Source organism: Watersipora subatra, chromosome 4, assembly GCF_963576615.1.
Source record: "Watersipora subatra chromosome 4, tzWatSuba1.1, whole genome shotgun sequence".
Classification (NCBI taxonomy): Eukaryota; Metazoa; Bryozoa; class Gymnolaemata; order Cheilostomatida; family Watersiporidae; genus Watersipora; species Watersipora subatra.
The window spans coordinates 56,917,393-57,061,571 of NC_088711.1; the positions used below are offsets into that span (position 1 = coordinate 56,917,393).

At 37.1% G+C, this 144,179-nt stretch overlaps 7 protein-coding genes and 1 long non-coding RNA gene across 9 annotated transcripts; 4 read left to right on the forward strand and 4 right to left on the reverse strand.

Moving 5' to 3' along the window:
- Positions 1 to 14,475: 14,475 nt before the first annotated feature.
- LOC137393471 (homologous-pairing protein 2 homolog) lies at positions 14,476 to 57,000 on the forward strand. The gene is made up of 9 exons (XM_068080040.1): positions 14,476 to 14,536; positions 50,299 to 50,350; positions 51,640 to 51,740; positions 52,048 to 52,137; positions 52,581 to 52,763; positions 54,639 to 54,713; positions 55,491 to 55,544; positions 56,304 to 56,363; positions 56,861 to 57,000. The coding sequence occupies exons 2-9, from the start codon at positions 50,326 to 50,328 to the stop codon at positions 56,915 to 56,917; spliced, it is 645 nt and encodes a 214-aa protein (XP_067936141.1). The 5' UTR covers positions 14,476 to 14,536; positions 50,299 to 50,325; the 3' UTR covers positions 56,918 to 57,000.
- Positions 44,495 to 44,980, reverse strand: LOC137394384 (uncharacterized). The gene has a single exon (XM_068081098.1). The coding sequence runs from the start codon at positions 44,978 to 44,980 to the stop codon at positions 44,495 to 44,497; it is 486 nt and encodes a 161-aa protein (XP_067937199.1).
- Positions 57,001 to 57,198: 198 nt separating the features above from the next.
- LOC137393472 (mitochondrial import inner membrane translocase subunit Tim10-like) lies at positions 57,199 to 62,387 on the reverse strand. The gene is made up of 2 exons (XM_068080041.1): positions 62,261 to 62,387; positions 57,199 to 57,406 (listed from the first exon to the last, which is right to left on the reverse strand). The coding sequence occupies exons 1-2, from the start codon at positions 62,332 to 62,334 to the stop codon at positions 57,199 to 57,201; spliced, it is 282 nt and encodes a 93-aa protein (XP_067936142.1). The 5' UTR covers positions 62,335 to 62,387.
- Positions 62,388 to 62,607: 220 nt separating this feature from the next.
- Positions 62,608 to 80,478, forward strand: LOC137395038 (glucose-6-phosphate isomerase-like). The gene is made up of 14 exons (XM_068081824.1): positions 62,608 to 62,746; positions 62,903 to 63,039; positions 63,684 to 63,774; positions 64,673 to 64,810; positions 66,277 to 66,558; positions 68,280 to 68,360; positions 68,955 to 68,999; positions 69,203 to 69,256; positions 69,394 to 69,534; positions 72,490 to 72,573; positions 76,245 to 76,484; positions 77,077 to 77,205; positions 78,403 to 78,545; positions 80,066 to 80,478. The coding sequence occupies exons 2-14, from the start codon at positions 62,915 to 62,917 to the stop codon at positions 80,193 to 80,195; spliced, it is 1,683 nt and encodes a 560-aa protein (XP_067937925.1). The 5' UTR covers positions 62,608 to 62,746; positions 62,903 to 62,914; the 3' UTR covers positions 80,196 to 80,478.
- On the reverse strand, positions 80,473 to 94,896 carry LOC137395037 (glycosylphosphatidylinositol anchor attachment 1 protein-like). The gene is made up of 11 exons (XM_068081823.1): positions 94,725 to 94,896; positions 93,084 to 93,168; positions 92,006 to 92,271; positions 91,130 to 91,240; positions 89,181 to 89,377; positions 87,534 to 87,652; positions 84,587 to 84,809; positions 83,698 to 83,832; positions 82,638 to 82,828; positions 81,554 to 81,718; positions 80,473 to 81,054 (listed from the first exon to the last, which is right to left on the reverse strand). Exons 1-11 carry the CDS (start codon positions 94,894 to 94,896, stop codon positions 80,787 to 80,789), a joined length of 1,932 nt encoding a protein of 643 aa, XP_067937924.1. The 3' UTR covers positions 80,473 to 80,786.
- A 7,738-nt stretch (positions 94,897 to 102,634) lies between these two features.
- On the forward strand, positions 102,635 to 106,137 carry LOC137392826 (glyoxylate reductase/hydroxypyruvate reductase-like). Its single transcript, XM_068079157.1, has 5 exons — positions 102,635 to 102,714; positions 103,117 to 103,414; positions 103,914 to 104,084; positions 104,636 to 104,751; positions 104,896 to 106,137. Exons 2-5 carry the CDS (start codon positions 103,126 to 103,128, stop codon positions 105,361 to 105,363), a joined length of 1,044 nt encoding a protein of 347 aa, XP_067935258.1. The 5' UTR covers positions 102,635 to 102,714; positions 103,117 to 103,125; the 3' UTR covers positions 105,364 to 106,137.
- Positions 105,607 to 139,745, reverse strand: LOC137392825 (dual specificity testis-specific protein kinase 1-like). The gene is made up of 10 exons (XM_068079156.1): positions 139,672 to 139,745; positions 138,796 to 139,065; positions 135,352 to 135,473; positions 122,379 to 122,427; positions 120,740 to 120,889; positions 117,234 to 117,401; positions 112,243 to 112,326; positions 110,113 to 110,199; positions 108,191 to 108,347; positions 105,607 to 107,266 (listed from the first exon to the last, which is right to left on the reverse strand). The coding sequence occupies exons 2-10, from the start codon at positions 139,054 to 139,056 to the stop codon at positions 106,281 to 106,283; spliced, it is 2,064 nt and encodes a 687-aa protein (XP_067935257.1). The 5' UTR covers positions 139,057 to 139,065; positions 139,672 to 139,745; the 3' UTR covers positions 105,607 to 106,280.
- Positions 126,089 to 127,380, forward strand: LOC137394861 (uncharacterized). 2 transcript variants are annotated; one of them, XR_010978395.1, is made up of 3 exons: positions 126,089 to 126,264; positions 126,505 to 126,742; positions 126,898 to 127,380. It is a non-coding gene; the product is annotated as an uncharacterized lncRNA (long non-coding RNA). The 2 variants fall into 2 exon arrangements; XR_010978394.1 differs by having other exon boundaries at positions 126,526 to 126,742.
- Positions 139,746 to 144,179: the final 4,434 nt, after the last annotated feature.

Genomic DNA, 144,179 nt, shown 5'->3' on the forward strand with positions numbered 1-144,179 from the left:
ACTGGGAAGAGTGGTGAAGTTCCCACTAGCATCATGGAAAAGGTAGTAGTACCAGAAGTAAAGGTGATAAAGCAAAAGATGACTGATTTGTAAACTAGTCAAAAGCTTGACTGGCAAAACAATGATAGATGGCATGACTACCAGTTGTAATAGCAAAAAGTCGATTGCACAAGTCAAGAATGTGGTCAATGATAGTAATGAACCGGAGGTAGCATGAATATTTTGAAAAACCTGCAATAGTATCAGTGAAAAAAGGAAGGATGAGTTCCAAGAACTCAATGTTAAAGAAAAAGGCACATTTACAAGCACTTTTCATATTTGATTAATTTTAGGCCAGCCTCTCCGGCAAGAAAAATAGCGGGTTTGGTTGGATTGCGAGAACTTAGGCTACAGGCAATAAGACAAGAGCGTTGACTTGAGGTGGACCAAGTTTCTAATAATGCGGGCCTATCAGATAAGTTTCAGAAAATGAAAGATGCCCCACAATACATATATGCAGCAGCATACACAGATGGAGAGCAGTGTTCATCAGCTTAATACGTAGCGAGTGACCTAACAAAAGCTCATCACACCAAGGTGTCAATACCGAAGGGTATGGTAGGCATTGAAAGGTGGAAAAAAGAGAAAAACAGTGATAGAGCATATAAATCGACAAAAATTTGCAGTTGAGCAACAACATTGCCATGACAAGTTGCAACGCTGAGATCTTTTGGGAAATGACGAAGAAAAAGCTAGCCAAGTGCGAAAAATGGCCTGAAACATTGTGTAACTTGTTGTTGCTCAGAGAAAACAAGTTAACCTTGTCTACTCATTAACCTAACACGTGTTCTATAATCAAAAGCTACTGAGTGCAATTTTAATAAGTTATAATTGCAAATCAATAAGAAATTATGATGAACTTTACCGTGTGTGTAAGAATATAAAAAAAATTGAGTAATGTTAAAACATGCAATATAAAGAAGTAAAGTTATGCTATAAAGAAAATAATGTTGAGACGAGCTTCATAAAGTTTTCAAAACCGCTATGTTGCTTCGGTTCACTTTCCTACTTTTGAAATCGACCAGTGATAGCCGCATTCTAAACACAAAGCACTAACACGGTGTTTGAATCACATTTACATCAAAATAAAGAAATTTGAAATATGTTCACCAGACGGCTGCAGTATATTTACATCCTGCAGACAAAGTCAAAACAACAATATTGCCAAAGAAAAACAAAAAAGTTAATGTTTGGCTAAGTTGGCCCTTTTGTCATAGGCATAAAATTGGATGCAAAGACTACCTCATGCACACATCCATCAACGGGTTGGCTTCGTGATACCGTTTCTGTAGTAGTAGTGATACAAATAGATTATTTTGTCTGTTTTGTCTGTTTGTTGCTTGAATTGTATTATCTATCGATAAGTGAAAAGTAGTTATTGTATTTTTAACTTAGCATACGTCTCTTGACAGCGGTCTAAAAGAATTGCTTCAATAGTAATAGAAAGTTTGATTTGCAATATCACTTTACTTAAGGGTCACGTATGGCACTCGAACTCTGCACCAGAAACAAAGAGGATAATGTTTCATTGAGTCTGACATAAAACACCTCACCAAGGAACATGAGGAGTAACTGTCTACTAGAGGTTGACTGGAACTACAGATAATGCAGCAGATAAAGCGTCTGCAAGAACTTTTCAGTAAACGTGGATGGAAAAAGGTGAACTGAATGAAGTATGGTGAAATAAAAAAGGCCCTGGCAGCATGGGAGGTTGTAACGCTGCTTGTTGAAAAAAAAACACAGAGAAAGTAGCAACAGGTAGTTGTGTAGTACTTTGTAAAAACACTTGCTTGTTCCATTATCGAGTTAGCCTAAAGAGAAGGCATATGCAGTTCATCTTGGATAGGTTTTTGTGCATGAGATCTAGACCTTTAAGTGAATGTTCTGACATTACCACACCAAGCAAAAAGACCAACAGTGCAACCAGTGAGTTAACTTGTTTCATAGTGCAACATATAAAAATGTCTGGAAAAACAATACTACTGCCATAAGTGAGAAGTGGAGTAGGCCAGCAGCCACATTGGAAAGGATATGGTGACCAAAGCTGGTGCTGGTCTGAACACTGGTAAGAGTGAAGTACTCGCTAGCGACATGAGAACAGTAGTAGTACCAGAAGTAATGGTGATAAAGCAAAGGATGACTGATTTGTAAACTAGTCAAAAGCTTGACTGGCACAACTATGATAGATGGCATGACTACCAGTTCTAATAGCAAAAAGATCGATTGCACAAGTCAAGGCTGCAGGCAGCACCAATTCAGATAGACTCTCACTGCAGAGAAAACATTGAGTTTTTAAAATCAAGCTTAGGTAATGATGAAGTTATAGATTACAAGAAGCATTTGACAATGCCAAAAAACTGCATGGTTACATGGACTGCAAATCATGACATTTCATTGACTTTTGACATAACCAATGTAGCCAAATGCATTGCCAATTATACTTCAAAAGCTGAAACCTCAAGTACTGACTACACACGGGTTTACCACCAAATTATCACACAACAGCTTCCTTCTGAAGCCAAAATACAATGCACTGCAACTGCTTGACTTCTCAACACTATTGCTAGAGATGTTTGCGCACAAGAAGCAGTTCATGTCGTTGCTAGCTTACCTCTGTATCACTCCTAACGCAGCTTTGTCACTCTTAAAGTTGATGGTCAAACAATACAGGACAATTTACCTGGTCAAGGAAGCTTTGATATGCGAAAAGATACGGCCCGTCCTCCTGCCTTCCACGCCATGTTTGGCTTTGCATTGACAGAATCACTTAGACTTATCCAACACCGTAATGCACACTTCCTTGCAGCTCATGTCCATACCAGTGGTGATGCAATAATGCAAATCTTCCCAAAATACAGCTCAGATCCAGTTAGTGACACATTTGCCAAGTATTGCATGCAGTTGTTAGTCCTGCATAAACCTTTCACCCGGTGGAACCAATTGCTCACGGGCTTTGCGAACCCAGTCGATGCTTACACACAATTCATTCATGAAAACCCCATACTCGTTGACCAAGGTCAACCACTTGAAAATGCAGTGGAACAAGCGGTGGCCAAACTTGCTCAAGATGCAGAAAACATTCCTGAAAATCCTCCTAATGAACGTCAGCCGCGGATGGGCCTACTTGACAAAGAAGACGACTTGCCTCTTGCTCAACAAGCCAATCCGGATTTTGACTGGGTTGCTGATAGCCAAGATCTCCTACACCTTGTCCCACACGCTCCTACTTTTCTAATTGATGCTCAAAACAAAAACAACAACCCACCTCCCATTGAAATACCCCTTGTTGATATTGCCCAACTAAACAAGGAGTAAAGGCATGTCTATGACTGCATAGACAACCATTCCCAACTTCCAAATGCTCCTCCACTCAAAGCACTTGTTCTTGGTTACGCTGGAACAGGTAAAAGCTTCCTAATTCAAGCATTGCATCAACTACTCAGTCAACGTTGCAAACTTTTGGCTCCTGCTGGTGTAGCGGCATTGAACATCTCTGGTTCGACCATTCATTTTTCCTACACTTTGCTAAACCTACAGACATTCGGCAGCCAAATGGCCCTGCTTTACAAATTCTTCAAGTTAAATGTCTGCAAATTAATAGCCGTCTGATAAATGCAACTGATAAACGTTTGCGAAGAGCCTTCCCTGAACAATCTGATCAGGTTTTTGGTGGCTGCTCCATAATCATGTTTGGCAATCTTGCTCAACTTCTACCTGTTATGGATGCCAGAATGTTTCAGCCCAACGTCAGGAGTGCTGTTTTTTTGTATGGCCACTCAGCTTACCAAATCTTTGATGCTGCGTTCTTCTTAGCCCAATGTATGCGTCAGGCAAACGATCTAATCTTCCGCGATCTATTACTAAGACACCGTGATGAAGAGTTGACCGAGCAAGACTAGGAACTTCTGTCGCGCCGACTTTCTGGCATTGCTGATCATGACCCCGTCTTCGATACTGCTACCCATATATTTCCAACATGTGAATTGGTCCGCGACTACAACTCAAAGAGACTTTTACTACTTGGCAATCCCATTGCTCAGATAATCTCAAAACACGCTGGCCGCAATGCTCACTTGGCATCTTCTAATCTTGCATGCGGTCTTCAACACACTGTATTTCCATAAGTCGGTTCGCGAGTTATGCTTAAAGCAAATATTTGGGTTGCGAAGGGATTAGTCAATGGTTATTGGTACTGTCTTGCGTGTCATATACTGTGCAAATCAAGGACCACCTGCTTACAGCTTTCGTTGGCTGCATATTTTCAGATTATAGTAGCCCAACATTTCTTCCCGAACACCCTAACAGTTTTCCAGTTATACGTGTCAAACGTACTTGGACTGCTGGCCATGCGACTCTTAGCCGTACAGGCATTCCCCTCAATGTAGCATGGGTTTTGACAATACACAAGAGTCAAGGTCTTACCATGGCTAAGGCTGCCATTGATATAGGTCACCATGAAATGACCGCTGGAATATCGTTTGTTGCTCTCTCGAGTGCAAAACATTAATTACTTATTAACAACTTCGCTAAGGAGCGCATCACTCGATTAGCTATCAATGACCAAATCCTACAACGTAAAAGAGAGGAGACTAGACTGCGCGACCTTTAACAGAACGCTGCACTTATCTAACAAAAATATTTCTATTAATTTTATATGAACTTTTTCTTAACATTTATTGTCTCCTTTCCTATATTCCTATTATTATTAATTCGTATACAAAATACTTTACATATACTTACATAGGGCCTACATGTAAATCTAGTTACATCATTATTCTATATCATACACTATTACTCTATTTCTATTATTTTATATACAAATTTACAATCGCCATATACTTTCCATTCACAACATTCCTAACACTTTTCCATACTGAAACTTCTAAAATAGAACATTTTTACCTATATTATCTATTTATATTACACTACCAAATACAACTGTAATATAAACAATTAACCAACTACTCATATACCTGGATTCAACTAAACTTTACTTCCAAAATAAATTGTTAGTTGCACCTTTCGGAGTCATGCTCTCTCTGTATGACAGGGGAAATTCTAGTTTAGTAAATAATAATTGATAATCCTATTTCATATTTTAGAGTTTCACCATAAGAGTCGCATAAAGTGATTTCCTTTAGCAAACATCTGAGGAAAAAGCAATTCTATCTCAGTCGGAGATGATTTCACTAAAGACCATAAAGATCACCTCGTGAAAAGCAGAATAGCTGTCCAAAGTTTGACTGCAGTGAACTTTGCCATAACTACATTATAACGATAATGATCATACAACAGCATCAAACGTGTCCTTGGTAATTGATCCAGAAAAATGTTCACTCTGTGTTGTCACATACATGCTGCTCTGATTTATGAAACTATTAAAATAAATTTTCAGTAGAAGCAAAGATGCCTTCTCTTTATATTACTTTTGTAACTTTAGTCTTTTAACTAGACTCGTCAAATGGTTTAGATAAACTGACTGATGGACATGGCGATTAAGGAAGGAAAAACCGATAATGCAATATCCAATAATCCCATTTTATGTCCTTAGCCCTTAATCCTTCAAAGTGGTCATCTCGCTGCAACAGGTCTATTTATGACTATGAACCTCATGTGCAGCGTTGTACTTTATCGTCTAATAAATAAAGACAATGTGCTGACCACTTCAATCAAGCAGCTTTTCCAGATGAAACTCTTCTTTGATTTAAACTACAGTATATTCATACCGACTATTCATATGTTTATAAGGAATAGATACAGAATCCTTATAATTGCATTAGATTACAAAGATGAAGCGGAGCGGAAAGTTGGTAGTGAAATCGATTCAGATAGTGATAGGCTTATATATATCGATGATGATGACTACGTACCAAAAATGAGCGAGAGCGATTCTAAAATAGGCGATTATGTGTTGACTGTTTTTTGGCAAACCATAGGCCCAACGCAAAATAATAATATACAATGTCAGACATGAATAATTGAAGTATTTCTTTCAATAAGCAACACCTTGTACTATGTTTACGAAAATTATCATTTTTGCTCTGAAAAAGCATCCTTTGTATCGAAGTTACATAATTTAGATCAAGCTGAATAAACTAATGTTCAGTGTCATATGAAAGCTCATGTCATCAGCTCCACAATGGTGCGCTCATACACAGGTTTACTACCATTAGTGTAGACACATTATATAAATGAAAAACCTCAAATGTGGCCAGCCACTGGGAAGAGGATTGTACTAAAGCGACCAGATTTGAAAGTGTTACAGAATGTGACAGCAGAAGCAAAGATGCCTTCTCTTTATATTACCTTTGTAACTTTAGTCTTTTAACTAGATTCGTCAATTGGTTTAGATAAACTGGCTGATGGACATAGTGATTAAGGAAGGAAAAACCAATAATGCAATATCCATTAATCCCATTTTATGACCTTAGCCTTAAACATTGTGGGCTGAGTTAAACCTTCAAAAGGGCCATCTCGCTGCAACAGGTCGATTTATGACTATGAACCACGTGTGCAGCGTTGTACTCTATTGTCTAATAAATAAAGACAATGCGCTGACCACTTCAATCAAACAGCTTTTCCAGATGAAACACCTCTTTGATTTAAGCTACAGTACTTGAATTTTAGCATCACTTATAAGTAAAAGTGCAAACTGTAGCAGTCAGGACTTCGTTAAGATGAGCACCTATACTTTTAATTGCTCATCATGTGGTATATTTCTATTGTGTGGATAATTAAATCTCTATATTGATCACCAGGTTGTTGAAAGATAATTCCTTTTATTTTTTGCACACAATCGTGGTGCAATGGCTATAGAGTATGTTCAAGTTAAACATATAATGAGCTGTTTGCAATTCCTTGTAAAAATAAAGTTATTGTACTTCTGTTTATGAGAAAGATAGGTACATGCATATTAAGTTTTACATGAATCATTTTACACACACTCCTTGAAAAAGATAGAGCTATGGTTAGAGTCTTAAACATTAGTTGACAGTTGAAAACTGGTTTGCAATGGTCACTCATAAAATGATGAACATAGTCGAGCTGCAGTCAGCTGGGTAGACAGAATTCGTTGTTAAAACGTTTCTCTTCCTATTCATATACAAAAACAAAAAAGCAAGACATTTTACCTGTTCTTGTCTTGGATAATAAAATCAGTGCTAATTGGCCAATTTCTAATTCAGTTCTTCCTTTACAGCTCTGTAGTCAGGTGAAAGCTAACTACATTGCTAATAGTAGTATATTACTATACTAGTTCTAAAACTGTTTCTATGTATTATAATGCAGCAAAGTAGGATATTTTACCTTCTACATGCAAAGTCAGACGCAATATTTATGTAGGCTAGGTACATGTAGGTTAGAGCGAGGAGGGAGTGTTGGGATAGAAAAGGGGTAGGGTGTGGGGGACAGGAAGGGTGGGCTGTGGAGGGAGAGTTCTCCTCTCCCAATCCACATCTGCCACAACTGAGCGATTTCCAAAATTGGCTGTGGGCTATTCATATATTTATAAGGAATAGATACAGAACCAATATAATTGTATTAGATGACAAAGATGGAGCGGAGCGTTGGTAGTGGATCCGATTCAGATAGTGATAGGCCTATATATATTGATAATGATGACTACGTACCAAAAACGAGCGAAAGCGATTCTAAAATAGGCGATAATGTGTTGACTGTTTTTTGGCAAACCATAAACCCAAAGCAAAATAATAATATGCCTTGTCAGACATGAATAATTAAAGTATTACCTTCAATAAGCAACACCTCTGTTTATGAAAATTATCATTTCTGCTTTGAAAAAGCATTCTTTGTCCTGAAGTTACATACCCTAGGACACTTATGTATTCGCGGCATCTAACTTTCGCGTTTTCGCGGTGTAATCCTTTCGCGAAAATTTAATGAGCGAAACTAAACTATCATAACGAACGAGCGAAAACGCGAAGTTAAATAGCTTTGTTCATTGATATCCACAATAAAATCGTAATATTAGAAATGCAGGCAACTTTCGTCTGTGGTTAGGATAAATGGGAAATTTCTGGTAAACTCATTATAGCTAATACACCAACTGAGCAGCATGGCAAAGCAATATCAGTTTAATCACCGAATTTGTAACTGGTGAGAATGAAAGTCTGGTAGGTGAAGTCGTAAAATTGAAGAATAATTATTGCATTGATGAATTTTATTACCATCCAAAAACAATATCAACCCTCATCAGGTCCAACCACATTATCTCTTTCACTGCCAATCATGTACAAATTCGTTACCGACCTAGTGCCAGCCATTTTACCGAAATTGCCGATATTGCTTCATGATATGTATACAGTATTTTTCAAGTTCTACTTTAATCATCTGTATAATCACGAAAATCTAAACTGGCTATTATGTCATCAACAACTAATTACCTGTTTTATGACTCGCGCGGGGTAGTTAATGAACTCACAGAAAAATGTTCGTTTTTAGATTAGAAATTCTCAAACAAAAGTTTAAAATTGCTTCGTTGTTTTAGGCTGATTTTATAGAGAAATCTTCGGACAACACAGTCAATTTCATAAAACACTTAGGGACCGTGGGTTATGTGGTCAACAAATAAAATCAGGTTACCAGACAATTGCTGAGAAAGTCAGAAAATGCGTTTATGTCAGTGACCCCTAAAAAACGCATAAATGCGTTTATGGCAACGTAAGGGTTATACAGTTTTGGTTGTGAAGTTGGTTGTTACCTATCTATTTTCTTCTTCTTGGGATTAGAGTGTGAAAGTCACGGCAGGAGGGACCTAGACGTCATTGATAGTCTAAGAAACAAATGGCAGCAAGTGATCAAATTGAATTGTCGATCTCACCCACACATTTCAACCTGTGGTTTACAAATACGAACTATTCCCAAATTGAATTTTTTTCTTATTAGTGAACTTGACCTGAGGAATGTAATGTTTTTTCCACTGCATTTATTTTCACACCATTATATTTTCGCACTCATCAGAGCCACGAAATTAAGTTGCAGCGAAATTTTACTCTGTGTGCTACTCACGAAACTAAATACTAGCGAAATATAAGTGTCCTAGGGTAATTTAGATTCAGCTAAACAAACTATTGTTCAGTATCATATGAAAGCTCATGTCATCAGCTTCACAATGGTGTGCTCATACGCAGCTATACTACCATTAGTGTAGACACATTATATAAATGAAAAACCTCAAATGTGGCCAGCCACTGGGAAGAGGATTGTACTAAACTTCTAAAGCGACCAGATTTGAAAGTGTTACAAAATGTGACCGCAGAAGCATAGGTGCCTTCTCTTTATATTACCTTTGTAATTTTAGTCTTTTAACTAGATTCGTCAATTGGTTTAGATAAACTGGCTGATGGACATAGTGATTAAGGAAGGAAAAACCAATAATGCAATATCCAATAATACCATTTTATGTCCTTAGCCTTAAACATTGTGGGCTGCGTTAAACCTTCAAAAGGGCCATCTCGCTGCAACAGGTCTATTTATGACTATGAACCACATGTGCAGCGTTGTACTCTATCGTCTAATAAATAAAGACAATGCGCTGACCACTTCAATCAAACAGCTTTTCCAGATGAAGCTCCTCTTTGATTTAGGCTACAGTACTTGAATTTTAGCATCACTTACAGCAACACTTTAGCAACACAACAGCTTGTCATAATATGTACTGCACCTGATGCATCAGCTGCACTTATAGGGAGTTGTTCTCTTCCGTCTATGTGGCTTGGTTGCGATGTTATGTCGGTCGCTCCATTGGTAAACATAACTGATTTCGCGCAAAAATATATGTAGAAAAAAATAGGATTACAACGTTTAACCAAAGACTGTTGGTTGTTTACAACTCTGTTGTAAACTTTAGTAGAACTTGAGAATAAAATAAATTGAAAATAAAATCCAAAAGAACAAATAAAACTGCCTGATACAAAAGTAGAAATTAAACTGACTGAGCGCACAAATAACGACATGTTTAGTCGCTGTTGTTGCCTAAGTTCTCAAATTCTACTAAAGTTTACCGTAGAGACTGGTCGCTAGTTAATCGCTGTAATCTTATTTTTTTCTACATAAATTTTTGCGCAAACTCAGCTATGATTACCAATGGAACGACCGACATAACATCGCAACCAAGCCGCATAGACGGAGGAGAACAACTCTCTATAAGTGTAGCTGATGCATCAGGTGCAGTATGTTTTGTGACAAGCTGTTGTGTTGCTCGCCCGCTCGACGGGGGACAATTCCGCAAAAACAACAGCTTGTCCAGACAGGCTAGAGTAGCAATGACATCTTTAACAAAATGAACTATTTCCAGAGTTACAATGCAAACTTCACAAAGTAAACGAAATAGAAACGAATCTACAAGATAATTCCAAGATGAGTGGACACTGGAATATGCGTTCATCTTTAGGCATGGCAAACCGGTATGTCTATTGTGCCACGAAACGGGTCTCTGCTAACAGGAAGACGAACATCAAAGGACATCATGAGACGAAACACGGAGAGTTTACTACTACATTCCTACTGGGATCTGTAGCTAGACATCAAAAGTTAGATAAACTTAAGAAATCACTAAATCTTTTTAGAAAATAAGCTAGCTTCTTTCATAGCTGCTGATAAACGTGCTACAGAAGCTCCTCTACGAGTGTCAAAGATTCCAGCAAAAGCAATACATCCCTATTCTCATGCTGAGATTGTAAATAATGCATGGTTGAGGCTATTGAGCTACTTTTTCCAGATAAGCGTGATGTGATTGGTAAAGTCAAGGCAATACCACTTCCTAAGAAAACTGGTACTGGAAGAATTAAAAGCATTTATGATCATCTCAGTATAACTGCTAAACCGTATAGACAAGGCAGATTACTTTCCAATCGCTATTGATAAATCTACTGATATAATGGGTTTAGTTCAATTTGTAGTTTCTGTAAGGTATGTAGGCTACTGTGTGTACACTAACAACTGATAACGTCATTTTACCATGCAGTTGCAAGCTGAAGTCATACAAGTGCATTTTAAAAAGCAGTAAAGAGAGAACATAACTCCAAGTAAAAAAGATGCACCTATTTTGTGATTAGTTTCTAAAATACTAACCCACACATTTATACTACATGCTTCTTTATAAAGCATCAGCATGTTTCTTTATAAAGCATAGTATAATTCTTTAGTCCTATACTCTGTGTTACATGCTCTTTGATGGTAAAGAAAGGAAGGAGGAGCTTCTTAATTTGGTTGAATTAGAAGGAGAAACCAATGGCCAGGCTAACTATGATGCCCTCGTTAAAGGACTTGATAATATGAAGATAACTCTCCACAAATGCATATCTGTAACAACAGATGGCGCTCCAACCATGGTTGGAAGAGAGCAAGGTGTCATAGCTAGATTAAAGAAGGATATGCCATCAATGCTAGCATTCCGATGCATCATCCACCAAACTGTTTTATGCGGAAAACTAAATGATCACTTTCAACAACTAATGTGTAAGGCTATGAAGATGATCAATTTCCTCAGAAGCCGATCAGCTCTCAGACACAGAAACTTATGTTTCTCAAAAAAGCGACGCCACTAGTGAAGATTTGCTAACATAAAATAACATTATATGGCTAAGGGAAATGGTCTGCCAAGGTTGTGGAGTATTCGTCAGGAGCTAACATCATTTTTAAATACATGCACAAGCCTGATTGCAAGACAGTTTCAAGAGATGATGAGCTCTTATAAAGATATGAGTGACCTCGCCTTCCTTGTTGACATCTGGCCATTTGAATGATCTGAACCTTAAGCTTCAAGGGAAGAACAAGACTATCATTGATACACTACTAGCTGTTTAATTAAGCCTTCTCCCATAAGTTGGAATTGTTTTTAGTGGATGTGTAAGGTGATATGCTTCACTTTCCTACTCTGAAAGCATTTTTAGATGAGGATGAACAAATGGCCTGTTGTACCACTGATTACACTCACCTTATAGAAAAGCTTCAACAAAAGTTTAACAATCGATTTAGTCAGTTTCACTCTTTGAAACACATCATACAACTCATAAAAGCACCTCAAAAGACAAAGCCTAATGGAGAGTGGGTTACTCAGTTGCCATTGAAGAGTGTTAAAGATGTAGTTAGCCAATCATCAGCACGAAATTTTAATATGTCGTAATAAATGTTATCACTCGTAAAACAAGGTGTCTGTGATCTCAAATTTAGGGATTTTACTCTATTATTAAATCGCATGGACATCGATATTTACTAAATTAATTAACATCGTTACTTTAATAAAATACTCAATCGACACGTTTTATTGCTGTAAAGTTACTGCGAAGGTGACTCCGAGTTTTCTACGCATCTGAAAAGAATGCTTTAAAGTGATTAAAGTGCTACGGAGGAAGATAGGAGAATGGAGGTAAATTTATCTTTTACTCTGTGTTTCCTATATATATACTGTTGAGTTTACATTCAGATTATATTTTCCTGTTTGAGGTTATAATGTAATTTCTTGCGCGTGCGATATACGTATGTACAGTGAGTTCTTGACAGCTGCTTTTTAATCTATACCATCTAGCAATACAATGGCTTAGATTGATGAATATACTAAAGGTAATATTTTTAGTACTCATTATTACATGTACTAATTAATAAAATTATAACTTTTTGCTATTACTAATTATTGTTTCATAATTTTTATCATTTCACCGAGCTATACTTGCTTCAAATTTTCTGCGGCAGTTCTATCTAGTAAATTAGATTTATGATATGACTTTAGATGTTCACTTCTCAGTTGTAGAAGATGAAGAAAATAGATTGATCAACGCAAATCTTTAACTTCCAGAACCAAAGCTTCGAATCGTTGGCTTGGCGTACTTATGCTTTTGTTAAACATTTATTCATTTTTAAAATTACAGTCGCAATATATCTAACTCCAAATTTGAAAGCTTTCAATAGATACACGTTAGAATGACATATCTATGAATGACAAATATTTATTGCATTTGTTTTACTGATTACAGGATGTTCATGTGGTCCCACCAGCCGAAGCAGCTTGGTCAGTGTAGAAGCTGCCATAAATGGGAAAGAAAGACTTGAATGTGTGTTGCATAAACCATGTTTTGTTTGAGTTTGCTGCAGTAGATGAATTTTTCTTATTGTATCAGCTAAAACTATGTGAGTGGCCACGACTTGAATGATATTTTTAATAAAATTTTTACACCGAGATGACAATTTTCTTGCTTGTAAAAATTATATAATAAAATAATATTGTTAAAGATAATGCAAAACATGATTTGCAGAACATTGAATGCATCAGATCAATGACTGGTGTCTTGGTAAACTTGGTAGGAAACTCTCTTATAATCTGAAGAACCTTCTCATGAGCTGATTGCTTAGCTTTTGGCATCTTTTTTAGTGTAAAACTGACTGCATACTAGTCATATAATTGGGCATGCTATAAATACAACCAGTAGCTTGAGCAGATTTCATCATGCCATGCTGACTCATCCTCAGGCCTGCCAACCCAAGAGTGGGGCAATGCGTGAGCTTTGGTTTTGGGGCAATTGATGTATCAATGATAGTATATATAAAATTGTGGAAATTGGGGCAAAAATCTCACGCATTTCCATTTTTTCTTTGGGGTGATTGCGTGAGTCTCACGCCCAATGCGTGAGAGTTGGCAGGTATGCTCATCCTATACAAGCGAAAATAAAACAAGAGTAAAAAACCTAAAAAATTTCTATTAAGAAAAGGAAATACCCAAATACCTTAATAAGGAAAATTCTGAATTCCCAGTATGCATAAAAATTTAAAATTGACCCAAAAATATAAAAATTGACCTCAAACATAAAAATTGACCTAAAAGATAAAAATTGACAATTTATTGACCTTATAACTTGGCTATTAATGGAATACCACATATGAACACTAGGGTGTTCTTATGTGGTATTCCACTCATCCTCAGGCCACTAGGATGAGTGGAATACCAGGCCACATCCAATGAACACTAGGGTGTTCATATGTGGTATTTTTGTGTTTTAAAGTGATCCCAACATGTAAAAAAATTGACTTTATTGACAAAAGTTTGCCCTAGTGATTTATAAAAAAAGTACGGTAAATTATAACAGGAGGAAAAATTTAATAGCGTGTTTCGTTTATTTTGAGAATCGTTGCACTACTCTAGTTCACTTTTTGCCTTACACACTCTATCGGTGATTGTTGCACTTTAAACAATATCAGTAAAAAGTTTGAATTAACAATATTTGAATTAATATTACAACTGCAACGGTACCGCGCATTCAAACCGCTGCCGACGCTGCAGCTGACGGATGTCTTCACGCGATCTTCTGCTCAGACGTGCTAGTTGCTATATCAACGCCAGCACGGCATTGTTGGCCATTCGTAAAGCCTAGTTTAAATCGCAAAAACTAAAGCTAGCGAGTCCCGTATCAAACATTTGTATGTAAAGTGGCGCGGTCAATACAACGTCAATCTCTTGAGGATGTAATTATTCAACAGCTAATTGGTAATAAATAATAATATTTTACTTTATGGCCTACATGTAAATCTACTAAATATCTTACAAACATAATGCTTGTACTTTGTGTTTTGTTTGGATTATCACACTCACTGGTAAAGCTGAAAAGTGCCCCAAAACAACGCAGCGAGTCTTAAAACTTAAGTTTTGAAGACAGCTGTTATTATAATTATCCTCCAAATACCTTTAGTTTGTCGATTTTTTACGTAATGCCTGTTTGAATATTAATCATTACTAAATACATATGTTGCGACAATTGACAATAAACCTTGCATCTCTCTGAGACTCTCTGTTCAGAGGAATAAACTTGGCTGTTTCTAGGTACTTGTTGGTCTAACCTGTTTTAGAAAGCCAAAGAGCTCAGTTATAGCAAATAAATCAATATCAAACTTATGTAAATTGTGCGATAATTGAAAATATTCTGCAATATGTGTTGTTGCCAATTTACTAATCACTGAAGGCTGTCATGAATAAACAAACTGCTACGATTAGAAATTTCACTAGCACCGCCGGATACCGGTGGTGGTGTTGTACTGCATTAATTCGTAAAACGAGAAATATAATGAAAAGTTATATAACAACAATAATGTATGAAGTGCTATATAATATTAATGTGTACCAGAAAATACTAGTATATAACGCGAAGTAATCAGTTAACGAACTATGTTATGTAATATCACTTGAGGTGTTGTAGTGTTAGTCTATGACACCCAACATTCCCTCCTTGTCGTCTTGGTCTTGGTCAATCGAACCCTAAGACCTCGATCCCCGAGGAAAAAAAGGGCCATCATGTACGTATCTAGATCTAGTTCAAATGTTTTCAATAAAAGTCAAGTAATATTCGAAGTAAGTAAAATCATGACTATAAAAAGTGCGTTAAAAATTTCCTCGTAGGCCGCGAGAAGTTCTCGGTAAAAAACTGTTATGATAAAATGTTTTGCTGGCTGGAACAGCCCTAGGTACGTCATTGGATACCGATCTGGTATGATGTGAGTGTGTGTCATTGTGTATATTGTTAAAATTATTGATTAAAGACTCATGCACACTGCTGGAGAGAATTTTTATAAGTAAAACCATTCGAGCCGACCTCCGTCTGTTCTTAAGCAATTCCAACCCTAATTTGTCTCTGGCCATAGTTACGCTTTCCACCCCTTTAAGATCCGCAATAAAACGCACAGCGCGCCTCTGGACATTTTCCAGTTGTGTTTCATGTTTTATGAGGTATGGATCCCATACCTCACAAGCGAATTCCAAAACGGGCCTGCACAGACTAAGATATGCAATTTTTTTGACGTTTCTGGGTGCTCCGTGTAATACTCTCCTCAACATCCCTAACCTTTGATATGCTCTAGAGGTAATGTCATCTATGTGTATGTCCCATTTAAAGTCATTAGAGACATTCACTCCCAAGTATTTAAAAGATTCCACAATCTCCAAGTGTACGCCATAAAGGGTATACGATATATTAACTTGGTTGATTGGTGGCTTCCAGCCAAACAAAACTACCTGGCATTTTTTAACATTAAACTCCATTTTCCATGTGTTAGCCCATCGCTCAAGAGATAAAAGATCTTGCTGAAATAAAAGCGTATCACTAGGCGTTGTAATTGGACAGTATAAGAGAGCATCATCAGCAAAAAGGCTTATAGAAGAATGTTGAAGAGAACTTCCAATATCATTAACATAAACTAAAAACAGTGAAGGGCCCAAAACAGAACCCTGGGGGACTCCGGATGTAACTGCCAAAAAGCTTGAGTTACTTCTTTGGATAACCACTCTCTGAAATCGATCAAACAAAAATTTTTCTATGCATTTGATTATTGACTTGTCAATTGTAGTACGAAGCAATTTGTCAATTAACAGACCATGGGAGACTTTATCAAAAGCCTTGGAAAAATCCAAGACTGCTGCATGTACTGATGTTTCATTATCAACAGCCGCCATTATTTCATTTGATGTAGAAACAAGCTGAGTAGCACAGGAGAGTCCTCTCCTGAACCCATGTTGGTCAGGGCTTAAAAACTCCTCAAGTATTGGGCTTATATTGCTAAGAATAATATGCTCTAAAAGTTTGCATGATATACATGTTAAAGACACCGGTCTAAAATTTCCAGGGAGCTCTTTGTTCCCTTTTTTAAAAATTGGTACAATATTTGCAGTTTTCCAGATGTCTTGCAAAACTCCAGTATCCAAAGAGTATTGAAAAATTAGTGTTAAAATTTCAGCGGTATTATTTATATCAATACTAAGATCGTTTTTTGTCAAGCCATCTGGGCCCGGAGCTTTGCCATCTTTAAGACCTTTCAACATTACTATGACACCATCTTTAGAAACAACTATCTGACTTTTTGCTACCCCATCACTATAAAAAGTAGGCCTGTGGTCTGTTTTTGAAAATACGCTTTGGAAAAATGTGTTAAAAATCTCAGCTGTCTCTGAGCAAGACTTGTCCTTAAAAGCTGACGTACCGCTACCACCACTCCAGCCACACTTTCTTCGGTAAAAAGAATAAAAAGGCTTACTGTCCCCCTTGCTTAGCGGTTCAAAAAGAGTTCTAATATAATGCTCATGTTCCATTTTTCTGAAAACCTTTTTGTTTGTTCGTCTGAGTATCTTGTACTCTTCAAGGTCCTCTGGCAAGCCCGATCTTTTAGCTTTGTTATACATCTTTTTTTGTTGCGTAACAGCTGTTTTGGCCTCTTTATTAAACCACATAGGCTCATTTGGTTTCGAATTTTTGATCTGGTATTTGGGAACAAACCTTTCAATTGCCATCTGTAAATCACTCTGAAAACAGTTCCAAATCACATTTATATTTGCATTATCCCTAATTAGATCTTTTACTTTCACCAGTGTATTATCCAGATGTTTTATGACAGCTGGGGTATTAGCCTTTTTGTACAAATTTAAAAACTTTTTTGAGGTAGCAAGATGGCTTTGGACTGACTGGAGCTGTAACTCCACCATGAAATGGTCACTCAGGCCAGGCTCAACAATATTCAGATTGTCAACCAGCTTCTCATTATTAGTAAGAACAAGGTCCAAGATATTCCCTCTAACGTGAGTCGGCTGTGTCACCAATTGGTGGAGCCCATAAAACAAAACTAAGTTTAAAAAACATTTGTGTACCTCTCTTTGATTTGAACCGGGCCTAACGGCCATATGCTCCCAATCTACATCTGGAAAATTAAAATCTCCAACTATCATCACAAAGTCACCAGCAAACCTCTTGAATATAAAATCTAACAAATCACTCAAAGGAACGATCGAGTCTTTTACCATGATAGGTGGAATATATACGCAAAGTATAATTAATCTAGAATTATTATGTGAGTCCAGTTTTACTTGGACACAAACGGCTTCCACTGGGAAAATCTCGAAATCAATACTGAAATATGGTTGAGGCAATGAGGGCTCAACCGCAATCAAAACTCCACCCCCGTGTATACTTCTATCCTTTCTATAAATTGTTTTGTTTGATGAGAATATAATTTCATCATTTGTAAATGTACTATCAATGTGCGTCTCCGTGAGACAAAGTATATTAAATTGATAAGAAAGGATATGCAGTTCGTTTAACTTGCCCTTAATGGATCTAGCATTTGCCAGCACCAAATTTAGATGTTTGTTTGCACAAATTTCTTTTTTACTATCTTGTATGTGTTTTCGGGATTTTCTTCTCGAGTCTTCATCAATGTCTTGTATAATTGAAAATCCTCGGCCCTTTCCTCCTTGGTCATGTCAAGCTTAGCAAAAACACCCCTCTTTTTAAGACCATTTATCCTCCTGACTATCTCCCATTTTCCTCCTTGGAGGTAGTGCTTATTTTAATAGGCCTAGGCTTACTATTTTCGTGTTGACTCTGATCAGCGCCCGAAGTTACCTTAGGTCTACCGAGTCGGTACATGTTTTTCTGATCTATGCATTTTGATAGATGACAGTCTTTGAGAAGATTTTGCAATTCCTCAACTGTTTTCTCCTTGGTCTTAAATTCTCTGATACCAAAAATTATGAGATTTTTATCTCTCATGTCTTGAGCTTCAATTTCGCTTAGTTTAGTGACTTTTTGAGCTGTCACATTGATTGCTGTTGAGTTCGACTCAAGTCCTTTAACTACATTAGCATACGAAACTTCCATTGAATCAAGTTTACGTGTCACTGTATTCGTGAACATGGTTTGAATTTCCTCTAAACTAGAGTTCAGTTTTTTTATTTCATTTGGAATTTCATCCACTTTTCTTTCCAACTTCAGCAATCTCGAGCCTGCCTTGTCACATACTGAGCATGACCAATGAGCACCCGGCAGAGCCGAAAACAAGTCAAACAGCTTAGGATCTATGATACCAACACAGCTACCATGAAACCATTTGAGGCAATCTTCACACTCAATGCAACTATCCTCATCTGATACTGGCTTAACACAGCTCTCACATTTCATAGCATAATTCCGGCTCTAGCCATGTTTAATTCCATTGGTTCAGTCAGTGTTCAGTTTATTGCATCACGAAATCATTCAGCTATGTTAGGGGATTTCTCACTCGATGTGAGCGTTTCGGTTGCTGCGCGTCCGCTGGATTTGGATTTTCGTTCGGTGGCTCATCCTTAACTGGATTATTGCGAGGTGATTCGGGATTGTCTGCTATCGCGACATATCGCGGCTCTAAGTCTCTACGGGTTTGACGCAGCATATCATTATTACATTCACGTCGTAGGAACGATCTGAGAGCTGTTTTGCTACGACAGCTTGCTTCCAGTTGCGACGGTGAGTGGTCCAGTCGCGCACTATCCTGGCCTTCATTGAGTGGTGCAAGGTTTCGGGCGCGTTTATTATATTAGTGTTGATAATTTTTTTTCTTATTTTGTTTCTGTTGCCATGCTTCGGTGTTGGTCATCTAGATGGCGATGGTCTGAGGAAGTATGGATCTCGTGGCTCTGCCTAGCAAGAGTTGAAATGGGATTTTGTCCATCGATGCCGTTGGCGTTTTTCGCAGCTCGAGCATTCTCAGCTTGGAATCCTTGCACCTCTGCAGGTTTCACTTAGCAATTTTCACTGCGGACTCTGCCTTGCCATTGGATTGTGGGAAGTGTGGGGGAGCTGGTTGTATGTTTGACTTACCACTCTTTTCGAAACGTCGCGAACATATGCGACGTAAATTGGCAGCCATTGTAGGATAGCACAACATTTGGGATTCCCAGACGGGCATAGCATTTCTTGATGTTGTGGATAACTCTTCTGATGAGGAATTGAATAGTTTCTCGCATTCAAAATAATCGGTAGTGTAGTCAACGATTACTAGATACTGTTTGTTGCTAAAGTCAAACAGATCTACCCCAACTTTGGTTCATGGAGCCTGTGGGATGTGGTGACTCTGAAACGTTTCCCTCTGCTGCTGTGGGTGGTCTATTTGACATGTGTTGCATGTTTCAATTAGGCATTTAATGTAGTCCGACATGTCAACCCAGAACACAGATGGGCGTGCACGTTGAAGAGTGGAGTTTATACCAGCATGTTTGGGGTGTGGGAGGCTTAGTGTTTTTCTCTGTAACGCGTTTGGAATTGCCATTCTTTGACCTTTGTAGATAATGTCTTGTTCGATTGTTAGTTCATCGTTGAAGTGTCAGTACTTATCATAAGTAGGCTGGTCAGCCTGTTTCTTGCTCCACGCGCTGCGAATGAGCGTAATTGAATGCTGTGATTCGCAGCCTTCCTTGTAGCTGAAGCCACTTCTTTGAGTAGGGGATTCTGTATGGGTTGTCGGTATCTGTTACAATAATTGCAAATAGGTGTTCCAATGGTTGGTGATGGGTGGGTTTGCCAGAGTATGAGTCTCTCGATAGTAGGTCAGCGGTTATTTGCTCGGTTGCCTTCTTCCAGACAACTTTGACTTTCAGATATTTTTGTAGTTATATTAGCATTGCCTGAAGACACCTCAATGCTTTGTGGATCGATTCGTTTAATATTGAGATAAGTGGTTGATGATCAGTGTAGATAGTAACGTCAAAATGTTCGAAAATATATTGGTCGAAACGTTCTGTACCATATACTATGACAAGGCATTGGAGTTTTAGTGGTACAGTGGAACCTCGGTTCTTGAACACAGTCCGTTCCAGAAGGCTGGTCGAAAACCGAGTTGTTCGAGATCCGAAATAGGTTTTCCTATTAGAATTAATATATATAAGTTTTAATTCGTTCCAAGTCGATTTAACAACCTCGGTAAATTATTTTTTAACATTTTACACCATAAACTGTACTGTAGACTGCATACTATAAATAAACACGGGTAGATATAGATCGTGTTTAACTTTAATAAAAGTTTTTTATCTATGAGGATGAAAAAAGAAAACAAAAAGTAAACACTTCATATGCTTTGCTCTTAAAACATCAAAAACATTGAAGGTTACGATACAATACCAAAAGTTGCAGAAATTGATAATAAAACAGCAAAAAAATGCAACAGATCAGTTACGTCAAAAATCATGTGAAAAAAAAAATAGAAACAGCAAGGCACGTTTACTTCACATCTTTGAAGAAGAATCCTCCTCTAAAACAATTTGGGTAACTCGACTGGAGTTGTGTCCCTAGAAAATCTCTTAGGCAGAGGCGACGTCCTCCCAGATGGCTCCTTTTTGTAAAGAATTAAAGACGTGAAACTTCTCCCTTTTTTAGAACCTTCCGAAAGTGGCTCATAACAACGTCGTTAAACGTATAAACATGCTGTTTCCGGAACTGTTCCAAATGTTTAATTCAAATGCGCATGGTTCGGTCGAGAACCGAATTTATGGTCGAAATCTGAGACGAACAAATCTCAAATTTTTTTGTCGAAAACCGAGTTGGTCGAGAGGCGAAGCGTTCGAGAACCGAAGTTCCACTGTATATACTGATGTTTACATATTGTTGGGCTTCTCGAGGCGTACGCTATTGGTTTTCGGTCTTGAAACAATGCCGCACTGATGCCTGTGGTGGATGCGTTGGTTTGCAACACAACTGGCTTAGTCACGTCAAAGTATTGTAGTGCGTCAGAGTCGGTCAGTATAGTCTTTAGTTTGTCAGATGAAGCTTTTTGGTCAGTATCCCAGCTGAAACTATTGCCTTGATTCAGCAGTTTTCGTAGTGGTTCTGATTCTGCCGCTAAGTTTTTCACGAACTTGTCCATGAATGTACCATGGCCCCGGAAACGTTTTACTCCTAGATGAGTTGTCGGGTGCTGCATTTCTCGGATCGCTGTTACTTTGTTGGGATCTGGTTTTATGCCGTCGGTGCTTAGTAAGTGGTCTATGTGAGGAAGTTCCTTTTGAAGGAAACGGCATCTGTCCTTGTTCATTTTCATTCCTATATTCCGAGCTCGTTCTAGTAGTGCTCGAAGGTTGTCATGGTGCTGTTGTAGTGTGGTTCCGTATATGAGAAGATCATCTACAACTACTGTCATACTATTCAGTCCGGTTAGCCCTTTCGTCAGTCCTCTTTGGAATTCTTCCGGAGCTGATGCAATGCCAAATGGCATGCGCAGATAGATGTATTTGCTAGTAGCGGCCAGAATGTAGTTAGGTCAGTGAATGAGTCTGTCAGTAGAATCTGACAAAAAGCGTGCTTTCAGTTGGCGTAGCACGTCTTCTAGGGTAGGTAGGACGGAGTGGTTCCTTCTTATTGCTCTGTTGAGGTTTTGTGGGTCTATACATACGGGGATTTTGCCACTAGGTTTACGGGTAGGTTGGAGGTGACTTATCCAATCAGCTGGATGGTTTGCCTTGGCTACAATCCCCGCGCTCTTCTAATTTGTCGATTGCTGCTATGAGATCTTTCATTTTCAGTTGTACGTTACGTGGTCTGATTTGCACTGGTCGGCATTTTGGGTCTAGTTTGATATCGTAAAGTCCTCTAGTTCAGCAAGTCCAGTAAATACGTCTACAAATTCGTCAAGTAAGTTGTCAATCTGGTCGTCAGATGTTGATGTGGCATTGACTTGTTTGCCTAGCTTGAGCAGCTCCAGCTGTTGACAGGTTTTCCAGGATAACAAACTGCTGTTTAGTGTCCGCGAACAGGAGTTTGTGAGATGTGTATTGTCCATTTTGATCTTCTACCATCAGGTCTGTCCACCCGAGTGGAATGCACTTGCTTTGGTCGTAAAATGTTAACGTTTTGTTAGTTGGGGTTAAGTTTGGTTTCCCTAGTTTGTGAGTGAGAACATAGTGAGCGTGTTGCATAATGCAGTTGAATCAAGATGAAATTCAATAGGCACTGCTTTGTTACCGGTATGTACAAACATGCTAGCTAGAAGTTTGCTGTTATATTCGATGATGGTAATACTGTGTACTTGATCTCTCTCGCTGTCTGAAGAATAGTTCCATGAGAGTTGATTAACAACTTATTGGGCCTTTGATCTACATACTGTTGCGTATTGGTTGTAGTTCTTACAGTTATCGCATTGTTTACCATACTCTGGGCAAGATCATGGAGGGTGACTCTGTCCACAGTTTCCACATTTGGATTCTTTGTTTGAATTTGTTTCGGTTTGATTGGATTTGTTTGATTTTCTTTGGTTTGATGCGGTTCGGTTTGTATGAGGGTTTTTATTATCTTTTGTTGAGTTGTTCGGTAATGGTGGTCCATGTCTGTCTGCATGTGCTTGTTCTTCTATACTGTTTCCAGTTAGGTTTTTGAAGTTTTTGGAGGTTGATTTTTCTCGCCGACACAGCTCTACAGCTTTGTCAAGGTCGGCGTCGTTTTGTTCAAAGAGCTTTCTGCAAGTTTTATCATTCTTGATGCTTAGAATAAGGGCGTATAGGGCCATACGGTTGTACATATCTGGGAAGTCACACAGAGAAGCTATAGTATGTAGTTCAGTTATGAATTCATCCACAGTCCGATTGCTTGTTTACAGGTTAACAATGCATGTATTCTGGCTGTCAAGTTGATTCTGGCTTTGCAATAATTGTCAAATTGCTGAATAGTTTTATCATACTTAATTTTGTCTCCATCTTTAACTCAAGTAAATGATTTGTATATTAGGTTTCCTCTCTTACCAATTGTTCGTAGTAGTGCTGTTTTGATTTTACTGTCTACCTCATCTTTGGATGTTGCTACCAAAAATTGTTCAAATTTTTTTTTTAATATCTTCCAGGAGTCTGGTAGGTTTTAGCCATCATCAATAGGCCTGGCCACTACTAAACTCTCCATATTTTTCTGAGTCTATTGATTATATTAACCTCACTCGGGGCACCATGTTTTGTTACCAATTTTCTAATTACTCAAGGCTGTCGTGAATAAAAAAGGCTAAGACTAGAAGTTTTACTAGAACCGCCGGATATCGGTGGTGCCTGTTGTATTGCGTTAATTCACAAGATGAGAAATATAATGAAAAATTATATAACAATGTATGAAATGTTATATAATATTAATGTGTACCAAAAAATACTAGTATATAATGTGAAGTAATTAGATACTGAACTGTTATGTAATATCAATGGAAGTGTTGTAGTGTTAGTCTATGACACGCAACTTCCTACATGATCGGTAAATGAAGCACGCGTGAACTTGCAATATGCAAAGATACTCATGTGTACCCCTTTTCATCATAGTGCTAAATGAACCATCAAAAACTGCACGGTTCGGCAATTTTGCTTTTGCAACTCAGTGTCATCACCAAAGCAAAACCGCATATCAAGTTGAATTTCTTTTCATTCAAAAAGAGAAATGTTTATTCATTGTGAAAGCAAACTCGTTTGGAGTGGGGTGGGGACAAGTCTCACTTTTGGCGTGTCTATGATACGTTATTGAGACCGGTTCACTATGGCTCTGCTGAGACAAACAGAGTGTGCTGAATCCAACGCTTTATACAGTAGAATCTTCTGTACCCAATGAGATGGAGCTGAAACCAAGTCATTTGTGCTCTGCTGAAACTAACGGCCTGAGCTAGGCCCTGTTGAGTTATTGCTCAATGGTGCCATGTTTGTAATGATCACTATGTGATCTGATGACTGACAGTATCGCATGTATGGAAGGATTTAAGTTTATTTAGAGCAACTCATAGAATCTAAGTGAAATCATGTCTGTCCAGAACCATGACCCAGAGCGCATGCTCCGGCTCTTGTCTAATTGACATATTGTATAATCCCAAATATACACAGAGCCTATAACATCTCCCTTTCTAACAAAACGAAAAATAGAGAAAAACAAATTTTGAGCTCTAACCATTGCTACAAATACCAATGCATGCAATGAATATTCAGATCAATACCATGTAAGCCCATAACTGAACCGAACCAGAACATTTGGTGAAGTGAATGCCCCTATCTATTCTGAAAATATTTATCGTAACATCTACTATTCAACCGTAGCTTGCGGCAAACAGCACAATGTAACCATCCTAAAACTGTATATAGTCATTGAACCACTTTTGTTTATGCAGAGGTCGGTCTACACTAGATCTAACAGGGTTTGTACTCACGGTTTTAGAAGTAGCAGTATCAGAATCTAGACTAGCAGGATCTGATCTTTCTAAGGTATTGCCTTCACTTACCGTAAGTAGAACATGTGGGTCTGAATCATCTACACGCTCTGGGGACCGCATCCTAGTTCTCCCAACATTGGCCTGAGGCCCACTAAGATTAGTTTGGAGAGACCTGATGTCTACTCAGTTCCTCCTAAAGGTCATATCTGTATCATTTTTGAGCTCATATGGTTTAGACCCCACTAGCTTTGTGACCTGACCTGGTATCCAAGTACCTTTAGCAGTTCTAAGCATTGCATTCTGACCTGAACTCAACTCTGACTTATCATTTCCTGCATGTTCATCATGATAATACTTTTGACTTGACTGTCTTGCTTTAAGCAAATCTCTAACTTGGTCAATACCATACCCATTCACTTGATACTTGTCTTTTGGAACTTGGAGTGTGTCCCGCAAAGTTCTACTCCGCAGCAGCTGAGATGGTGACAGTAAGCCACTCACTATCCACATGTGTGTTTCTCAATGCTGCCAATCCTTCGTTCCAATCTGTACCACCCTGTACACAATGCTTCATCACGATTTTGCAGTACTTACCACCCTCTCGGCCTGCCCATTTCTAGCAAGATGGAGTAGTAAAGTAATTATAGGGCTAATGCTTCGAGTGGCATAGAACTGCCTGAATTTTCTAGCGCCAAACTGGGGTCCATTGTCCGACACAACAGTCTTTGGAGTTCCCCAGTCTGACAAAAACCCCTTTCAAGACCTGAATAACAGCTTTGTTTGAGGTGACTGCAAGCTCTCTCACTATGGGCCACTTTGACAAATAGTCCACTCTCAAAAGATAGTCTTTCCATTCTAGATGAAACAAATTCATTCCTAGTTTTTGAAATGGGTAGTCAGGTACTAGGGTGGGTATTAAAGGTTCATTTTTAGCTGCCTTTTTTGATTTCAGACAAGACTCACAAGACAGAGCCTGATCCTCCACCCTACGGTGCATCCCTCGCCAAAAAACTGATGACTCAGCCCTTTGCATTACCTTGGTAACTCCCTGGTGCCCTTTGTGTAATGAAGCTAGAACGGTTGCTCTCAAACCAGTAGGGATCACCGGTCTATTCCCGTAGAAGAGCAAGCCATTTACAGTAGACAGACTCAGTCTAATATTCCAATATGGCAGCTCTCTCCTGGGATAGCCTTTCTTAAATGAAGGCCCCCCTTCTTCAACTAACCGTAAAACAAAAGCTAGCTCTTTATCTAATTCAGTAGCCTTGTCATGTTTCTCACTGGTGTCCTCAGATTGTACGGCTACTTGGCACACTTGAAGCAGAGGATCAGCACCCAAATCATCATGCAACTGAGTACTTGCTGGACAGGAACGAGTTGGCGTGTCTGCCAATATTAAATATTTGCCAGGCCTGTAAACTAGCTCGTTACTGTAGGAGAGCAACTCAAGCCTCATTGCAGCCAACCTGGGTGAGAGTGTACCTTTTTTCATGATTCCCAACAGGGGCTTACGATCAGTTTCCACTGTTGTCCATTTCCATAACAGTAATACTTGAATCTGAGCTGCAAACCTACCCCTAACATCTCTTTCTCAATTTGAAAGTACCTATGCTGGCACTCGGTAAGTGACTTGTTTGCAAATTCTACTGGTTTGTCACTCTGGAGCAAGACAGCACCCAAAAAGTGCACACTTGCATCAGCTGATAGTGTGATAGGCTTATCTGGATCATAGTAGCTGAGTGTGGGTGCTTCTCGCACACTCTGTTTAATAGCTTTGAAAGCCTCATCCTGTGGACTTGCCTAGATAAACTCACTAGATTTCTTGCTACATGCCCGTAACGGGTGCGTCAGTTCAGCCAAATTTGGTAAAAACTTAGAAAGTTTATTGACAAACCCTAGAAAACGTTTGAGTGCTCTGCGGTTTTCTGGAACAGTCATGTTTTCAACAGTGCTCATCTTGTCAGCACTAGGCCTAATGCCTTTTCCTGAGAGTTTGTGACCCAAGAATGCTACTCTTCCTTGTGAAAACCCACTCTTGTACTTATTTAAAGTGAATCCTGCCTTCTTGCAGCATTACAACACTTCTGTTAGGCATGCATCATAAAGTTTTGAGTTGGAGCACGTACCAAAATATCATCTATGTAAACCTTGACACCTACAATGTGACCCACAATGTCCACCATCTTAGAATGAAATATTTCTGGCGCATTACAAATACACATATGGCAGCATAGATAGCGATATTTCCCAAACGGGGTAACAAAGTATGTTAGCCTCATAGACCTATTAACTATACTAGGCTGGGCAATGCAAAGCCATGGTTTCCCACATAAATAGCCACATTCTTTTTCACGCAAAGTCATTGCTTTGTTCACTTCCAGCTGGTCAGGCAAGTGAGTCATCATTATTTACATTGAAAGAATGAAGAGACTTTCATGTTGCTACATGTAATTTCACATAACTACTAAAGTACACAAGATATTCGTCGCTAGTTTTAGATACAATGCTTATGCACTTTGCATTTTTAACTCTGCAAATTTTTCACCATAAAGTTGAATATTTCATATGTAAAGCGCGATTTTTTGTATATTGATCTATTCCAAAATTTTTTCAAAATTATCAAGGTTGCCCCATGCTATTGGCTAACATGTCAGGTAGCTAGGTATTCAACTGATGTAAAGTGCATACACACTTGTAAATGGTACACTGATCGCAGTCTGCCATAAATAGAAATTATAGGTTTTAAGTGTTATGCAAACAGCATCAGAAAAACCGTAGTAAACAAGCGACATATGGTACACTTTTTTATACATATTGTGCAGGCCTATACATGACTAAAGACAACCTGTCGGCTGAGCCGTGATCCGAGATTACTCTTGTTAACAGCTACCTTTGTAGCTTCCTGAGGAATTTTAGCAATTCCTGACATATCTGGAGGTGATAGTTTTAATTAACTTTGTGCTGTGGATTGAGCATGAAAATTTCTGTTGCCAATTACTTTGTGAAACCAATAAAAAAGTCTTAGTACCAATAGATTGTGTATGTCTGCAGTGATACCTTGTAAGTCGAGACACTGCTGTATGATCTGTTCCGAGCCTAGACATATCATTGTGATGACAGGATGAGGTGTAAACAGACCACCTCTATCTTGTACACTGATTAGTGTTGCATCATCCCTGGTGGATAAATCTGGACAGGAGGCTATAAAGCTGATGCAGTCATTGCAGTTGAGTTTTAAGGTTCAAGGATCACATTCTACAGACTTGAGTCAGAGTCTTAGAGTTTGTGCATTAAAATGTTCGAACCACGTTCTGAGATGGCCGTTTGCTTTTGGAGAATAGTAGTACACGGTGATAACAAATTTTTTGATTTTGGATCGTAGACCATTTTGGTTTTTGTATTTTAGTTTATGGCTTTAATTTCTTCTAGCTCTTGCAGGCAACCATCTATTGAGTCAAACTTAGAGCTTTGGATTTTATTTTTTGGTTGCTGTATCGCAAGGGAATTCTGACTACGTCTGGTGTTTTGAAGCCTTTGAAGCTTGTGGTTAAGCGTGTTGGCTTTCTTTAACTTCCTTTTGGTATACGTATCTCTGGTTCGATTTTTGGTCTACCTCGAGCGCGCTTATATAGAGGGTCGGGAATGACTTCGTCATATTACTTGGCGGATGTTGGCTCTTCAGAGCAAAGTGAAGGTTCCATGGCTGACTCATCTCTGTCTGGCGTAAATGATGTAAATGGTGTTGGTTGGCATAACAGTTGTAGAGTTTTATAGAAACTCCAAACTCATATTTGTACTCTGATTGTTAATGAAAGATTTGAATCACTGATGTTGATTATATTTATTGTTAATCATATAGGGCTGAAGCCTTCACATCGTGAAACCTGTGAAATTACAGACAATTATTAAGTGAAATTAGCATTGGTTATAAATTCATAATTGACAATACATGTGATATCTACAAGAAGTTTATACTTCAAGTAAATTATCTAAGTGCAATCAGTCAGTTAAAAAGAACGAAACACATATATAGTTCAAAACTGTTATTTAAGATAGACTTACTGACCTGTGCCTCTTTGAACAATCCAAGCTATAATACAGGATAAGTAGGTTTACAACTTTACTAAGAAAGGTTACATTGTGTAGTTGACTGTGTGAAAATTGGTGATAGACTGAACAGGTCAGGTAAAAGCATCATCTAAGGTCATCAGGTTAGATTGCCATAGGTCTAGCGGCATATTTCAGTTACTCAAAACCAATAAAGATAGTTCAAGTTACTTTTGCTGGTGGTTACCTACCGGCCACAAGAGCTGAGCACAAACATTTCGTTATTGCTTCACTGATTATAAAACATACACTGCGGACAAGCATCCTGGTAGGTAGCTCAGAGGGCAAATTCCTTATTTCACTACTGCAGTCGTCTATGCTTTGGTTGAGCCGGTTGTAAGTATTTTTGGCAGAGAATCAAATATCCTTGGTACAACAGTAGGCTTTAGTATAGCAGCCATATTCATACCATGAGGTCCACGATAGGAGTCTACTGTGAAATGATAACTGCAGAACAATGAATATTTGGAAGGCATCCAGTCCTTACGTTTCATGGCGTCTATCCACTTTTAGGTGTTTTTCTTTTGATGATGGAAAGGTGTGCAAACTGATTTAACTGTCTTTCAGTTGAGTATTAGGATAACCAAATGCACAACAAAAATTTTTACTCCTTTTGCCCTGCAAAATAATCAATAAATGATTGCATTCTTATGAGATCATCAAAGTAAAAAATCTCTCTGGTTGGGTTTAGCTACAATCTTAAACATAGCACAGGCATCACCATACTCATTAAATAGCCGATTTTCACCTGCAATGGTGATGAAAAACTTCATGAAATGGTCAACATTTAGTCTATTACGCGCTTGGCACCTTTTTGTGCGAAACAACTTTTCAAATTATAGTGCCAGCAACTAACATTAGAAAAACATTTTAAAAAAACCATTATTTGTATGAATTTCTCGAAAAATTTCACAAGATTCCTTGCTCTATGTATCTAGATACCTATCACAAACCTACTTAAAAACAATTGAAGCGAAATTTACCTTTGAATTGTTTCCAGTGCTGGTATTTGCTCTCATCTCCATGGCTTCCTATTTAAAATGCTGGCCTGGACTAGGTTGAGTGAACAAAGCAATGACGTTGCGTCGCAAAGAATGTGGCTATTTAAGTGGGACAGAATGCTGAGCTGTAATACATGAGATTGCCCAGTGTAGTAAAGGTAATAGGTCTATGGTTAGCCTAGATTACTCATAAGTCAATGGTATCTGATGGAAACTTTGCCTTCCATTTAAACAGCTGAAAATCTTTGAGCCTTGTAGTCTAGAGAATATTTCAATGGTGGTACTCATTGAACACTGAGTACGTATCAGCTGACTATTGAGATAGTGAGGGTCCAAACAAAGTCTGATGTTGTCATTTAGCTTTCTGACTATAATGGGTGGACTAAGCCACTTTGAGGGTTAATTATCCTTGCATATACTCTCAGCCTCATCAAGCTTATGAAGTTCATCTTTCAATTTAGGCCCAATTCCATGCGGCACTGATCTGGGAGGCATAGCCTTTGGCACAGCATTAGTTTGCTGTTTTAGTTCCAACTTAACCTTTAACTTACTTTGTCCCTGGAATACGCAATCATATTCCTGGACTATGGCTAGCGCGTTGTCATCTGACCTGAGTGTCGCACTATCTATTGAGTTTACATGATGCACTAATCCTAAACTTACTATATCAGGCATGCCCAACAGTGTCACAGCTTTTGATCTATCCCCTATGACATAGAACAGGACCGTCTCTGCAACACCTTTAAACTCAATAACTACCCGAATCTCAACTTTACCAATGACGTTCAAACTGAAACCGCCATGGGCAGTTAATTTGACCTGAGTAGTTTTTATTTGCTCTACCCCTAATTGTTTGAGGGTGCTTACATCTATAACGCTAGCTTGAGCACTAGTGTCAATCTGACATGTCGCTGATCTGCCATGTGACTTTGCATCAGTAAACCACTCTTTTTTCATTGAGTCTAATCTAAAAACATCATAATGGATTCTATGCACACTAAATTCATCGTCACTATCCTCCTGACCAGCAGCTACTTGTATTGTTTTAATGGTTTTACTAGTTTCAACCTTCGACCTACATACCCTCGAAAAGTGATTAAACTGATCGTAGCTATGGCAACTTTTCCCATGCGCTGGGCATCTATCTCTTACATGTGATGATTATCATGAAGCCAGGAATTGTAAGTTAATAATGTTATATTGTATGAACTGTAATGAACTGTATGCATAGGATGTGTGTAAGCAACTGGCAAACATAGCTAGCCCAAACATAGCTAGCATAACTAATCTTGTAATAATAGGATAAGCTGACTCGGCTACTGTAGGGCTGGTAGAGTCATTAGCATTCAGTGTGAGCACACACTGTGACATCTTCCTCTTTTAGTTGTTACAATTCAAACTGCTCTAAAATATCACAAGTCAGACACTTACAGAAAAATAACATATCTGCATAACAGTTTAAAATAATAGAAGTTGATTGCAAAACACAATTGTACAAAATCTGATTCTTGGTAGAAATTGACTCTTAGTCCAAAACCACACCAAAAACAAAACATGATTTATTTTTAACTAGAAAGACACAAAAATCTGGTGGATGTAGCTTACAATAATTGTCCTAATCAAGAGAAACCTAAACGAGTGGGTGGTTTGGACACTCTTCCCGACCTAGTGACAACTGAGGAAAAGCTTGAACTCATTTGATTAGGATTGGTTGCACCTGTCGCTGCAGGAGTGGCGGTGCCACTCTGGTCAACAGAATTGGGAACAACAGCTAACTGACTTTGCTGAGCAGACTGGACCGGAACCAAAGTTTTATCAGAATTAGTACTTTCAACCAGTTTCTGTTGTTTATCAAGGTTATCATTAATCAAGGTTCTATCAGAATTAGTACTTTCAACGAGCCTCTGTTGTTTATCAATGTGATCATTAATCGAGGTTTTATTATAGGCATGAGAAGATCGGTTAGGTCTCAGAGATTTTATGTTGCACCTGAAAACTTTGCCATCCGATAATTTGATGTAGTAACTTCGAGGCGTTTCCGCGTGTTCAACAATAACACCTTCTGCCCACTTTCTATGGCCTAGTTTACACCAAACTTTCATTCCTACGCAATACTCAGTGGGAAGGGTAGCTGTGTTGTTCTGAAATATAGCTTGTGATTGTCTTTTAACAAAGCGACTGTGTATTTCCCCTAGATGCAGTCCTTGGGGCTTGAGTTGGTGAGGTAGGCAATGTAATTGTCCTCTTAAATTTCGAGCCTGTAGCAAAACTGCCGGAGATGGGAGTTGGTCACCCAATGGAGTTGACCGTAATGTGGCCAAAACATCACACAATGTCTGACCAGATATCAACGCCTTTCTGAGGCTGTTTTTGATGGTTTGATTCATGCGTTCGGCCAACCCGTTAGAGCGTGAATGATAGGGAGAGGCAGTTATGTGTTTAACGCCATTATCCTCAATGAAGCATTTAAATTCATAAGATGTGAAATATGACGCATTGTCACTGACCAAGGTTTCAGGCCGACCAAAGTCGATGAACTGCCTTTTTAATCAATCTATGTCTTCTAAAGACTGAGAAGTTTTTAATTGATAGCAGGCTGGCCACTTCGAGTATCGATCTACCGTTACCAAATAATCGTTGCCATCGAGGTGGAAAATGTCCATACTAACCGATTGCATAGGGTATTCTGGGATCTCATATGGTTCAAGGCTATACTGACTGTTTGATCTCATGTATTCTTGACAAACAACACGATTCTATCAAACCTCTAATCTGACCTAAATAGCCTGGCCAATAAACTGCACCTTTGGCTCGCTCAGTACATTTACTAATTCCCATGTGACCAGCATGTATTTGGTCCAACACCGTTTTCCTCATTGCTATAGGAATAACAATCTGGGCCCGGCACAGTAACAGGTCATTATGCATTGTGAGATCAGACTTTACATTCCAGTAAGGTTTTAGTGGTTCAAGGCAAGCATGTTTAGTCATTGGCCAACCATGCTTTATGTATGACGCTAGTATCTGCATTGTGGGATCTAGTTTCGTTGCCTGACTCAACTTTTCCTTGAACAGAGGCTGTGTGATAATGCCTGTGGTTATTGAATCAATCTGATCATGATCTAGTGCTTCAAGTTTATTAGCCTCAGCACCGCAGCTAGGAAGAAATGCACGTGACAATGTATCAGCTAAAATTAGGTCTCTACCTGGTTTATGAATTAAAGTGTAATCGTATCCTTGATTGCGTAGTCTCATGCGCATCAATCTAGGGCTAAGCTCATTTAAACCCTTTTTCATTATTCCAATTAGTGGAAGATGGTCTGTTTCTATCATGACATGCTGCCCGTATATGTACTGATGAAACCGCCTCAGACCATATTGAATCGCGAGGTACTCCTCAATTTGCGCATATTTTCTCTGTGTTTCCGTAAGGGAGCAACTGGCATATTCTATTGGTTGGCCTGCATGCATTATTACTGCTCCCATGCCAAACTGACTGGCATCAACTGATAGGGTAACTGGCAATTCTGGATCAAACATTTTTAGCGTTGGGCTAGATGATACGAGGAATTTTAGTTTCTCAAACGCCTGCTCAGCTGCTTCGCTCCAGGACCATTCTACACCTTTTTTAGTTAGCTCGCGCAGTGGGGTGGTAACTTCCGACAGATTCGGACAGAACTTAGCTAGATATGTGGCCATTCCTAAAAGCCTACTGACGTCATCTTTACACTCTGGTTTTGGCATTTTTGTAATTGCCTCCACCTTACGGACATCGGCCCTGATAGTACCATCGCCTATAACGTGACCTAGATATTTCAACTCAGACTGCCTAAAATTGCATTTCGACTCTTTCAATTTCAGATTACAATCCCTGCATCTCTGCAATACCAACTCTAAGATTTTATCATGCTCGGTTTCAGTCGCTGCATGAATCAACAAATCATCTACGTAGCATTCCACTCCTTCAATGTCTTCAAATAATTCCGACACAGTCCGACAAAATATCTCAGGACTAGAGGATATTCCATAATGCAATCTAAGAAATCGATATCTACCGAATGGAGTGGCAAAAGTCGTCAACAAACTGCTAGCCTCATCTAATTCAATCTGCAAAAATCCTGAGGTTGCATCTAACGTAGTGAATACTCGAGACTTCGAAAGCTTAGCAAATATTTCACTAGCTGTTGGTAATGCGAAATGTTCGCGTTTTAGATTTTTATTTAACTGTGTAGGGTCTAGACAAATCCTGAGTGACCCGTCAGGTTTCAGTATGTTTACTATAGGGTGCACCCAGTCAGTTGCTTGTCTTACTTTAGCTATTGTGCCCTCACTTTCCATAGATTGTAACGTGAACTTTAGTTTATCCCTTAGTCTAAATAGGACCCTCCTAGCACTTTGTATAACAGGCTGAGCGTTTTCTTTTAGTTGCAAAGCATGCTTACATGGCAACCTGCCAAGACCATTGAACACATCAGTGAATTTTTTAGCTACCTCATCTGTGACGGAATCAGCCCTATCAACCAACCCAAGCTCAATGCAACTGGGCAGCCCCAATAAAGTTGCCATGTTTGTATCAGTTTTAACGACTATAAACTCCACTGTATGATACTTATTGCTAACATCCACCAGTAACATAACCTTGCCTAATACATCAAGTGCATGTCTACTAAAAGACACTAATGATCTAGCATGCTTGACAATTGTCACCTGACTATTTACGCTGGCTAGTACAGTCTGTGAAATTACATTACATGATGCTCCCGTATCCACTTTTAATCGTAATGGCTTACCATTGCACTTAGCATTGATTGTCCATTCTCTTCCGTCATTGATGGCAAATGCAATGTCTCCGGTATTAACGTTGTCAGGTTCCGATACCTCATTGGCAGTGTTGTTGCTGTTATCTCGTGAAGATAAGCATGCAGTGGAAAAGTGATTTTTACGGGAACATTTCCTGCACACCTTTCCGTAAGCTGGGCACCTTCCTCGTTGATGTTCCATAGCACAGTATTTACAGTTCTTTATCGTTTGTAACAGTCCAGTTCTATATTTTCTATCCGATTGTAGGTTTGGGCTCTTGCTCTCTGACATGGATACTTTCTGTTGTGGGGGTACGACACTTCGTATGGCATTAACACCATCTGTCGTGTGGTTCATTTCTCTGAGGTATTGCGTGGTAGCCTCTTTACGTTGGCATACTGAGATAACCTCATGTAATGTAGGATTGCCTGGCAAGTTGAATATATCCTCACGAACCAACTTGGACGATATACCTGCTACAATTCGATCCACTAGCGCTTTGTCTTTCTCATCAGCATGGAATTCACAAGTTGTGATGAGGTCTCGAAGTGCTGTCACAAAGCTTTCGAATGGCTCGCCTTGCTTCTGAACTCTGCTGTGAAATTTGAATCGCTCAAAGACTGTCTTTACCTGAGGGTTGAAGTGTTCAGTGAACGCTTTCTTTACTTCTGCAATGTCTTTTCGATCTGCTATGTTCAGTGTTCGAAATATTTCTTGGCCTTGTGCGCCAAGCAGTGTCAATAAAGTCGCTACTTGTATTTCTCCATCCTTTTTAGTCTTTTCTGTTGCTATCATATAAAAATCATATTGCTCGAGCCATGCTTTCCAACTTCTACTAGTCTTGCTGGGATTGTCTGTAGAATTTACAAAACTTGCCGGCAGCTTGAGCCCTCCTTCTGCCATGTTTTCTTTTCGTTCTCCTCAAAAATCCCGTCCTGACACCATATCATAAAGCCAGGAATTGTAAGTTAATAATGTTATATTGTATGAACTGTAATGAACTGTATGCATAGGATGTGTGCAAGCAACTGGCAAACATAGCTAGCCCAAACATAGCTAGCATAACTAATCTTATAATAATAGGATAAGCTGACTCGGCTACTGTAGGGCTGGTAGAGTCATTAGCATTCAGTGTGAGCACACACTGTGACAATGATCCACAGTATCTACGGTCTACTACATTGTTAATCTTCTTGAGTTTTATTTCTTTCCGTGCCTTTAGTAATTGCTGAAACTGCCGCCTGGCTGCCCGTTAGTTCACCATCTATCGCCGCCTTTTGGTTTCTTAGTATTATATCTTTGGCTCTCATTTTCATTTGATCTAAAGTCACACCCTCATTCAGCTGAGGCTCATGAGACAATTTTTTGTCACTCATTTCAGCAAAAATTTTGGCACGCAGCATCAAATTTTGTTGCTCCTCAGGCCATCCACACTTAGCCAGCGGTTCATACAATGCTCTTATGAGCTCCTCATTAGTCTCTTCCAGGGCCTGCACCCGGTTCGAAAATAATATACTGAATTGAATCGCATTGTCTCTAAGCTAGAAATAATTCGTAAATCCATTCAGGGTTCTGATAAACAATGTGTCCACGGCTATTTCAGTACCTTTGACTGCTTTAGAGGTAATCTGTGGCATTATTTTTTCAGCTTTTGAGCCCATAACATATACTAAATTATATATTTTTTTCTGTTGATCTTTATCTATAAGGCTACTGGCCGACCTTTAGCGCAAAAAAGGCCTATGCCAATCTTCCCATGCATCGGAAGCGTTTGCAAAATCTAACTGGTCAGGAGTCCTAAGGTCTCTCTAATTAAAGATATGCAAAACAACAACACTAATGAAGCTGTTCAAGTCTGTAACCAACAAAAAAACACAAGAGCAGAATATGCACTCACTCTATTACTACAAGTTACTATTACTACTTATTCTAGAAGTAGCGTATCGTTATTACCTACTTAGAGTTCTAACTTTCAACCTCAAGGTTCCTTATAACATTGCATGAGGGGATAAGCTTGATTAAATACTAATACTTAGCTCAGCTGTCAAATACGCTGAACCAGCTGCCCGTACTAGTTCACCCGTTGCTTGTGGCACTCGTGCGTTACAGTAGCAGTCTGTCTCAATATAATATTATCATGAGAAGTCTGGAATAGCGGTCATCTATGCTAGTTTGTGCTGGTTCTTTGTTGTCTACGAGGCCATGTAATGATCACTATGTGATCTGACGACTGACAGTATTGCATGTATGGAAGGATTCAAGTATATTTAGAGCAACTCAGAGAATCCAAGTGAAATCATGTCTGCTCCAAAACATGACCCAGAGCGCATGCTCCGGCGCTTGTCTAATTGACATATTGTATAATCCCAAATATACACAGGAGCATATAAAAATGTTGTTGTTCAATTGATTGTCAATTAACGAATTAATTATGTGAATTAACAGATAACATTGCTCATTGTTCTAATATTCTTAACAAAGAGATAGAGCATATATACAGAATATCTGGTTACAAAAAACAGACTATAATGTATAATAAAAAGAACAGCAAGTATTACATGTCTATGCAACAGAACATACTGTAGGTCTAATATATAAAATAAGCATTTAACTATTTGTTGTTTTCTCTTGATTACTACTGGGATGGGCAGACAACTCGAATCAAGGATGGCATGCTGCACAAGTCCAACGCTTTCAATAGTACAACCTGCTAAAACCAGCAAGAAAAAGCTGAAACCATCTCATTTGTGCTATGTTGATGCCAACAGAATGCACTGAACCCAACGGTTCCTACAGTACAACTTGCTGTACCCAACAGGAGGGTGTTGAAACCAACTCATTTGTGCTCCAGAGCTGAAACTAACAGTCTGAGCTAAACCCAACACTTTTTATAGTACAACCTGCTGAACCCAACAGGAGGGAGCTGAAGCCAACTCACTTGTGCTCTGCTTAAACCAGCTGAGTGCGCTGAACCCAACGCAACCACCCAAAACCCGATTTCTTACAATATAACCTCTGGACCCAACAGGAGGGGACTAAACTCAATAATAAGAAAAATGACTATATATCATTTAAACATCATATAAACATCATTTCAATGTTCTCTGAGCCTGCTTCCAGTTATTTAACTTGAAATGTTAAATGTTTGCGGTGTTTCTGGTGAATGGTTTGTAACTGCTGTTTCACCAGGTGGTTGCAGGATCACAAGTGATTGAGTACTTGACGGCGGGTTTAGTAAAACAAATAATGAGCGTCAGTTTCTATGGACTGCTTCAGCGTCATTATTGATTATGCTGGGTAGGTTTTTTGTCACTGTACCAGGTTTGTCGAGGTCACCATAGACTTGATGTATACTCATTCACCCAAGCTGAGTTTGGGTAGCTCCTTAAAATTGGGAGAACTTCAAAAGTATATTTCATTTTGATTTTATTGTCGCGGTCTCTTTTAGCGATGAGGCCATGATCTGGAGTGTACAAGACTAGAGTGTTCGGACCTGTTGGTAAATCAGTCCAGAGTCGTCTGCCCATCAACATCTCTCCTGGAGAATATTCTCTGTGTATCGGTGTGTTGCGGTAGGAGAGTAGATCAAGATATGGGTCAACTGCTGACTATGAGATTTTGTATAGTTTGTACACACTTCTTTGCTTCATCATTTGCTTGAGGATATTGAAGAGAGCTGGTGATGCTTTTGAAGCAATACTCTACAGCAAACTCTTTGATTTCCTGGCTGCTTTAACAAGGTACATTAACTGATATCACTGTTTCTGGTAACCCGTATCTGCCGAAAATGTATCTCAGAGAGTTAATCACAGCTGTACTTGTTATGCTGGTGAGATGCGAGAGCTCTGTTTCTCACATAATAGTCCACCGCTATTGTGTAATTATTGTTCTTGTAGTGAAATAGATATGTAGCTATGCGTTGCCATGGTCTGTCTAGAAATGTTGTCGGTTTGAGAGGTGCATGGCATTCTGATTAGTGTTATAGCATATTCTGCAGTTTTCACCATCTCAGTTGCTTCTGGTGATATGCCAAACCACCATGCACGTTGACGGGCTCGTTCTCTGCCTTTTTGGATTCCTGGATGGCCAGTATGAACCAGTTACAGTATGTCACTCCTTTCAGATTGTTGACATTTAAAAGTAGATTGTTTACAAATGTAAATTCATATTTGTCTTTCTAGTATTGTTTAAGGTTGGTTTCGACATCTGACGATAACCGGGCCATCTATAGTTTATGAAATTTATTACCTATCGAAGAGTCGTGTCTTTCTACAGTTTGATTTTAAGTTTGTTCAGATGATGTTCACTTGCAGGCAGTGTTGAGATTGTAGATTCAGTGACTAAATCTATCTCTTTAACAAGTCGTCTATTTTCTGCTTAGCATGCATGTGCAAGATTACATGCGGTTTCTCGTTATTTTCACGAACTGTTTATTCAAAATTGCAATGTGTAAAAGTTTTGCTCTACTAAAAAAATTGTTTGACGCTAATATTAACTGGTTCAACAGTGCAAAAAGAGAGACCGTGGAAGATAATGAACAGACAGAAGAACGCAAACGTTTTGAAAGGTTGCAAACGAAAGTAACAATAAAAACCAGCTGATCGAGCAAATGATGCAAGTAATTTTGTTTTAATAATGTTAATTTTTGCTTCTACATGTGTTATAAATGTGGTTTGTTTATGTCACTTGTTTTTGAATATATATTTTTTTAGCGTTTGATAGATTATTATTACATGATTTATAATTTTGCAGATTTGTAGCATATTATTTTATAGCATTATTGAGGCTATCTAGACCCAACATCATTCATCTAAAGCTCATAACTCCTCTTCTATTGCCATAAAAATCCAGTTTTGGCTGCACACTCTAGCACACATATCAATGAATGCAGTGAGCTTTTATTTAACATTGTTAAATGTAGTTGTAAAATATGAATATGCCTTCAAATTTAGAATGAAATAAAAATTGAAAGCTTCAACAAATTGCAACTTTGGCTATACAATTATCATCGGTTAATTGCAAGTAATACATATCAACTGTTGAGATAGTTTGCAGTTTTCCATTACATCTTTGTTTAGAGATTTACGATAGGTAGGGGTAAGTGGCTGCAGATTTCTTGCATCCGAAGGGATTAATGTCGCTCCGCTTGAAAGAGAATGCAAAATATTAGACATTCGCTTCGCCTGTGATTGAGTTATATTTATCTTCCCAAAATTCTGACGAGTTATTTAACAAATACACCACACTTTATTTGAACGTCACCTCTATAAGAGAAGGGTCAAAATATAGAGCGCCATGGCATTCAAAAAAGGTTAAACGGTATGCTGTTTTTCTTGCCAGGTACGCTTGTCACAGTGAACAGTCACATTTCAGTGTTTGGAGTCGTTGTCTTTGGATTTTAATTATGAGGTTGTTGACGGCTTTTACGTTGAAGATCGATATGAGTGGTTTGGAGTCGGTTTCAATTGTTGTCTGGATATCCTAAAATGTACAATTTAAACTTTGAGCAGGCTCAAGCTATTCCTAACATTTCTAGCTCGATAGGTGACCATCTAAATTCAGTGTCAATAAGATGTCTTGACTTAGGTGCATTGGTTCGATGTTGGCTGTCAGACTATTTGAAACAGTGCGTTTCTTAGTCCTACATTTGAGACGTCATTCATGATAACAATTGGTTTTGTAACATCATACCATCCTAGACAGAAGGTTTTGAAAAGGTCCATTTTAATGTTTTTTACGGCTTTTGTCATGTTGGTATTCCATGTCTATTTTTCCTGACTAAATAACGTACATAATGGTTTGGTTAGGTCGGAAATCTTAGGAGAGAATTTACCTAGTTGGTTCACAGATCCAAGAAATGACTACCTCTCTGATACATGTAAGGTCGAGTAATTCTAAAATAATCTATATGTGATCTGGATTTATGCCTTGCTCGCTGTTGGCATGTCCTAAGAATTTCCAGAGGTTTTGCTGAATAAGCATTTTCAAGGTTTCGAGTCATCCCAGCTTCTCGGAGACATTGCAGCATTTTACATTCTTTTTTATCTAGTTCTTCCTCACTGTTGACGCTGAACACTAGAATATCGTTCAGGTGGCGCACTACACTATCTACTCTCTCACATACATTGAAAATGTGTTGAAATATGTCACCTGCCCTGACTAAACGCGCTTAGTTGTAGCAATAACGTCCGAATGGAGTGATGATTGTTGTTAACAATTGGAAGTTGTTTTTTAATAGTAGCTGATAATATTCTGAGTAAGCGTCTAATTTTGTTATGAATTTAGCTAGGGTATTTTCTACAAAACCTTTGGGATGGGTGGCACGCTTTACTGTTTTGTTGAGTCTTGTCAGATTAGCGATATGTGAGTTTGAGTAGGGTCTTCTTTTGGTACTTGTACCATACGAGAACACTAGTCGGTAGGGACTGTTACTTTAGATATTAATACCTTTACTCTCCATGTCGTCAAACTTTTTTTACTATTGGGATCGTGGTTGAGACACTTCATATGGTGTGTGAAATGCTGTGGGTTTCACATCGTACCTCAACTGGATTCTGTAGGGTTTAGTGACATTTAGTTTGCTCAAACCTGAGAACATATTAGAAAACTCATAACCAAACTTCACATATTTATCATCGCTAGTATCAATGTTGTAAATAAATTTAGTGTTGCTCTGCATGAGACCAAGAAATACACATGCATGTTTATTCAATAAGTTTGTATTCTGGCTTCATAATGTAGATTTTCTCACGAATAGACTTATGGTCAACTCTAGGGTGGGCTTCGGCTAGAGGCCGAAAAGTCTCTTATCTTACAGTTGAAGATATTTCTAATCATCTTGATATGCCTGCACAACACCCACCGTTACATCTGCGCCGGAACTTAGTTTGAACTGCCCTAGATGCTCTTGCTGTGACCAAATTTGATGAGTAGAGAAGCTCTCTATGGCTTGTCATTCCCTTTCTGAGAATTTATTTCACCGCATTATCCATTATATTGCATTATCATCATCTTCAGCGCATTCAATGACTTGTCTCCCAATGTCGAAGTTTTTTACAATGCTGACAATTTGATTTGTGAGCTGGATATTCAAATTAATTGTGAGCATTAAGACTTTCACATCTGTTACCCTTTGCTTACTTGCTGTCGAATTTAAAGGGAGATTTGTTTTGGCTAGTATTATGGTTTAGTTTACTGTGGCTGTATCTTACAATTTTCACCGGACCCATAGTAGGACAAACAATTGTTTTAGCATCTTTTGCAGCTTCATACCTTTCACTAATTTGCACTGCAGTAGCCAGCATGAGATCTGGTTCGGACTGTAGTTTATCGCCAAGTTGGTCATCATCGACCCCAACGACTATTCTGCGTCCGATCAGTTCTTCACATAATGCGGCATAATTACCATACTCTGCTTGCCGATATAGTTTATGAATATATCTATACCATCTCCATTCTGAGTGAGATTGTTGAATTTGGCTTTTTCAACGGTGATATTTGTTGTGACACCCAAATAGTCATCAAATGCTCCCAGAATGTTATCATATGTGTATTTAGGAATACCGATAGAATAGATACCTGATAGAATAATACCTTCAGGCTGTTCGTCAAGAGAATAGATAGGGTATCTAGCTGTTCCCTGACAGGATATTCATTCGTTTTACTAGCATTTCTGTATCTCAGCCATCTAGCTCTCCACTTTGTCCATTTACCAGGATCTGAAATGTCAAAGTTACCTGGCGAATCAATCCTTGTTGGTGATGCTCTTTGCTGGATTGGTGCTTGAGCAGGTTGATCTCCATCAGCCATATTCTCAGAATTTCAGAGATAGCAATATTTTCAAATAATTGCAAATAGTTGTTGAAAATGCTTTGAATATCCTTTGGGTATAATTGTTTAAAAGATGCTACCATGTAACATGTTGATTAATAAGACGGACTTTAGATTAGGCCGAGGTTGTATTGCATAACCTTCAACCAAGTCATAGGAAAACGAAGTGAGGCTTGAACACCCAAAATCAATGCAGTTATCAGCACATCAGTTAGCTTTCTCATATAGTCATGAAAGTTTTCAGCTACATAGCATAATAGCACAGGAACATGAACTTAGGAAGTTCAAAGAATGAAAAAAGGAATTGCTAACTTCGAAGCAAAGAAACCTCAGAATAGACAATGGCAAAAATTTAAGAACAAAAGCTCACAAGTTAATCAAAATAAAACTGTTTAAAAAATTGCAGAAAGGAATGACACTCAAAGAACTGCTAAAAATAATGAAGCACAAAGCTTGAGCTGACTCAGACTCATCAAAATGGATTCCGTAAAGAATCTATCAAAAGGCTTGAACAAAAAAAACATAGGAATAGCTCAACAGAGTCAAAAATAACCTGTTGAACGGAAATTAAAAATATTGCAATATGGAGAGAACAGAAAAAGCCATGAATCTAAGCGTAGTCAAATGATCAATGGTTACAAGGACTTTGCACAGAGAAAAGGAATAACCTTCAACATCATGGGGGCATTACTACATGGTATTTTTGCCTTTTCATGTGTTCCTAGCCACAACTGCAGCTCTGAACCAACTATACAAGTCCGTAGCATGAACATTACATGCACGAATTGTGGAGAAAAAAATAAAAGGCCCGGTTAAACTCTGGTTATTTTTTGATTTTCCTTAATCTTTATAGTCTTCTTTTTCGCAACAGTTTAGAATTGAAGCATTTTTTTCAACTTGATTTAAAATATGTTTTTAAATGTTGTTCATTGAGTACAATGATGCATCTGAGCCTGCATTATACCAACTTTTAAGACGCAAGAACAAGTGTATCATAGAATAGGCTCATCACTGCCTTTCCAAGAAAAATGACCTCAGTTTCTATTTCATTATTGATATGAATCAACAAGCAAACAAAAGATCTGAGTTCAGTGAAATTACTAGGCAAGAATTAACATCAAGTTACAGTAGATGCTTCATTCAAGGAATAGCTACATTTAAAGTTTTAAATTTGCATTGGAACATACTCCATGGCTAGAAATATTGTTTTATACGCGATTATAAGGGATTTATAGTTGAGTCCTTCTATTATACAGCCACCATTATCAGGATACAATCAAGCAAGGGAAGAAGAAAAAGAATTGTGGGTAAAATATAAGTTGAATAATAATAAAGACGAGCAGACAACTCTAAAACATAATCCAACATTATCTAAACTACTATGATATAATAATATTTGAACACTCCCACATAGTTTTGATAATTTCACAACAAAATTATGTATGCAAATACGAAGCGTACACCCTGTAATAATAATGTTCCTAGTTACCGGCCAGCCAGGCGTCTATCCCACATTTAACATAACACGAAGTTTCTCGAAACGAATTTTAGGTAGGGGTTTGGTGAAGATATCGGCTATCATATCATCAGTTGAACAATATTCTGTGACTATATTGTGGTTTTGGACTTCTTGTCGAATATAATGATATTTTATATCCATATGCTTGCTGCGCTTACTAACGTTAGTGTTGTTTGCTATGCTGATGGCCGATTGGTTGTCTATGCGGAGTACTATTGGTGGTAATGTCTCTCGAGTAATGTCAACGAATAATTGCCGTAGCCAGGCTGCCTCTTTTGCAGCTTCGAAAGCTGCGATATACTCGGCTTCTGTTGAAGACAGCGATTGTCGATTGGCGTTTACTGAACCAGCTGATTGACCCACTGCTAGACATAAAAACATTTCCGGATATCGAGTGTCTAGATTCGTCGTTCTCAGCCCAGTTAGCATTTGAATAACCAACGGGTTGTGTGTCAGTTTTGTTGAATGTAATCCCATAGCCCATGGTGCCTTTTAAGTATCTGAGAACGCGCTTTGCGGCTGTGAGGTGCGTTTGGGTCGGCATGGAATTGAATTTCGACAACACTCCCACAGAATGTGTGATGTCTGGTCGTGTAGCTGTAGATGCGTAGAGAAGGCTGCCTACGATCGATTGATATAGAGTGTGATCCGCAGATTTACTGCCGTCATCCTTCACTAGTTGTATATCTGTAGCGAACGGGGTTGCTACACTTTTGCAGTCGGACATATCATACTTCTCAAGAATCTACTGAATATAATGTTTCTGGTGCAGCTTCACTGAGGTGTCTGTGAATTCCGTGTTTATACCTAGACAAAATTGCAGTTGCCCTAGGTCTTTCATCTGAAACTTTGAACTTAACGATTCTTTGATTATTTTCATCGATTGATCAGTGTCACTTAGGATTACGATATCATCTACATAGACCGCTAATATCGTTCGATCGCCATGGTCGTTACGTACATAGACACATTGTTCAATGCTCGAAGGAGAGCAGCCAAGCTGCCGCAGATACTCATCGAGGACTAGATTCCAACATCGTGATGATTGCTTTAGGCCATACAGAGAGCGATTCAATTTGCATACCAACTCTTCATTTCCAGGCGATACAATTCCATCAGGTTGTGTCATAAATAATTCCTCAGAAACTTTATCATTGAGAAAAGCTGTTACTACGTCCATTTGATGTATCAACATGCCTCTATCCGTGCCATATGATAGAAGCGCTCGAAGTGATGACCACTTGCAAACATGAAACATTTGCACTACTGGTGCAAATGTTTCATCGTAATCTATTCCTTGTTCTTGACTATACCCTTTGGCTACTAATCTAGCTTTGAATCTGTCCACGCTTCCATCGGGTTTGCACTTGGTTTTGAACACCCACTCACTACCAATGGCTTTACGACCAGCCGGTAGTTTTACTAATGTCCAGGTTTGATTATCGATTAATGCGGTGTATTCTTCGGAGGCAGCGTTCATCCATTGCTTCGATTGGGGACTAGACATAGCTTCTGACATTGTTAGTGGTTCGGTTATATTGCTGGTGAGGCAAGCCACATGATTGACATACTCATCAACCCCGAATCTTACAATAGGATTGGGGTTTCGCTGTGATTTTCGTGTAACTGCTGAGTGATTTTCAGGTTCTGGTAATTCAACTGTCAGCTTTTCGGAGTTGTCTTCATCCTCACATTGGTTAGTCTCGGACTCTGGTAACCCTAACCTATTTTCATGTATCACGACATCTCGGCGTACTACGACTTTCTTAGTAGAAGGATTATATAAACGATAGCCTTTCGATCTAAGGCTATAGCCAACAAACATCATTGTCTCTGCTTTATCATCCAGTTTCTGACGGAGCTCACTTGGTACATGAGCATGGGCTAAAGAACCAAACACCCTTAGATTACTAATATCTGGTTTACAGTTGTACCATTGCTGGTATGGAGTTGCGGGCTCATGGTGAGCAGTAGTGGGGGCACGATTCCTAACATAAACAGCTGTTGAAATGGCCTCAGCCCAGAAATGTTTCGGTAATGCGGCGTCGATTACTAACGCGCAAGCTAATTCACATACAGTGCGATTATACCGTTCTGCTACACCGTTTTGCTGTTGTGAATATCTAACGGCTAGTTGATGCTGAATACCTTGAGAGCGCAGGTATTCTTCAAATTCGCTTGATACGTATTCCCCTCCACCGTCAGTTCGAAGGGTTCCGATTGGCTGGCCGGTTTGGTTGGTCACTAAGGCTTCAAACTCTTTAAATGCAGAAAATACATCCGATTTCTCATTGATAAAATACACATATGAAAATCTACTAAAATCATCAATAAAACTCACAAAATATCTACTGCCACCAATTGATTTATTCTGCATTGGACCACATACATCGCTATGAACTAGTTCTAGCACTCTAGTAGATTTATACCATCTCTAGCTATAAACGGTTTTCGAGCCATTTTACCTTCCACACAAGGGTCACATATGGTACCTACACTTACGTTAGACAGATCGGCACCTGTAACAAGCTGTTCACGGTTCATAAGTCCAATGCTGGTAGGATTGATATGAGCGAGTCTCTTATGCCATATGTCGTTACACGACGACGCTAGATTAGCTTTATGATCAGACGACTCCAGATCTAAATAGTAAAGTTTTCCAACGAGAGTTCCCATAGCATGTATTTGGTGGAGTTTGTTCTTAACCCAACATCTACTGTGGCCAAATTGTACTATCATACCCTTACTAGCGGCCGACTGTACAGAGAATAGATTTTGTTTCAAATCTGGTACATGAAGTACATCGTGGAGAGTGGCTTTTCTTTTCACTTTCCGGCTAACGGACACTGATATCATAATGTTACCTGAGCCTATGGCATCCAATACTCTGCCGTCCGCTATAGCAACTTTCTCAGGCTGGTCAAACTTTGTGTATGTACTGAAACCACCGTTTTCAGGAGTCATGTGACGAGTTGCCCCGCTGTCAATGAGCCATTCTTTCGCTGCCTCTATATTTTCTCCTACTAAAAAAGCACTCTCCTCACTTTGAATTTCAGTTGCTTGGGATTCAGTCACAAATTTAGCTCCATGCTGATTCGCCTGACCACGGCCCTGACCACGACCACGGCCCTGACCACGACTGTAGTTTCCGCGACTATAGTTTCCACGAATGTAGTTAGCACGATTGTAGTTACCTCGACTATTCTGTTGCGCTGTGCAAGCTCTGACCATGTGATATGGTGAATTGCAGTTATAGCATCTTCTCTCATACGTGTTATCTCCGACGGTATATAAGGCAGTGTCAGAATTTGAAGTCGTTTTTTCATACTTGCCGCTTTCACCAGAATCCATTTCGGCAGCTTTTACGCCATGTTTCTGCTCTTCATTGAGTAACGCGTTTTGAACAAATTCTAATGTTAGGGTTTTAGGCTTTTGCCCTTCTAAAGCTGTCACGACAGTTGCATAGCTACTCGGCATACTGCCCAACAGTGTTACTACCTGATCTTCCTCGCTCACCGGGGCTTTGATAGCCGTGAGCTTGTTTACAATATCCTTCATATATTTTAGATGATTTTCTATAGATGTACCATCACGCATGATAGCTCTGAAATATTGTTTCTTTAGATATATCCGATTTGCTAGTGTGTCTCTTTCGAAGTGAGACTAGCTTCTCCCACGCTGCTTTCGGTGTCTCACACTCAGTGATCAAATATATGAATTCATCACTGATCGCCAATACAATATGACTAAGAGCTCTCTGATTGTTTTATATAAGCTTTCTTAGCATCTGCACCTTCCGTTGGCTCTGCAATACTACCATCACAATGTTCATAAAGTTCCTTTGCAATGAGCAAATGTTTCAGTGTGAATCTCCATGTAGAATAGTTGGACGTAGTAAGTTTATCCACAGACAGTTTATCATCCATGGTGCTTGCTTGATATTAGAGTCTTCCTGGGCCCATAACCTATTGTTTTATACGCGATTATAAGGGATTTATAGTTGAGTCCTTTTATTATACAGCCACCATTATCAGGATACAATCAAGCAAGGGAAGAAGAAAAAGAATTGTGGGTAAAATATAAATTGAATAATAATAAAGACGAGCAGACAATTCTAAAACATAATCCAACATTATCTAAACTACTATGATATAATCATATTTGAACAAGAAATGCAAATAATAATTAATGTATTAGCGTGGATACATCTTCCTTCATAAATTTTAAATATTAAAAAATACCACCTGTTTTTTACCTGTTTGCATTAAATTTTCATTGTGACGGAATGTGTAGCATCATTAAAATTGACACTCTATTTCACAGAAGTAAGTACCATTACTTCAAAGTTAGGGCGGTTCATGATTTCAATTAGCGGGCAACGTTAGGTACTCTTACTAGTGTATATACAATATATATACTAGTCGAATGCCCAGTGTTGCACGGGTATTAAAAAAGGGCTTATAAACAGTGGCAGGTAATGTAGTTGCCATTGGCTACTTTGAGTAAGCTAGTATCCGTATTGCTAAACTTACAAATATGAGCTGTGAGAGCAAGCTTTAGTGACATTGCATAACACAGAGTGCTATGCGTGTTTAAACCCGGATTGCGACGCATCTCGCTCAATGAATTCATTACATCTCGCGTAGCTTCATTAGTTAGTTGTTACCAACGGGAGGTTCCGAGAACAAATCTTCTGCAACATGGACTTGTCATAGCTAGATACTAATCGCTATAGCTCGATAAACTGAACGACAGACGACGACAAACTGAGATTTATATATTTATATATATACTGACTCATTGTTTCCTCAACCCGGTTAACCCAAACAAGTGGGGAATGTTTACTCTACCCAAACACTCAGGTCTCTCACCACAGACCTGAGTGTTTGATCCTTAAGATTTTAGCCATTTACAATAGTGTGCTTTTTGTGTAACTGACTTGTGTTGACTTGACTTGAGACTTGTATGTGGGCAAGCCATATTTGATGTGTAGGGGTTATTGCATGCAATGCTCCAATAACCATATATACTGGCAGTCAAACCCGCAATGCCTGGGATTTCTCTAATTCTCAATCAGAGAGTCTGCAGGTGGGTGTTTAAGAAGCTGATTCTCAAGAAGCTGATTCTCAAGAAGCTGATTCTCAAGAATCAGGTGGAGTTTTGGAACGACCGAGCAGAACAAGAATTCGACCAGAACCAGGAAAAAAACAGAAACTGACCTAAGAAGCATGTGCATGTGAACTTTGGTGGAAATCGGCTAACAATGTGGAAACGTGTAGCATTTACCCAGACTAACAGACAGACAAAAATGAAGTTGAATTTATTAATATAGATATATACAATATAGACATGTATACATTACTAGCATTGCTTATAGCTAGAAGTAATCCCGGCATTATCCGAGATTTCTTTCAAGTTCAATCAGATAGCCTGCAGCACGTGTGCAGATTCTCAATGCAAATTTCTAGACTGCTTTCACAACAACTATCCATGAGTAGGTTCATTGAGGTCAACTGTCCTTAATGCATACGTATTCTTGGGTTTTTAATCACGTGAGTGATTAAAAAGCTGTTTTTCAGGATTCAGACAGTTTTGAAACCCAATGTTTTGGTTACCTGGCGCTAGGCATGGAACATGTGTGTGAAGTTTGTATGAGTTGGTCAAAGAATGTGGAAACACGTATCATTTACACAGACTAACAGACAAACACACACAAGGACAGCGAAATTTAAAAAGATGTAGATGCTCATTGGAGCTTATAAAAGCATTAAAACATATTCATGAACAGTCTAAAACATTAAAATATTTAGTAAAAATGTTCTAGAACATTCTATAGGCTAGATTATTTGTACATTGTTGGAGTTTTGAACAAATATTAATATTTCAGAATAGTAAGTTTTATGTCATTACTTTTTTATCTGTTATTAATAACTTTTGTCACGATGCTCTACTTAGTGCACCCTGTGTTTCATTTGTCACACAATGAACAATTGTCTCCATAGTTAATATAGTGGCTATCTAATAATAGATAGCTTTTGTTTTTAGGAACCAACAGCTGCACCTCTCTCAGGTATGAGCAAAGGTAAAGAAAATGCAGGTGGATACCTATTAATTTCATTGCTCACGCATGTGTTTGTTAGATTTGTAGCTCTCGTGAAAATTTAAACCCTTTTTGTGTACAAAACTTAGCTAGATAAACATGAAAGTTTGGTGATTAACTGCCCATGGTCAAATGAACAGAATTTCAGCCAAACTCTCTGCGGAGATTTTGTGACTACACCCTTGACTATGCAAATATACATCTAGCGTATTATACATTTCTACATTTAATATTCTACAACAGAATGTGGTTACATTTGCTCCACTAACAGTCATTTGACATCTCCTAGTCATGCATTGGTGTGGCAATTTGTGGATGTTTTAAACCAATTGGCGTAGAATAGTCTAACTAACCCATAAGAACAATTTTGTAGTGTACCTTAACTGCTTCCTGACCACAGCTCCCTTTTATTTGTTTGCATTTTAGGTGGAACAACCTGACCTTACCCACCACTATTTTTGAAATCCCAAATAGTCTTGGGGTCATGGCTAGGCTCGGATTTTTCTATGCAAAGCTGTTTTTTTCGATGTAAATCGGATTTTTCTGATTTAATCAATTTTCCGATTCAAATAAAATTTTCGGTGTTTATGACTTATTTGACAAATCTAATTTATTTCACTCATTTTTGCTCATGCAAATTGGTTTTGTATTGCATTGCACGTCAAAATGCTGGTGAACCCACTTTTCAGTATTAGCGACTTACATGCTTTAATTTGACAAATTCTTATATATAGTATATGTACAAATTCTTGACAAATATAAAATTATAATGTGCAAACTACATGTAAGTTAGTAGTGAGCAAAAACTACCAGTTGCTATTGCTTAGAGGTTTACTAAATAAACCCATATGTACTAACTTCAAAGGTCCTTCTGTGGCGTTGTACTACACACACAGTCAATTGTCTCCATCACACTTGCTAATTCTTAATAGAAGAGTGTTTACAGACTTGTTACACACACATCAAAACAAAATTGGCTAGAAATGCTGATTTTTGTGAAATTATGAAAAAAGTAAAAGAAATTGTGATTTCTGTTCCGAAAATTTCACGATTTAAATCATTAGATTTTCTCATGCCAACCCTGGTAACTTTTCTTTTGCATGTTACAAGCTGTAGAAGTTTAAAATGGTGAAACAAAGAAATATTTTAATCATTCAGGCTAGAAAATCACCTAATTGGGTATTTGTAATGGTGAAGTCTATTTACTTCTACAACTTTTCACATCACTGTTTTTCTGTCTCTCCAACAAATCCCTCCATCATCACAGCTATTATATGTTTTTACAGGTACTGCTCAGGCTGGGGTGCTGACCTATTTGGAGCAGCAGAACAGACCTTATAGCGCTGTTGATATTTTCAATAATCTTCACAAGGAATATGGCAAAACGGTTTGTTGGCTGCTGACAGCATTGACATGTTGACCTATCTATATTTTTATTCTCAGTAATGTTGTTGTGAAAATACATTCCTTTAAAACATTTGAAGCACTTGTACACAATATAGTTTAGTAGGATAGACGATTGCTAGCAAATACACCATGAAGAACTGTTGAAACAGTTAAACTTGTTCATACATATAATTCTAAAGCAAGGCTTGTAAGTGTACGAGGCATTTGAAATGATCTGCACCTCAAAATGATATCATTTCCAACATTTGTGAGGCTGTCTTTGATGATTTATCCTTTGTTGTCCTCAGCTGGTGGTGAAAACATTAGAGCAATTGGCGGAGAAAGGTTCCATTAAAGAAAAGAATTATGGCAAGCAGAAGGTTTATGTGTTTAACCAGGTTTGTCGTCTGTTAGTTATTTACATGTACTACTAGCCTAGTCAATTATGTAATCCTAATAAAGGAGTTGTCCTATTCATGGCAATCATTATTGGATTCTTTGTCGTGAGTAGACAACTCAATTATTGGATTTGCATAACTGAATGAATTGACTTTTTTTCGTGGGATTTTAGTTTGTCATCAAGAACGCTGTTGTTCACCATCTCGTCATTTATGTTCTATTTATAAACATTTTATACATGCATAAGACTCTGTTTCTATCTTTAGTGTCAGAGACAACTAACACCTGAGCTGAATTTCTGGCCATCTAGTAAAGATTTTTCTCAACTTGTTAATGAACAAATAATTTATATAAAAAATAGACCATAATGGTTTAATATTTTCATATTGACCGAGGCTGTGGACCGTCTAAAATTCACCATTTTTATGTGAATTATTTAAAGGATAATGTACCGACAGCTGCCAGAGAAGAGTTGGCAGCGATGGATTCTGAGGCAGAAAAGCTTGTGCGTCTTAATGAGCAACTACAGACCGAGGTGAATCACTTGACATCCCAACATAAAAAATTAGTCTCCAATCTCACTCTGAAAGACGCTAAAGCTAAGTTAAAAGATGTAGATGAAGAGGTAAGTGCTAAATACACATACAGTAGACATTCCCATAACGTAAATTCCACGTAATGTTAAGAATTTAAGTAAAAAAGAACATTCATACTGCATAAAATATTCCATATAAGGTAAAGTGTCAAGTCAGTGAAGTTCTGAAACTCGATTGGAATAATTAGAATCTTGTAGTTAGCCTTAAAAATATCGTTTTTTCTCTTGTCGCACTTTGGAGAGAAAATGATATAGAGGGTTATTTTTATTATATATTATATTATAGTATATATATATTATATATATATACAAGTATCTTGACAGTCCAGTTTGCCGTGAGAGATTGTCAGGCTTGTCGATAAAGCAAAGATAATAAGTATGTGCATAATTATTCAGAAATACTTAATCATGATCGATTGGTGCAGGTTTTACAGTGTCAATATACCAAGCTGAATGTCACAAGTTGTACTCTTGTCGAAATGTATGTTTTATCGTAACCTTGAACTTTGGCGACAGATAGACAGACGAACAAATAGACACCACCCTTATAGTAGTAAAGTTATATTTTTGTTTTATTTTAGTTTAGACATGAAATTATTCTTTATTATTTTTCCTTCGCAGCATAGACCTTGCTGTTTAAAAAAATTGTTATAAATTGACATTGAAGGTGTGTGTTCCCCTTTAAAAAAGAGAAAAGTTGTTGATACAAACCAATAATACTATAGTCACTAAATTAAAAAAGTTAAGTCTAGTTTTTCCTTTTTGTATGTTCAAAAGTGGAAGTTTGGGAAGATCTTGGAACGGATTAGGTAATTTACACTATTTTAGTGTTCATCCCTATAATATAAACATTCCGCGTTTGCATAGATGCCTAAAGTAGCAGCGGTAGCTGTTACATCTAGACTCAAGTTATTCCTCAGTTAATGTTGTAGTGCGAAAAGTAGAAGGTTTTTAGTTGACAAAATTAATTAGCTCGGCCTTCGGACCAATTGCTTTTTCTGATCATGTGACTTTTCACTATTCGCCTAATTATTGTTGGTTTTATCTAGTCAGTGACTTTGTTATTCCTATTAACTTGACTCCCAGTTTCTGACCTTTTGAGCTTTAACAATTCATCAATGACTTGGCACCTGATTCTGTTTCTCCAAATGTCTAAATCTCTCGCTTGAAATCATGAATGGGGCGAGGAGTCAATAATGATTTGTGCCTTGTCTGGGGTTAATACTTTACAAATTGGTTAGTGAGGGAATAGTAAAGACTGTTTATTGAACAGCAGAAGTGTGTTGATCAGTTAATAAAACGTTTGCGAGTGGATAATGGAAGCATTTTGTTAGATAGCAACATGTTGGGATGGATAGAAGACTAATAATTGGATGGAAGGCATATTATATAACTAATGATTGGATAGTTGAAGACTGATGATTGGATAGTTGAAGACTGATGATTGGATAGTAGGAGTCTTACGATTGGGTAGTAGAAGGCCAATGATTGGATAGTTGAAGTCTCGTGATTGGATAGTTGAAGTCACGTGATTGGATAGTAGAGGTCTCATGATTGAATAGTAGAAATAAGCTGTCAGTGTCTTTTGGAAACATTCGGTTAATGACATAATGTGAAGGAAGTATGGTCTCATCGTCACAGAATGATTTTAAGTCAATGTTAGAATAAAAATGTTGCCTACTTGAGGATGAGCATGTTGATATATTTTTTGTTCTATTGTTAGTGCTGAAAGCTCCATAATATCATGTATTAATTATCAATACATGACGCTTCTTCTTCTATGTGCCGTTTAGATAAGTTAGATATATTTTTCATCTGTTGTCTATTAAGTTTAGAAGACAGATAAGGTAAGGCAACTCTTGATGCAGTGTCTCTTGTTGTTTTCAAGTATTTCGTTATGCTTAGTGCAAGGTGATGACCGAAAAGTTGGTGAAGTTGAGAGATGGTCAGGTGCTTATATCGAAGGAAGAAAAGGATAAGGTAAGGTTTGTGCATCAGTACTATGAATATAGAGCAACTGTTTAGTAGACTCCAAGTAGTGGCAGGTGCACGGGTGATATGTCTTGCTAGGTTAACTCTTGTTGGCATTGCACTAGCAACAAAGTCTAACTACTGGTTAAGTGTTATTCCTGTCTGTGTATCGCCTGGCTTGGCTGCTTGGAATTAACTCTTTTACTAGTCACCTCTTTCAGATCACTCTATGAATGGTGACTTAGTTGCAAATTTAATGTTGTCACGGATGTCCTGATAAGCATTCGACCAAAATAACTTTTAGTTGATTTAGGCTATAGGCATTTATTTTTGTGATATTGGTTCTAATTCTAGGCTGTATCACATTTTACTGCATTCTGTGTCGATATTCACTATACACTGTGTTGGTATTCACTATACACTCTGTCGATATTCACTATACACTGTGTTGGTATTCACTATACACTCTGTCGATATTCACCATACACTGTGTCGATATTCACTATACTCGTGTGTCGATATTCGCTATACACTGTCGATATTCACTATTAATATACACTATTAATATTCACTATGCACTGTGTCGATATTATTTACATACCATGTCAATATATACGGTCGATATTTACTACATACTGCGTCGATATCCTTTATAGATAGTATCAACATTCATTTTAGTCTATGGTTATTACAATTCACAATGTTGAATGCGCAAGTGGTTGAACTGATTTTTTCAAGGTTGTACTAATGTGTTGACTAATATTATGAATTATTTTTCTTAAATAGATCTACGCTTCACGGACGAGTATGGTGAAGGCTTGGAGAAAGCGTAAGCGAATGGTGAGTTGTAATTACTTGTGTCCAAGTAGACTAGGACTCCATGTATAGCGACATTGATGCCGTCAGCCTCAGCGTGTTTGCTAAACACGCCGAGGCTGACGGCATCAATGTCGTCATCATTGCATCATTGCTAAAGAATTGCTTTGAGTCAAACATATTAGCCGGATACAGCTATTAATTATTTCAATGGTGTTGCTTTCAAAATTTCCAAGAAAAAACTGTAAAGCTTGAAAATTAAAAAACAGACTTTGATATATCAGAACAATAGCTGCTATTATGTAGTACGGTGTTCCTGAAGTACTCTCATCATTCATCAAATTGCTTTAGTCTTCAAGTCGGATTGTAAACCACACTATGGACTAATTTGAAAACATTGGATCAGATTCAGACCTTTGTGACTGGATCACAGTGTAGTTTTGATAATTGTAATGATCGATCTTCTCAGGTACACCATCACCAAAACCACTACAGCAACAACGAAACAATTAATTGTTATTGATGTAGTGGAATCATTAATAGTACAATTAAGTGGACACTTCTATATTGATCACTTTCTATGAGTTTACACCGATTAAAGAATGTCAATGTGGTGGTCAAATAGAGGTGATGTTCAATTAAACAGTGGCATTCAATCAAAGGGTGGCAGCTGTATTTCTCAACACTTCTCCAATATTGGCATTGTATTCGTGATGGAGTTCAGATAAAGGTGGTGTTCAAATTAAGGTTTTACTGTAATTAGCCTGATTGCATCTCTTGCAGGCAACTGATATTCTGGATGCCATACTAGAAGGATATCCTAAACCAAAGAAGACTCTGTTTGTAAGTACATGTATGAGCATTCTTATTGCAGCATTAATTGTCCTTCCATAACTTTAGTCCCGTATGACTAAGATGACCTAAAATGTTTTTTAAAGCCTAATGTGGTACAGAGGCATCTGCAGTTTTCACACACAATCCTTTTGCTGATTGTGACAATAATTACTACCAACAACGGCCATCTTGAACAATCCTGCTGCGACATAGGATTAGAGAGTGGAACCATTCCTTTTAATTTGTTTTGAGTTTTTACATACTAGAATTTTAGTGTGACACAACACTGAAAAATCAATTTTGTTTTTTGAGTTTATCCTGCGTAGCAAATATAACCAAAACAACCAAGTTGGTGGTTGCTAGCAGACAACTTACATAACACGAGATGAGCTCATTCATAAACATGTACTCACTCCTAGGATTGGTAGCGACTTTCGCTTCTGAACTAAGTTCTTTGCTATCTCATGTATTTCAAAACCTATATTGTAGTATTACTTTCTTTATAGGAAGATATCGGTATAGAGACAGATGAAGAATATCAACTTACTATACCAAAAGACTAACAATCTCCAAGACTAACAATCTCCAAGACTAACAATCTCTGCTACTTTCATTAACACCTCAATTATCTTTATTTTCTTTGTGGTTATATAATTGTTTTGTTATTAATTTTCTATTTATGCTAATAAATACTCCTCTACAATCTACCAACAAAGCCATTCACTCAATTACCTGTACATACAATATTTATACAAGCTATATGCAAAGCGCCCTAGTGTTGAGTCACACCAATCCCGGCAAACAACCAATCAAATGAACCACCACAATGCATGATAAATTCCCATCATTTCGGCATCGTCCCTGGTAGATTTGTGGCAGCAGCTCCTGCTCCCTGGTCAGTATTAGACATTGCTGTAAGTTTCTTGCCTATTCTGTCATGAACGTCCATAAACTTAGCTACACATCTGTCAATGCATACTGATTCACCCTTTGTCAGCTCGGAGTCGTTGTATTTTGGTGGTACACACTTCTTTTGACAAGCTGCTGTCATCCTACAAGAAGATGAAGATGGTTGCCAAAGCCAAATAAACATTTTTAATTATATATTTTACAGCCATCATGAAATATTGGTTCAGTTTGAAAGGATTACATTTTACCAATTTTATAGTCATAATCTTGCATTACGTATCAATAGAAAAGCTCTGAAAACAGCGGTAAAATAATCATATCATCTATATTTTATGCAAGTATCGTAAGTCAAGCTTTGTGGGGAAAAAGCAACTTTATCACCATATTACTAAAAGGAAACATTGCCTCTTTGTTTCTTGCCATCATTTGTGAAGTTTTAAGGAACATGGTCTACTTCCTACAATCAGTCTCATTGGTGATGTTGATGTCATAACTACACAGATAGGTAAATCACTTGGTATAGCGTGCCAACTGTAAGGAACACATGCCACTGACAAGAACATTTCCAATTCTTGTGAAAATCTGGTGCATGGAATATGTAATATTGTATTCAGCATTAGAACCTTTGATGTAACATGTTCAGCATTGCTCGTATAGTAGCATAGTTGAAGATTTATTTACAATTGCGTAACCTCTAGTGTTTCTTGGATTAACATCAACTTTCCAAGTGACTCCAACATATAACGCGATTGATTCCAACGAATATTTATCTATACACCCAAATTAATTTCCAATGTTACTACGTGCAACATCTCAGTTTTGTAAATTAACACAAAAATATACAAATAGCTACCCTAGAACACTTTTATTTCGCTAGTATTTAGTTTCGTGAGTAGCACACAGAGTAAAATTTCGCTGCAACTTAATTTCGTGGCTCTGATGAGTGCGAAAATATAGTGATGTGAAAATACATGAAGTGGAACAAACAAATTAGATTCCTCAGGTCCAGTTCGCTAGTAAGAAAAATTTTCAATTTGGGACTAGTTTGTATTTGTAAACCGCAGGTAGATCGAGATCGATAATTCAATTTGATCGCCTGCTGCCATTTGTTTCTTGGACTATCAATGATGTCTAGGTCCCTCTATATGACGATTTTAATGTGGATATTAATGAACAAAGCTATTTAATTTCGCGTCTTCGCTCGTTTGTTATGATAGTTTAGTTTCGCTCATGAAATTCTCGCGAGAGGATGACTCCGCGAAAATGCGAAAGTTAGATAACGCGAATACATGTGTCCTAGGGTAATAACAGAACAAAACTTGAGTTGCTTCAACTTCACGGAGTCAACGTTAGCAGAATACTAGACATTGCCAATCTTACACATGTTTTAATTTCACTACGGAGAATAATAAAAACCTATTTTTTATTATCATTCTATTAAACGCATTTAAATATAATATAGTTGTCGAATTATTATTCATACCCAGTTTTATATAATGCATTTATTTTAATGCTATGTGTATTACATGACAGTATAATTTATTGATAGTTTGAAGCCTAACCTTGTACAGCGCACCCGAGTTAAGATTAACCTGTTATACAGATTTTTGGATTTACGATTTGGAACACGAGGTTTTTTTGTCTCTGCCATATGACATATTTTCGTCATATGACATCAACAAAAATTTTTGTCGAGATTCAAATTAGGCAGCTGGTGTGCTGAATATGTCGGAATAACGAAAATGCCAACATGCTCAAAGCCGAAATCCCTCCCACAACGCCTGAAAGAGGTACGATGCTTGCTCTCTTTCAGTTTAACGTGATTCGTTATAAGTTAGAGTGAAAACAAAATCGGAAAAAGATTAGTGCTAAAATTTTAGACGATGACCAAATTACAGTTTAGTAAAATACATACTAAAACAGCTTCAAGTATGTGTTTAGTAAGCTAAATTCATTTAAGTTAAATTCAATGTTTATGCATGTCTGTCTTGAAGGTAAGAACTCCCTATGGTACGTACTGCGCATACTACGTTTATTGTAATGTTACATTGCAGATCATAACCACTAAGATTACTGTAGGTAACTATAGTTACTACGGTTCACACACTATTTTGTTACTAATTTTCAATATGTACAGCACATATATAAAATCTCGATTTTTTTTCAACAGGGGTATTTGCATTAGATAATTACTATGGGTTTCGAAATCCCTCTATACCACATTTTCACCTTACGATGCCAACACTGAAACGAATTAATGTCGTATGGCGAGAGTTCACTGTACATGCATATGCAAGCAGGTCCCCTGATCCTAGACAGATTAGCAACATTCCATCGACTGCGAATGCATTTCGAATAGCACGATTCCTTTTGAACTAAACAAAGCTCCCAAGCTTGTTCAACTCAATGAAAAAGAGAAAAATGAAATGCAAAAAAATAGTTTTTTTTCAGTTCTTTCAAATAAGTCATGTTTTAGAGGTAACTGAATCAACAATGATTGCAGTACACCAGGTCTGATAGAGCGTGTATATTTGAATGGAAAAAGAAATAGTTTTAGTCTAAAGCTCTTGTTGCTGAGAAGCTTTCTAGATTTGTCTAGTTCTGATACTTCATTACCAAGAATTTTAATCAACATGTCATTAGAAACTAGAGTCCTGTCAGCAACCATTTTTCATTTCTCTGAGAACAGAACGTGCTACAGGAATTAATAATTGTTGGTCTACACCAGTGGTTCCCAACTGGTGGTCCATGGACCTCTAGGGGTCCACAGGAGGTTTTGAGGGGGTCCACAGGCTGGTGCCAGCATTGGTTTTTCCTAGCTAGTTATTTACAGCTAGTTCTGTCTTATAGTGGCTGGATCAATGATATAAAACCCTAAAAGGATAGGTGATGGCTATCATATGGACGGGGTTTAATAATCAAGCTCGGTTGGGATTGTGCTAGCCTGGGTTTCGGGGCTAATGTAATTCCGGCGGGTTGGTCGCGTTGTCTTGGTAGGATTTTGGGTCCAGACTTTTATCACCTATGTGCATCAATCGCTGGAGAGTACTGATTTCCAGTTAGCAGTACAAAACAACAAAACCTGCAACCAGCAAACACGTAATTCTCTCTCTCCCTCTTCGATTTCAGCGATACACTAAGATCCATGGAAAATAAAACATTTCAATTTACAATACATTGTTATAAACACAATATATTATGATGTTTATAAAGGGGTCCGTGACTTAGATAAGGAGCTCAAGGGGTCCATGGCTCCAAGGTAGTTGGAAACCTAGTCTTTAGTTGTTTAGTCTAAACACTAAACAGCTACATTTATGTAATAGTAATTAACCAATTTGAGCTATTAAGGGTACAAAATTGTTTGTTAGCTATAAACAGTTTATTGCCTGGTTCAGGCAATTTTACAAGAAAAAAACAAAAGTAAAACTACTTTGTGATACAAATTTATAAAGTCTTCAAAACTGGTACAAGTCGTGCTTTAAAATTTATAAACCGTCGATCTATGACCTGACACTGGTTTGTATAAAACAGCTAAAACAATTTTTTGTAAGCAGTCATGTCCATTGATGACTTCTGATGAATGAATTTGGAAGTCTAACAACTACATAATTCAGCATGAAAAATATATCACAAAGAGAAATTTTCAAAGATTATCTTCTAAATCTGACTAGATCTCCAACTGTTAATTCTACCACTACAGCTATGTATGCCAGCATAAGTCTTACGTTATTGATTTTCACTCAGTGAACATGCATTATATAAACATTCTTACATTTTTGGACGTTGCAAAAGTTAAGTAACATTACAAAATGCGCATGATGAATGAGAAAATCAGTTAAATCACTAGCAATATATCGTACGACTGCATTAAATAACCAACTAAAAGCTTGAATTCTCTTCAATACTACGAAAGAAGACTCGCCAGAATGGAGCAATATATTGCAATGATGAACTAAAAAAACAATTGTCCTAAAATTATTAATCTGACTGTGCATCATCTTCGTTTCTTTTTATAAAATTGCTCAGCACCAGTAAAAGTTATACCTGCAGATGTTCCATCGAATATATCGTGCAGGCCTCAATAAAATGGTAAATGCTCGACAAAAATGCTGCAAGAATTTTCCAGTGTATGAAGGTGAACACTTGTAATTTAAATTTTTTTTGTGATTAGCAAAAACATATAAGAAATTATTTTTATAATATAGGATTAAAAACTTCATTTATCAATTTTTATCAGAATAATTTTTATTAATAATGAAGAAAAACACCATTCCCTCGCTGAAGCATACGATGAAATCAACCAAGACAGAGAAAATATGACAATAACAACAAGAAGAGCCTCCAAGGGAGAACTTAACTCTGTAACAACAAACAAAAATATCTAGCACAATAGCTTTTGCCTCGAACAATTCGAGACATCAGAGGGCACACAACCAAAACTCAATAATCCTAAGCAGCAGTGTGTTGCTTTCCAAATTATACCCTGACTCAAAACAAACCCAATAAATAGAGGCTTCCCTTTAGATTTAAATTACATCGCTAGGAAGTTCTACCTGGTCTGAGATAAGAATCAAACAAAAAACAGTTAAAAATTAAACTACCTTATTCTGCAGTCAAGTCATCAGACTGGATTACATGGTAGAGTACTACAATTGAAACGTAGAGATAAGGCGTCTAGGGTTGGTGTTTAAGATTTTTTTATAGTGAGTTGGATCCAACAACTCACAATTTAGTAGCATTCAAGAGTAAGTGTTTGCTAAAGGAACATACCCTGCCAACTCTCACGCATTGGGCGTGAGACTCCCGCAATCACCCCAAAGAAAAAATGAAAATGCATGAGATTTTTGCCCCAATTTCCACAATTTTATATATACTATCATTGACACATCAATTGCCCCAAAACCAAATCTCACGCATTGCCCCACTCTTGGGTTGGCAGGCCTGTAAAGGAAATAATATCATATTTTATGAAAAATAGCTTTACTGCAACTCTTCACCTGTTGTACATATCTGCCATCATTTCGAGCTCAAGATTTTCCAATAACTTAGCTTGGGCATCTGTGAGTGCCATTTTTTGGTTGAAACAGTTTTCGATAAGAAAATGTTGCTTAACATGTGCTACCGGTAGACTCAGATTTGTAGATGATTTCTTGTTCATTAATTATTCATTGCGGAGTCATTCTTGTATCCTCACCATATTGAGTCGTGAGGCTACATTATATCCGGTTGTTTATGTAAAATCGGCACTCAGACTGGACGATAAATTTATCTCTTTAGTCCGACATTTCATAACATAGGTCGATTATCGTACGTGACCAAAACACTAGTCACGTGCATGTATATACGTACGCACGTAGCTTAAATCTTATGAAACACCGGTTTCATTTTCGCTTCCTACATTGGCCATTCGTGTTGATCGTTTTCCAACTCACTTGAAAGCATTCTACAAGCGTATTGTAGAGAGTAAAATTAATAACCTGAAGGTATGTATTGACAAAGCACTGGTGGTGATAGTAGCTAATTTAAAAAGGGGAAGTTATTTTTGAATCTACATAATACAATGATTTTTGCTAAATGGGTGTTTCTGTATTTTTGTATTTAGTCGCAGTGTTCGTTTGCATTTTTCTTTTTATTTGTAGTTTATTTTTGCGATGGCAGTGGCACTCGCAGATGATGCTACGTGGAAAGCCTTAAAGGCACACTTTGAAACGTCTGGAAAATCATTAGATATGAGAGATCTGTTCTCAGCTGACGCGTCTAGGTTTTCAAAATACAGGTGAGTGAATTATAACTGAATTAAATTTACCGTGGTAAGTAAGATAACAGGTTAGTTCTTTTATAAAGTCAGAGTAACACTACGCAGATATGAAGCAGGTGACGGAGAGAAAGAATGATTTTATAAATTATCGCCTATAAGTTAACACTACCAGATTTTTCTGTTCATATTCTTAACTGGATTTAAGTAAGTTTTAATTAATTAACAAAACTGGAGTTAAATGCTAAATTTTAAAATTTTAATAATAAAATAAGTACTGTCATGCAAACATGCGGTGTGAGTTATTTTTGCTCAGGGTATAGATAATTTTGTGCTATTTTATGATATGCGGAATATACCTCGGCAGGTCTTATGTCCTTGTTTTGTGTTGACCCATTATATTCAGCATTTCATGAGAGCCTATTCAGTCTGTTGACTAGATGCTGTGCTGTCAGGCAGCTCTTTTAAAGCATTTGTTGTCATTTTGCAGAATATTAGCAATGCGTTATGAGGAAACAGAAGTTTTACTGCCTCTACCGAAGGTCAACATTTGTTTACAATTTTACCAGTATTGATATTGTTTGTTCGCATTTACTATTAGTATTTTTATTAAATTGTATCTCTTGTCTATGGAATTCTAGTGTACATTCAGTTCTTTTTTTCAGTTTGAAATTGGACACTCCAGAAGGTTCTATTTTGCTTGACTACTCCAAGAATATTCTTGATGAGAAAACACTGGATCTATTAGTCGCTCTGGTCTGCAGTTTCATTATCTTTACTTTAAATAAAGTGTGGCAGTTTTGTGGAACTAATAGATATATCTAATAGATTTACCTCGTAGACACCTTATGGTTGGAGATTATTCACTACATATTTGTGATGCCAGATATAAACTAAAAATACAAAAACGCTGCTGAGTTGATCTCCATCTCATAGCAGGTTTAAGGATTTTATTGAGCAAAAATGGCCAATTATGTTTTCGCTCTAATGGGGGTAAGATAGGAGAATAGTTATTCTTTGAGATATTACTGGTTCGGTTAGGAATCAATGAATGTTCATTTTGTTGCAGTTTTAGCCAGCAGACATTTTAAATTACAATAACGAATTTGCATAATACATTCTAAACATAGATTGCATGGTTTATAAACAACCTTAAAAAAGATTGCTAGGCTGTATGAGACGAGAACATATTAGCGTAGAGGTATACTAGCGTAGAGGCGTGTTAGCGTAGCGGTGTGTATAAGATTTGTATTTGTAACAACTTTGGCCTCGCTTTCTTTTTCTCACCAAAGTCTAGTGAAGCAGCGGTTGATATGAATTGTTGATTTGGTAGAAAGAGTAATTTAATGTGTAATGCCATCTATTTCCCTACCGTGTCACTATGATGGAAATTTAACCCAAACCTGTCACTCTAAACCGCTGGGCCATGGCTTTCATGTCCATGCTCTTCCAAATCGAAATTTGCTGAATATATTTTTTAATTTGTTTAATAAAATTATGAAATATTTAAGTGTGTATGTATTGAATAGAAAGCATATAATCTAAGTATTGACATGCAGTATAATGAAATCTTATATAGACAATTGAAAACAACAAACAATGTTCTAGCTAACTTTGTTTGGGTTGGAAGTGTTACTAAGTGAGCTCTCTGCAGGCAGAGGCAAGGAATGTCCATGGAATGAGAGATGCCATGTTTAGTGGAAAAAAGATCAACTTTACTGAAGACAGAGCAGTACTCCACACGGCTCTACGTAATCGCTCCAACAAACCTGTCATGGTTGATGGGAAGGATGTGAGTTAGTAAAAGAATCTCTACATACCTTTTTTTGTCGGGCAAGTAAAAACAACTCTCTTAAAAACCAAATCTTACCATCAGTTTACCTAAAAAAGGAGAAACTTCCGAGTTTGAAGGTGCGTTTTTCCATCATGTTTATAGAGAGGTTGTTACATTTAGCTTGGAGTGAAATAATAATAATATCAGTGGTCGATAGGCTGACCAACACCTGTGATTGTTCAAATTTTTATGATTACAGCTTTCTTTTTCGTATTTTAATATCTGATGCTCCCAATTCCTCATTATACAAATAATCTTTTGTTAAAATATAACAAAAAAATAATAGCTTGAGAAATTAAAATGGATACACTCACTGAGTTTGTATTCTTCTTAATTTTCAACGTCATGCTTTGTGAGCTACTGTACCTACTCTACTTCCAGCAACAGAGAATCAAGTGATTGCCCTAGTAACTTGTACAAAACATAAAGTTCAATTAAAGCCATGTGGCAGTGATATCTAGTGTTAGGACCCTGAGTTAGGCCTTCAGCTAGGTCATAAGTCACATTTGCAATAGATGCATCAATTTGAATATTTTAAAGTGATCACAAATCATTGTTTATTATATCCTGTTTCTACAAGTGCTGTTTGGTTCATCATATCCTGATAAATCAGTCTTTTGGCACTGAGCATTCTATATCCTCAAATGTGTGTCCTTGAGCATGAATACCTACTACTGCTAATATGATCCTAGCATAATTTTCAATTATGCTCCATATATTTTCTCATGATACTCTTACGAAATTCTAAACGCAAATTTATTTGAGTTAATGCTATTATACAGCTCTAATTGTTGTCGCACTTGTATCAGAGAAGGCGTAATGAGTTGTTACGATGACGTGTCGTGAAGTGCATTCTATTGCCCTCGGCTTATCTCCTTCCTTGTTTGCTCTAGTTCCTTTGATTAAATTGAGGACTGGCCGGGTTCAGTCGTTCCTAATATCCTCTTTTATCACCTGCCATACTCTGGCTATACAGGAAGTCATCTACTGAAGCAATAATTATTCATTGCTTCACTACTAACCATTTACATATTATCATCGGGCGATATCTGATACAATACATAGACTGTTATTTCTAATTTTTCTTTAAAGTATTTTTTTAGCCTTAAGTTAACACTTCTATAGTCTGAAGGTTACAAGTTTTATAGGCTAATGTTTGCAACTTATATAGCCCGAGGTTCGCAAGTTTTATAGCCTGAGGCTCACAACTGTTGTTTCTGTGGTTTGGATGCTTTTTGCATTCATAGACACATCCCTAAATTTTAATACCGATAATAAACCCTCATTCTATACCTTTTACAATACTCTGTATCACCCATAATAGCAGCTGATTCACAATGGCACATTCTACATGTATGTACGTATCGACCTTTAAGCGAGGTACTAAGACGTCTCACAAATCTTTTTTTAATCTTGATTGTCAGGTGATGCCAGATGTGAACCGGGTGCTCTCTCAAATGCGAGAGTTTTCTACGGCGGTTAGGAATGGCACCTGGTTAGGTTTCACGGGTAAAGCAATAACTGATGTGGTCAATATCGGCATTGGAGGCTCAGACCTTGGACCACTGATGGTCTGTGAGGCATTGAAGAGCTACGGTAAGGAGGGACCCCGCATGCACTTTATCTCGAATATTGATGGTACTCATATAATGGAAACTCTTAACTCGCTGCAAGCTGAGACGACTCTCTTCCTCATCGGATCCAAGGTCCGTCACTCTCTATGTCCACTTTAAGCAAACTACTACCGTATTATCCTCTATGTTATTGTTGTTGTTTAACTCTATGAATAATTATTACACATGCTGGTAGAGCTCATTGTCAGCAACCTTGTCATAGAAGGAGTTCAAATAACCGTTAAAGCTTGAGATACGTAGCTTATTCGTTCTGAGATCTGCCAGAAAATTATCACGCGTTGGAGTACATGTTCCTTTCAGAATACATACGCTCTGTTTTATTGAATTTACTTTACATTTTTTGATAATCCATGATAATAATAAATGAGGTGATTACCCAGCATTACAGTAATTTAATCATGTATAACTGGGTAAAAGATGAGTATTACTATATTATGTGTGTAACTAAGTTACCTTAAAACCTCTATTTGAATGTCATGGCACTCTGTTTTTCAACCCTTTATCTGTAGTGAGGGTCAAATAGAGGTGGCATTCGGATAGAGGATTTACGGTATGTGATGATTAGTAAATAAAGTTCTCGTGTTAATTTATCATAGAGACACATGAATGGAGTGTAGGCTTGCACTGTTTAACTTTGTAATGTGCGAAAATAACAGAATTTGTGTTGTAGTTTATTCGTCACTTCTTGACATAGCTTAAACCTATACAAGTTACATATTTCTTAATTCTTTGTATGTTTTGTGTTTAAATAAACTTTTGGTCTTTTGCATATCAAAAATTATCTAAAAATGAGGAGTTGTTTGCAAGTTATAATGTCATATAACTTGTTCACACATGCAATGCGATATGTGTGAATGTTTTTTTTATTTATTCAAGATTTTCCAAATCTAAGAAGTCATTACGATTGGCCTTATCACTCAGCCACCAAAGCTTGTACAATAAGTTTGACAAACAGAAATAGCAAACCTGCTTATTTGATGTCACATCACCAGAATCTTTTGCCACTCGGTAAATAGTCTTTCACAGTGTTTGGAAAATTCTCATGACATTGATGAGACCAACACTATTTGGTGTTTGCGAGTGAATGTTGTGGTACCTTGTCTGTCATTTATTAGAACAGTTTTTCAATCGCTGTATAGTTGTTGTCAGTTTCGTAATGACTTCCTGGAATGTAAGAGTTTCCTATTTAGTGAGGAGTACAATTATACCATGAATCAGAATTCAACTGTCTTGATCCACGGGAAACAGTGGATTAGGCAGTGTTGCTAGTAGTGCAATATTAGTAGCATCTTTATAGCTTTATAGGACGTACTGTGGTAGCATAAATCTTCATTGTTATGCTAGTACATCGATCATACATAGCTGAGTGAATCATTAAGTAAACTTGACACAAATGGCTTTTATCCTAATATTATTATGATACATGCAGGCTGATCATCAAATATTTCTTTGTTCTGCAAAATGAAATACAATCGAACTTCTGCAAACAAAAAACTTTAATTAGTTGCAAGATCTGCTTTGTGTGCTAAAAGCGTCATATGTTAAAGCAAATACTTCAGTGATTTCTTATTATATTGTAATTTATTATTATGATAATAAAGTAATGATCATGACAAAGAAGTTTTTAATGTTGTATTACCTCATAGACGCAGACATGCTCATGTTCAGCGCTAGAGATGTCGATCGCGATATGTGGCATAACTTAAAAGTTCAACTTAGGATATGGAAATCTTTATAATCCATAAAGTGATTTGTTATCTTTATAATCCATGAAGTGATTCGTTTGTTTGCAGACTTTTACAACTCAAGAGACCATGACTAATGCTGCCACAGCCAAGAACTGGCTTCTGAACTCACCAGCTGTTGCTGGAAATGTGAGTGCTGCTCTCGTGGAGTTGAACTCCTGTTAATGGAAATTGATGCAAGCAGAATCTTTCTTCTAATAGCCTATTTTGTTTATATATATATATTGTGTATATATAGATGTTGTGTATATATAGATATCGTGTACATATATAGATATCGTGTATATATAGATATTGTATATACATGTATATCGTATACATATAGATATACAGATAGATAAGTGTATATATATATAGATATTGTGTATATAGATATCGTGTATATAATTAGCTATCATACATATATCCCATATTTATGGGATATATAGCATATACTATATATATAGCATGAGCATGTATATATACATGTATATATATCATGTATATATATCATATACATGTATGTAGCATGAGTATATATATCATATATATTATATGCATACGATACATGGTTTTATACGGATATATGATATGCATCATGTAAATATATCGATAATAACGTATATATATTGTATATATATATAGCATGAGTATTTATATTGGTTGTAGCATATATTTTATGTTGAATAGTTGTATATCGTTAATTATGTCTTTTAGTAGTCAATTGATCTTTGTTTATTATAGGTCGACGCTGTCGCAAAACACTTTGTAGCCCTTTCAACCAATGCGGTGAGTTGACATTCAAATGCTGTTTAACCAATCCAGGCTATTGACCTTTCAGCTCCTATTATTGACCTATCAGCTCCGTCATTATCCTTGTTGAGTCTCCTTTATCAACTGTGTCAGCTCCATATAGGTGGTCAAACGTCGCTCATTTTTTATCAAGTAATTTAGCTGCTTTTAGTGACAGTGTTTTACATTGGTTCTTTTAGGCTAAAGTGGCGGCCTTTGGCATAAACACAGAGAATATGTTTGTCTTCTGGGATGTAAGTATAGACGCCTCCATTAACTATCGAATTTTGCAACTTATGTTTGGAGTTGTCTATCTTCGTTTTATTTTATTGTTGGCGAAAAACAACTCCAATTATGGTACAAACTATAGTCACAGCTTGTGTTTTTATAGTGGGTTGGAGGGCGATACTCTCTGTGGTCTGCTATCGGCCTCTCTATTGCCATATCCATTGGTATGGATAACTTTGAGAAGATGTTGGAGGGTGGACATTGGATGGACCAGCATTTCCTAACCGCTCCCATTAAAGAGAATGTACGTTTTACGTAAAATTATGACTCTACTGTAGTAAATTATACTAGATGAGGGGATACATCTCAAGGATATGAGAACTTCTTAATAATTCTCAAGCTAGACAGCTCTAATATGGTTGATCTGTGGAGGCCGAACATAATAGGTGGTATTAAGCGGTGTAGAGCAACCATGCAAATAGGGTTACCTTCCAGAAGTTTCTACAATACTTTCAGCAGCATTTCCTTTGTAATGGATAGAGGTTCACCTTATGTGTTAGTTTCATTGACTATCAGTGTACTCTGAGTATGAATTCCAAAGGAATCGGTTTCTTTCATGAGATCAAAAATTCTTGTTATTTTAAAAAAAATTTCGAAAATTATTATTACATATACAGTAGATCTACTAGTAATGTTGATTCAAGTAGCAGCTCTTATTTATATTTACAAAAAGTTTCCCATTTGGATTACAACATAAAATTTTTAAAAGGAAAACACATTAAGCGCATAATTTTTTCGTAGTATTCAGTTGTAAATCTAGACTTGAGATGCATTTTACAAAAGACCAATTTAAAAGTAGACCAAACATATCATATATTTGGTTTCGTTTGTCCATGTTTGTTCTTTATAAAAATGAACTTCCAATTAAATAAACTGTCTAAAAATTTGCATGGGATTTTTTATCCCACATTTTAGGACCAAAGTATTTTTAGGGAAACCACCCATAAGGGGTGTTCAAGCTGGAAAAGGCGTTTTGTGAATGAGAAAATGAAAAGTTCAATTTGTAATTTGGTGGCTAAATGTTGGCCATTGTTGGGATCAAACCCATGGCATTCAGTTGTTTGAGCATGACACTCTAACCAACTGACTTAATTAGTCACAGAAGTCTCAGATATTCGTCACTCAGCAATAAAGACTGCTTGCCGGTATTTATATTTTTGTTTTGTTTAGTATAATATTTGGTTGAGTTTACTAGAATAAAAATTATAAATTGAAGTTGTACTTTTCTCCTCAGCAATGTCAGATACACTGTCTGATTTCCAGATACACTATGTCTGATTGCCAGATACGCTATGTCTGATTGACAGATACACTATGTCTGATTGACAGATACACTATGTCTGATTGACAGAGACACTATGTCTGATTGACAAAGACACTATGTCTAATTGACAGAGACACTGTGTCTGATTGCCAGATACACTGTCTGATTGACAGATACACTATGTCTGATTGACAGAGACACTATGTCTGATTGACAGAGACACTGTGTCTGATTGACAGAGACACTCTGTCTGATTGACAGAGACACTCTGTCTGATTTCCAGATACACTGTCTGATTGCCAGATACACTATGTCTTATTGCCAGATACACTATGTCTGATTGACAGGGACACTATATCTGATTGACAGATACACTATGTCTGATTGCCAGATTCACGGTCTGATTACTAGATACACTATGTCAGATTACCAGATACACTGTCTGATTGCCAGATACACTGTCTGATTACCAGATACACTATTTCTGATGGACAGATACACTGTCTGATTGCCAGATACACTGTCTGATTACCAGATACACTATTTCTGATGGACAGATACACTGTCTGATTGTGCCTTTTAAATTAATTTAATTTAAGAGAATCAAAAACCTTTTTCTATAATCAAGAAGTTAAAGGTTGACTTGCAACAAAATTCACATTACAGTTATCTGGTATCAAAAGATTCACCATGTCTTACTCTGCTGTGTTGTAGGTGCAAAATATGTGGAAGTGTGATTACAAGCTCTTAAAGCTCAAAAACGAACAGTTAATCGTTGCCATCACAAAACCGCTATAGATCGGAATCAGTTTATTTCTTTGACGTAGTCATTACATTTGGTTATTGTTTTGTCATGTGATGTTCTCACGTAAATTGAAAGGCCAATAAAAGGCTCAATATAAAACTTCTCATAGCACTAGTTTATGACAAACACTTCGGGTTTTACCGAAGACCCCGTATCAAATATAGATGCTCGCTAGTTTACAGTTTCGTTCCGGCTTGGTCTAATCGTCTAGTCGTAATCTGATTATGTGACCCATCTATTTGCCAAACAGCACGAATAACTTCTGCAGCATCTTTCGACTATCATAGGTGACCAACAGGCTCGAAATTAAAAAATTAAACAAAATCACAACCAAAAATTAAACAAGTTTTTACAGTAGGTTTGGAGATATCAGTGCTCAAAGTGACACCATTACAATGATGATGAAATAGACGCGTAAGAACAATAGACATGGTTTTATTGAATGCGTAAAGTATATTTGTGAAGATATATCGACGAATGAGGTTGCCTGAAAGTGTAAACAGAAGCCATCATGTACAACTACATCCCATTTGAGCCGTTTTGGATAGAGATTCTAATCTATGGCGGTCTCGTGATGGCTGCGATTAACTGTTCGTTTTTTAGCTTTTAAGAGCTTGTAATCACATTTCCACATATTTTGCACCTACAACACAGCGGAGTAAGACATAGTGAATCTTTTGATACCAAATAACTGTAATGGGAATTTTGTTGCAAGTCAACCTTTAATAAAAATTACATCAAAGGCAATTGCAAACACAAAATCATCTCAGACTATATTAACTATAAACATGCTGGCATGCAGTAGGTAATAAATACTTTATCTGTATCATATTCATAGACAACCTGTTGCTTGCATGAGATGAGACTTTATAAGCGTAGTGAATGCATTTGCTCCAATACTCTTACAAGACCTACTGCATAAGCAATAACAGAAATATTAAACTCACAACAGTGGTTGTTAAAATTCAGTATTTCGCGCACTAATAAAATATGTGATTTTGTACTAGCTCATTGAGAGAGTATATTTATTGCAATTGGAAAGTATCACAATACCATAGGATTTTTATGATTTGTGAAGGATATCGAAGGACATGAATTTGAAGTGTTTAATAGACCGTGTTCTGCTGCAGGCCCCAATGCTGTTGGCACTTATTGGTGTCTGGTACAACAATTTCTTTGGAGCTGAGACTCAAGCATTACTTCCTTATGACCAGGTAAGGGCTTATATGTACAAATAGTTTAATATACAGATTGTACAATGAGACGCTATCAAAGCTTTTATACCAGTGTTTGTTACAACATGACACGACCTATGTAGATGGTACAGTTTAGCCGTCTGTGAATAGGTCTTGTCTATTCATGGCCAAACCATATATAGAAACTGTTAAATTCTGCTGCTTCATACAAATGTACAGTACATACTGTTAGTGCTAGATTCCTGTTGTCAGGCTGTCTGTTTAGCCAATACATAGAGAGGAATCTTATGGTAAAACCTGTCCTGTCTGCTCAATTCTTTCTTAAAACAATAATACAGTGCACCCTCGAGATACGATGTTAATTCGTTCCTGGGTTGGCATCGTATGGTGAAAAATTCGTATATCGGGGTATAGAGACCATTGTAATTATACAATGCAAACACCACCTGGTGAAAATCGTCAATTTTTTTTATAAAAATGTGTACATATTGACAATTAGCAACAAAATAATATGTTAACTTCAGTAATTATAGTTACCTACAGTAACTGTATTGTATTTAGTGTATTTTAATGGTTATGATCTGCAAAAAAACGCAAAATTATGTTTACCAAATGTAGTACGTACGGTAAGGAGTTCTTGCCTTCAAAAGGTACGCATAACATACCTAATCTTTGAATTCACTTAAGTTTAGCTTGCTATGCCTACACTTAAAACTAAGTTTTAGTATGTATTTTGAACTATTTTACTGAATTTCAACTTTTTATCACGAAATTTTATCCTTCAGCAGTTCCTATCTTCACTTTCACTATAAACTTTAGCCTATCTGGTTGAAACATTTTTCAACCTAATTCAATAAGGCCGAGCGATGCAGTTATAGAAAGCGGCCTCTCGCACACTTGACCATTTAATGGCTACCGAAAAGAAAAATAAAATTGTTTTCTATACTGGACGTACATACCTTTGGAGTAACGTGGCTTTAGCTGGTACATGTAGCGGGTAAAGCAGAGAGGAGGCAAAAACGTATCAATGCTAATTATGGTGCTGTACACTTTAAAATAAATTTAAAACGTAATGAATTGGAATTTTTTAGCAGGCTAAAAGAAGTTGTCCATTCCTGTCCAATTATTTTACGAAAAAATTGATGGTGCAATGCAGAAAATTGCTAGCTAGCGCTTGTAAAAGGATCCAGAGAATGTGGTACAGTAGTTTGTCTTGTATGAAATGTGCACAAGAATCAATGTAACCATACATACAAAGTTTGTACGTATTTATACCCTATGGGGGACAGGGCTTTAGCAAGTTTCAAAAAGTAATGTGGATGCGTCAACTATCTTGAGTAGCAAGTTATATGAGTTACATACATACATACGATGAATTGTATTCACGTAGAAGATAACAAGCCCACATGCAAAGACATGGTTAAACAAGAAAATATAACATAAAATCAAAAGGAAACAAAATGAATAAAATATGAAAAACATGCCACACAAGAGATAAATAATATATACTATACATGCATTGTTTTAATGTACCAGTCCATATCAGTAAATTAAACACTTGAAATATTTCTGCGAATGTGGGATTTTCTGTATCTTCCACATCCTCGCCTTTACTAAATGGTTGCTCCTTTTGAATGCTGATCGCGTGCATGACCTAGCTCATTCAAATCTTCAGTCGGAAGCTTTTTCTTGTGCTTGCTTAATGGAGTTCTTGTCTTAATAATAATTGCAAATGCTGATTGGTTGCGATCATATTCCTTGACAATGTTAATAATACGGGTCCCTTCTTCTTATTTACGACATCCAACTTTGCTGACATAGAAATCATTTTTCCTTCGTTTTGTAACGTTTGTATCGGTCTCAGATTCCATAGATAACAAATTAAATGTAGATAGTTGTAGTTATATACGTATGCTGACTTGAAAGTTTATAGTAAAAGCTATAATAACGCTACAAATGAATATTTGCTCTCGCTTGTGTATTTTACACGAAATTTTCCACGCGGACATGACAGAAGTCGATCATCGTGTCTCTTCTAAACGTTCTAAGAATGTTTTCGGCAAACTATATTTCGGTGTCTTTTTTATTTCGACGTGTGTTATGAGCACACCGACGGCCAAATTTTTACTCGGGCGAAACTTTTTTCAAATTCGTATGGTGAAATAAAATTCGTATAGCGAGGTGAAGATATCGCAATGTTTGACTTCGTAAGGTGAAAAAATCGTATATCAGGGTAATCGTATCTCGAGGGTGCACTGTAATTGTCGTTTGCGTTAGAATTATTTGAATAGTTAAAACCTATGGTAGTTATTCATTAATTAAATTTAAGCATTAAAGAATTTGATAATGTATGAAAGAAACTTTTGTATTGGGGTATGAAAATTTGTCAGTTTAGAAACAACAAAGTTTAATTGAGACAGCAAACAGTTGCTGTAAATAACTTACATAACAGTTTCATCATACGACATTACAGTAAACCCTCACTTTCTGCTATTAACGGGGACCAATGTCCTCCACGATGAGTGAAAATCTGGGGGGAAAAAACAAACTTTCTAAAGTATATGTATGAGCCAAATTTGAACACCAGAACGCTTTCTAAACACATAGTATTTATTTCATATATTATAAGTAAGTAAATTGAAGTTATTTCGTTTGACTTTCAGTTTACATATCAACTTCAGTCCCAGAATTCCAAGCCAGAGAATGCACTTTGGCAATCCATATATATTTTGAGAGATGAAAGCTACCACAATTTTTTAGCAACCCTTTAGTTATCTCTGAGGCATGAAGGGCATCTCATCAGACAATTTCAGTTGAACACTTTCATGTAGTTTCAAAGAAGTAATAGAGTAATCCCTCACTTTTCACTGTTAATGAAGACAGGTGTTCCTCACAATAAGTGAAAATTCGCGCAATAGAAAGTAATTGTTTAAAGTATATGTATGAGCCAAAATTTAACACCAAAACACTCTAACTGCTTTCTAAACATATAGTATTCATTTCATATATTATAAGTTAGTACAATGAAGTTATCTCGGTTGACTTTCAGTTTATATATCAACTTCAGTCCCAGAATTCCAAGCCAGAGAATGCACTTTGCGTAGAAAGGGCATAGTCTGGACTTCATCAACTCTGAATAGTCCTACTTGTGATTAACTGGGTTCATTGTGAGAAGGAAGTCACAAGTTTGTATTTATGTATTTTGTGATTATATATATTCATGTATGTTAACTTTTTTAATGTTATTCTAATTAATTTTTTAATGTTTTGATGAAGCCGCGAAGTAACGAGGGATAACTGTATTAAGTCACTAATCTAGTCAATCAACTGGAAAGCTCACTAAACTAGTCCTTAAAAATGCGATTGCAACATTGAAGTCATTCAAATGAAATAAGACCAATATAAGGCTAAAACATCAGCTACAAGTTGATGTCATTCTTGTCTTTATCGACTAGCCCTGTTCAGAGATATAAGCGTTCGAATGAGATCATTTTTTGAAACACTCAGATTTAGGCGGGTGCTTTATTTGTGACATGTATAGTGAGCTTATATGAAAGAGTTCATGAGCGATAAATATACTATCTCTTCTTTAGCCAATCATCAACACGAATTTTTTATATAGGTCATAGTGAAATAGTGACCTCATAACCTGATAGGTTGACTAGAATGAGATACTGTATGTATTACAGTACATGCACCGATTCACTGCCTACTTCCAACAAGGTGATATGGAATCAAATGGAAAATTCATAACAAGAGAAGGTCCAGGGGTGAACTACAGCACTGGAGCAATTGTTTGGGGTGAACCAGGCACCAATGGACAGCACGCGTTCTATCAGCTCATTCACCAGGGTACTAAACTCATCCCAGCTGACTTCCTCGTGCCGTGTGAGACACATAACCCAGCCAGCAATGGTCTGCACCATGAGGTACCTGCATAGACGTGTCATGCTGCTTAGTATGTCAATTTTCTACCATGAGGTACCTGCATGAACATGTCATTATGCTTAGTCTGTCAAATTTTTACACTGAGTTACCTGAATATGCCTGTCATTCTGAATACTCTGTCAAATCTCTACACTCACTTACCTGCATGGACCTGTCATTCTGCTTAGTCTGTCAAAAGTCTACCTTGAGGTACCTGTGCGGGCATGTTATTAGCCTATCAGATGATATTGGGATTATTGGAGCCTATGAATGCCTACTTCTTGTTGATTTAATTTTATTGCTCCTGCGATCCAAAAGAATAGCTATGCCACTTAAAATGGAAGTTATACATATAACTAGCTAATATATACATGTATGTAACTAACTGGCTTTTATTGGCATTAGAGTATCTTGTGTCCAAGTCATCATACCATTAGCTGCACTATATTTACTTTGTATACTTTCATACTGTGTGTATAGTACACTGTATACGGAGTATGCTGACAACCGAGCATCAATGTTGTTTGCAGCACCAGGTTTATACATCCACTTCTACCTGTGACAAAAGGTCTGTTATTCTCTTTTATTTGGTAGATTCTCCTGGCCAACTTCCTTGCCCAGACTGAAGCTCTGATGGTTGGTAAAACCTGCCAGAAGGTGAGGAAAGAGCTGGAGGCATCTGGCATGGCTGAAGAACAGATACAGAAGATCCTTCCAAATAAGGTTATATAATTTTCAAGATAGGCAATTGGTTGTTTATACATTGTATACCAACCTAATGAGCTCAGTATATCTTGTATATCTTTGCTGAGAACGAACTGAGAGATTAAAGCATGGCCAGCCCTACTACTGTATTTCATTGAGTTGCACGTTTTACATCCTTATCTAGTCTTGTAGCACTGTTGAGCAGTTGAAAGCTCGGTCAAACCTCTACATACAGAGTTGATTTGTTAGGTTCAAGGTGCAACTTACTCTGACTGAGACTAGGTATAAGGTGTAACCCACTCTGACTGAGACTAGGTACAAGGTGTAACTTACTCTGACTGAGACTAGGTACAAGGTGTAACTTATTCTGACTGAAACTAGGTACAAGGTATAACTTACTCTGACTGAGACTAGGTACAAACTGTAACTTACTCCGACTGAGACTAGGTACAAGGTGTAACTTATTCTGACTGAAACTAGGTACAAGGTATAACTTACTCTGACTGAGACTAGGTACAAACTGTAACTTACTCCGACTGAGACTAGGTACAAGGTGTAACTTACTCTGACTGAAACTAGGTACAAGATGTAACTTACTCTGACTGAGACTAGGTACAAGGTGTAACTTATTCTGATTGAGACTAGGTACAAGTTGTAACTTACTCTGACTGAGACTAGGTACAAGGTGTAACTTACTCTGACTGAGACTAGGTACAAGGTATAACGTACTCAGACTGAAACTAGGTGAAGTCTGAACTATAAAATATGCTGACATTTTATTATTTGTTGTTGTGCAAAACTTTGAAGGTCGTATGTTCGAACTAGATTTTCTTGTTAATTTGAAAAGCTGCTTGAATTTTATACTATGCATAAGAAGGTTCACTTGGTAGGGCTATCGTCGTTAGTAAAGGTTTCAGTCTTTAATTTTATCTTTTGGGTCAATGTTCAGTGTGCTGTGATAAAAATAATTGTACCAATTTAAAATTAGGAATTTCTTTTATTTATACATAATTATTTAATTAATTTATACTTTCGTTTATACGTACATACTCTCTCCGTGGTTTTAGAATTAACTGTATTGGCCTCTTTTATTATTTTCATGCATTTCATCAATTGCCAGCCTCAATGTACATGTACATGTATGCATCTTCTTTCCGAGTATATGATAATTATATCACCTTCTGTTACGGACTCTCCATGATCTATTCATTGCAGGTTTTCAAGGGAAACAGGCCTACCAATTCAATCGTCTTCCCAAAGCTGACACCGTTTATGCTTGGTTGCCTCATAGCTATGTATGAGATGAAGATATTTACACAGGGTGTCATCTGGAATATCAACTCCTTTGATCAGTGGGGGTGAGTTACTGGTGGCACTCTGACTGCACTCACTATATTTTCTTGTTATCCAGTGTCAAATGCTGCCTATTTGTGCAGTTATTGTATGTCACCAGAATTGCTCAAGCTTAGAGCAATAAAAGTGGTACAAAACAAACCTCAGTTTCTATGAAAACCACAGAAAATCTATGGCATTTTTTCAATAAGAAACTTAGAACTAACAGTGATAAACTTTAGTATTTCAGTATGAAAATAGTAATTTACTTACCGTAGATGAAGGGCTACAAAAATGTCTGCCAAAACAATATGGCTGAGTTATGAGATCATATCCTGTTCAAAAAGTGGAAACAAACAACTCTAATGTAATAAACGTTCTATAAAAGCTGGGTGGGTCACAGTGCTCTCATGTCTATGGTGCCCTGGATACCCCTACTGGTAATAAGCTGACATCATCAATTCCTGGTAGTACTTCTTACACTATATACCAACTTTTATAAGGATTGATTCACTGGCATAAGATGTAGCCTAACATGCGGTGATTTTCAAATTAACTTCAATGACTGGTTTATAAACATTTGTTCCACTTACAACATTACATCATACATATACCGGTATATGACTATCATTCATGTCAAACATAATGGTCACACAGCTGCTGCAGTATAAAAGCTGATAACTGAGTCGTTGTTATCAACCTTTGGTTTTTTTCACAGCCAGCTTATTCAGCTACGTGCAGATCCTCGAACAGAATATTATCACTCACTAATCTATGATTACAGCTTCACTGACAGTTGCCATAGCAATGAACTAACACTTGCTTGTCATGTAAATAATTGAGGCCACAAAATTAAAATGGGTCATAGCTGATATTTTAGGTTTGCTATTAAATTTTTAGCTCTATATCAAAGTAAGACAGAGATTTGAAAACAACCTAAAAGGAAACAAACCTTTTACAAAATAACTTGACCTAGAAATAACACCATTTTAAACTAGGGAAATTTCCGGCGTTGCACGGGTATTACAAATCAGCTTATAAAAAGTGACAGGTAATGTAGTTGCTTGCCATTAACCTGGCACATTGCCAATAGCTAATTTGAGTAAGCTAGCAACTTACTAATAAGAGCTGTAAAGTAAAGCTATAGCTTAGCATGGCGCTATGAGTATTTTCACCCAGATATCGACTCATATCGCCCATTGAATCCATCAATTTGCATAGCTCAATTGTTTTGCATATCGTCTGGGGAACGGGAGGTTCTGAGATAAAATCTTATGTGATACGGATTCTTCATTGCAATATGTTAATAGCTATAGCTGGACAAACCGAATTGCACGCACACACGCTTTGAGATCTATATATGTACAATGTAGATTGGAAAACTTCTGGATTTTGCTACAGAATAATGAGTTTTCAGCAATGTGACCACAGCACAACTGTACTAATGATATTCTAGCTTATAACATTTATTTTTTATTGATAGAGTTTTATTTTATTTCTGTGAAGTAATACAAACTATTGTCTGATATTTTTTCATTATTGACAGTGTTGAGCTGGGCAAGCAGCTGGCCCAGGTCATACAGCCGGAGTTATCTTCCCCAGGCACCGTTGACTCGCACGACTCCTCCACAAACGGCCTCCTCAACTTCATCAAGTCAAAGCGTTCCTCTAGTTAAATGCCATTTAAAAACTTTACTCCTTGCTAGCAGGTGTGTGTTCAAATTTAGAATCTCTTGCAAAAGTGGGCCTATAAGAAGGCTATTCAAATCAAGTTGTGTAGTAAATTGATAAATCACTTCTTCCCTCGACTACGTGTCCGTCTTGAAATCTATATGTCCTATCAATGTTATTAGGTTACTTTTTATCTTTGCAATGATGACACATTGTTAATGTTATGTATCTTTTTTAAACAGGTGTGGTGGATGTGGAGTCTTCCAAAAATATACCATAAAATCGTTGCTGTGACCTGTTACTATATTAAAAGCTATCATTAAAAGCCTAAATTTCTAATGACAATAGCATGGAAAGTGACAAGGCAAAAATGTAATAGTGTGTATGGAAATCCAACAGTCTGTACATACTAACAAAATGAAAACATGGACCCCATGTTAGCCACCTGCGGCATTCCAGTTAGTTTTTACTGGGTTAGCAAATTGCATTTCTGTGAGTCAACAAGAACTTTATCAAGCATTCATGAGCAGTCAGTAGCTAAGGAAACTAAAATGTTTCCAAAAAGGTCTGTAAGCTAAGGAGTTATCTATTCCTCCTCAGACATTCATATTGGCCACAGTCCACATCATGAGCCAGATGGGTAGCTGAGTGAGACACGTAATGTAGACAATGTAGTTATTGTAAAGGAAGTGATCTACCAGTGCATAGACGATAGAATCTGAGAGATTAGATAGTACAACTTCTAGGCTGAGAGAATCCCAGGTCATAGTCCCGGTGAGCAGATTGTGAGCTAGCAGTGTCAGTATTACTATACCGAGAGGGGAAACTATCAGGAGAAAAAGGCTTTGCAGCAATGTTACGATCCTACAAAGATGAATGGAGATAAAATTAATAACGACCCATGATCCTTTTGATGTCAGCAGACAAAGAGATGTGTCAGATAATTATTGGTGGTTCGCTAACAACAGTTACTGACAACGAGAGAAGCTTTTTTATCCTTCTGAAGGTGTGAGACACTCAGTAAACAGTTATGTACTATAGTCTAAATTGAACATGTAGCTGTAATATCCAATATGGAATTTGAATTAAAACTGCAGCAAGTAGGTCAAATCACAAGAAAATTGAAGATCAAACAATGAAAAAGGTTAAGCAGAGATCAAATCAGATCCTCTACCGTTTTGCTGTTTCCACTGCTTCAGCGTCTTAGAGGTTAGAAGGCTAGAGACTTGCATTATGTTGATGCAATACAAAATCTGTCTTCCTTACCATTTGGTAAACTAATGATAACAAAACAGCATCAACTATAGAACTACATACATTCATCTAACTTTTAACCACTTTGACCCTCTATTTTGTACAATACCTGCTATTGTGAGGACGGACAATACAGTAGACTGGCACTGTGTAGGCAGCGATAAACACAGAAAGCGAGATGTTGAGCAAAGAAAGTGAAAACAAGACGATGCCGTGATATATTAGGGCGAGTGTCTTGAATAGCTTCCAATTGAGATCATCAAACTCTTCCTTCCTGTAATTACAAATACTGACTATGTATAGTGTGAGGTCTGTATACAGCAGGTATGTATGCCATGGTACCTCAAAACACTATACAGTATGTATGTAGATCATGTTAGCTCAAAGTATGATATGTAGGTCATGCTAGCTGAAAACATGACATGATATGACCTACATAACGTGTTAGGTCGTGTTTTGAGAAGTAGGAAGTAGAGACTATGGGAAGTAGAAACCTACAGTTCAAGCACTGTCACTAGCTGCAGACGGTAAATTCAGTAGCTGAGCACCGTTCAACCTCTGCAAGGTGTCATAGACGAACCTTCCAAAAATGCATTGCGTAGGCAAAGGTCAGCACTTTCCAACTGGCATGCCCAGTGGCAGCAGCATTTTTGAGTTAAAATGATCATAATATTCCATAGCAGCCCAGCCATCTGATCATCACTAATGGAGTTTTATGTGAACATAAGCCGATGCGACAAACTTACTTTGAATAACAATAGCTACATGTAGAATATAGTATTCCTATTAATATCTATTGTATGCATGATACAAGAACAATCTACTCTAAAAAGTCTAACAAAACTTAATAGCAGCACTTGAAGAAACTTCGCACAGCTTCTATATACTGAGTGATAAGGAAAGGTGGATGAAATAGAGCAGATGAGGTGGTCTAGAAGTATTAACCCTATGACAATCTTTACTATAATAAAAGCGGTGTCCATCTGTCTAATAGCGTTAGGAAAAAATATTGACTCGCACGGGAATCGAACCCAGTGCTTCAGATCCATAGGCAAGCACACTATCACTACGCCTCTTGATCACCTTGGCCCTTGGTGCTCCACGAATTAGTTATGCGTATACTGATTTACACATGACGATCTTTCATGACGCACGGAATCGAACGTACTAGTTTGAACAAAGACGGAACTTACCCGACTATCGTCTTAAGGAGAATCATGGATGACATAAAACAGGCAAGACCACCTAGTAAGACAGCATCTACAGGCTGTAACTGACTGATCTCTCCTCCACCAAAGAGGGTTGGCGTGTGCAGCATGACATACCCGCACAAGTGACAACCTATGACAAGTGGCAAGAGCTGGTAGATTCCTTGCAGAATGCTCTGCAATAGAGAAAAATTGCTAAAGCAGATCAAAACATGTGAGAATTAAAATATGTACAATGTTCAGCAGGAATAATGAATTCTAGTATAAAAAGGGTAGCTCCACATATGTGAAGAAATGTCAATAAGTTGATCAAAATTATGAAAGTGTAGATACTTATGCTTTTACTTAAATACTTTTAAAATAATAATTAATAAAGTAAAAAATAATAAAATAAACAAAATATTGAAACATTACTGTTTATTTATCAAATGATTTTATACTTTCACCTTCATTAAGACTCCAAGCGCAAAACAGAGTCTTCTATTGGTAATTCATCAAGGAAAAGAAAGGCCATCACCATGGAGGTCAAACAAGATATTAATGAAAGTGTAGAGTAATTTATCCGGCATTTTCCGACTTACACCGAAAATTCGAGTTACACTGTATCTTAGGAGCGAATTATTGTCATAAGCCACAGACCCCTGTACATGTTTTTACTAGGACAGATGGGCATTGCAAACTAAGGTCCTCCTGTACATGATCTTATCAGGACAGATGGGCATTGGGAACTACGGTCCCCTGTACACGATCTTATCAGGACAGATGGGCCGAGGACTCCTGTACATGTTCTTACCAGGACAGATGTGCCGAGGACCCCTGTACATGTTCTTACCAGGACAGATGTGCATTGCGAACTAAGACTACAATGGCATAGTGTTGTTACTTTTACTATCTCCTTCATCAACCAAAAATCCAATATTGCGATCATAGTTATGTTACAGCTTATGCTACAGATAAAATAAAACTCTAAGGAGACACAAATCTATGACCTAGAATGCATTCTATAAATACTAGAGCTCAAGAGATGCTCCATAGATCTACTCACATCAGGTAGTCTCACAGTGCTTAAGGCCTCTTGAGTAAAATTACCATCCGCGGTGAAAGCTTGCTCCTGATTTGCTTTTAGTTTATCATTTCTGGTGGTCACATCATATGAGAACTTGTTCCACAATGCAATGGCGTATAGACAGAGGTCAAGATGAATAACAGAGTATTGACAAATACTGCAAATAAGTATACCTGTCTATACTAACTAAACATCTTTGAGAGCACGAAAAGGTGCAAGTTATGACTTTAATGTCAAGGTACAAGGTCATAGTGGTGCCATTTGATCTTAAAAACCTGTTTTTGTTTTATTACGTTCAACAGCGCATCTTTCACTTGTAACAAAAGAAAAATTATTCGGTTTCTCTCTTCGTAGTGTCGGTGGAAATTAAAAATGTGGGTTTACCTGTGCGCAACAAGAAGCTGTACAAAGGAGAACTATTTCTTCTATCATTTTAAAACAAGTGTCACTCATTCTAATAACTGACTGGCTATGATTCTCACAACTCTACTTCTATCTGAGGCCAAAACAATTGTTCCAGGATTGTAGAGAGTTCCTCAAGGCCGATTAAATGTGAACCCGTATCCTTGCTAACATCCATGACCCTAACCTAAGCACTAAAGTACAGTTCTCCTCAGCTACAGAAAAATCGCCGAGTGCTTGAGAGTTATAAAGTTGACTTTACAGGAGATTGTTTCTCCATACATGTGTTCCGAAGAAGCTAACAAGAAAGAGGTTTTTCCGCTTTTGCTGTCAAAGTTAGTGTGCCTTTGTTATTAAATGGCTTCATTGCCAATAACGTTGAAATGAAATTACAAGTGAGGGTAAAAATCGTCAGGGTCATGGTGATATCAGATTATTTTAAATTGTTGAAAAAATCAAAGGATATTTGAATTAGCGCTGCGGCGACCATCAGACCAAAGGGAGGCGTGTAGAGTCCAATAGAAATGTATCGGTAGGTGCAAGGCTGCAGGTAAAAGAAGAAAGACTGGTGAAACTTCTCCAGCAGGTTGTTAAAACACCTGAAAACACCTTCAATCAGTTGACCTGCATCCTCCAGCTTATTTCTAGTACCAGACTTCCCTCTTATAGTCAAGGAGTCTATCCGGTGCCTGGAAACAATTCAAGCATTGCAAGACAAATAGAATACACACTATCACAGTATTTCCTTACAGCCGATTTAAAAAGACAGTTTTTAGAGTCGATTCTTTAAAAAAATCACAATAATAAAATTTAATCTTTAATAATAAAAATTTCATCATGATTTAGTGGTTTGTAAAACGATTCGTAGTCTGAGGTTTGTGTGTCTCTGACGTTGACCAATAGAAGTTAATATAAAACAGTTAATGCTAATAAAATATATTACAAGCTAAACTGATATATTCCAAATGTATGACTTAAAAAATTGCAGTCCGCCATTGGTCACTCGGCAGCGCCAAGCCTAATTTAAAATGACCTGCTCCTATAATATGGACATGCAAAGATTTTAACTACTTTTTAATGGTTGTTGGCTCATTATTATATACGACCTATAACGTATTGAGCAGTAGAAACCCTCTTAATTCGTTCAAACTAATGAAACAGTCAGTCCTTCATTTGCACAGTGATAATCATACTTGAGGCTTTTTTGAAAGCTTACAAACAAATTATATATTTTATATAACGCATGATTGAGTCTATAATTAACTAATAATGTTTTTATACTACAAACACAAATATAAACTAATTCTACTTAAAGCATGTAGTTACATAATTTTTTAACATATATTTCAATACATCAGAGTCTTGGTTTTCGAATGAGCTATTGTTTGCCATGGTGAGACAGACATTGGTTGGTGTTTATAGGATTTCCCCAGAGCTCTACCGCAGAAATGTTCAATGGTATAGGCTCGAAAATTGTGATGTCACAATTTTCATATTTGGTGTTGTGTGCTCTTACCCTTATTTTATAGCTTACAGCTTATATTTATCAACTACGATAATGACACTAGTGGCAGGCGAAGGTAAGACAACCCAAGAGAACCAATGAAGATGACAAAGAAATCAGTGTCATTAGCTCTTTATGTACAGGTTATTTCTATGATAAATAACTCAGATTCCAAGCACCATACTATGTTTTCCCGATGATGTTATGTACTAGCCCTCTCTTTTTATTGTGATGTTGAGGGGGACGGCTGACACTAATTAATTTCAAGCATTGCTGATCTCGCATAACTGCCATTGACATATAGTCCTATAGCAACTGCAGGTCATAATTTAATCGATGTGATTTCATTACCTTTATCAACCAAAGTATATTTATTGAAGCATAATTAATTAACTCAGAACATGTGTTTGTATTGGTCCGCGTTAGCACAATCCCCGGGCATTGTTGATTATCTAGAATCCTACTTTAATATTAGCGCTCTCTGGGTTAAACGGCACCAATTGTCACAGAAAAGCGCAGCCTCAATGGCAGCGAAAGGGATCGACCACCTCAGGCTAAATAATAATTATGACATCACATTGTGGGAACTGCAAGTAAGTGTTTTTTTATTGCAGGACATACTTTTGACACACTGATTTTTATAGTTCTATTATTCTTTGTGTATTGAATATAGGCTCATTCGAAAGCCAAGACTTTGATGTATTGAACTATATAATAAAAAAATTATATAATTTATGTGCTTTAATTGATTTAACATAGCATTGTCATCTAGGTGTTATTGGTTGAAGGTTTACTTGCAATAAAATTCACATTACAGTTATTTGGTATCAAAAGATTCACCATGTCTTACTCTGCTGTGTTGTAGGTGCAAAATATGTGGAAATGTGATTACAAGCCCTTAAAAGCTCAAAAGAGAACAATTAATCGCAGCCATCCCAAAAACGCCTTAGATTGGAATCCCTCTCAAAAACGGCTCAAATGGAACGTAGTTGAACACGATGTGCTTCTGTTTACACTTTCATGCAATCTCATTCGTCGAAATATTTTCACAAATATACTTCATGCTTTCAATAAAACCACATCTATTGTTCTTATACGTGTATTTCATTTCATCATCATTGTAATGCTGTCATTTTGAGCACTGATATCTCAAAATCTAGCCTAAAATTAGTTTAATTTTTTAACCTTAGCTCGAAGGAGTGCGCATCATCCTCTGATAAACATGAGGAGCCTGTTGGTCACCTGTGATAGTTGACAGACGCTGCAGAAATTGTTCACGCCATTTGGCAAGAAGTATGGGTAACCCCGGTCAGATTACTACTAGATGATTAGACCAAGCTGAAACGAAACTGTAAAGCAGCGAGCATCTTTATTTGATAAGGGCTTTCCGGTAAAACCCGAAGTGTTTATCATAAGCTAGTTCTACAAGACGTTTTATATTGAGCCTTTTATTTCAGGTGATAACATCACGTGTCAAAAAAATAATCACGTCGAGTTGAGTATGTCATCAAAATAAAGGGATTCCAACCTACGGCGTTTTCATGATGGCTGCGATTAACTGTTCGTTTTTGGAGCTTTTAAGAGCTTGGAATCACATTTCCACATATTTTGCACCTACAACACAGCAGAGTAAGACATGGTTAATCTTTTGATACCAAATAACTGTAATGTGAATTTTGTTGTAAGTCAACCTTGAAGAATGTTCATCCTGGAATAAACTCACCACCTAAAAAAAACTTTAGAGAATGTAGATAAAAAAGTTACCAATCAATGCGAAAACTAAAATTGTTAACAAATCCAAAAAAAAATTTTTTAAAACCAGAGAGAAAAAACTGCTAAATTTATGCGAAAAATTAAAACTAAAAAAAATGAAAGGAGGTAAGCTGCCGGGAAGAGAGATGAAGCTGACCTAAGAAAGAGTCCGTGGTTGGCGCTCGCCATGCCAGTAGCCTGCTGTACCATCATGGTAAACATTGTGACCAGGTTGTACCGGACCATCTCTGTTACATCGTAGGTCCTGATGTCAGACTGTCATAGTGTAAAAACATGTAGCCAAAGATGACATGATTGACTTGTGACTGATAACTTTGCAAAATAATTAAGGATAAAATAGTGATAGAAACTTTATCCAATGATATTGCTGACTACCATTGCGTTTGAGGATGGTGGTAACAGGAGTTGGAAAATATCATGATTTTTAAAAATGATATTGTTTCAATTTCAATCATTTCTTTGATAAATTTGATTTAATCACTCACTTGTGCTCACGCAAATTGTCTGTGAATTGCATCACACATCAGAATGCTGGTGAACCCACTTTTCAGCCTTAATGATTTAATTTAATTTAAAAAATTCTTATATTCGTTGCATTCACATCCATGTAAAATCATAATTTGCAAAATACATGCAAATAAATGGAGTAGAGTTACTAGCAGTGACACTTTGAAACATACAGACACACTCTTCCTTGGTGTGATCGATGCAGTTGATCATGGGAAATATAAATACCAGCCTGTCAGTTTTTTAGCACCTAGCTGAGTTCTTATTTTCGAATGAATGAAGCTAACAGTGTAGTAAAGAGTTTAATATCGTGATATCATTTATTAAACAGAGTAGGGAAGGAAAACTACCAGTTACAGTTGTTACTGCTTTGATGTATACTAAATAAACTCATAGGTCTTAACTTTAAAGGTCTTCCTGTAGCATTTTAGTACACATGCAGTCAATTATCTCCATCATACATGGTAATTCTTGATAGAGGAGCATTTAAAGATTTTTTACACACATAAAAACAAGATTGTTTGCCAACAAAACATTGATTTTAGCAAAATTATGAAAAAAATTCATGAAAATCATGTTTTTTTCTTAACGATTTAAATCATTTGATGTTTCATGCAAAGCAAAGCTGATAAAAATACTTGAAAAAGCTCAGATGTTTAAATATTCTAGTCTCACTTAAATATGGAGGATCTTACCTACAAATACGAGTTTTAGTTTGAAAGCAATTGATAACCTGTGAAAAGACATAAGAAATGTGCAAAAGATATATATGACCAATCTGAAGACATAATCTTTAGTGATTGTTCCTGATCGGTAAAACATATTTCCTTGTACATTTATACATTTTGTAGCAAACGGTTTTCTTTCCTTATGATTTGAATAAAAGTTTTGAATTACAAATTTTTTTAAATAAAAGTTTATATTAACATGTCTTCTACTTGACATTTTGAAAAAAATTCAGGGTAGTTTCCTGTCTGCCAACAAATAATCGGACAGTGACTACAGAGAGCAGACGCCGTCCTCTATTCACGCATCCATACAACCTCAAGTCAACGACCATCCATCTGTGTACAGCTCTTCAAACTTCAGATAAGATGCTTTAAAATTACTTGAAGTTGAAAAACTACTTTTGTTGTCCTCTATTCAGGACAAGAGCTTATTGGCTAGTTTTATCATGCAGCCAATCAGCTGCAAACTATAAAATAGGTGACTGAACCCGCGCTAAATACAGCCATAGTGAGCTCAAAAGGTAGCCCGCCATGAGTTCAATACTCACCCTGCCATGAATTCGGCTCTCAATGCCCTGTTCTCTTGCTAGCCTGTGGACCACATTTGGCAGGTCAAGGTTGGGCATGTTTCCATTGATACCCTCAATTAAAACATCTACACCGTCAAAATTGAGGCTTTCAAACTCCAAGTTTACAGCGCCCTGTAAAAGGCCCCCTCTCGCCGGTAGTCTCCCAGGCTTGATGACTAAAATATATTATCCTGGTCTAAGCATAAAAAGGTAAAACTTCCCACAGTGTGTGCAGTCTATACCAGACAGCCTTATTGTGTTATTACTCTGTTATGATGTTACCCAATATTGATGATTGGTCAATCAAGAAAGAATAATGATATTCACAGATAACCAAAACAGCACGCAGTCTAAAAATTATCAAACTTAGAAACCAAACTGACAGCTCCAACGTCTAGCTTTTATGCCTTGAAGCAGTACATTAGGATAAAACAATGTGAGACAGATAATTAAAACTCTCCTTAGAAGTTATGTAAATGTTATATAAAGATCTGTTCTGTTGGTTCAACTGGCCCAATATCTTTATTATAGACACTTCCAGCATTACGCCATTCAACAGATGGCCACTGATACATTACCTACATGTAGTAATTTCTAAAACACAATATTTACTATAATAAGAGCCATGCCCTTTCATTCGTTCCTCAGACCATTCAAAGCCACACTGATAGTTTAAGAAAAAGATTGCAAGCAACGGGATTCAAACTCCCAACTTGTCGATTGGTAGACAAACGCTTTACCACTTGCACTAATCTATCACTTCACTCAACTCCGAAATAATTGTGCGGTTAATTACACCTGACGATCTCTCACGGCACATCAGACTGCCAGGGTACAAGTACATAATGACAACAACAAACATGGTGACAGCATTATCAAAGATTTTTGCTTTTGGTCTCATCCAGATGTAAATAGAACATTCTAGAAGAGAAGGAGGAGTGTCACTTTTGAGTTGCTCAAGTTGAACGGTAAGCAATCATGCTTTCACAAGTGATTGAAATGGTCAATATAGCCATATCACCTGTAGCAACTTTAATAACAAATCACATTTTAATGACACGTAAACATAAAACATTTTTGCATGGTTGATAACTAAATATCCAAGCTAAACTAATGCATGTTTGACAATAGAGAAGTGACAGACATATAGAACAGTTATAGACTAGTGAGTCTTCAATTTAATGAATATCGACTATCGAGGGATGGCGCTAATAGATGACATTAGGCTCCATTGACCTGCTGAGTGATATCACATGAAGATTAGTGTTTTGGCCTGTCAATTGTTAGTTGTGATGCTTGCACATAAAAAAAATTTTTAATTTTTGAAACAAGCCTTTTACGAGGCCATTAGTTTTGTCACAAACAAAACTACAGCTCAATCGCAAGCTGTTGTAGGTAAAAATATATTAAGGGTAGCGGCAAATCGAGCCTGATGAGCATCGCGGCATTGCCCATAAAAAATCTAAACTCAAGAGATCAGATGCTGATGAGGACTCAGCAATTGACTGCGTTGAGATGTCGAGGTATGACCTTGACATCATACCTCAATGACATATGACATCATACCGTCATACCTTGAATGTCTGGGTATGACTGTGTTGACATGTATTCTGGAAGGGTGACATGATGAAGGCCACACTGTCTTAACATTTTATGCGACTGATGCAAGTGAGGATTCGCATCACTTCTGCAGTTCAAATATAGTCAGATAATTTAACAATTGATTAGTCTGACAGAATGTCTTTTAGAATTCCTCCAGTTGGAATTTCCCGGTGTTTTCTTTAAACGTTTTCTCTCATTTATGCATAAAATATCTAAATGCCCGACCGATAATACAGATAATAACAACAGTAGTTAGCTGTATCTGCATGCTAGGCAGATCGACTGCACAGGGTACGTAGTTGTAATAAATAGATAAACACACTCACAAGGAAAAATGGAGGAGGTAACCTGAAGGTAGCCGTCAAGCCAAGCCTGTGTTCCTATCAGCTCGTGTTGGCTGAATAGAAATATCACATCTTTCGACCAATAATTTTTTCCTACAATTAAGCTCCCATTGGTGAAAACAAGTGTCATGACAGAGATTAAATCCATTTAAAAAAGAAATACAGACAAGTGAAAGGAGATAACTTTTCAAAATCTCAAAAACATAACTAATTGGCAAACATAACATTACTTGTGCAATCTAAACTAGGTTTGACAGCAACTTTATAATGTACATAACATAACCTAAACCCTCAAGCCTAAACCATGTATCACATCATGTGAAAACATCATTATAAAGTTAAGTTATAGTAGTTTGGTATACAGTGTCTAAGGAACTGGGCAGTGTCACCATGCGAACAGTATAATAGTACTTTGGTACACAGTGTCTAAGGAACTGGGCAGTGTCACCATATGAACAGTATAATAGTACTTTGGTACACAGTGTCTAAGAAACTGGGTAGAGCGTCACTATGTGAACAGTATAATAGTACTTTGGTACACAGTGTCTAAGGAACTGGGCAGTGTCACCATGCGAACAGTATAATAGTACTTTGGTACACAGTGTCTAAGGAACTGGGCAGTGTCACCATATGAACAGTATAATAGTACTTTGGTACACAGTGTCTAAGAAACTGGGTAGAGTGTCACTATGTGAACAGTATAATAGTACTTTGGTACACAGTGTCTAAGGAACTGGGCAGTGTCACTATGTGAACAGTATAATAGTACTTTGGTACACAATGTCTAAGAAACTGGGTAGAGTGTCACTATGTGAACTCGGTACTGCTGTACCAAGGAGCAAACATAACATTACTTACGTTTCATGTGTTTGGCAAGAGCAAGCATGAGAGCGACACTGCCGTCTGTGCGCCCGAGGCTTGTGGCTGACGGCCTGAGAGGGGTGCTCATCACCATAGACTCGGTGCTAGAGGCTCGGGGAGCTCTCAATATGGCGTATACATTCTCACCAGGCACTGTCTCGTTGTTCATAAGATTCATGGGATATGTAAACTCATAAGGCTGTGTGTGCACCTCTAGTCCAAGGGCTACTAACTCTTTCAATAGCCAGCTTGTAGGCACATCCCTGTAAGAGAAGTTGTCCGTGCCTACCGCACCTTTTACATATTCACAAACAACTCCCAGACGTTACTGGAAAACTCATGAGTCAATCATGTAGAAGCTGTACAGTAAGCAGATGAGCTAACATTAGATGATACATGGAACAACTGATATTTCAAGAAATTGAAAAAAAAAATTTTTTGATCCATCCATTCCTAAAAGTACATGAAACTGACTGGGACTCAAAATATCGTGTAAAGTGAATTGTTGACATTTCAATAATTTTTTTGAGATACGAGGAAAAATACGTGCTGAAATGACATGACTAGTTGCTATAGTTGATATCGGCTATTGCGTTCAAGTTACAGCGTTACTTGTCTCCCTTCTCCTGATCTCTTTGCAATTGTAAACATCATAATCGCACATTCGTTTGATCTGAGCATTTAAAGTTTTGTTGATTTTAATCTTGAAACATCCTGGCAATCAGATTACCTCAAACAACAAAAAAATAATAAATAATAGAAAAATACCGATACTTTCTGATAAAATCTACTGAAATTTTATGTAGGTTCATCTTTAAATATAAGATGAGGCTACAACAATGCTCAATAAAACCTGAGCATTGAAGTTTTCAGACGAGATACAACTCGTGTCTACCAATGTTACACCTTACTCAGAATGACTTTTTTATTAAGTTAACAAAAAGATCTTTTTGCAAATGATAAAACTGGCTGATATTTAATTATATATTTTGAACAGGCATACATGAATCTTAACTAACATAGAGTTATCAACCATAGAAAGAGAACTAGAGGATGACAATTTAGTAGCCCCAACCTGTCAGTCTTGCCTTTGAATTGTGCTTTGTAGTTATTAAAATACTCCTTCAGTCCACTTCCACCAAACTCAGCTCGGGCCAGCCCTACACGAATAGTGGCAAACAACTCCAATGAACAAGCGTAAACAAACAGTGAAAAACTGAGACAAATGGGTATCATAAAATCATATATTATATATCATACCCTAGGACACTTATATTTCGCTAGTATTTAGTTTCGTGAGTAGCACACAGAGTAAAATTTCGCTGCAACTTAATTTCGTGGCTCTGATGAGTGCGAAAATATATTGGTGTGAAAATAAATGCAGTGGAAAAAACATTACATTCCTCAGGTCCAGTTCACTAATAAGAAAAAAATTCAATTTGGGAATAGTTCGTATTTGTAAACCACAGGTTGAAGTGTGTGGGTGAGATCGACAATTCAATTTGATCACTTGCTGCCATTTGTTTCTTAGACTATCAATGACGTCTAGGTCCCTCCTGCCGTGACTTTCACACTCTAATCCCAAGAAGAAGAAAATAGATAGGTAACAACCAACTTCACAACCAAAACTGTATAACCCTTACGTTGCCATAAACGCATTTATGCGTTTTCTAGGGGTCACCGACATAAACGCATTTTCTGACTTTCTCAGCAATTGTTTGGTAACCTGATTTTATTATTTGTTGACCACATAACCCACGGTCTTTAAGTGTTTTATGAAATTGACTGTGTTGTCCGAAGATTTCTCTATAAAACCAGCCTAAAACAACGAAGCAATTTTAAACTTTTGTTTGAGAATTTCTAATCTAAAAACGAACATTTTTCTGTGAGTTCATTAACTACCCCGCGCGAGTCATAAAACAGGTAATTAGTTGTTGATGGCATAATAGCCAGTTTAGATTTTCGTGATTATACAGATAATTAAAGTAGAACTTAAAAAATACTGTATACATATCATAAAGCAATATCGGCAATTTCGGTAAAATGGCTGGCACTAGGCCGGTAACGAATTTGTACATGATTGGCAGTGAAAGAGATAATGTGGTTGGACCTGATGAGGGTTGATATTGTTTTTGGATGGTAATAAAATTCATCACTGCAATAATTATTCTTCAATTTTACGACTTCACCTACCAGACTTTCATTCTCACCAGTTAAAAATTCGGTGACTAACCTGATATTGCTTTGCCATGCTGCTCAGTTGGTGTATTAGCTATAATGAGTTTACCAGAAATTTCCCATTTATCCTAACCACAGACGAAAGTTGCCTGCATTTCTAATATTACGATTTTATTGTGGATATCAATGAACAAAGCTATTTAACTTCGCGTTTTGTTCGTTCGTTATGATAGTTTAGTTTCGCTCATTAAATTTTCGCGAAAGGATTACACCGCGAAAACGCGAAAGTTAGATGCCGCGAATACATAAGTGTCCTAGGGTAATACAATATTATTATTAATTTTTCCATAAAAAAAGTCGCTCCAAAAATTAATCAGTTTCCTTGCAATTGATTTTGTCATTTTAATAACTCAAGTCAATAGAATGATGAGTAATTAAACTATGAGGAAACCTGCTCCAGTTTGAAATAAAAAGATTATTTTCGAGTATATAAAAACATTAGCAAACTGAAAACAGAGTGGAGCTCATACTGCTTTACCTGGTAGAAGAGCATTTTCTGAAAAGTATACTCCTCCATTGAAGTCAGGATGGGCAAGGGCAAGAAACCAGATGAGACCACCCAGATACATGAATAGACTAACAACGTTGGCAAACCTTCCAATGAATGTGGACAGCTTAGATCTTGTGTGAGGGTTACTTAACAGTCCCATCTTCTTATCGGCAAAAGAAAAATTTTAGAACAATCAATTCTCCAAGAAACAAAATCAAACCTTTCTAGAGCTAGCTAAACCAATAACATTACAAGAAATGTTTCCTAACCAAAATTAAAATTTACCTAATAAAACAAAAAATCCTAATTTGAAAATCTTAGTGCATATCAGCATGCTATTAAACTTCAACAGCTTTTGCAATAGCTGATATTAGTTTAGCGCTGAAAAAAACCGTCATGAAAGACGGGACGTCTTTTTAGAGCTCTCTTAAACTTTTTGGAAAATTATACCCGTTTATCTTTTAATCTTACCTTCTTTTATTCGCTAACAAAACACACTCCATTTATTTGTTAAAGAATAGAGAAAGCATAATATTATTATGCTTTATTATTTATCTTGAGGTATTGACTGATGTTCTAAAAAAAGAATCAAGGAGATTGACCAACCAGAAGCTGAGATATAGCCAGCCAAACACAGGTCTACCAAAAAACATAAGTGTTTTGGTAATCCTCATATTAGCATCAATATATGAAGTATGAAATCGACTTGCGTGCCATTGGTCAACTAAGCCAACTAATGCGCTCTCCTATAACAATCACGGCGTTTTAATTGGTTTAATCCCTGGAAGTATAGAACAATCAAATTGGGCCTAACAATCATTGCTCTGAGAACTCTGAACCAGTCCCTCTGATGTGTAGATTAGTTTTAGAATGAAATAATTACATGCATCTATTATTTCGCAACATTTCGCTATCTTGCTAGTTCAGCTTAGTTTTGTTGTTCTCCACTTAGCTTCCCTATTCAGACTCATCTTTAGCGCTGTTCAGATTTTTTGAACTATAGCTAATAAATGGAATCAATTAAATCAATCATCAATCTCGGTTATCATTTGGAATTTTCTACAAATTATATTAGTTACATCATTTATTCTATACACAGTTATATTATTATTTTGTATAATATGCATTATAATTATTATATTAATCATAAAAAATAATCATGGATAAGATAATAGATAAATAGAAAAATCAAATCAAAAGTTATCGTTTTCTTTTTTTACAGCAAGAGCAGCACGGTCAAGTTATTCTTTTTAAACTTGTGGCTGTAGTGAACTTACAGTCTGTTAATAGTGACGATAACCATGAAAATCAACTGAATGCTGCAGTGGGTACACAGTAGAAAGATGATGAATGAACAAAAATTCACATTCCCATTTCTTATTCTAAATAAACTGCAAATCGCGGATATCGCATAATATAGACTATACACGCGCCGTTCGTTGAACAGAGGATTTTCGGAGCGTATCCGCGGAGATCGAGTTAAAATTTGAAGCACAATAGTCAAAATCTGCTCTTCTGTTCTGAAAAATCATGGCGAGGGGTTGTGGGCAACTGCCTTTACCACACAATGTTTACTTGATTTTCCTGAGAAACCAGAGCTAGTCTGTAAATTTTTTACTATCGCGAGAAGCGTTTCACATCTCGTAGCCTAAAACAATCAATATACGTAACGGCAGTAAGGGTGCGCAACTCCGGCACATGTCCAATAAGTCGATTTGATACGTCACAATTCTCGGGATTTTCGAAGGGTTTTTACTCTGATTCGTTATTAGGTAGACCTGTGTTTAGCTGGCTATATCTCAGCTTCTGGTGGGTCAATCTCCTTGATTATTTTTTTAGAACATCAGTCAACACCTCAAGATAACTAATAAAGCATAATAATATTATGCTTTCTCTATTCTTTAAGAGGGAAGTAGCTCGGCCGCTTCAGGCGCTACTGAGGCTTTGTGGTAGACTGAGGACATTTTTGTTTTTCAAGTCCAGATTTTGTATTTCGATTTTAGTACTCAGTGAACAACCATGGCAACAAATAGCACTAGCCGGGGCTCAACATCTCAGAGTGGCTGTGATTCGCCAGCCAGTTCGCCTCTTTCTGGCAGGCCAGGCAATGTCATAAAATCAAGTTGTTTAGCAGGCTGTAAAGCTGGTGTTCTATAAAGTTAGAAGGTTTTGCTCTGTGATTTTTGTGAAGAATGGTGTCACCTTGACTATGACAATCGAGTATTAGCCAAAATGTATACAGAAATGCACCGCTGCCAGTCTGAGGCATGTTGTACATTTGTAGAGGGTGCAAGGTTTCCAACTATAAAACTAATGTAAGACTGGATAGTAAGATCAATGACATACCTGACCAAATTAAAAAACTGGACAGCACCATCAACAACATTCAAAACATGCCGAGTAGTATGGTGGAGCCGAAGCTGAAATCAATGGAAGCTTCATATGCAAGTCGAAAGTTTAGAAAATAACTCCATGCTAACAACAAACGCCATGCAAAAGATCACGCATCTAAGTGAGAAAGATTTCAGAGAAGCCAGAGATAAAAATCTTATTCTTTTTTGGAATTGAAGAGAGCCAAAATAAAAATGACGCAGTGGACAAAGTAAAAAGTTTACCCAGTGAATGCCACATACCATACAAATTAGATCAAGATAGCATTTTCCGACTAGGCAGAATTAATGATGAAAACAGTCAGGGAGGGCAGAAAATAAGGCCTTTAAAGGTCTGCACCCGCTCAAAAGAAGACAAATGGGAGATAGTTAAAAGAGTCAGTGGTCTGAAAAAACTTAGGGATTTTGCCAAATTAGATATGACTAAATAGAAAAGAGATGAGAATTTTCGGTTATTTCAGACATTGAAAAAAACAAGAGAGGGAAATCCACTGAAAAAGTTCAAGATATACAAGAAAAAAGTGGTGAAAATAACTCCCTGAGATTGTAATTAATAAATGCCATATCTGTGAAAGGAAAGTTAAATGGGGTGCAAATTCTGGCTTCAGAGTGTGATATTTTATGCGTAACCGAAAATCATTTTGATACCAGTTCTAATAACAAGATGGTTCTGAATTCAACGCAAAAGGTTATATACAAATGTGATAGGGACAGACATGGGGGTGGAGTTATGATTGCTCTACCACCTAGTTCACCACACCAACATGTGCGACTACTTAGGTCATTTTTCTTTATTGAATTTGTACTCATATCGAGTGTTCTAGGAAAGGTTTCAACTTTGTCGTTTTGTGGGTGTATATTCCTCCTAGTTTAATTAAAGATGCGGTAGATACACTCGATGAGCTGTTGGATTTGACTTTTTTTAATTTTCCGAAATCAACTATTATAGTTACCGGGGATTGGAATTTTTTGGACATCAATTGGTCAGTGTACAGGGTTAAACTATCTTCTGACCAAAATTGACTCATAGATCATTTATAAACTGCATACTGTCCCATAACTTAAACCATAACTGTCACGAACAACTTTTATCGTTGTTCCTAGGTAAATCAGACACGCTAATTCCGATTTTGTACTCAAAATAAAGATTAGTCCACTAACCTTCAAAGTCATTTAGGCTTTTTTAAAGTGTTTCAATATCCGTTTCGAAAACAACACAATCGGCATTACAAGCTCCGCCCATAAATATGTGACGAAGCCTAGCTTTTTTCAGGAACGGAAGTTAGGAATGTTTAGTCCGATTTAGAATAATAGAGATGGGTGTCTTAAAACCCATTATTATCTAAATCCAGCCTGTAAAATAATTTCAGATTTTTATGAAAGGTATATAAACTATTTAAAATTGCTCGTAGCTTGTTACATGACGTTTAAATGGGCTGGACGCCGAGGAAAATGAGCTCAAAAAACGTGATTTTATCACAAGCTAGCGTTGTTATCGCGCTTTTTTAAATATGCAATGTTAAATAGCTTATCTACCTTTCAGAAAAGACCGACATTATTTTTAAGGCTGAATTTAGATATTAATGGATTTTAAAACACCCATATCTATTATTCTAAATCGGTCTAAACATCCCTACGTAACTTGTTCCTAAAAAGCTAGGTTACGTCACGTATTTATGAGTGGAGCTTGTTATGCCGATCGTGTTGTTTTCAAGACCGATATTAAAACGCTGTAAAAAAGCCTTCATTACTCTGAAAGTTAGTGGACTAATCTTTATTTTGAGTACAAAACTGGAATCAGCGTGTCTGATTTACCTAGTAAATACGATAAAAGTTGTTCGTGACAGTTATGGTTTAAGTAAAATAGTAACTGAGCCAACCCATAACATCGGTAATACCTTGGATTTAATTTTAACTGGTAGGCCTAGTTTAATCTATGACCTAAACGCTGTAAATCCTGGTCTCAGTGACCATGACACGGTAGAACTTAAACTGGAAGCGCTGTTCAGTTGTCCAGGGAATAGAACCACCTCTTTTAGGATGTATAGTAAAGTTAACTTTCCTGCAATCAGTGAGGCCCTGAATCGAACCCTGATAACAACAAAACAGATGATTGAGGAAAAGCAATACATTAATTTAGTCTGGAATTTGTTTGAGAGTCATATTAAATCTGCTGTCAATCAGTTTGTACCTAGATGCAACGCAAAGAGTAAAAACTTGAATGAGCCTCCCTGGTTTAACAATGACACCAAAAAAGCAGTGAGGAAACAGAGAAATCTGTACGAGAAGTTTAAACAATCGAAACTTAAAACCGATTTGGTTATATATAAAACTGCGAGGCAGAACAATAAGAAGCTATTTCGCAAATTAGAACACAATTATTTTTACAAAGCTTTATATGAACCATTAAGCAGTGAGAATAGTAAACCCTTTTACAAATTTTATAAAAGAAAGAGTGGTAAAAGCATTCAAGATTCAGTCACTTTTAAAAACATGTCTGCTATACAATCATCAGAGATTTTCAACTCATACTTTCAAAGTGTTTTTTCAAAAGACGTTTCAGATTCAGAGGAATGTGGGGAGGATGCTAACCAAACAATACAAATTACAAGTGAAGGAGTTGAAAAATTGCTCATTGGCCTCAAGCCTGGTAAAGCTCCTGGCCCAGATCAATTGAGAAGAGAGAATTTGAATCTTGATGTTGTAGTCACTGGTCAGATACTGGCTCTTATTTTTCAGTATTCACTAGACATCGGTGAATTGCCAGATATTTGGACAACAGATAATGTTGTCCCTATTTTTAAGAAAAAAAATCCAAGTAATTATAGACCGGTCTCGCTGACATTAACCAACATCTAGATAGTGAATTGAGTTCGAACCACCATGGCTTCACGAAAGGTCTCTCCCGCACTATACAAGTAACAACAACCACTGATGACATCATGGAAATGGTTAACAATAACATTGTGGTACATGCTGTAGTCATTGACTTTTCCAAGGCTTTTGACAATGTGCCTCACAATTTGCTAATAAAAAAATTACTTGAATCAAATATCGACACTAACATAATCAAATGGATAGCACTTTTTATCCAACAGGAGTTAGCGAGTGGAAGTGGAGGGGACTACGTCTAACTCTTTGAATGTTACATCGGGAGTCCCCCAGGGCTCTGTCCTGCGGCCTTATTTTTTGTGGGGTACATTGATAACATTTCAGAAATCCTCAAAACATCATCTATTAGGCTTTTTGCAGACGACGCATTAGTGTATCGCCCTGTAGAAACTCTGACTGATTAATAAGTTTTTCAGCAAGACCTTGTTTTACTGGAACAGTGGGCTGACAGAGAAAAAATGTTTTTTAATACGGATAAATGTCAGGTGGTTCACTTTGCCAAGCGATGTAGTAACAGTGATTTTACGTATTGCCTTAACAGTAAGCAACTAGTTACTGTGACATATTTTAAATATTTGGGGGTAAATACTGCTAATGATTTTCACTGAGACCTGCACATAGACTCAATAATTGCCAGGGCGTCCCAAAGGCTTGGTATGATTAAGCATGTTTTGTATGGCGCCCCAGAGAAGTGGAAAAGATCGCATACCTCACATTGGTTAGGCCAATAATGGAATATGCCAATGAGGTATGGGACCCATATTTGATGAGACAGATAACACTTTTGGAAAATGTGCTAAGGAAGGCAATTCGTTTTATTTCAGGGTACACTGAGTGTATCATAGGCATGCAAAATTCTCAATATCAAACTCTTAGCACATAGATGAAAAAATGCTCGCATGTCTTTAATGTCACGGTTTTTATCTGAGGGTGGTCACAGTTCGATTATCAACAGTTTTGAGCACAAGATTTTATTCACAATCATAAAACCAGACAGGCAACAGGCCAGGCACCCCTGGCACTATCCACAAACCAAACATTTTATCACCAAAGCTTTGTACTCCGAACTTCACGTAATTTGCATGGCTATGATTAAGCATTTTTTATGAAGCGCCATCGAATTGATGGCTTTCTCTTACCTGGTCACGGGGTCTAAAGGCTTTATTTTAACCTAAACCTAAAGTAAAAAAATTTGTATTTAGCACGAGCAATCTTGTAAAACGACAATTCTGTGTTTAAATATAATTGTAAAGGTACCATTTAGGTTAACTCTAGAATGCTTTGTTTAGGGGAAACACAAAGTTTGGTGCAAACATTATTATAAGATGGTAGGATAGGATGACTCCAGCAAGCTACGTAACCAAAACCCACTTTGAAAATAGTGTCACACCAGAATCATTCTAAAGCGTTTTCCAGTTTAATACTATGTTGTAAGAGTCATTCAAAAGTTGTATTTTTAGCACACTCAACGAATGAGTTTGTTGTGGAAGTCAGCGCTGACTATCCACTAGCAAGTGAGTTCTAGCTACAAGTTGTCTTATACCAAATGAGTATTAGCTCTCATGTACAACTATAAGTGTTGCAAGCAAGATGACTGGTGAATAAGTATGGCCCTTCATTAGGCAAGCTAAACCTGCACAGAAATGAGTTAATGTTCAAATAATCCACAAATGTCCATATATAGTTTCGTGACTTTCGTCGCTTGTAGACAGTAGTATCTCGTGCTCTGTGCTCTTGTCTCACTAGGGTATATTCCTTTATTACATATTCTTACCCATCCTGTTATACACTAGCTTACATATCTTTATAAACAGTGTTATGTGATAGCCCATTGGCTTTCTATGAAAGCTGGCTTGCATATTACTGTGCTAATCCCAGGATAGCTTGATGCATAAGGCTATTAGAAATAGCTGAGTTTAGCAAATCCATAACAAGTTGGCGACAACTCAAAATACTCTACACATGATTAAGCAATATGTGAATCACACATTTAAGTTTTCCTTTACGCGCACAAATAATAAAAAAACATGAAAATTAAGAACGTGTACAATAAATATAAAACATATTGTTTGTAGTAAAATATTCCTATTCGTTTTTTATATTATTTTAACTGTTGGTTTTTTGCTTTTTATATTAGTAGTGTCATTTAAGCAATTTGTCTCCGTCTCTTCATTCATTAATCAAAGAGAACATAGAGTTCCGATACTACGGAGTAAAGTTGAACAGGATGACCAAACATTGATGAAAGAGATTTGTTGCTCAGAACGAATTCAACATATTTTTCCAAAACACTACATTTTAGCAACGCTACAAAAAGGCTACTAAATGAACATAAACTTATTGAAAATAAACATGATAACCAAAGCATATAAATACAAGCGATTAAAAATTGCATTCATGTCATTTGTATGCGTACTTCGGCGTAATAATTAAAAAACGTTGAATCGATGACATGGCCTGCGAAACTTTTTTGTAAAGGTGAGCTTACTACTTACTTTTATAACAACTGCGTGGCTCTATGAAATAACCAAAATAAGCTAGGATGTTCGTCTACACAGCATTGACTTAACCGATGTTCACATGTCTGTATTAGTTTATTGGCAGGTTTAAATAGCGCCTCGAAGGCGTGAGGTTTCGAAAACATTTACTAAGGGCTACCGCCTTAGTGATCCATCCAAACCCACCCAAATCTCAAGGTTTGCTAACTAACAAGATTAAAACTACAGAAATGTATATACAGTTATGCAAAAAGTGAATGCAGCTTCACTCAAAGCTTATTATCACAGTTTATCTGTCAAATTATTCTAGAATTTGATAGCGTTTGAATTGCAAAAACCCGTCCTGTTGTGTATAACATCAGGTGAAAGACGTGACAAAAATTGTGAGATACTGGCTAGCTTTAGGTCGATGGCGAGCTTTTGGTTTATTTTTTCACGAGTTACAGCATATTTTACCTGTTCTGAAAAAACTTTTTAGTGTATGAAACAATTGTTTAATTGAAGCTCAGCAAGCTCTTACTCTATCATAAGTACTCCTTGACATACAAGAAATTGGATGCATGTTCTGAAATTTTTATTTATAGGAGATTTTGTTTGTAGGTGCAATCAATGGGTATTCAGCTCATTTTCAGGCCATTATCACTCAGATCCTTACATTGGCTACATCAAAGTACGCGACTAATGAATAGCCTGCCTGCCGCAAATATGAATGTTTTTGTGTCACGGAATGTTCCAGTGTCTGGTGTAGACTTGTTGAAATCAGCTGGATTGACCATTAGCCAATGGAATCATGATGAAGTTGTACCTCGGGAAGAACTTCTATCACAAGTTAAAAACACTGACGCTCTTTTCTGCCTTCTCACAGATAAGATTGATGCTGAGTTGCTGGATACAGCCGGTGAGGGTTTTTATTTACGTCTCCAGTTTTTGGTAAATGTATTATGGCTGTTGGTTTAATATTTATTGATTATCAGGCTGACACTGATAATCAAGTTTTAAGTTTGAATGACGTTTGTATCATTTCATTTTTAATAAGGGCATCCCATCTTATACTAGCTGCTTTGCTGTTTCTTTTAACATCCTGCTGAATATAAGAAGTAAATTCATTTTCTACTAAAATTGTTTCAGCTGGGAATGTATATAAATTTAAAAGGCTTTAATGTAGTTGTGTGAAGCTCACTCTCAAGGTGTATTTTCCACTAGCAAGTGCCTTATAATGTTGAGAGAAACTTTGGTTTTTAAGAACTGCATACATATCAAGTTTGAGGCTGTTTCTTTTTTTGTTGATTATTTTTATTATATAAAATTTCTTATTCGAGCTACTTCTAAATTATTGCTATCAGTCTTTCACTTTGTGTGTCGTATTTATCATTATGCTTACCCGCTTTTCATTGTAGGAGCGAGACTGAAGGTTGTGGGTACCATGTCAGTAGGCTATGACCATATAGACTTAGAAGAATGCAAGAAGAGAGGAGTGAAAGTAGGCTACACCCCAGATGTGCTGACTCATGCTACGGCAGAGTTGACAGTTGCTCTCCTTCTTGCAACATCTCGTCGGCTTCTCGAGGGTAGTTCAAATGATACAGAAGATATTCAGCTGTCATTATTAGGAGCAGAGGCTAAGCTCTCTGCCCATTGATAGCCCCTTCTATCAAACCTGGCTATGTACCCAGCATGGTTGTTGGCAGCTCATTTTATGTCTTTTTCCATTTCTAAGAGCATCGATGTATGTCTGACAACTACGTCTGATGTAAATAGACCGGCCCTATTTACACATCTGTTTGACTGTAATGCAGAAAAAAGAGGCTTGCAAAAATGCTAATAACAAAATAATTTAACGTCTATACTTTAATATTTTTCTGTAAATACATTTTTAGCAAAACCCTTTAGCTTGAAAAAAACTGTAATGGAAGAAGTCAATGTTTTTGATTTCGTCTGATATTTCAAATAGGCTTGTTAGCAACCAAAAGCAACTTTTGCCTTACGATGACACCAGCTAGCCTCTATAGTAAACATTTGTGATGTGTCATTCAATTATGTGTCATCCTATCATTTGATTACAAATAAGTCTAAAAAATCTGTGCTTTTCATATTCTACATCGAGTCTATTTACGTTTAGGGGCACAGGCAGCGAAAGATGGTTCTTGGGGCACTTGGAGACCTACTTGGTTATGTGGCCCTTCCTTGCAACATTCCACTCTTGGGATTTTTGGCTTTGGACGAATTGGACAAACGGTTCGTGTAATTTCTTATTAAAATTAATACTCAAGTACTTGTTTTGGAAATCTTCATACTCCAAGATTATTTGGCAAACATTAATGTAATCAATGCTGTATCTTACATCTATTCAATGGTAAAAAGGCATTATAAATCTTGCAGGTAGCTAAACTGATGAGCGGCTTTGACCTTGATCGAGTTATTTACACCAATCACACACAAGTATCCCACCCATATGCTCAAAGGGTTGACTTTGATGAGCTGCTGGAACAATCTGACTTTCTTATAGTCTGTGCTGCTCTTAATGACTCGACTAGAGGAATTTTTAATGCCAGTGCTTTTGAAAAGATGAAAAACTCGGCTATTCTTATCAACACTGCTCGGGGCCCGATAATTAACATGGATGATTTAGCCCATGCATTAGAACACAAACAAATCTGCGGTGCAGGGTTGGATGTAACCGTGCCCGAGCCAATTCCGCTAGATCACACTTTGCTTAGGCTCAACAATTGTGTCATTTTACCACATATCGGGAGTGCTACACATGAGGCTAGATCAGCTATGAGTTTATTAACAGCCCAAAACATAATAGCCGCCTTAGAAAACAAGCCCATGCCTGCCCAAGTGTAGAGGCACTGCCATATCAAGGGTGGACAACTTCCCACCCATGAAATCAAAGATTGCCAACTGCTGATTGCAACATTCTCATACAATTGTGACATGGCTTCGGAATGAAGTACATTTTGTGCATGTAAGTTACCAAACAACAACAACTTTGAACTGAGGACTTATGATAATAAATATTTACAACTGTAACGTAATTTTCCATAAAAAATTTATTAATAAAATCGGTGCTGATGAACAATAAGCAAGGTTTTGTTCGCATTTATAACTATTTATATTTTATCCCATACAGTATCTGTACAATTAATAATAGATGCTGCGCATGATTTTAATGCCCAAGAAATATAATAAATAGATATAATGAAAAGATATATAAATGTATACAATGCATTATTATTACTAGTGCCCCTGAATTCATATGAAGCACCAAAAATATTTAAATGGCTAATAGTTGATAAATAAGGCAGGGTATAGGTGGTCTATAAAATGGCATGGTGATTGCATAAGAAGCAGACTGATTGTGATGTCACAAGGCGTTGGATAAATATTTGAGGTAACAAAAAAGAACCTGATGTTCTTTGAATGAGTTAAGGGAGTGAATGGGTGTAGAGAGAAAATAGCCGTACAGGTATTTGAGCGAAAGATGCGACTCAATGAAGTAAATCAAATAGAGATATTCGATCAATTAGAAGAATTGAGCCAAGTTAACAATGAAGAGATTCTACTAAGTGTTGGGAACAAAGGAACAGCAAATGAGTTATTTTTGGGAGTTGTTTTACACCACCACAGTATAAGTGGCAATCAAGAGATGACAACTCTAAACCTGCAATAAATAACCTATATCGTTATTTACACTTAAACGTGTAGAACAACTCTAATGGGTAAAAAACTAGCCCAGAAAAATACGCTTATAATCCGATAAACTAGCTGTCAGATACTAGAGGCTCTTCTAGCATGCCACCGGAGCTGTCAGTTGCGGTCGAGGTAGACGTAGAGATTGTACTGCCTAAACTTCTCGGTTTTTTAGTCTGCAAACGCAGCTGATCGAGCTTGTGTTGCAACTGCTCTATCTTTTCTTTATTGCGACATTCTACCTTTCGCAGTTGCTTTCGCTTCTCAACGAGTGTCGGATGAAAGTATCTTGACGCAGGATCAGATTTGTCCAAGTACTTCCACCATTCGTAATTGGGCTCATTCAATGAATGCGTTGGTGACAAAGCGATATCATCCAATGAGAGCCAGCTGTCTGATGAACTGCATGACTTTAATACACCCTCAAGGTCATCTTGAAATTCTGATTCAAGGTCGCTCGCAGACGTTGTATCATGGCCAAGGGATTTTGACTTATGCAACTGAATAAGGTCAAGTCCTGTGAAAAGCATGGCGCATTCTAAGTTCAACTGCTTGTGGTGAGCAGACGAACTGCGCCTATGGCGTAGCATATTTTGATGCTTATCAAGTTTGCCACACTCCAACCCAACTGCTGAATCGACTGACCATACGTCGTCATCCAGAGACCAATCGACCACCTTTTTGTTGTGAGATTCACGACTGTTAACGATCTGTGAGTTGAACTGTGCTATGGCATGCTTGACTAGACCTGGAGTTTCTGGCAGAGTATGCGAAAGTTTGCTTAGACAATTTTCATACTGTTGCACTATGGGTAGCGTCATAGAGGTATCAAGCGCGTGCTCCGTCTCATCTGACGATGCAATCAACTTTTTACCTTCCCTTAACTTTTCTACGGATTCGAAAGGGTTCGTATTAGCCGGGCTTGGCTTGTAAAAAGGGTCTTCTTTAGTCATATGCTCACCAATGAACTGAGCGGTAGCCAAAGACGCTGATTGGGCTTCAGTAGGGAGAAAGTCTAAAGATTGACCGGCAGATTTTGAGCGTTTATGGTTTCCATCTGAAACAAAACAGAACGGTTGCCATTAACAAACAGGCGAGTGAAATATGACACCAACTGATATGGCCCACCCCTTAAAAGAACTCAGATCAAAGCTTAGGCAATAGAAACTGAAGTGTAGGTTAACTCCCTAAATCTCTTATGTAAATCATTTCCTTTCAGACTCTAACAAACAACAACTATATTATGCATATTAAAACATATTTGAACTCCAGGTATTGCAGTGAAACATGTCTTATACTGTGTGATCATTAAAAAGCAGAAAAACCAGGGTGGCTAAAAGATCAGTGCAAGACAAATAGACAGGAAACCTTAGAACTGCAAACATGTTTCTTGAAACACAATGTAAAGCTAACAATCCAAGCCTTCTAATATCGACGCGACTCATTGTAACATCAGTGATACAGCTACAGACTAAACTGCCAGAATATTAACAGACTAAGGATTTACCAGCTCAGACATCAGGTTATTGCAAGGCTAAACCAAGATGAGGTAACAGCAGCCCCAAAAATGCCGCAGACATCAGTAAGTGACACAAATCCGAAAGGCCAACGACCTGAGATTATAGCCAAGCTCCTACTCATGGTCACGGGCAGGAGACATCCCGGTCATAACCAAACACCAAGCATTAATTTTAGCAAGATAAAATCATGATGTGACGCATTTAGAACTTGTCCCATTTAATAAAGACCATGTAACTGTTTTACTTCACAATGCCCCGGATTTTAGAGACGGGCAAGTGCGGACTACCTGACACTGACATTGATATTGATCAAATGATGTACAAATATACAATAATAACTATCTTTGTTCGCGCAGACGAAAGCGATACAACTAACCTGGGACCGTTTGACCGACCACGGAGATGAACTGTCACCTGATTATGTTTATTCCTGTCTGCTAAGGACACGGAGCTAATCTTACCTTTGGAGAACTTGCGAATGTGTCTGCGAACATGCCCCACAGCGATATGCGATTTTGCTGCTATCGGATTACTGTGAGGAGATACAAGCCTGTGAGCCTTGATCGTTTCTAGGCCTTCGGCTATCTCTGTGAGAAGAGGTCGCCTTTCTGGATCCATCTAAAGCAAAATAAACGTGGTAAACACGAGAACTTTGCAATCACAGATCTGTAGGAGCTAATAATCAAATCCATGCTTTGGCTATACATGTGACTACGACTAGTATACAGTGCACAATAGATTATATATTATCATATTTCATGAAAAAGGTTAAAATGGAAATGGCTGAAATGCAGCTACTGTATTAAATCATTAATACCAAGCTGATATGATAATAATGCTAAAATTGGTGCATATATTGGCAGAGCAGAGGAAAAACTAACACTGTAAACCAGAATTTATCTTGGATTGAGGTCAGCCAACAATTGGATTTTCTTTTCGACAAATCTGACCATATTGGTCAATGATAACAGCTATTGTTTTCAACATTTATTAATTAGGATTTCAGCATATGGCTCTAACAAAGTCTATTGGGTCTCAAAACTATATCTTTTTTTGCTCTTGGAAAAGTTGTACACTATGTTTCCATGATGCGGTGAATCCACGAGTTTCTGTCACCAGCAAGATGGAATCAGCCAAAATCTAAAAGTTAAGTGAGTTTTATGACTAGCAAATTTTTACCAAATGTTTCATGCTTGTTAAAGATGGAAATGGCACTAGCGAATGATGCGCAGGGAAATGCTGAGCAAGCTATTCCATTTTAAACACTTTTCACACTGCAGTCGTTATTATTTCGATTTGAGCTGTTCTGTTGAGCCACTATGACCTCGGCATAGAAACCATTAGCTTTTTTAACAAAGCCTTAGGCTAATCCGCATCATGTGAATGTCTATCGGAACACTTATGGCACATGCGCACTCAATATGGCGCATCACTTAGCGCGACTCAACATAGGCACAACTCAAATCCGTATCACCCCGCCCCCTTCATGCAAACATCGTGAGGGAACTTTTAAATCCAAGTTGGCTATCAAAATTACTTCTGTTTTATATCACATAGCATGTTGCAAGCTAAATATTGAGGCTAATTGACAGTCTGATGTTGCACAGATGAAAAATGGTAAAAGGAAGTTGTCAACCAGACAGAAAGCAGCTAGTAAAGTTCAGATCTTGTTTATTCAACTAACATCTTTGTTTAATTCATTTTTTTTTGATGGTTTATACAGTCAAATGAGAAATATCAATATGTGGAATCAATTCTGACAAAGCTGTCAATAGCAAGGGCTTAGATTACACAAACATGCACATGTGTAACTGCTCACTCTGAAGGATTTTAATTTAATCTGTTGACAAGTATTACGCACTTTATATAAAAGCTACACAAAGTATGAAGCTCTTTGCTTGTCATCTCCATGGAAAACTCTGACATCTTTGCAGATGTCTGGCCTTTTACTAGAGTGATGAGCTTCCAGCGAAAGAGTGCATTACATTTTCTGAAGGAAGGCAACTCATAATATCTCCTGTACAGTATGTGAATAGGTGTATTCTCATAGTAATATATATATAGATATATTACTATCTGTTTTCTAAACCTATGCATTGCGTCATCTAAAATTGGTTCTGTAAAAAATGGCATTTTCGACACAAGCGCTTATGTCGTTGAAACTAACTTTGTTAAAACTTACTCTCTTTTGATAAGTCTGATAAAGCAAAAATAATTTGAATAAGCACAAAGAATTCTTAGACATGTAATTTATTCAAGGTGTTATCTGAAATCTACTACACTGCACAAAGAATCCAGTCGGGTATGTAAAATATGAAATATTAATGACAAATATTTAAAACTCGAGTTTTTTAAATCATGAGTTTTTTAACACTGGCCTTACCTGGCAGCATCTAAAAGCCAGATAGAGAAAGTGGAGAGGGCAGTCTTCCACCAAGCTACTGTAGGCCACATAATCCAAGCCAAAATTCTACAACATCACAAGATATGGAAGGGCGGAGGAAAGGACACCCAGTAACTTAACATAGCCGCTGATGGAAACACTTTCACTGCTCAATTTCCTATCTCAGGATTTTGAGGTAATTTACATGTTATTTATATTCGAGTTGTTTACTTATAAGGCTGGTAGAAACTACTAAAATATGGTTATCACTAATTCTAGTCCATTAGCTCTCCGTAGGCATTAGAGCTATGCCTAAGTGCAACCCAAATTAATTATCAGTAGGATAGCCCATGGTGCAAACCACTCGTAGGCTGAGCTCCTTGACAAACAACGTTTGCCTATCAATTTCTCTCTGCACAAACCTACGCCTATGAACAGGAATGTATGTCTGAGAATTGGTTATTTATCTAGATCAACGACAACGAGCCAAACGCACTCAGTAGACTATTACCAGTGACTACACATTCTCCAAATACAAATCATGTCAGGAGGAAGGCATGGTCATCAACGTTCACACCCATTTTATCACAATGCTGGTATTAACCATCTCAGCATCCAAAAGGAATTTACTACTGCATAAATCTTTTTCACATTTCCATTTTCACCAAAGTCATACATTTACACGCGAGATAATGGCTTTGTCTTCATAAATTCCACAAGACAGCTGAAAGTTGAACGTCAAAATTTGCATCAAGTTAGCCATTAAAGGTTTTAGGAATGGCAAATGCTAGAAGGATAACCTTTGTATTAGATTGATAGTTGCTGACCATAAACATAACAGCGGTCAGAAAATTTCTATATTGTGGAGTCAAAATGATAGCGTCATAGCTCTCTACAAAATTCAACATCAAGTAAAAGAGAAAACCCTAAAACGCTTGCTGGTTGGTTCATCGACAACCTTACTTTACTGATAATTCATCGGTATGCCATCACTATCAAAAATGAGTCATTGCACTGATATCTCCATGACACCGTTTCAGTCTATGCTCACATCCACCTATCAACTTAAGCTAAAACTTCGTAGCAGATAAATTGTTGAAATTGTCTCCACATGTAACCGATTTTGGGATTTGTAACACGAATTGATGTCGCCACAGCAAATATCGTTGCAAATGATGAAAAAAAAGTTATATGGAAATTTTAACTCGGCCTTGACCTTCCGACTATACTTATAGTTTAGTTAGCACAAAATCAGAAAAGGACATGCTGACAGTCTTGCTGGAAGGAGAGGTTTAAAATATAAAAACGCTGACGCAGCTTGGCTGCAATTGTTACCAATCATTATTGGAGACAATGCCAAGGCATCAAGCAAAACTGGAACATTATAAAAGAGCTCCATCAGTTCTCCAGCTGCCCGGCAGCTTAACGTTTCGTATCGCTGATTAACTCGACTATCTCACTAGTCTAGAGGATAATTGGCTGATTTATAAAAACTGAGACAGTCTATTATGAGTAAATGCTAAGTGCTGCTCGGGTGAGATTGATAGGCAGCAAGATAAGACAGCCAATGCAAGCTGAGTGAGTAACTGAAAGGAATGTAATCAGAACCGGCTGTCTACAACTACAGTATCTCTAAGAACTAGCGAACAGCCTAGAATTCATCTTTGAAACTGATCATTTCTTTAACAAAAATGTCCCATTTAACGAAAAAAAACTTCCTTATTGACAATGATATAATGATTCAGACACAGCGGTTTGGTGAAATCACTGCAGTTGATCCGACCATGATGGTTCAATCACAGCACCCTACATACCAATTATACTTGATTAGCGGTTACATTTGAGGCAGGTCTGTATGTTCAGTAGATGATGGTGGCTAACTAACAGTGAAAACTGACCAAGTTAATGTCTCCTTCAGGGCTAGGACAATTATAAGAGCTAGTGATTGAGAATTATGCAATGCCCTTTCAGGGTATCAGTTGGCTTTGAAATATTATAGCTTTCGGTGCAACCGATGTAATATCTATCAGAATGAAAGTAATGCACTGATCAGGAAACCTCAGATTAGGGATTATACCTAGTAGATGAGAATGTAAGGTAAACGTTTGAAGAGAAGCAAGTTAAACAAACCTCAGTTCTCGGCATCTCATCTGGATCAGCATCTATCCTTGCAATGACTTCGCACAGCAGAATTCCATAAGAAAACACGTCAGCCTATCAGAGCAAAAATAACGAAACATTCAACCATGAGCTTTTATGTTTCGAAAGTTTGAGTTAAACTTTAAACTGGAATGATGACATAAATGGCGATGTTCCCTCTATAGTATGTTAAACTCGATAGTTCCTTGTATCGCTATCTTTATAGCCATAACGGCGACTACCAACCCTATTTGTTGGAAGGAAACGCAAAACAGTTCTTTAAAATCTTTATTGAAATATAATTGACCTATCCTAAGGGCAAAATAAAAATCAACCTGTAACCATAGTTTAATCTTAGAATTATCTCTCCTTTAATAAAATGCCAACCGGCAGGCAGTATTGCAGCCATAGATGACAAGTTATTTGGGAATGGCTTTTGAACGCAACTCATATTTTGAAAAAATATTTCACACCTTTTAGAGGACATTGAATTGTCCATAGAGTTACTCCTTCTAGGGAAAATAACTCTAGGGATGATGATGAATGACAGTGCAATCAATGAAGGGTGATGTTAAGCAAGATAAATCAGTAGAAATATGAGATGTGATCGAGATATTGTTCTTAGTATTATTGCCATCTGAAATATTATTTGAACACGATGGGGTATGCGCATCCGATACCCCATCAATTCAGAATAATCACTTCTACAGCAATTATAGTTTTACTCACAAGACATTCAAAGAGTTCTAAGGGTGAAAGGTAACTATGTCATTTTATACCTGGAGAACGATTTGTATGGTGGACATATTAAGGCTATAAAAAACTTTGAAGACGACTTCCGGCATCCTAAACGTGCGGCAGAACAACCCTCTTCAAGAACACTTAAAAGCTAAAAGCTGTTTTTTAAAATACCCAAACATGTATACTTTATTTGTGAGCTTTGGTATGAAATGATCGCAAGGAGTGATGAGTGAATACGCAGTGGCACGATAGTTGTTCTTCTGTAAATTTGTCAGTAAGCATTATTTACAAAATCCGCTGGGCTTTCCTTAGAATATCTGTTAAACCACATGTAAATGTGTGTTTGTTGAATTTAGACTGAGCCTGATGCATGAAGCAATATTTAGGAATTTGGACTCAGCTTTCTGTCCTGAAATCTGCTGCAATCTTCACAATAGAGATAACATTTTGTGTATAACAATGAGTCAGCAAATTCGAATGTTTGCTTGTTTGTTTCTAACAATAACTCCAATAACTCGTTTGTTAAAAGTTGATGCCCAGTGCACGACCTCAGCTGCAGGTGTTAACTCTATCACTTCGTTTGTTGGAACAATTTGGGAGTTGCTTGGCTTGCCACACGATCAAACGGATAGCAACAGTGCTTGCTATTTTACCACAAGCGCTGCCAAAAATCTGAGTCACCGGACATTTTCATATCTATCCCATTTTATCTGTTTGAGGAGGGTTATCTGCAAAATTGTTTGAAGCTAGGAAGAGGGCTGCACTGAGTGAGCCGAGCAGCGGTCTGATAACTCGGCAAACAACGGCTCTGATAAGCTCGGCAATTTGAGAAACAAGGAATTTTAATATTGCAGGATTCCTAGCTATGCAATTAAAAAGAAAAGAAATAGTGTCAAAAATTGTGGCATCACCTCATTGGCAGCCATTCAAGCCAACTGAAATGCTATTTCAAGTTGAAGATAAAAACAGAGACCTTGACATCTCCAAATCTTCACTGTTTGATCTAGTTCCTTTTTTACAAGCATAAATGACAAATTGTAAAATAATTCAAACCGTATTTCCTTCATACCCTGGCTAAGTCCCCCTTCGTTTAATCTAAGAAAATTGTAGGCTTCTAAAGCACCAATCAGAATGGACTCCGTTAAACAAATCCGCAGACCAATGCTGGCACAAAGCCAAACACACCAAGGCAGACCGAAATGCAATCAATGCCATACAAGTTGATCCTCACATGGCCATTGTGTCCGTACCACAATTAGATGCTATCAGCCCACAATCGGAGAACACAAGTCTAAAAACACGAGCGGAGAGAATTGAGCGATAGAACGACGCAGCGCTGACATTTAAGACACTCTGACGTCTTGAAGTACTCAACTTTATGCTCGTTTTACAGTCGCACTTAACACCTGAGCTACTTCTTTCATACCAAATAGTTTCCACTTTTAAACCAGACCTCATCTGCGTCCTAAATGTACTTATGTTACAATTCTCTGCTTTTATTTGGCACATTTGAAGTCATTCAGCGAGCCTTGAGGCTGGTTCACACTGTATCGCCGTATGTCGGAGTCGTCCTCTCTGCGATTATTCGTTGACTACATGTATGTGCACCATAAACCGAAAGCATCGTCGAGGCGACGCAAATATTTCGGCAAACATTGCAGTTGTCAAACTTTCCGATAGTTCGCCAAGCATTCACGACATCCTGTGTGGTGCGTACCACTTCGGCGATGGTGATTGGCTATCGCGGATCGCTCGATTCATATCTTCTTTGATGACATTTGCTGCGGGAATAGTATTTAATCGTTTCCATGACGGCATTGTATAATAAAAACATTTTGCCGTGGACATTTTGCTGACATAAACGCGGATGGGTTTGTGTTAGTTATGAGCATTGCTATCATATTGTATTGTATGATTATCACCAGCATACAGACTTTAGGCGACACATACTGTCAAAACCATAATTTAGACTTACACGAAATAGTGTGAACCAGCCTCCAGGGCCAGCCCGCGATCAGGGACTCTTACGCAATACACTTCAATCAGGGAGTTGTTATTCCACGCGCATAGCTTAATATTTATTAGTTTTTTAAAGTTGTTATAAGTGAAGAAAATCTTTTTTACTGATGTGCAGCATCAGCTAATAACAAAATCTCTTGTTAAATCTCTACAAGCATTTGTTGAAATATTTAATTTGTGTTTGCATGACTGGTATCAGTGATAACTCCGCGCAGTGACTTTGTGACAGAGTGACTTAAATTTGACACTAACAACCAGAGAACAAAAAACAGTTTCCCATAAAAATATAAGTGAACACAACAAGTATAAAAAAGGCTATTTTGCAAACGCAAATGATGAAACGTTTTAATGCTTCATATACCTTTGCTAATGTCATAAAATATGCATAGAACTACCATAGAACTATCCTAGAACTATCATAGAACTATCATAGAACTATCCTAGAGTTAACTGTATATAAGTTATGAATAGCAGGGAACCTCTGACTTGAATCTTTGACTCACTATGTCATAAAATATGAACCTCCTATGTCAATATCTATATATTTTGAAATAACATTGTTTAGTCCCAGTCGTGAAAAAGGCACCAAGTTGGACATTTACAAAGGGTTCACCTCAGACGTGTCTGCACATTCGTGTCTCCACATTCGCGCAAGTCATATGAGGTCTATAATAGGAAGAGCTACCTGCTAGAACATAGCAAAGGGTATCCGCTTCAGTACACAGTGGAGTCAGAAAGATCAGGAGTTAGCATGGCTGATTGCATAATGTAATGGATGCATGGCTACCTAATATATCATAATTATAATAGTTTATGATATTATTACAGATATCTAACTTGAAACGTTCCCAGCATTATGAGCTGGGCGCTAGCCAACAAGCACTAGGTGACAGGGAAGAGTCATCCAGGGTGCCGATACTTCCTTTACAGAATTTAGGATAATACATACGTTACCACACACCAAACTGACCATGTGTCAACCCACAAATCAACAGGCTGCTATTACGCTAGGGATATGTTTGTGGCGTGTCAAGGTGACTCTCACGGCATTTGGCATAAATGGCAGGGTTGCCAAGGAAACAGTGGCTAATGGAAAGAAATATTGACCTAACACTTAGACTAAAGACAAGGGATTGCATGATTTATGAATAAATGCCTACAAGGGCTTATGGTACATTTACATCGCGGTAGCTTGTGAATGAAATACAAAAATCACATGGCGACTGTACCTATGATAATAGTCGACAATTTATCAGTTAGATTGAAGTGGTTTTACCATTAAAAAATAGCGATCACTTTTCAGGTATCATGTATTCTTTTATAAGTTTTAATGAATAAGTTTGAAGGAAACAAATGAACTGAGATTTAACTCTATTGGTCAAAAATCAATCGTCCATTAACAATTGCTAGCATAAAGATAGTAATTTTTACAAGAGGTTAGACTGGACAAGTCCCATCTCCCAACCGCTGAGTATATGTAACCTGGCCGTTGTTGACAAATCGACTCAAAGCTATGTGAATGGCAGGCAGAGATCTAAGCGAATGAAGGCGAGTCCTTGATGTGAAGCGGTGAAAGTGAGAGTTGAAAACACGCCAGGAATGACTCTCCTGCTCGTGATTGCTCACACAGAACTAATGTGTTTTACATCAGAGAACCAAAATGTAATTCCTTTGTTAACCGCTTCATTAGATCTTCGCACCGACAAATGGTGGGAGTCGTGTACACTTCTACTACCGGATAGCTATTTCCACGCAACTCGTAGCAGGCTATGCGGACACCAATGCTTCAAAGGCATCACTTATTTATCATGGGAGAACCAGGACTGATTGAGGGATAAGTCGTGAGTAAAATAAGTCGATATAAGTCGCGATAAGTCGATAAGCAAAGTCATGATAAATAAAATAGGTGTGACAATCAGCATCTTCACACCAAGTACAGGAAACAAATTCATTTTTCGAGTATCATTCTTCAATTTCCGCGCCAATGAAGAAAACTGTCAAGTTTCGACAAAAAACCATCAGACTTCAGGGGTTTTCATATGACAGATTTTCATTTAGCAAAATGTTGAATCAGTTGCGACATTACAAGTTACCAGCCAATCATAAATCACGGGACAAAATCGCCGTAATTTTTCAGACATTAGAAATCTAATAGACTGCGGTAGGAAGATGGAAATAGAAAATTGAAAACGACTAATCGGCAATGTGCAAAACTGACTCACTCTTTGATTGTAGCGAAGGCCATGGATACACTCGGGTGCCATCCAAAATGGACTGCCAACAATAGAGAGGTAGAACTCATCTGCTGATATATCAGGAATCTTGGTAGCGAGTCCAAAGTCTCCGACAACAGCTCTTTTGCACATTCCATCCACGCTTATCAGAACATTCTGGAAATGCAAAATCAGATACTGTTTTGACAGTAGACATAATTCCTCTAGCTGATATGAACAGTGCAATATTAATTGTTTTAGATTGACAAGAATTTTGATTTGTAGTAGGAGTTTATGTCATTAAAGTTGGCAGATAAGAGAGAACTGCGCTACTCGTTGGCAAAGGTTGCCGATAGCTGTCTTATGAGGGACTAAAATGGCTCCCACAACGCAAAACCGCTTTCCTGTATTACACGCATTTTCCTCTATTCCACCAGAGGATTATCGTAAAAGAACCAGGTGCACATAAAGTCACAAGTTAAACTAGAAGATGGCCAAACAAACTAGAATTTCTTGTAATATCCGATGCGGTTATTTCTAAAAATACGAGAGACTATCATTTATTTAAAGTTGTATAAATCAAATAAAACTTGAGCAATTTTACAATAACAAGAAGTGGAGGCCTGTTGACAACCATCAGGCTAATAGTTATTTGAGTAGAAGCTGATCCATGTGAAAGCTAGTCAGGCATGGTCAAATTATATAGATACAGCCAAACATGATAATACGCTAAATGGCCACTGACTCTATAAATTAAATAGCAATTTTGCGAGTGATTTAGGAATGTTCACCTAACGGCACAAACAGATTGCTTCATCTCTTGTGCATGTTTGTTTGGCTAGGTTAGTTATAAAAATATACGGGTAGGAATCCAGAGGTTAATGCCAGGCCTAGACCACACCTAATCGGTCCGGCTATGGAGCCTCGGCAGCTGACGGTTTGTTTTGACTTTTGCTGTCAGTTTTCCTAAGTGAGTAGGCAAACACTCAAGTTTATTCATATATATTTTGCACTATCATATAGCGTGTTACACCTTGCAGTTGTTTTATTGCAGTAAAGAATTTGACACGAATTAAAAAATAAAATTGAACAAATCAAGCTTTTCAGCGGCTGAGAAGCAGATAGATAAAAGAATGTGAACTTTATTTACATCGTTCAAAGCAAAGTAGACCATGAAAAAAAACCAAAGAATAGTAGAGTAAAATTATGCTTATCGGCAGCAAAGGCTCTTTTTGCACAACGCTGTCCCATAATGTGCACTGGACAGGTGTTGGTGTTTGGTACGAGGTGTAGTGGATTTTCTGTGTGTGGATACTACCACAAAAACAATTTTTAAAAAAAATGCAAAGCGCTTGTGCACAAAAAAGGGAAGAAAACATATGCGCGAACCTTTATGAGCTGTTCACATGAATTCGGATGGCAAAAAACACCGCACAAATGTTGAGCATTCCTAAATTATAATTTGCTGGTATGCTTTTACATTTGGCTTCTACAGCGCTCACATTAATTGCCAAAGATACAAAACATTTTCATGTAGTTTCTATGTCTTCTTGCAACATGTTGCAAATGGTATGTAAACCAGGCCTCGCAGTTAACACGAAAATACTAAATGACTCGAGGAAAATGAAACCGATACACAAATCATTCTAGGGATTCAAATAGTTATACTCGCTCTACAAACACCTGTGCTGCCAACATACATTGCTGCTGACATAAGAGTTGACACTTGAGATTATTAATATATATATACATACTTATATATGTAAATATATTATATTTTTGTATAATATATTATATAAAAACATTTAAATTTTCACATATATTACATATAATAAATTATATATATGTAAAATATATATAACTACTTGAAACCAAGTCTAAGAGTTGCATCAACCTGAACCTTTCCTACTTTACCGATTCAGTCATGTAGCTTGTATCAGAATAGGCAAACAGGGACTCTAGTGACGCTCTGATAAAGGTGGGTACCATAGCTCTTTAGGTCACCAAATTATTGTTGTCGCCAGCTGTAAGCTAGTCTTTTTGGTTACCAGAAAAAATGGTTAAAATAATAAAGCTGCTTCATGCTGGTAGAAAACAAGCTAATCAGTGTCGAACCACAATCCAAACATTTAGAATAGCCATATGTCATTGCTCGTATGTCATTATTATGGTTTGCCATTGCTAGCCCTATGTAAAGTTTTTCTAATTCGGAGCTAAATCCAGGGCATGAAACAACAAAAGCTGGTAGTGAACAAGAAAGTGATAAGAAAAGTATGTTTTCATTGTTCATGAGTTCATTGAAGTAGATAGAATGAATGCAGCACGAACTATGGTTTTAGGAAGTTAATAAATTATAGTCCTACATGTATCAGCAAACCTAGCCTGCCAAACAAGACGTTAGTTTCCTGCAATCAGCTCTTTTACTAGATTACGTAGAACTTCACAATTTCCGAAAATCACCAAACAATTCAATATTGAAAATAGACAATTCACGATATATCGTGGTATTATTTTTATGTTGAAAACTTCTAAATTCTTGTCAATATTTTTGTATATTTAAACGTTAAAAAAAGTTTTGTTTTCGTGATAATCAGAAACATTTATTTTAAGAATACCGGTGTGCGTGGAAGACCATGGAATGAGCATTATTATAACATTAGACGACCCGTGTGTTTTAGTTCTAGTATCTCTCACGCTGAAAATCGTCAAGAGTGGAATAAATCGCCATTACACAATTATATCATTTATACGATTGGCGATATCTCTTTAAAGGGCGGCAATTTTCAAATCGCCTACCTTAAAAGTCGCCACTGAATAACTAAGTCGCCATATCACGAAGCCCTTGTATCAAGCATGCACTAATTGTCAGCCGATCATCTCTACCTGGCACAACCCTACGTTATATTGACCCGTGAAAACAAACTAGGCACTGTTCACAGTTATAATTGCAAACAATATCTACATCTGATGAAGGTTGAATGACTAAACGTACAAATACACTGGAGTCAACAGGTTCGTCAAACAAAAGTTCGACAAACAAAAGGCATCCTTCCAAGTGGAAGAAGGGAGCGTATTGGATGAATGGTGTGCGTGTCTGCGTGTATATTCAAGTCGTTGGGTCACGGCGACCAAACCAAAACTTCACAAGTGCCCATAGCTCAGTTGAAGCAACAAAAGTTTGTAAGCAAAATTAACTTACATCATTTTCTGTCTTACGACTGCGACATTATTTGCCGAGTTTCTAATCAATTTTTGAAAAAAATTTTGCATCAATTTTGAAAAATTAAAGTAGATATTGCATTTGCTACTAGAGTATTGTCCAATCAAATGTGCACTCTGGGTTGGACTCAGGGAAAACATATTAAACACAACCAATGCAAGTTTTAATTCTTGGTTACTCTACTTTTTTTCTAATCAAAGTTTTTGACTCCCGAATCGCTGATTCATAGCAGTGTGCCCACCCTTTGAGCATGAGAAAGGAAACCAGTGTATGAAGCGATAATTAGACATCTTACCCGTGAAGTAAGATCTCTGTGAAAAATACCCATGCTGTGCAGGTATTTTAAGCCGCTTGAGATGTCAATGGCAAGGTCAACTCTCTCATGCCATGGCAGAGGTTCCGAGGGATTCACCAGCAAGTCATGCAGACATCCTCCATTGATGAACTACAATTGAAAGAGGAATGAAAAGGGCAAATTTTATGCGCAAGCAGAAACGACTGCAGGTAGACAACTAAATTATAGGTCAGGTTAATTTATTTGTAATCTGTTTCAATTAGTAAGCAGCGTATGTACATCAAACAGTAAAGTGATTAGCTGAAGGCCTAAACAGTATAATACTGAACTTTATAAAAGGAGAAAGAACACAGAGAATTAAATGTCTATGGACTAGGCTATTGTATGATGAAAATTGCAAAATGGGTTTGTTGCAATCGAGTATAGAAAATTTGAATGTACAACAGCGATATAGTGCACATCAATAGATTATACAAAAATAGAGCGCACATTAATAGATTATACAAAAATAGGTTGCATATCAATAGATTATACAAAAATAGAGTGTACAACAATAGTTGCACACTCTATTGTTGTATACTCTATTTTACACAATGTAGTATACTCTGTTTATAAAATAGAGTATACACAATCGAGTATACTCTGTTGTATACTCTATTGTACACTACTCTATTGTTGTACAACAACAAAAGAGTAGTATACAACAACAATAGAGTATATGTCACTGAAGAACTAAAAACAATAAATGACGACATTGGCCTTTCCTATATCATATATACTAAACGGATGTTAACAAGACTAAACTCCAATCAATCAGCACAAACCGCTATGTCGATTAGATTGACCTCAATTTGCACATGGCCAACAATTGACACTTTTTATGCTAAAATCATCAACAGACGAAGTCATGAGAATGACTTTGAAGAAAAGCCTTAATTTAGAGAGACAACCAATGGAATCAACAAGTGATAAAAGCCAGCCGCCTTTAATTCAGGTCTGCTGTCCCTTTAATTCAGGTCTGTCCGACAACAAGCAGGACACATAAATCATAGCTGGACCAGCAGGGATATGCCTTTAGACAGGGATTGATTCATAAGCTGGCTATTGCCCACACCGGTAAGTCTTGGCAGATTCAGTCAGGCAGAAAACCGTCTGTACACGGATGTAACAAAAATCTGATATATAAAAACATTATCTATACATAGATTAAACACCAAAGTTACATGCAAAAACATTATCAATACACAGACGTAACACCGATCTTACATACATGTATAAACACATTATCAATACACAGGTGTAACATCAATCTTACATACATGTATAAACACATTATCAATACACAGGTGTAACATCAATCTTACATACATGTATAAACACATTATCAATACACAGGTGTAACACCGATCTTACATACATGTATAAACACATTATCAATACACAGGTGTAACATCAATCTTACATATAACTGTTCATAAGCAATTTATATCGTAGATAAAACTTGAATGAACTTAGATACATGAAGAAAAACACTTCTCGCACAGATTGAGGCATTTACATGACAGAGGGTAGCAGACCATATATAAACTGACTAGCTGGTTTGTGGAAGGGGCTTTAAAACAACAAATAACATGTTTACCTCAGTCAGGGGGTGCAGTTGGCCCTCGTGCACACAAGCTCCTAGAAACCTACAAAGAACGCAAACATATCATCAGTAGGTCACTTGAGGTCAACCGTGTGACGCACAAATAAAATTAATGACTTTTATGAATGAATTGCAGAGGATGGATGATTGCCTAACCAGTGCCTAGATATCTAGTGCCACACCGCAGCAAGTTTCAGACCATGGCTTGTTTACATTGTTCGACTGCAACCAGTGTCATTGCCTAGCAACATGACATAAACAGACGAGAGAGGAAACCATAAAACCGAAGTGTTCGCAACAGCAAGGTGCATATCTGGATTGCCAGCGAGTGCTGCCAAACAAGCCAAAGCAAATCCTATGCACAGCAATTTTATAGTAGTTAGTTCTGTTGTTCTGTTCTTATTAAAATGGGTGTCGTGACTTTAAAAAATTGGAACGTTAAAAGCTCGCGATTGGTTAATTATATTATAATGCATCATTCATTCGCTTAAGTCATAGGAAACTCGTGCATGGACAAGAACTCCCACTATTTATCTACCATATCAAAAAACTATAATGTTACATAAACGAGTTGAGACACCGAACTGTGCTGCTCTTTGATTGGTCGATTATGTCACATGTTTATTATTCGAAACCAGCCAAAGTCAGGTGTATGCAAATCAATGAGAAGTTTAGACAAAATGGCGAGAAATAATCTTGCTGACATAATGGTTATCGGGTTGCGACGAGTCGAGTTCGACACAACAGAGCAACTATTTTTGCTTCTCTCGAGAGTGCGCGTGACATGAGTGATCCGCACAGATGGACCCAAACGGCAGCAACTTATGAATAAATGCAGCGGAAGGGAGTAAAGATAGACGAAAAGATCTGATAGACATGGGCAGCGACTGGCTTCATTACCTGCCTGTATTCATTCATTAGGACGGATGATGAGTGAATACTGTGTATAATTGCTCACTAATAATAACAAGCACTGAAATTGGTCAGACAGCCAGGCAACCCAGCCTACCTCATGCTGCCGCATGCAGCATCCTGCAGCATGTGGCAGGATGCCGCACAACTACCGCTTATCACTGCCCTTGCTCAATAGTATGTGGGAGGATACAAGGTTCACTGACAAACTAGGACCACATGCGCTAAAAGGTTCCTCTAGAAGTTCCTTGTTTCATCCTATAGGCTACTTATTAAAGAACATTGGTAAACAACATTCTTAAAGGGGTTATAACAAGTTCCCGGTTTCAGCAAAGAAGTCTAGTTTAACTTAATTGAAGTCTTTCAGATAAAAACAACAGAATAATCTTTATATGATTAAATACAAGAGAGTCATATCAATATCAAGTGACACGACTGAACACAATCCATCACTGATTGACCAGAACTATGATATCACGTCAATATCCTGAATAAATATGTCATTTTTCACCATGGGATTTAAATGAGAATTGTCCATACTGACAGGATAAGTATAGATTGAACAGATATATTTTGGTACAACTCTGAGCAATAGATATGCAATCAGGATACTATACCAGAATAACTGAATATCGTGCTGCAGCAGAGTGGTTCAAAGAATTCACAACAGCCGCTAACCACCAATTGTTAAAGTCATTTTACGCAATATTCCTTTCTGGAAAAAACTTAGACTCTCCGCACTATTCTCCGACCATTAATTGGTGACTACAGGAGTTCAGCAGACATCATCGACGATTAGCTGCAAATCGGACTGCTAGCCGATCGTAAGGCGTCAAGAAATCCCTTTTCGAAATGGTAAATGATTCAGTCTATGGTGGTTATATTTAGTTGTATTATTACTCTATATTGATATTTACTTGTTCAAGATGAACTTACACGAGGTTTAAGTAGATTTTATCAGAAAGTATCGGTATTTTTCTATTATTCGCAACTGCTTTTGATGATTGAGGTAATTTTGATGATATCCGACAACCACAATGTTTCCAGAATAAAATAGACAAAACTTGATCGTGATTAAAACGCGCAGAAGAAAAATACATGTGAAATGATATCACTAGTAGCTATCATTTCTATAGTTGATATTGGCTAATATGTTCAAGTTGCAGCGTTATACGTCTTTATTCTGTCAGCCTCTTTACAACTACAGATGCCATAGTCGCACTTTGGCTTGATCTGAGCCTTTTAACTACGATCACGTTTTATCGATTTTAATCTTGAAACATCTTGGCACCTCAAATCACCTCAAATATCAAAAACTATCAAAAATGATAGAGAAATACCGATACTTTCTGATAAAATTTACTAAAATTTTGTGTAAGTTCATCTGGAAGCTCATAAACCCTATAATCCCTGTAAACTCTCAATAGTAAACAGGATACAGCAATCAAAGAGCACAGAATAAATGTTTTTACTAACATTTCTTGTGTTTCTAGTGATTTATAGTAGCCAATGAAACATCCTTGTATAATGTTCTCATTGTTATGTTTGAAGCGTAAACCTCTACACACAATAAGAGTCTTTCAAATACCACTTCTAAAAATATGTTCCAGCGTGTCAGTAGAGGCAAGAGCTGGAGAATCTGCAGCTAGCTAGAACTGAAATCACAAGCTATTACAACTGTTACATCAAGTAGCCAGAGCAAACCGAATCGGCACACCTGACTGAGTATTTCCTGTGAGATAAAAAATCTTTGGCACATTCTTAGAGCGCACCAGCCATCCGGTGTCTACCATAACGAGCGTACCACTAGTAAACTGTTCCATGTAAGAATATAAAAATAATTGGCAGCATTATTTTCTTAAATTCGTTGAGGCCCACATGCTGTATTTATTTTCTAATCACAATAGAAAGACTGAATTTAAAGGAAGGCAAATGAACTAGTAAAAATAGCGTTGGTCAGTTATTCCGACAGAACGCAAGTGAACGTGTATTCACCAAAAGTTCCTAACCTTTATGGTAGGAATATAGCTACGCCATTCAAATAAAATTTTAAAAATTTATTAGTGACTCTCGTGCAATGAATTTTTTTTAATTTTGTCAAATTAGTAGCGCTATCAGAGGTCTACTAGTTGGCAGATCCCTAGACATTCTCTGGAACAACGGCACATGACACTGCTCTCGTATAGCGCCCCTATCTTCTGTTTACAAACATGTCTATCTATGTCAAGCGAGTTATGCACATTCTGTAAGCATAGTTAACAGTATACATATGCCCTCTGGTACTCTCACTATCGAATGTCACTGATAAACAAATACAATTTAGGCTAAAGATAATATTTGTAAAAAGGGAGGACATGCTGCAATTAACACTTCCGAAAATTGGCAACAGCCAATAGCAGCTCTAGAGTTAAAGATAACATCAGGACAGTGAACACGCTCAAAGAAATGTGCCTTTGGACCAGAGCCATACAATAGTCAGTCAGCCACATAGCAGAAAAGTGACTAGAAATAAAATTTCGTTTCTACTTAATTTAAACTAAGTTTTGTAACTAAAGAGTTATGTAAGGAAGTTTGTAGATTCTATTTCTTATAATTTGCCCCAAAATCTGTTGCACATTAAATAATTATTTGATTCAAGACATTGACATTTTATTAGCGTAGCCAGCGCAATCATCTTTATATAGAATCCATTGAAACGTGATACGGTTTGTTATGAACATTGACCAATGAGGATCGATTTCCGGAATAGGCAAACCGATGAAGATGCGTTAGGATTGATTGATGTTCTAAATGACTGCTATAATTGCTACTGTTGCTTGTTGCATTCATCTTGAGGGTAGCTCATCAAAGCCTGAAACTGTATCACGATTGACAACAGTTAAAATAATGCTCTAACAGATGGGCTGCTGTTTCTAAACAACCTGAACATTCACATCTAAAGAAGTCATCAACTGTTACATTATTAGAGGTACGATAAATTTTATTATTATTATTTGATGGTGTAGCTGCTGTATATATTAAATTAACAAACATACTATAAAAAATCTAGCAAATTTGTGAATTAGACAAATACAATTTGTTATTGTAAGTAGCAGCATGTGAATAACTGGCATGTAGAGACTGAAGGTTACATGGGCTGCTGCTGCTAATTATCTTTACATATTCATGTACTAGGCCTGTACCCAACAAAGCACTTATTTTTTCTTAGGAGTATACTTATGGTTACCAGAGCGTCCCATCTTCTGATGAGGAGAAAACTAAAAACTCTGAAAGTGAACCAACTGCCAAGCTTTTACGCTCTAGCTCAACTGTGAGGGCACGTCGACGAACCTCCGTTCTTGATCCTACTTGCATTATATGTCAAAGGTTGGAAAAGTTCATAAAATCTAAGCGTACTCACAAAAGGAAATCGGAAGCATTATCACAGACCCAAACTTTTACAGCGGGTAGGCCTATATTAATATAGTTATATTTTTTGTACTAATTCCTTGAAATTAATAGTTGCTCGAATCTCCATTAATTAATGTTTTACAGCCTTAACATTTTAATTAATTATTGTCAATTATCTTTTTCCATACTTTATTATTTAACTGGATTGTAGGGCTGCTGAAGAAAGCAGCTGAAATAAGAAATGATCATAGAATCTTGATGTATGTAAGAGACGCGGATCCTGTAGCCTCCGAGGTTCGATATCATGTCTTGTTATCAAACATACACCAACTTTCTTCACTATGAACCTAAGGGTGGAAGGTATTTTAAATACAATTAATCTATGTGATTAAAAAAACATTGCTTTTGGCATGCTCGTTACTAAATGAATTTTGTCACTTCTGTTTTTAGCATTCTTAAATGTATGTATTTTTCATTGTTATGTTAAATACTTGGTGTAAAATACTGGATGTCCTGTGTGCTGTGATAGTGACACTTCATTGTACTATAGCCACTTTGAACTACCAGCTTTGGTACATAAGGCGGGATATAAATACTTCCTTTACTTTTAATGTGAGGAGCCTACATTTAGGTGTCATTGTAACCAGCCAAAAACCAAGTTGTGTTTGTCCTAGTTACATGTGATTTTGGAACACTTACCTATAGGTGTTTAGTAGCTGTTTCATTTGAGATTGACTTACAAACTAGGTAGAAGATGTATTCATTCGGTGTGGAAATTGTAATTTTATGTAGCAATAAGCAAGTGTTCTGTGCTGTGTGCCTCATGCAGCACAAAATTTAGATTTTATTGTTTTATGCTTCAGGACATCAGCTAAGCTAAAGTATCAGCTAAAGCTTCGTAAGCAGTTTGACAGATTGGTCTTTTACAAGCCTGCAAACCGAACTCGATCTGAAATTGTCTATGCTGAAACTGCTTCACTGTCTGATATTGTGGCAGATGACAGTTTTCGACTCGCCAGATCATCAACAACCAGTGAAGACTCTGTAGACTGTAATCTTAGTCAGTCGATACCGTCTTCAGCATCCAATGTAAACAGAGAACTGTATTATAGTGGTCTACAAAGAAGAAATGTCATAGAAGATTCAAAGGAAAAATGTTTGGACAATGCACAGCATGTTTCCAGTGACTTTGAGGAGGACTTTGATAATTTTGATGATTAAGTAAATCTGTAATTGGGCTATTTTTCTAATTTTTTGTCAAATCTTCATCCAATTTTAGTCAACATCTATTATCTAAATATAGAATTCGGAGTTGTCCGTCTTGTATTACTTGCAGATAAGAAACAATTCTACTTTTGCTACAAAAGAGGTAAATCAACAGTACATGTTTGCATGATATAATTTTAAACATAACTTGATTGTTATGCACATATATTATAAAGATAGTAACAGCCTTTCTCAAAATATTTCTTTTTGGCACAATAGGGACAATTATTGCGAATTGGCCAAATTTTTGCGATAACAATTTTGGTAATAACTTGAAAACGTGCATAGAAATTTTGGGGCAAAAGTTTATAAACAAGTTCCTTATTATATAGAGAATGTTTTTCCACTATCAAACTTTAGTTTGACTAAAGTAGAAACGAAAATTTATTTCTAGTCACTTTTCTGTTATGTGGCTGACTGATTAAAAAGCAATGTATTTTTTAATAACAGAGATTAATTGTATTTAACATACCTTCCACCCTTAGGTTCATAGTGAAAAATGTTGATGTTTACAAACTTCCTACAAGTTTTTTTAATTTAATATATACAGCAGCTACACCATCAAATAATAATAATATAATTTATCTTACCTCTAATAATGTAACAGTTGATGACTTCTTTAGATGTGAATGTTCAGGTTGTTTAGAAACAGCAGCCCATCTGTTAGAGCATTATTTTATCTTGTTTACTTTAACTGTTGTCAATCGTGATACAGTTTCAGGTTTTGATGAGCTACCCTCAAGATGAATGCAACAAGCGTCAGTAGCAATTATAGCAGTCATTTAGATCATCAATCGCTCCTAACGCATCAATTACGACTTTTGCAAACTTTTATCAGTTTGCCGATTCCGGAAATTGATGCTCATTGGTCAATGTTCATAACAAACCGTATCACATTCCGATAGATTATATATAAATATTGTTGCGCCGGCTACGCTAATAAAATGTCAATGTCTTGAATCAAATAATTATTTAATGTGCAACAGATTTTGGGGCAAATTATAAGAAATGGAATTTACAAACTTCCTTACATAACTCTATAGTTACAAAACTTAGTTTAAATTAAGTAGAAACGAAACTGAACGATAAACTACCTTGGCTGACTGACTACAAGAGAGCACTTAAGCTTTACAAATGACTGCCATAAATAATGTGACAAAAGACTTGTAGCGAAAATGCCACGAATTGAGATGACAGCAGGTTTTGCGGTGGTTTAAACTGAACTGATCGTATTCTGGTAGATATGACTGTTTATTTTACTGATAGCCAGAATAGACCGTGAAGTCTACAAAAGTACATGTCACAATAAAACTACAGTGTAAAGTATAATAACATAAAACAAACATTATATAATTGACATGAAAGTCACATTAAAACAAAAGCATTCAATTTAGTCAAATAAAATACATATAGGTATATAATAAAACTGACCTTTTGCCTCCGTAGGCCTGCTAGTCTCTCACTTATAATTTTGTCACTTATTGATAATAAAACTTTTTGTGCTGGGTTACTTGCTGCCCACAGCACTAAAACTGCTACTGCGTGGCTAATCTGAAACTGGCGTATATATATGTAAAAGCAAATATGAGTCAGCACGTACAATGTCACCATTAGGGAAACCAGTGGAAGTCGTTTAGAAAAACCGTTTCCAGTGCGGCAGCATGAGTATGTTTTAATAAGCAGTGTAATTATGGCATAACTGATATTTTAATGTGTTTCGGCAAGGTTAATAGGTTTCATGCGTGGCCCGGTGGTGGCAGCGAACTATAGACATTACAATGAACTGTAATTTGTGAGTGCATAGGAAATGGTACTACTAGCTGACTTTACACTTCACACTCCCACCTAAATTTGCATTAAATTTAAGATGAAGGGTGTTCAAGTTTTGTTTTGTATTATGTAAATATAATTGACCAGTAATATGAATTCACTATTTAAGTTGCATATGATCATACGATAAAATGGACTATAAGCAATTGAATAAGTGTACTAGATAACATTCTTAAGGTGACACAAGCAGGATCAGTTTCTGTACTGGTCTATCTATAACCTTTCTATTGTCGATAGGTTTTCCCTTAGCGTCCAGATCTGGTGTTGCAAGCATTACTGTCGCTTTTCTCACTCGTGAGTCAGATCCGAAATGTAAGGCAACTATCTTTCCAGTTGACCAAAAGTTCCTGGGCTGGTTTTCGTCTATGATCAAAACAACATCTCCCACCTTGAGGTTTGGCTGCGGATGCTGCCATTTACTTCTCATCTCTATTTTGCTTAAATATTGACTGTTCCACATTTCCCAGAATTCTTGTGCTAGCTGTTGGGTTTTCCTATGCATGTGCCTTCCATATAGCTCATCCGATGTGAATTCTCCTGGGGGTGGTAAAATATTCTGAGATTTGCCCGTCAGTAAATGGTTGATCGTTATAACTGGTTCGGTGTCCATTGCACTTATGGTTGAGACAGGCCTGTTGTTTATAGCTGCTGTAATTTCCATGAAGGCTGTATGCAAAATTTCTGTGGTTAGTCGTCCGGAATACTTTGGAGTCATGCTGTTGAGGATACTTCGGATCGTGTGTATTTGCTTTTCCGGCAAGCTGTTCATTTGGTCAGGCCTAGATAGCAGTTCTTCATTGAGACTTCCGTTTCCATACCTTACACGGGCATCAAATACAACTCGAAGACTTTGCTTTTTAGGATGAAATACAGCGAAATGTGGTAAATACCATTTCTGCCCTTCGAGTGTGCTTCTATCAGGCACAGGTTCTGCGTGTCCACTGTTTATCATATCCTGCATAAACTTGCAGTACTCACTCTTTAGAGTGGCATCATCCTGCAATCTTTTGATGAGCTGTTTAAGTCTTTTCAAGGCTTGAGACCTGTTGTTTGGCATGTATGGAGTAGTAGTAAAAGGTAATGGTAATGAAAGTGAACCATCTTCTGTTGTTTTAGTTCCACTTTCTAGTATTTTGAGGAAGGTCATGTCATTTTGCGACATCTTTCTTTGATCGCTTATGTCATAAAACTCGTCGCTTTGTGTGGCGAAACAGCTCAATGGGAGTGCATCAGCGCTTGGATTTCCTCCACATAGTGTCCAACCTAAAACTGTTCTCATAGCAAACGGCTCTGACGCATCTGCAATTATCGACTCATGTGGTGCTAATAGGTGAGCATTGTCTCGTCCAATCAGCATGTCTACGGCAAGGTCCAGCTTTGGTGAGATGAGGTGGGCGATATGACTCAAATGAGGTATGGATTTGGCTACCTTTTCGGTTGGTATTTGGTTCTCATTGTGAGGTATAGTTTTTTGCTCTAGCGCAACAATTGCAAAACTAGAGTTATCTGCTGCTGGTCCAGTTCCTTTAATGGAGAACTTATACTTCTTTCTGTACCTAGTTTCTTCTCCTGCCAAAGTACATATTGTAACCTTTTCTGGTTCACCATAAGATTTGAGCTTTATCTGATCTACAGCATTTTCTGTGATATATGTTGTGTCAGATCCATTGTCTAGTAACGCATAGACTGTCATTTCACGTCCATTTCCTGATAAGATCGTTACTGGAAGAAGCATACTTAGTAGTCCGATTTGGTTGGGTTGTTTAGCCATAGCCACAATATGTTGCTTAGATGGTTGAGTTGAGTCTTTAGGGCTTGCTTGCGAGCTCTGAGCTACGGGCATTTTTTCTGTTTTGTTGTACTGCTGAGGCTTTTCACTTTCCCAATCGCTGCGTGATTTATGGAGACAATCTGGATGTGAACGTTTACAGACCTTGCACTTCCACCGATTAGAGCATTCATTGTGTTTGTGATTACCCTTTCCACAATGGAAACAGAGGTGATTTTCCTTAAAGAACTGTAAGGCTTCTTCGTATGTGGCCTTGACAAGCAAATTACACTGGGCTGTATGGTGATTGTATTGATCACACTTCTTGCAATACTTGGTCGATTGTTCTGTTGTCATGCTTTTCCTGTCTTTCGATGTTGAAGCTTGCAATGTTTGCAACTGCTTCGAATTTGCTCTTCTATTTAGCTCCGAAAACTTGTCACTGCGTGTACTTTCTTTGGTTCCCAAGATGTTAGCTGTTGAAGCTTCCTCATTAATGAACTCCTTGAATACGCTGAAGGGAGGGTAGTCATCGTGGTCTTTTTCATACTTACGTATTTGGTACTTCCACTTGATCTTTAACCAGTCAGGCAGCTTCTCGAGCATTTCTTCGTTGCTTTCAGATTCATCAAGACTGTTCAAATGTGAGACTGTTTGTTTTGCGCTAAGTAAATGACTGAGAAAGTCTGCAAACTGTTGCAATGCTTGACCATCCCTGTTTCCTATTTTAGGCCAATCTTTGAGTTTTTTCTTCAGATGACGAGCTATGTTCACCTTTTTCCCAAATCGTTCTTGTAAGAGTTTTCTTGCTTCAGTATACGAATTTAATGAGTCATCCAGCAAAAAGCCTTCAACACATCGGCGGGCATCGCCACTGATAAACTTCTTGAGTATGCGCATCTTTCTAGCACTTGTTGTGATGCCTTCTGCGTCGAGAAATTCATCAAAATCGGATTCCCAATCTCTAAACTTCATCGGGTCGCCGTAGAAGATTGTCGGTTCAACTATAGTACGTTTTGTAATTTTGACTGCTTCTGTGATGGAGTTTGTTAGTCGTTCTAGAGCACCGTACTCCTGACTCGTGCTTGTGAGCTTTGGTGTCGATTCCTGTGAGAGGCGATTGCTTGCGTGTTGTGTTGGCGACGACTTCACAACTGACCTAGAGAGAACTGGCTGCTCATTTAAACTTCGAGAAGGAGATTGCATATCAATGGTTGTTGGCATCTCCACTTCTGCTGATTGGTCAAGTTCAACACTGAGTGGTTGACTAGTAACTCTTCTCAGTGTTGGGTTTAACCGTTCTTGAAATGCTCTTCTTGCTTCTGCTTGCCTCTTCCTTTGCTCCTCCAGCATTGCTAGCCGTCTCTCCATCTCTTGCTCTATTAAAGCTTTCTCCTCCTCTTCCTTAGCTTCGATCTCATCCAGAAGCGCATTTAATGATGCAACATTTTCTTCTTGCTCGCTGCGATAAATTGCTCTCAGGTTTTCAACTTGTTCATCTGTTTTATTATTACACAGAGTATAAAATTCTTCACAAAGCAATTGTATTTCACTACCATCATCTTTCTCAAGGTGAGACAAATAGGTATACAATGCATCATAATCAGTTCTGTCTATGCTAGAAAAACTCTTTTCAAAAGAATCTAGCTTTGAGCTAATCACACTGATTATTTCTGTCTTTAGTTGGCTGGCTTTATTCTGTTTACTTTTTTCAGATGGCTTTCTATAGCTTCGCTGTTTTACAACATCTATACTGCTCAAATGTGTCGTACTTTGTTCACTAGCTGCCATGCTTACAGATGGTGCCTCTGCACTTTCTGTTTCAGTTACATTTTCAAAAGAATTTGTGGCATGATTTTCTTCATCAGCCATCGTTACTCAACACGGTGGCACACCAAATATTATGTGTAAAATCAAAGTTTCTAATAGCTGTGATGAGTATTGCACCTGGTTAATTAGGCTACTGCTGCTGCCAAACCTGCACGATATTACCCACAATGCCGCGGCAGCAAACCACAAAATATGTAAGGATTGCGATGAGTTTGTGCCAATATTAATAGCCTATTAATTCATCTCACGCGCAAGCGACAATAGAACGGCTGACTAAACTTCTTCCACCGTAACCACAAACGCTGGTGACACTCTAGCTGCTTTTAACAATTAACGAACACAAATTTTCATGTAACTGCCTTTCAGATTAGCCAGCACGGTTTACAATATGATTCTAAATAAATCAAAACCAAATTGTCTAAACAAAGACTGATAGCAAGCTTGTTCCAAGTTACTAAAACTGGAGTTGATTGCAAGTTTGAAAGGAAAGCTTGCAAAAACACTGATTGAAAAATAAGAATAGAAGTAAATTGCTTATCTGTTCCTGTTGAGGAGAGTTGGGATGCTGTGGTTTTCTGCTGATGCAATAGGTAACTGCCTTTTGCTGAGTTGACTGCTTTAAGACGATAATTTCCTGTACTGATAAATGTTACGTATGCTGATTCTCTTGATATACTGATCGACTGCTGTGGTTCTTTCGTTCCACGAATAACTGATTGTTCAACAATTCTAACGATATGTCTCTTACGTTGAATAGCTGACTGTTTTCTGATGATCCAGAAGATTTGTTGCTTCTGTGCTGATTTACTGATTGTTTCTTATTCCACCATAGGATAAGACTTCACTGTACCACCATAGGATAAGACTTCACTGTACCACCATAGGATAAGACTTCACTGTAGCGAAAATGCCACGAATTGAGATGACAGCAGGTTTTGCGGTGGTTTAAACTGAACTGATCGTATTCTGGTAGATATGACTGTTTATTTTACTGATAGCCAGAATAGACCGTGAAGTCTACAAAAGTACATGTCACAATAAAACTACAGTGTAAAGTATAATAACATAAAACAAACATTATATAATTGACATGAAAGTCACATTAAAACAAAAGCATTCAATTTAGTCAAATAAAATACATATAGGTATATAATAAAACTGACCTTTTGCCTCCGTAGGCCTGCTAGTCTCTCACTTATAATTTTGTCACTTATTGATAATAAAACTTTTTGTGCTGGGTTACTTGCTGCCCACAGCACTAAAACTGCTACTGCGTGGCTAATCTGAAACTGGCGTATATATATGTAAAAGCAAATATGAGTCAGCACGTACAATGTCACCATTAGGGAAACCAGTGGAAGTCGTTTAGAAAAACCGTTTCCAGTGCGGCAGCATGAGTATGTTTTAATAAGCAGTGTAATTATGGCATAACTGATATTTTAATGTGTTTCGGCAAGGTTAATAGGTTTCATGCGTGGCCCGGTGGTGGCAGCGAACTATAGACATTACAATGAACTGTAATTTGTGAGTGCATAGGAAATGGTACTACTAGCTGACTTTACACTTCACAAGACTCAAAGGAAAAGACTAAGATAAACAAGAAGAGTGTATGTTAAAGACGCAAACTGTGATGATGTTCCTACCTCCCAAAGGAAAGAACATTATACCAAATTCAAAGCTAAATTACTACTAGGAATATATAAACAAAATTTTAAACTATGCGTTATGCCAAATACAAACAATAAAAAGTGAGTCGATATTGCTATAATTACCAAATTATACCTAAGTTACCCGCAAAAACATTTAATAGCGCTTGATAGAAGCATTTAGTAATGTTTTCACTTCTCTCAGCTATCACACCTCGGCACTGTAAGCTTCACCCCAATTTAACATCAGGTGTGCTCGGCACTCAATGCCCACAAACTGTCATGTCAATGAAACAAGACCTGCAAGCTCTAAACATGCACTTACTTAAGGATGTTGGGATGAGATAGTCGGTTCATCAGCTGCACTTCCCTCAAAACATTCCTTCTGTTCTCCTCGTTCGTGTTCACCTTCAGCACCATCACTTCTCCTGTCACCATGTGTGTCACCTGCAGACATATGTCGGAGAGCACTCTTGTACGTGGCCTAACATCGAGTTATGTGGTGCAAGGTGTATGGTTACACTATTCCATACCATCAAAAGTGATTGCTCATAGAACAAATTTTCATTTGACAGAAGAGTATTGAGTCAGAAAGATAGACGATATATATATAAAATTGTTTCCTCAACTGGTTAACCCCTATGGGTGGTAATTTCTGCTCTAACTCAGGTCTCCTACCAGAGACCTGGGAGTTTGAGCACTCACCTCAAGATCTTAGCTGTTCCCAATAGCGAATTTTTCCACAACTCACCTGAGTTGATTGCTGTCGGTATTTGGGCAAGCCACATTTTATGCGCTGGTCTTATTGCACCCAGTGCCCCAATGACTATTGGGATTACAGTTGTTCTTACATCCCAGCATTTTTCAATCTCTTCTCCAAGAGGGAGATATATATATATATATATATATATACAGATAATGGTTGAGACTTCACTGATATAGTGCTCAAGGTGGTCCACCGAGCCTGTATAAGTACAAAGACGGAAAAAGATTTTAGCAACAGTTTATGACTAAAAGTTTCATACTGCATGCAGTAATCATCAGATGCTAATGTGAAGTGACTTCACATTAGCATCTGATGATTACTGCATGCAGTATGAAACTTTTAGTCATAAACTGTTGCTAAAATCTTTTTCCGTCTTTGTACTTATATATATATATATATATATATATATATATATATATATATGTATATACACATATATAATATATATATGTCTGTATCACGCAAAAGGTGTTTAAAGTAACACCTTTTCTATTTCAGCGGGAAGTTAACAAGACAGTAAAACAGACAGAGAATTAACGCATAGCAAGACCATTTTGTTTTGTCAGTTTGCTCTGTGATATAAATAGCAGATCCTACAGAGAGAGTCAAGTAGAGTGTGACAGGCCAAAAAACGCCCACAAGCTTTCGGATGACAATTCGAGGACTCTGGAATTCCTAAATCTTGCATAAAACATCGTTCAACATTAGTCTGTTATTGATCGGCCAGTGTGACGCATTCAACTGTGACAGGAATCGAAATTCTTAGGACAAAAGCACACGCTATCAAATTTTAGCACACACTATCAAATTTTGTATCCCTCTTTTCACTTCTGTATATAGAGTGAGCTCTCCTTACTTCACACTCAGTTTAATCCCTTCCTGCATCATGGAATTTTTAATAGCCACATTTCTAATAAGAGTGACAGTAGTGAAAGTGATGAGAGTCAAAAGTGAGAGGAAGGGATGGTATAAACATACATTTGACAACAGCGAGCTATTAAGACTGACACACATTTGAGGAGGAAGGCAAAGTATGACAGTAAATGCCCTAGGAGGCACACCAGAGGCAGCAAACACATGCTTATCGTTCGACCTTGCCACATACAAATTTATCTTTATTATGATGATTGTAAAATAAGTTGTATAATTTTTAATAGTCATGTTTAGTAATTTTACTAGTAAAAAATATCACAAGTCGAGAAACTTCCATAAAGTGTATTTTGTGATTAATATAAAAATATACTCACCGACACTCAGGTAGCCAATCACAACAAAGCAGCAGCCGTAAATACCAAGTATTCCTACTAAACGCAAATATGTTAGTTTTCACTGCTAGTCTTAGCCGGATTTGCCAGCAATTGACTCGATATTTCTCAACAAAACTAGTTTTGCAAGACAAACATTGCTGGACTAGCTTGTGGTTTCTCAAAAACAACTCCGGTGAAGTTTATTCACAAAAATCATTTAAACTTCAGGATCTAGTCTCAGCATATTCCCCACCATAAAAAAGAAAAACAAAAAAAATGAAACCTCAGATAAAGTGAGGTCACATGCTTCCCACAAATTGGCTGAAAACTTACAAAATAATGCATGTAAAAAGTGGGGTGGGGTGACACCACTTAGCTGCTGTTCACTTTACCAGCTCGGCTATTCTGACTAGACAGATAATATGACACTAGAATGTAAGAAACTATGATAACGCTCAATTACACACTAAATAAACAAAATGCGTTGAATTCGGAAGAATACAGGTATTATCAAGCTTATGAATATAAAAATGTCCTTCATTGATATCACAGCTAGAATAAGCATGACTCAAATGCCCTTATTACAAATAACAACTTCCTCTAGGTTGCTGCTTATGTCTTGCATGTCGTACTCTGAATGCTGACATCCATAGATGTTCTCATAAAGCAATACGATGTCGGATGCTGATGGGTTATCATAAGTGTATAAACCTGGTGTGTCAGACAGGAAACCTAGCCCTTTCAAGAAAAGCTTCAATAGCCTGTTTTCTGTTTGCTAATGATAAATGTTGAAGGCCCATATAAAAATTGTGAATTGCCCTTCGACATTCTTTACCCGCATGCAGAAATGATTTTAATAATTTCCTATGCGGTGTTGTATTTCAAGCAGTGTCTTTTTTGTGAGAAGACATCACAGGTGATAGAACATACATGTATTAGCTAGCATTTAGCAAAGAGTGTTTGTGTTATCTGCTGAAAACATGTTTTATGAGCAGTCACTAAACTAACACATTTTTGCTTATATCAGGTTATAACTTATTTTATTATTCCAAAATGGTGATTCAGCAAGAAATAGCAACAAATAATACAATCAATATTTCGAAACTTGTACTGACGCATCATGTACAATAAATTAACAGCTTCCGTACTGACAGCATATAGATATATACATATGTACATATATAGAGCGAATTTGCTGGTAAATCGGCAGACGCATATGCCGAGGTTGATGCTAACAATGACCATGCGTTAAACAGTGTTAAACATGTTTAATATCTTCCCATGTCCCTTTGTTGCGCTTGGCCAACTGACTGTCGGAGAGATTGTTTTAAAATGAAATCTGAACCACGTCAAAAAAGGCATTGTGGTTTATAAGAAATAAAAATGGAGGCGATCCCGGAAAAGTCCCTTAAAAAGAATACAAATCATTTAAAAAATAAAACTATTAAAAATTTATGCTAAAAATATACAATTTATATTAGAAGTGCAATAATGGAGATTGATATACATCTATAAATGCGAAAGACAAAATTTTTATTACACTTAGCACCATAAGTGCAGTGTGTAGAGCATTTACTGCAAGGTATAGCTTTTCATGTCAAACCACTTATATCGCTACCAGTGTGCTTACGTCTTAAGGTTTCCTGTGATATGTAGGATTTCATGCACTTGTATGCATCCGTACTTGCAAGTAAATTTGGATTAAAATTGTCTAGATCTTAAAGTGCGGAATGAGTTTAAATGAACAATGAAATACCTTGTACACTTCTGAGAAAAAGCCATTGCCCAGTTGCTCCATTAGAAAATCATCTTTTCGGTAAAGAGTGAGCAGAGCATGACGCAAAGCTTGGCATGTAGATGGAGTTCTGCGTCGGGAATGAGAAGAGCAGTAGCCATCATCAAGATCTGGTGTGGAAACTGATCTCTGCCGACTAGATGGGACTAATAAGCCAGAGCTATCCATATTAGAACTCATCGCCGTGTATTTGAGAGCTCCAGATTTCTCAGAAGAATCCATAACAACATTCTATACATATGATAAAAATATGTAATAAACCACTAAAAGCATTTACGGCTATAAGTAACAATACTATATTGCCTAGTTTTGTTGATCTAGTAAATTCGTAATAATTACTACTGTAGAGGTATCGGCGGCCTTGGACAAGTTTTAGGTTTATAAGACCTTACAAAGTTATAAGCTATTCAAAGAGTCAAAAACCTACTACAAATGAATCCAGATATATAATTGGCTAAAAGACAAATAGAATATGGAAACAGGCTTTACTGCCTGTACATCTGTTATACACCGAAAAGTCATTATCCCTCTACAAACATGTGTTTGTAACAGTTAAACAATATCTGATTAACAATATAGATATCCAAAAATGTTATACTCACGCAGATGACATAGTTCTAATAATCTGTTAATGTATTTTAGATTAGCTTTAAGTATATTTTAAATCGAATTAATTTAAAAAACATTCCAGCTTTAAATGTATTTTAAATCAAATTAACTTAAAAACAGCTTGAACATATGTTTTTAATCTGTGTCATTTTTTGCGATTAGATCGTGTCAATAAATAAATAAAATGTTAAAAATGTAACAGTATCAGATTGAAATGTTTGCTCCTACCTTTGAGGAACAGGCAATGGAACCTGTTACAGTGGAGCAGCAAATATAAGCGCGTTCTATACAACGAACTAAACCGTTATGATATTCTCTAAGATAAGAGTTGTTGTAGTCCGATATCATGAAGGACGCTGCCGCTGAACTAACGATTAGTCATGACGGTAACTCTATTAAAGTGAAGGTTCATTCTAAGGCTACAAGGACTTGAAATTCGGAACCGTGGAGCATGGACGTAGTTTCGTTTTGTTATGCAGGATTGGCATGATTCATTGAGATAAACGATTGGATCTACGAAAATAAACTCGTGCTATGAAAGCAAAACCGGCTACCTTATCGATTGTTCGCTCTTGTCACAAAAATGAGTAAACAACTCTTTATTGAGTTCAAAAACGTATTTCCCCCTACAAGTAGATACCAACATGAAGATAGATTTTGGTTTGCGGGTGCAAAAAAACCATTACACTTTTCTGTGAGCCCTCATATATTTAAATGTGCAATTGTAATAAAAGTAGTTGCAATAAGTTTTGGTAGATCTGCTGCAACAGAGTCATGTTTTCTAGATTGCTTTTTATATAAGTAATCTGATGCTCGTGTGTCTCTGACTATTACATCATTTTTTTAATAACAGCCAATCAAATACATGCAAAGTATAATCTAACATACGTTTAACCAATACATTTTTTGCTGTGTAGCAAAATGAAATATAAATCAATCGCATAAAGCAATTAAATTTTTTCTGTTCAAATACATGTATGCTTGCTTGCTACGTAGCTTTCTGTGCAACTTTCTGCACATAATTCATTTAAATTTTTAGTATTAAACTTTGATTGCCTGGTCATTTTGTAAATAAGCTAAAAATACTCCATATTTTGTTTCACTGCTTTATTTTTCATAAATGCTTGAGATTATTTTCAATCAATGGCTTTTTGATGAAATTATCAGTTTTAGCACAAGAGGAGCCTTTTTCCATTTAACAAAACAGTAGATGGAGTATGAGTAAGACATGTTGGACTATTTTATTACAATAAACATGCTTGTATTCAATAATAAAGTTATTAGTATGCTTTGAAATGTGTTAAAGCACAACAGAGATTTAACACTTGTGTAAAGCAGCTGGGTAGTTTAACCTTCAACTAATTAACTTGCACCCAAAACATTAACATAATATAATACAATATAATATATTGTTTGAAATGTAGTCTCATAATGAAACTGTGAGCCAGTTGAAATAGTACATGTTTATGCGGTATTCAAGCTTATTAGTAATGGTAATTAGTGAAAATGGCAAAAAAAAGAAAAATTATATGCAAAGGGTGCCAACAAAAACTTCTTTGCTTGAATTTATAGGGTTGTGCAATAATGCTTGGATGACACAATAATGTCGTTGAATTCTTGGTAGGTATTCAAAAGGAGAGTGAATTCAGTTCCATATGCCTAAGTAAATTGACAATGCATAACAATTGGTCAGACAGTCAGACCACCAGCCTACCACCTGTTGTTGCTTACCACTGCTCTTGTTCAAATGTGTTTGTGAAGATACAAAGGGTTCTTCTAGAATGTTCCTTGTTCGAAGCTCTACGCTACTCATAAAAAACTAATTGTAAACAACATTCTTAAAAGGATTATAACAAGTTCTCGTGTTCACTAAAAAATGTAGTTTATCTAATTTAAAGTTTTCCAGATAAAAACAACAAAACAATCGTTCAATAAATAAATACAAAAGAGTCATATCAATATCAAGTGACACGGCTAAACAAAATTCATCAATGATTGACCAGAACTATGATACCAGATTAATATCCTTAATAAATTTCAGGATATTTTTCACCATGGGAGTTAGATGAAAATTGTTCACACAGACATGATAAGTATAGTTTGAACAGATAAAATATATTTTAGTACAATTCTCAGCAAAAGATATGCAATCAGGATGCTACCTACATGTATCAGGCAAACATTAGTTTTGCAAATAACCCATTCAGAGTTATCCTCTCACTAATACAATAACACTTTCAGTTTGCTAATTGTGTTTGATAGCAATAACAAACAGAACAGAGTGATTGATGCATCCTTAGCATACACAGTTTAATAAAGTACCTCTACTAACAAAACAAGTCAAGACGGAATGCAAGAGTTAGTTTCTGAAATTATAGTTGAGTGAGAACAAGGCGAGCTGTTTAGAGAATTACTCCAATAGATTCTTCAGAATAGTTGATAGATGTAATAAAAAAACTATTATAAGAGTATTACAGTAGCTGCTATAAGTGGAAGGAAAGCAACACAATTCAAGTGAATTTAAGTTTTTTAACTACATTTGCATTGATAGCATACCATAGCTGTAAAGAGTTTTTTAAATGACTAAACTTTATCGATGTTACACTTGCTCTCAACAGTGTCTTATTGGGAGAACATGAGTAGTACATAGGTAGAGTACATAGCTTTAGTACACAAGTAGATTAGTAGACAGATTTGAGATCCTGTAGCTCTCATAAGTAAGAAACTGCAACAGCTTTAAAATAGTAGCTTTTGCAGAAATTATTTAAGTATTAAGAATAAAATTTCTGTTTTAAAAATTTATGCTTGTAATTCATGTTTAATAGTTACTAAATATATAGCACCAATATATAAAATTATAGCACCAATAGGACTATCAATGACTACTGACCAAAGTCAGCTAATATACCACTACATCTAGTTTGTCGTTCACTACGATTGAAGGATAGGATTTTGCAACACAGACAAGTACATCTGGTGATTGGTGCTGCGTACTCTTTTTATGACTTTAGTGAATTTATGAATCTCCTTACCAACCGTTCAATGCTATACACAAAATCTGATCAATAAATAGTTGATTAGCTTTCACGCTTTGGCCACTTTTGGAAAGAAGAAGTTGTTTGAAATATCTATGACAATAGTGAGAAAGTTGACATTAACTATTTTCTCACAAAGTATAAGTAAAAGCTAAACTGCCAACGTTTGCTATAGCCTCTTAAACTACTTTATGGCACCTCCTGAATTCTATCAAACCTCTTGTGGCATCCTTAAAATACCGTGAGACTGTGTCACTGCACCTACAATACCCTGTCAAGCTATTCAACTAATAGCACCTGGATGAACTTGCTTTGTAGTGACCCCATTTTCAGATAATAACAGATGAAACAACTATTAACATGTACCTGTTCTTTATTGATATTTTGGCGAGGCTTGCCACCATCTTAAGCGGATTAATGATTGACTGGCAGAAGGAATTCTATTGTCAAAGCTGGACATTCAAAACTTTAGTTCATTCCAAAAAACTGTTTAATAACACCAGATTCCATAGCAGTATTGAGTTTGCAGTAAACCTAAAAATCATAAAAGATGACGAGAGTCATGGGGGAACAACTCCTTCTATTAGGCCAGGCTGAAAGAAGGCATTTATTCTGATGGTTAGTTAGTTATTCTGGTTTATTAGAAAAAATATTCTAAAATTACAACATATTTCCAATAAATAATAAATAAATACCTTTATTTGCAAGGCAAGTAAAGTTAGAGTTATTTGATGCCAACTACACATGCACATTTGCTCCCATTACAAAATTCTTTGAATTAATTGATGCAGTAATTTCTCGGCTTTCAGATAATATAAAATTTACTGCTTTCAAAATATTAGTTCCAGATCTATGAAGTGCAACATGCGTAAATGATGGGACACTTTGTGATGTCCCATTGCACTTCATCGATCTGGAACTACTTGCGACTGCGAAAAACTTGTAAAGTCAGTATATAGCAAAATGATGTAATTGGTCAGTTTGACCAATAGCTGTAAAGCTCTACTTTGCCCGCTTATGTAATATAACTACTGCTGCAGTTTGTGAAGCAGGGCAGCTTGTGTTTGGCTTTTGAAAAAAACACAGGATATTATTACTATAATAAAATCATTTATTCATTAGAGAAATATTACTTCCAACCGTTATTAAAAGACTAGCAACAAGCTCGGACAGGATTGCAACATTAATTAGATAACTAAAGAGTTATTGTTCCTACAAAGAGTTGTGTTCTCTCCTGCTGGTTTCAGCAGGTTGTATTTTAGAAAGCCTCGGTTTCAGCGCACTTTTCTAGTTTCAGCAGAGCACAAGTGGGTTAGTTTCAGCAGAACACAAGTGGGTTAGTTTCAGCTCTCCTGTTAGTTCCAGTAGGTTGTATGTCAGAAAGTGTTGAGTTCAGTGCAATCTGTCGGTTTTAGCAGATCACAAATGAGTTGGTTTCAGCTTCCATCTGTTGGTTCTAGCAGGTTGCATTTTAGAAGTGTTGGATTCAGTACAGTCTGTTGGTTTCAGCAGAGCACACGTGAGTTGGTCTCAGGAACGTATCATAAATACGCCAAAAGTAGGAGTTAATTGTCTCCACCGAGTTTTCTTTGAGCTTATGACTGACCATTGCTGCATCTATATCTATATACACGTATATATATATATATACAGAATTGCAATCTATATACATGTACATGTATATTTTTCTCAAAGTATTTC

Coding starts and splice junctions, on each gene's coding strand:
- LOC137394384 (XM_068081098.1), bottom strand. CDS start 44,980: ATGTCCGACTGCAAAAGTGTAGCAACCCCGTTCGCTACAGATATACAA.
- LOC137393471 (XM_068080040.1), top strand. CDS start 50,326: ATGAGCAAAGGTAAAGAAAATGCAG. Junction 52,764..54,638: donor TAAAAGATGTAGATGAAGAG/GTAAGTGCTAAA, acceptor CGTTATGCTTAG/TGCAAGGTGATGACCGAAAA. Junction 55,545..56,303: donor GGAGAAAGCGTAAGCGAATG/GTGAGTTGTAAT, acceptor CATCTCTTGCAG/GCAACTGATATTCTGGATGC.
- LOC137393472 (XM_068080041.1), bottom strand. CDS start 62,334: ATGGCACTCACAGATGCCCAAGCTAAGTTATTGGAAAATCTTGAGCTC. Junction 57,407..62,260: donor ATGGCAGATATGTACAACAG/GTGAAGAGTTGC, acceptor ATCTTCTTGTAG/GATGACAGCAGCTTGTCAAA.
- LOC137395038 (XM_068081824.1), top strand. CDS start 62,915: ATGGCAGTGGCACTCGCAGATGATGCTACGTGGAAAGCCTTAAAGGCA. Junction 63,775..64,672: donor TGGATCTATTAGTCGCTCTG/GTCTGCAGTTTC, acceptor AGCTCTCTGCAG/GCAGAGGCAAGGAATGTCCA. Junction 69,000..69,202: donor TAGCCCTTTCAACCAATGCG/GTGAGTTGACAT, acceptor TGGTTCTTTTAG/GCTAAAGTGGCGGCCTTTGG.
- LOC137395037 (XM_068081823.1), bottom strand. CDS start 94,896: ATGGGACTGTTAAGTAACCCTCACACAAGATCTAAGCTGTCCACATTC. Junction 84,810..87,533: donor AACCACGGACTCTTTCTTAG/GTCAGCTTCATC, acceptor AATTGTTTCCAG/GCACCGGATAGACTCCTTGA. Junction 82,829..83,697: donor GCACTGTGAGACTACCTGAT/GTGAGTAGATCT, acceptor TCTCTATTGCAG/AGCATTCTGCAAGGAATCTA.
- LOC137392826 (XM_068079157.1), top strand. CDS start 103,126: ATGGGTATTCAGCTCATTTTCAGGCCATTATCACTCAGATCCTTACAT. Junction 103,415..103,913: donor TGAGTTGCTGGATACAGCCG/GTGAGGGTTTTT, acceptor TTTTCATTGTAG/GAGCGAGACTGAAGGTTGTG. Junction 104,752..104,895: donor TTGGACGAATTGGACAAACG/GTTCGTGTAATT, acceptor TAAATCTTGCAG/GTAGCTAAACTGATGAGCGG.
- LOC137392825 (XM_068079156.1), bottom strand. CDS start 139,056: ATGGATTCTTCTGAGAAATCTGGAGCTCTCAAATACACGGCGATGAGT. Junction 122,428..135,351: donor TCTCATCCCAACATCCTTAA/GTAAGTGCATGT, acceptor CGTTCTTTGTAG/GTTTCTAGGAGCTTGTGTGC. Junction 108,348..110,112: donor TGGCTTTTAGATGCTGCCAG/GTAAGGCCAGTG, acceptor ATTTTGCTTTAG/ATGGATCCAGAAAGGCGACC.